Below are 135,645 nucleotides of genomic sequence, written 5' to 3' on the forward strand. Positions count from 1 at the left end.
TCCAGCTGTGTCCTGTCTTCTCCAGCTGACCGTCCCCGTCAATTTCATCCCTGCCAATGATCACATCCCAGCAGCAACCGGGGCTGGACCGGCCTCCTGTAGCTTGCGTACAATGCATCTTCCGTCCGCTTAGCTTTTCTGTCCCCATTTCCTGCAGCTGGGGAGGCTCGGGTGCAGTGTCTCTCCTTGCTCCTGCTTCCTGACCCAGAGCCCAGACCTGGGACTTCCCAAAAGCCCCCAGACACACCAAGGGCACCGCTGAACCCCTCAGAGCCAGAGGAGGAGAGCTGGCATTCCCTGAGCTCACCCTGCCTGGTGGCATGGGTCCCCTCTGTCTGCAGCCACTGTCATGGGGGAAGCCAGGCTCAGCCACTGGCAAGAGCAGGCAGCCAGCAAGAGGTGGATGTGGGTCCAAGCCCAGACCACGTGGCTCCCAGCAAGAGCCACGGCCAGGGGCCAGTCGGCAGCCCCTCCGCCCGACAAGGATGTGGGCCAGTGTCGTCTGCCGCCTCCACTGCACTTCAGAGGAGATGAGAACCATGGGGCGGCCCCTGAGGGCATCCCGCGGGTCCTCACGGAGGTTGGGGGACCCAATGGGCCCATCAGCGTTCTCCCACCTTGGCCAGGATGCCCCGGGAACACCATGTGGTGTCTCTGAGGCTTCCTGTGCAGAGGGGCTCAGAGAGCCCCCACCGGCCTGGCTTAGTAAGTGCAGTTTTTACCTTTTCACTTTAAAGGAAAATGAAAATCCCTCCTTTCAGACGCTCTGTGATTGATGTTGATGGGTGAGGTTGAGAATGAGGTGAGCTGGGTCAGGCCGGCCTAGAGGGAAGCGGGAGACCTCAGAAGGCCTTGCTGTCCAGCGTGGTCGGCAGTCAGCCTCATGGCTCCTTCAGGGTGGGCTGGGGCCACAGACACCTCACCAGGGTCTCCCGTCCCTGGGCAGCCGCATATGGGTCCAAGCAAGCCACAAAGGCTGTGCCAGCCAAGCCCAACGCAGGCCACCCCTACAGTCCCCGCCCAGCCCTGCAACCTCCCCACCCCTTCCCAAGTGCTGATCACCAGTACTCACTCTGCAACCCAAACCCTGTCTCAGCGTCTGCCCCTGAGGACTGGCCTGGTACAGTTCTAACAGGACAGAGCCCCTGTCAGGAGGTGACCACAATGCAGCCAACTGAGTACCTTGCTCCCTGCAGGGTCCCAGACCCGGCCTGGCACAGGCTGACCCCAGGGCACAGCTAGCCTTGCCCTTGGCTAGAGACAGGCTGTGGCCTGTGGCCCTGCCTGGTGTCCCTGCCCAGCATAGGCCTGGCCCCAGTGAGAGAAGGTGTCGGCGTCCGGAGCTGGCCATGGGAGGCTCTGCTGGCCAGAGCTGCGGGGTCAGTATGAATGGAGCTCCGTCTAATCCAACAGCACCAAACGTCTCCCTACTAACTGCCAATGATTGGCTCTTGAAGATACAACAGCAGGTCTCCCAGCCCCCACTCGAGGGAGTTGCAACTCCAGCCTGAGACAGGGGCGTCCTGAGCGTCCCCCTAGTCTCACGGCCCCTCGGCAGCCCTGGCCCTCTTCTGGGATGGTCGAGGTGACTCCATCCTGAGGGTGGGCACAGCTCTGTGTCGGGGGTGGGAGTTCTGTAGCTTCTTGAGGTCCAGAGGAGGGGGTCTCAGGACCCCAAGCAAAGCGGTGAGTCGGCATTCTGCCTGGCCCCTTTCTTTTCCCTGCCCCGACAGCTGCCCAGGCCTGAGCCAGCCTGGGGAGGCCAGAGGGAAGAACAGAGCCTCAGCCCCACTAGGGAGCAGATGCTGCCCAGGCGAAACCTAGCTCCAGCCTCCCCATACCCACCACCACCGCAGCTCCTTCGGGCCCTGGGGCCTTCATACACACTGGCCCTGCCACCCAGAGCCCCTCCCTGCTCTGGTGCTCACACTGCATTTACCCAGCCTTAGTTCCTGAGCTGCCAAGGGCAAGGGTGGGGCGCCGTGGCTACCCCATCTCTGCCCACAGGTACTGCGCCCGACCCAAACAAGGCCAAAAGCAGCCCCCAGCCCGACCAGGAGAGGCCTCCAGACCCCTGCGAGGGCCCTAAGCCAGCCCCCTTCTCCAGGGAACTCCCCAAGGCCCGGCCCTCTGTGCTCAGAGCCCCCCATGGGATGGATCGGCCACAGGAGACCTGACCCGGCGGTCCCACTCCCTTTGCCCACCCTGGGGCAGTACTGCTCCGAGAGTCCTGGCCAGGACCCCAAGGTTTGGCACCAGCCCTCACCCCACCCAGCTGTACCCCGGCTCAGGTAACCACCATGCCTGGGGTTCAGCATGGGCAGCTCACGGCTTCAGAGATGTGGTGGCCTGCGTCCCAGGCCCCACCCCCACTTCCTGGGCTGCAAGTGTCTCCCACCCCCTGCCCAGGCTGCTGCGCTGTCTTGACCCTGAAGCCGCGGTCCATTTGAAGCCTATGTGAGGGGTGGTCCGGGGAAGTACCCGTGGCCCACACGGATGCAGGAGGCTATGGCGGGCCAGCCCTGGGCTGCCGGTCCTTCAGACCAGCAGTGCAAGCCTCCGGAGACAAGCCTGGGTCTTGCCAGAAAGTTCCACCCTCTGAGTGTCAACCCGACTGACCCGTCTGCCTCATCAGTGACCCCTCGGGGCTGCACACCTCTCCCATCGCAGGTCCTGGCACTGCTCCCCGGCACCGAGCTCCCCCTTCGTCCGCAGACCTCAGCTGAAACCTGAGCCCTCCCCACCCCCCACAGCCTCTGCACTGCTCCCCACAGGAAGGCCGTTCTCCTTTGGTTTACGGTTCCCTGCGCTTGGCTCGGTCATGTGCACATAGTAGGTGCTTAACGCACTCGTCCAATGAACACACAAAGAGGTGCAGGGCCCAGGACAGCGCCTTCCCCACGTGCTCAGGGGGCACAAGGGCGTCCCTTCAAGTCTTGCTCAGGGGCCTCCCAGGGTCCCTCCCCAGCTCTGGGTCCTCACTGAGCACCCGGCGAGGACAGAGTACGGCGTCCGTTGGCCTCGATCTCCGGAACAACACGGGCACACGGCCGTCCCAGCCAGCAACGAGAGCCACGAAACAAATCCACCCGGGCTGACTCCCGAAGCCCTCGGACTGCGCCGCCCCACGGACCTCCCGGACCCTCTCCTCCACGGGGAAGACACCGCCCAGCCAGGACCGGGTGTGTAAAGAAACGGGATTTCCGTAGGGGCAGGCCGACTTCCCCTGCGGGGCCGAGGGAGGTGTGGGGAGGATTCAGCGGGGGGGGGGAGGAGGAGAGGGAGGACGCCTTTCTACCTGGGAAGGGAAAACGCGCCCCCTCCTGACTGGCATAGCGGACCGTCCCCAGGGCCCCAGGTCCCTGCCGGGAACGCTCTGGGCTTCCCAAACACGGGGTCTCTGAGCAGTGGGGACCAGCCTCTGCCTCCAGCGACTGGAGACTCACCTCACCCACCCCAATCCGCCCCCCTGTCCTTCTGGGCCCCGCCTCCCACTGCCCCTCCATCCACCCACCCTTTCACCGCCCCCTGCGGGCAGCAGGCGCGGCGTGGAGCTGGGGAACTTGGGTGCAGGTTCCGGAGCTGCCGGAGCTGTGAGATGAGCTCGGGAGGGATCCAAGTTCCTCTGGCTGCGAAGTCCCTGGAGGCCGGGCCGGAGGGCTCCGCGCACGCAGCACTTTTTGGCCCGCCCGGCGCCCCCGTCGCCTCCACAGGGGCTGAAGAGGACGGGCCGGGCTGGACCAGGCGGGGCTCCGAGACGAGTCCGAGGCGGGGGCCTGGGCCCGAGAGAGGGGCGGGGGCTGGGCTCCCGGACCCGGGCGCGGAGTCTTTTAGCCCCTGCAGACCCAGGCCCGGCCGGGCCGCCCCAAAACGAACGCCGCGGGGCTGGGCTCAGCCCAAGCCAGATGGCGGGAGTCAGACCGAGGTGGAAGCTGCGGGTGCGGCCTCGCCAGGGCCCAGGAAGGGGGCGGGACCGAGTGGGGCCCAGGGAGGGGGCGGGACCGAGTGGGGCCCAGGGAGGGGGCGGGGCCGGGGCCAGGGAGGGGGCGGGGCCGGGGCCGGGTAGGGCCCGGGGAGGAGCCGGTGCGCCCCGCCCTCCGTGACGCGCCGCGGTTCCCCGCGGATATAAGTGGGTGCGTCCGCGCGTGCGCACCCCGCGCGCGCGCGCGTCTCTGTCGTGGCGCGGTGTCCGGCGGTCTCCTCTGCAAATGGGCTCCGTGGCCTAGCGCCCCCGTCCCCGCCACCCGTGATCGTGCGCCGAGGCCCGCGAGGGGTCGCCGCCCAGGTGAGGGGCGCGGCGCGCGGGTGGGACGAGCAGGCCCGAGGGGCGGGGGGCGCGGGGAGGGGCTGGGCCGGGGGCTTCTCTCCTCTCCGCCTGGCGAGCGCTGGGCTCGGGGTCCCGGGCGGTCTCCTGTCGGGTCGGGCGGGTTGGGACGGCGCCCACCAGGTTCCCGACGTCTGGGCCGGGGCCCCGCGCACAAAGCGCCTTTGTTCTACCCGCTCGGCCGGTTTGGGCTGGTTGGAGCCGCCCGCGCCCCGCGCGGCGAAGGCGGTCCCGGGAGCTGGGGAGCCCCGCCTCGGTAAATAACCCAGCGCGGCGGCTCCACCCGCTGGGGAGCGCCCTTCATGAGGGAAGCCAGCTGACCCGAGGGGCTCCTCGACCCCCATGCGCAGATCCCACCAGCCAGCAAGCTAGAGCATGGCGGCCATCCCCTCCAGCGGCTCGCTCGTGGCCACCCACGACTACTACCGGCGTGAGTAGCTCCTGCTCCCCATCCACGTAGATGCTCTGCTGGCGCCAGTGCCGTCCCCGTGCAGGCTGCGGAACCAGTGCTCGGCCTGAAGGCCGGTGGGCTGGGGGGCTCCGCGCCCCGCGTTGCTGACGGGACCTCTCCTCTCCAGGCCGCCTGGGTTCCACTTCCAGCAACAGCTCCTGCAGCAGTACCGAGTGCCCCGGGGAAGCTATTCCCCACCCCCCAGGTGAGTGCAGGACCGCCCCTCTCTCCCCCCGCCCCCGCCAGGAGCTGGCAGCATCAAGATCCCATTTCGCTTCTCTCAGGTCTCCCCAAGGCTGACCCGGGTCATTGGTGGGCCAGCTTGTTTTTCGGGAAGTCCACCCTCCCGTTCATGGCCACGGTGTTGGAGTCCGCAGAGCACTCGGAACCCCCCCAGGCCTCCAGCAGCATGACCACCTGTGGCCTGGCTCGGGACGCCCCGAGGAAGCCGCCCGGCGGTCAGTCCAGCACAGCCAGCGCTGGGCCCCCGTCCTGACCTGAGCGGTTGCCACCAGCCCCAGGCCTGCGGAGGCGCTAGTCCACCAGAGCCCCTCCCCGCCCCTCTCCCCACTCCCCACCGCCGTCCCCCTCCCCATCTCCAACCCCCACCCTGTAGACTAGGCGGCTGCAGCAAGCGGACCTTCGCATCAACACAGCAGACACCAAAAAGGAGTGAGAGCCCCGCTCTCTACCGCCCGGCCCCAGCACTCCTGACACCTGGAACTGTGCACCTGGCGCCAAGCGGAAAATAAACTCCAAGCAGCCAGTGGCCCCGATGGTGTGTGCCTGAGCTATGTGGCCCGAGGTTCCATTTGAGTGTGAGAAATGGCTGAATCCCTCCCGACCTCACTCCCTGATGGGGGCTGGCCCTGCTCCCAGGCCTTTCTGGGCCTCCTCACGCTGTGAGGCCACTGCTGGGGCTGAGAAGGGTGGGGTTCGCTGCTGCTTCCGGGGAGCCTTGGACAGCAGGCAGTCCTGGAGCTGGATAAGCAGGGCCCAGGGCAGCCACTGAGGTGGGCCCCCGTACCACCTTCAGCGGGGGGAAAAGGAGCAAGGAGGGCTGGGCCTCTGAGGGATTCGGGCCCCTTACTCGAGGGCCTGCGGGGGGAGTAGCCTCTGGCTGTGAGCTGGGAAGCCCTCACTCTGGAGGGACCTGGTTCCTGCTGGTAGGTGTCTCCCAAGGATCTCCCACAGGGGTGTTACCCCAAGACAGGCTGAGGGGTAGGGGCTGCAGGCACCCTGGAGGGGTCTTCCTGCCACAGGCAGCCCAGCTTAAAGGTGAGAGGGTGCAGGAACGGGGATGGTGGCTGCATCATTCTGGCCTGGTATAGGCATGGAGTGTTGGAGCCCGGGAGTCCTGCAGGCCAGCAGGGGTGGGGGTCCACACACAGGAGCGCATGGGCTGTGAGCTCAGTAGACTTCTCCATAACCAAGGTGGGTGGTGTCCCCACACCTCTGCCAGGAGCCCACAGGGATTGACTCAGTTCTGTTGAGAGGCAGCTTAGTGAGTGGGTGCGAGTCAGTGAGATAGCTGGAGACTTCATGTGTGGCCAGGGACATGGTGAGTGGAGGGGCCTCCGTGGGGTGGGGAAGGGTGGGGTTCAGTGGTGGGGGAGGGACTCTGGGGAGGAGTGGGGATCAGTGGGTGCTCCCTGCCTAGTACCCTGCTCCACTGCACTATAAATAGCTGCACAAGTTGGTGGGAAGCTGGTGGGAAGGCATCTGGCTTGTGGCCTCTGATAGCTGAGCCTTTGTCCTGTCCACAGGGTGGAGGCAGCCTCACCCAGCCATCCAAGCCGGTGGTCAGTGCTGAGGCTGGGTGGGGGAGCCTCCGATGGACCCAGGAGTGGGAGGCTGCTCCTGATGGCAGTTGAGCCCCCTGCAGTCTTTTGCAGTGTCCAGATGAAGCCCACAGAGACCCTCCTCCATGCACACACAGCTGTGAGGCTAGCAGGAGTTGGTGTTGAAGGGAGAGCCCAGCCACGCTCAGGTCCCCACCACACGTGGCCTAGGGGGGTTTGCCCTTGGCTGAGCTGGAGGGCTTGGGGTCGGGACCAAGAGTGGGTCCACCCTGCTTGGAAAGAAGCTGTCCTGGCTTTTGGAGTCAGTGGGGGAGGGGCACTGCCCAGGAGCTGGTGTCTTGTTGGAAGGGGCAGCTGGGAGTAGGGAGCAGCCGAGCCCCAGGCTGCCCAGGGCATCATCCCCTGCCTCGGGTCAGGGGGCCCGTTGGCTGGAGGACCTCACAACCCTGGGGGTGTCCATGGCCTGTTCCTGGGAGCTGCACCGTCATCAGATTCTCTGTAGGAGGAGAAGTTATATCTTTTCCTCACCCATCACAAGCTTCATGGCTGAGACCTGTTAGAAACAAAAGGCTTCCTCGGTGCCACAAAGAAATAGCACTCGAACATTAATTTTCTCAGCAAGGCAATTTTTACTTCTATAGAAGGGTGTGACTCGTGGATGGAGCAATGGTGAGAGCACACCTGGACAACGGAGGGGAAGGGGTTCTTATTCCTGACGCATGTAGCCTCTACTGCTGTGTCATTCCCCTATTGGGTGGGGTTGGACCGCACACTCTAAGCTAATTCTGATTGACTATTTTAAAGAGAGCAGGGGTGTGACCCAGAGTGGTGGGGTGAATAGTTTGGCAGGAAGGACAGTTAGGAACAGGTAGCTAAAGATGACTTAGGTCAGAGCAGGTGACCAGGGGCCGGGTGTGGTGGCTCACGCTTGTAATCCCAGCACTTTGGGAGGCCGAGGCGGGCGGATCATGAGGTCAGGAGATCGAGACCATCCTGGCTAACACAGTGAAACCCTGTCTCTACTAAAAATAAAAAAATTAGCCGGGCATGGTGGCAGGCGCCTGTAGTCCCAGCTATGCGGGAGGCTGAGGCAGAAGAATGGCATGAACCCGGGAGGCGGAGCTTGCAGTGAGCCGAGATCGCGCCACTGCACTCCAGCCTGGGCCACAGAGCAACACTCCGTCTCAGGGGGAAAAAAAAAAAAGTTCCAGTAAAGCAAATTTTAAAAGAGCCCATGTGGTCAGCTGTACCTATAATCCCAGCACTTTGGGAGCCTGAGATGGGAGGTTTGCTTGAGCCCAGGAGTTCAGGACCGGCCTGGGCAACATAGTGGGGCTCCCTCTCTACTAAAATACAAATAAATTAGCCAAGTGTGGTGTCACATGCCTGTCCTCCCAGCTACTCTGGAGGGTGGGGCTGGAAGGTGGCTTGAGCCCAGAAGCTCAAGGCAGCAGTGAACCATGATGGTACCACTGCACTCCAGCCTCGGTGACAGGGTGAGGCCCTGTTGCAAGACAAAAATGAGAACCTATGTGGTTAATCACTATTCTTGTTGCACTTACATAAATAACCACGCCAGATTTATTGAGGCCAAACTTAACTCTGCAATCAAATCAATCTTTTATTATCTTTGATAGAAATGTGTTAATTTGCAGCCAGTCACGGTGGCTCACACCTGTAATCCCAGCACTTTGGGAAGCCGAGGTGGGCGGATCACCTGAGGTCAGGAGTTCGAGACCAGCCTGGCCAACATGGCAAAACCCTATCTCTACTAAAAATACAAAAATTAGTCGGGTGTGGTGGCGGCCACTTGTAATCCCAGAGACTTGGGAGGCTGAGGCAGGAGAATCACTTGAACCCGAGAGGCAGAGGTTGCAGTGAGCCAAGATTGTGCCATTGCACTCCAGCCTGGGCGACAGAGCGAGACTCCATCTCAAAAAAAAAAAGAAAAAAATTTGTTGGCTGGGTGCAGTGGCTCACATCTGTAATCCCAGCACTTTGGGAGGCCAGGTGGGTGGATCACCTGAGGTCGGGAGTTTGAGATCAGCCTGACCAACATGAAGAAACCCCATCTCTACTGAAAATACAAAAATTAGCTGGGCGTGGTGGCACATGCCTGTAATCCCAGCTACTCGGGAGGCTGAGGCAGGAGAATCACTTGAACCCGGGAGGCAGAGGTTGCCGTGAGCCGAGACCAAGCCATTGCACTCCAGCCTGGGCAATAAGAGCGAAACTCTATCTCAAAAGAAAAAGAAAAAGAAATTTGTTGACTGTAGAGAGAAAAATAATGTTTCAAAATAAAACTCGTGCCCCCACTATTAGACTCTAGCCCGGTTCGCTGTCTGGAGGTTTTGTTGCCCACCTGTGATCCGGACCGGGTCCTGAACTTCAGTTTCCTCCGATATTTGCCTACAGCTCACCAAACCACTCTTTCCAATTTTTTCTTCCACCATTCCTCATGGAGTCACTGAAAATTAAAACTGCTCTTTTCCCGAATCCCTGTAAGCTGAAGCTGCCCAACTTGATACAGACTTCAGAGAAATTTCCCCAGCAACTCTCATACAGACAGCTTTCATGCCCAGGCTGGGTGCAGCAGCTCATGCCTGCAGTCCCGAGGCAGGAGGATTGCTAGAGCCCAGGAGTTCGAGACCAGCCTGGGCAACATAGCAAGACCCTGAATCTCCTAAAAAAATTAAAATTAGCCAGGTGTGGTGGTGCATTCCTGCAGTCCCAGCTATTCAGGAGGCTGAGGTGGGAGGATCACTTGAGCCTGGGGTGTTCACGCCACTGCGCTCCAGCCTGGGTGACAGAGCAAGACCCTGTCTTCAAAAACAAAAACATAAAACGTTTTCTTAAATCTGGAAAACAAAATATTAAAGAACCGTAATGTTTCAGACAAAAGTCATTAAACAGTAAACTTCCTCGTCAGTTCGTTCATTCCCATGTCATTAATGCTTGTTCTGGTTGATCCTGGGACAGCACTTTCATGAACCTGCCAGGTTCCTCCTTCAAGTTCTGGAAATTCGCACCGAATCCAAGGGCATGATCTGAACCAGAAACCTGTGCTCCAGAGCACCTGTCAGAATCCTTCCCACGAATCTCTTTGAAGAATAAACACTTTGGGACTAGCTGATTGCAAAGCTTTCAGAAAAAATCAAAGTAAGGTAATAACTGTGAATGACTGAAGACTTAAGATAGCCATGGCTCAGGATCTGATGAGAGTTTATTATATTCATGACACAGTTGGCAAGGAAATTTGGTTATTTCTGTGGCATACAGCATTTTAATGTAATAACCAAAATTATGACTGATAACATTGTACCAGATTTCTAGGAATAGCATGTGAGATAAGATATATATCATAGGATAACGTATCAGACTTCTAGGAATTTTATACAGTTTCTGCAACACTCATATCAAAACCAAACCCATAAATAGAACCTCCAGAAGACTTAGCGTCACCTACTATTTCACATGCTTTCCATCTAGTGTAGCACATCAAATAAGCTTGATTAGTTTGACATCTGTCTTTCACAAGGCGGAAGACAAATCCTTTTGAGAAATCCTAGTACCTTTCTAGAAACTCCCAAAATTATTTTTCTTTCCTTTTTTTTTTTGAGATGGACTCTCGCTCTGTCGCCCAGGCTGGAGTGCAGTGGTGCGATCTCGGCTCGCTGCAAGCTCCACCTCCTGGGTTCACGCCATTCTCCTGCCTCAGCCTCCCGAGTAGCTGGCACTACAGGCGCCCACCACCACACCCGGCTAATTTTTTGTATTTTTTAGTAGAGACGGGGTTTCACCATGTTAGCCAGGATGGTGTCGATCTCCTGACCTCGTGATCCACCCGCCTCGGCCTCCCAAAGTGCTGGGATTACGGGCATGAGCCACCGCGCCCAGCCTGTTCTTTTAAACCAAAAAGACTTTCAGGTGAGTCAAAACCAAAACCAATAAGTTTTTATGACTTAACCATGGATGAAAGAGACACCTTCAAAAGCAGGTGCAAAGGAGGCAGCCCCCACAGCCCGGAACCACCCCACAGACAGCAGAGAAGGGCCCTTGTCAGCACAGGAGTGAGGGGCGCTTTCCAGCACTGACCCAGCGACAAAGGTGGAGGCGGGAAAAGCCCCTCGTGGACGTGGACGGTGAAACCGAGCTGGCGCCTCGGGCAGTGATGCTTGGGCTGGCGGAGACCAGGGAGAGAGTTCTCCCCAGTCATAAAGCCAAGCTCTCAAGACACAAGACAAACAGGAAGGAAACACCTGCCCCTGGGAGGAAAGGACCCGTGGGCACCAAAACCAAATTTAACACGAGAGTCGCGAGCCACGCGAATGACTTTCTCCCGCCAAGCTGAACTGGGAAGAGCATGGACAAGACGTTTTTGCCTTCCACCCTCAGCCGGGCACTGCAGACAGACAGCCAGAGAGCGGGCTGTGGTCAGAGTCCCCTCTGACCTCTGCTGACTTCGTGTCAGTCTCCCGGAATCTCATCTGCAGGCTCCGGAACAGGTTGCCTGTCAGCAGCTGAAACCCAAGGCACACACGATGGAGTAAGGAGAGGAGCACACGTGTGTATTGGACGCAGACACTCCACGTTTCACACGACAAGGTAACAGGAGCACACGCGTGTATTGGACACAGACACTCCACGTTTCACACGACGGGGTAACGAGAGGAGCACACGCGTGTACTGGAAGCAGACACTCCATATTTGTGAACCTTTCTTGCACCCATCACCTCAGTAAACCCCAAGGCAGTGCGTGGGCCTTGATCCCAGGTCCAGGCCCTCTGCCCAGGCCCCTCCTCAGCAGGGCCTGGCCGTGCCCGCTCCACAGCAGCTCAGGTCGGGTTCTCGTAGCTGGTGAAGCTGGAGAGCCTCTCCCGCAGGGCCTTGAAGCAGGGTCTCTGCTCGGGGTCCCTGAACCAGCACATCAGCATCAGCTTGTGCACGCTGGGCGGGCACTCCAGAGGGCAGGGCATGCGGTAGCCAGCGTCCACCCTCAGGAAGGCCTCGTGGTTGGACATACCTGCGGCCGACAGGGATGAGAAGAGCTGGGGCCCACCTGCCTACCCTCCCCCAAGAAGCCACACCAGCCATCCACTGCCCCTTCCTGGGGCCTTCCCCGCAGCCTCAGCTGCCATGCCTTGGTGCCACCCAGCACACTGTCCGCTGCTAACACCTCCCTCTGGACGGGGCTCCAACGGGCAGCTCCAGGCACCAGCCTGGGTGCTCAGAGAATGGTGCAGGTGTGGAGTTCAGGTGACGGCCGGCGGTGGAGGCCCCAGAAGCCCGTGGGGGAAGCACCCCCCACCGTCCCTGCCGGCTACCCAGGACCTCCCCCATTCTGCTTCCCATGCCCAGTCAGGGACACTGGGGCAGTACCTGGGTAAGGCACCTGACCCCTGCTGAAAATCTCATGCAGGAGAATCCCAAAGGACCAGACGTCAGATTTGGTGGAGTAATGGCCTCGGGAGAGCGCTTCTGGGGCCGTCCACTTGTAGGGGATGTTGCGGTCATGGGAGAGGTAGACGTCCTCCTGCAATCAGGCTGGCGCTGAGTGGGCCGTGGGGGCTGCCTGTGCCCTGCCCCCGAAGCATGGATGGGCACAGCAGCCGCACTGCCCCAGCAGTAGGCCGGCGATGACCCCACTGTCTGACCCACGCACGGCTGCTGCAGCTAAGGCCGCACTGGGGCCTGACCACCTTCAGGAGCCCAACTTCCCCTGGGATTCCAGGTGTGGGGGACGGGAGGGCCCGGGGGACAGGGAACTGGGAGGCTCCCAGGCCGTCAGAGGGGCCCAAGGCTGGGCCAGTGAACGAGGCACCTGAACAAGGCAGCGGCTGCGTGGTGGGCCCTGCCGTGTGTGCCATTCGGAATGGGGGCCCCACCGGACTCACGGTGGCTTCCCACCTCCCTGCTCAGCCTGGGCTCCCGAGGGCAGGGGCCGCATCCTGCTCCCAGCTGAGTCCTGGGCTCCACACACAGGAAGCCCCCAGCCCTCTGGCCACGCCCCGGCCATGCCCTCTGAGGGCCCTACCTTGATAAGCCTGGCTAACCCGAAGTCCCCAACTTTGCAGAGGGTGTTTTCCCCGACGAGGATGTTCCTGGCGGCCAGGTCCCGGTGGATGTAATTCTGTGACTCCAGGTAACACATGCCCTCAGCCACCTGCCAGGCGATGTCCAGCAGCTCCGAAACGGGCAGGGCTTTCTCATCAGAGTCTGCAGAGGGGAGTGGAGCGGAGCCTGGGGTCAGCTAAGCTAGCTGAGGTCGGGAAGGGGTGGGGAGGCAGGGCTGTGTCTCATCTGCCTCCAAGCTCTGCCGGCTCAGAGGAGGGGCCGGGGCAAAGGGCAGCTGGCGTGATTGAAAATTGGAACTGCAGGCCAGCCACCACCCTTCTGGAAGGCAACTGTTTATCACGAACCAAGGAGCAAGCTGGGCGCGGTGGCTCACACCTGTAATCCCAGCACTTGAGAGACTGAGGTGGGTGGATCACGAGGTCAGGAGATTGAGACCATCCTGGCTAACACAGTGAAACCCCATCTCTACTAAAAATACAAAAAATTAGCCGGGCATGGTGGCGGGTGCCTGTAGTCCCAGCTACTCGGGAGGCTGAGGCAGGAGAATGGCATGAACCCAGGAGGTGGAGCTTGCAGTGAGCTGAGATCATGCCACTGCACTCCAGCCTGGGCGGCAGAGCAAGACTCCGTCTCAAAAAAAAAAAACGGAGTAGTTCCTAGTGGCCTAGCCCAGCGATTTCCCTTCTGGAAGTTTGTGATGACGCGGGAGGAGCTGGACACAGAAGGACCAGCGAAGAAGCTCATGACTGCGTGATGTAGGCAGTGGGAACTCGAGCAGGAGAATGGCTGAGTGACAGCGGCGGGTGACCTGGTGGTGCCTGTTACCCTGCATTCCGTCCCGGAGGACCCTGAAGGGCGTGGGGACCATCTGAGATGATCAAGCCCTTTGTGTGAAGGCGAGGGGTACGGAGCCTTTCGCTCAGAGCTCGAATGTGAGTGGTGCCTCAGTGTAGCTCTCCTCAGACACACACGGCATTTTTCCTACACCACAACGTTCCCTCCCATTCTAACATCGGAATCCAAACTGCGTCTTCACGCACGGGCATCTCAATTCCCTGGCAGCGATTGTCTTTGGTTTTGGTGAGAAAGGAAATAATGGAACTTATTCTTTGAGCCAATGTGACCTGTGTGTGTCTGTGTGTGTGTCTCTGTGTATGTCTGTGTGTGTCATGTGTCTTGTGTGTGTCTGCGTCTGTGTCTGTGTGCATGTGTGTGTGTCTGTGTGCGTGTGCATGTGTGTCTGTGTGTGTGTGTGCGTGTCTGTGTGTGTGTGTGTGTGTCTGTGTGTCCATGTCTGTGTGTGTGTGTGCGTGTAGACGTGGTTGGGGGTGTGTGTACTTTATTTCCTCATGCGCCCCCGCTGCCTCCAGCGAGAGCCCCGGCCCGTGCCACTCACCGCGGAGTAGCTCCAGCAGGCTGCCCTTGGCCATGAGCTCCGTGATGATGTACACGGGGTCCCCCACGGATACCACAGCGTACAGCGACAGGATGTGTTTGTGCCGCAGCTTCTTCATGGCCTGGATCTCCGACTGCAGCGTCTGCTGGTGCAGGAGGTTGTCTGCGGGGACGGGTGGCCTCGGTGGATGCAGCCCCTGACCCCCCAGGCCCCAAGGAAGAGGCCAAGGCCCTGCCCCCACACACAGCAGCCCCCACACCCAGCAGCTGTGCAGGACACACAGACCTCCTGCCCCTGACGGCACCTGGCTCCCGAGGCCACGAAATGGCAGACGCAGCCAGCCCTACGGGCCCCCAGCCCGGCATACCCATGGGGCCGTGGTGGCCACCCGATTTCTTCCTGTGCCCGGCCCAGACCTCTGATGTGGAGGCCAGACCTATGCTGGGGCCCAGACGAGTTCCAGGGAAGCTTTACCCATTTCCAGTGATCTATTTTAATGGCTTTCCATTACGTCAAGGATTTTAAATTTTCTTTTTTTTTTTTTTCCGAGACAGGGTCTTGCTCTGTCGCCCAGGCTGGAGTGCAATGGTGCGATCTCAGCTCACTGCAATCTCCGCCTCCCGGATTCAAGCGATTCTCCTGCCTCAGCCTCCCGAGTAGCTGGGACTACAGGCACATGCCTACACACTCGGCTAATTTTTGTATTTTTAATAGAGATGGGGTTTCCCCATGTTGGCCAGGCTGGTCTCAAACTCCTGACCTCGTGATCCGCCCACCTCAGCCTCCCAAAGTGTTGGGATTACAGATGTGAGCCACCGTGCCCAGCCTAAAATTTTCTTTTATAATAAATGTATTTAGGTAAAAACATTGGTGCAATTGAAAGGGAACCACTCTCACATGGATGCTGTGGGTGCTGCGTGGGGCTCAAGGCCAGAGGTCCCTGTTGGCGGGGGTGGGAGGGTGGCCCAGGGCGGGCACGGGGCCACACAGAGCCCTGACTGGGGCCCACTCACCTCGAGAAATCACCTTAATGGCCACCTGGACCCGGTCTTTCCAGAGCCCCTCGAAGACCTCCCCAAAGTAGCCGGACCCCAGCTTCCTGCAGAGCGTGAACTCCTCCCTCGGCCTCTCCCAGTCATCCCAATGGGGCAGGGGCTCAGGCTCATGCTGGAGGGAGAGTCGGGGACACAGGGCAGGGGCTCATCCTTCAGGGAGTGCCAGTCTGAAGCCAGCACAGGGAGCCTGGATTTAGCCTCAGATTTAGGGCCACGTTCAGCCTGGGTTGGGGGTTTCTGAGTGTCTGACACAAGCCTGGAGTCTCCTGGGGGCTGCCCCCAGCCCAGCACAAAACACCCAGACAGACTGGAGCCAGGACCCTGCAGAGTGCCGCTGGCCTCTCCGAGAGTGGCCAGGCCCAGGGGATGGTCTCCTGGCCCCACCCCCAACTCAGGCAAACACCTGTGCTCCGCAGAACCATGGGCTTCCCTCCAGTGGGCCCCAGGTCAGTGAGTCGGGACCCCTCCCATGCTGCCCGAGCAACCTCTCCCAGTAGGAAACGCCAGCCTGTGACCCCCCAGCCTGACCCTGTGCGACCAAGTCAGGGCAGAGCGGCTACCTTCCGGCAGGGCGCGGCCAGCCGCAGGCCGTGCGACAGGCTCTGGGCCCTGTGGTAGTTCACAAGCTCAGGCAGGCTGAGGAAGGACACCGCCTCGTTCAGGTGCAGCCGGCCCCCGGTACGCCGCCAGATCTTGTAGTGCCGCACAGCCTGCGTGTCCCGCACTGGGAGGGAAAGCGTGAGCTGTGTGGCCACCCCAACTCCGACGCCTCCCTGTGTCCCCAGCCCTGCTGGCCACACCTGCTCAGAGTTTCTGGGTCCCCACAGTTGCTGTTGGTGCCTCCTCAGTACCACCCCTGCCTCCCCTCCCTTGGAACGGCTCCCTCCTGCCCTGCACACTCTGGCCAAGCTCTCTGGCCCCTCCTGCCCCCGTGCCAGGCAGCCAGTGGCCTCCACCTGGATGGCAGCTGCCTAAAATCCCAGCCATGCTGAGATCCTCAGGGGCAGGGATGGGGTTTCTCTGTGCCCCGCACACCCCAGGCTCAGGTCTCATGCTGGACAAGGTTCCCATGGGTGCTGAGGACCTCCCACGAGTGCCTCGGGCAGGGCTGGCTGGAGAAGCCCCTGCCCTCCCAGGGAGGGGCCCTGCCCCACGACTGCCCTAGCAGCCAGTGACCCAGGCCCCAGGGAAGCGCCGGCAAGGGGGGTGGAGGGGATGGGAGCTCCCTGGAGAGGAGCCCATGTCCCCTGTCACAGCCAGAGGGAGCTGGGTTCACCACGTGGATGGGAGGGCTTAGAGCCAGGAGCCCCCACAGGCAAGCACAGGCTCGGAGGCTGGGGCCGCACCCGACAGGACGTAGTCGGCGCTCGGCTTCTCGCTGACCCTGATCAGGAAGGCGCCCGCGGCGTTGCCCTCGGCCTGCAGCCGATGCACAGCTTCCGAGCGGGAGATGCAGCCAAAGAACCACCTGCAGGGGAGGAGCAGTCTGAGTCCCCGTGGACCTGGGCCCACCCCATGTGGACCCCACGCTGGCCCCAGCCTTCCCGCCTAGAACCCCAGCCACCCTTGCCTGCCACATCAAGCTCCCAGCCCTGACCACAGCTGCTCTCAGGAGCTGTCGCTAACCCAGGCGCCCTGAATGTCCCGAAAGGCCAGGACAGGCCCCTGAGGACCCAGCGGGGGGAGGGGCAGGCGCTACCACACCCTGCTCTGAGTGGCCCGTGTCTAGGGGTCAAAGCCTAGGGTGGAGCTGGGGAGGGCACCTGAGCAGTAGGGCTGCCTAGAGCTGCCTGCACACACCCATGTGTGACGCACACTCACACACGCACTCATACAGTTGCATACCCCCACACATGCACACAGTTCACCCGCACACCTGAACACACACACGCGCATGCGTGCTCACTTGCCCACACACTCACACGCACGCACACACAGCCACTCGCGCGCACTAACTCCCAGCTGCAGGGTGTGGGCCAGCCCTGGACTGGACTTCCAGGTGGAGCTTGCAGAAGCTCCAGGTGACCTGCGCCCAGCCTTTTGTGTCTCTGACTCCCTCAGGCCACTGGAACACGGACCCCACACAGAAGACCACCGCCCAGCATGAAGCCCCTGGGGTCCACCCCCTCCACTTCTGTACAGCTGGAAGCACTGCCCCACCCGCACCTCCAACCGCCTGGCCTCCCGCCGCCCCCCCCACCTGGCCTCCCACCCACTCCTCACCTGGGCGAGTTCTCAGGCCTCAGGGTCTTTGCACCTGGGAGCCGACCAGCCTCTGGCCAGACCCCACCGCTGCACCCCTGCTCACTAACGAGGTCGCGGGTCTGCGCATGATAGAGGGGTCTCCACCATGGGCCCTGCTCGACGGCCTCTTTACAGCCTCCCCTGCTTGTTGCTTGGGTCCCCCAGGAGCTAACCTTACACAGCCTGTGACTCACGCACGCACACAGTAGGTGGCCAATCAATGATGAGAAAAGCGGGATCTCAGGAGTGTGACCCTCCCCAGCCTGAGCTCCGGGCAGCCGTGGAAGCCCGGGCCAGGCCACACCAGCTGCTGTCTGGTTCCCCGCAGGGCACAGCAGGCAGGAATTTTGCCCGGCAGCCGGCCCGCTCCCCTAACTAGGTCGTGTGCCTGGTTCCGGCAGTTTGGAAACTGGGCAAGCTTCGTTTCCCCCAAAGGCCCTGGAACGCTCCAACAGACCTTGTCACTGGCCACCGGACCCCCAGAAATCCCCCCTGGACCCTCTGTCCTCCCTGGGTCCCGGCAATGCAGCGTCCACCACCGAGCTGTGACAAGGATGAGCCCAAGGGAGGGGCCATGCCGTCTGAGCCCCGTGCTCCAAATCCCACAGGGACAGTCCTGGGCACTCCTGGGGGCCAGCGCATGGGGCCTGCAGCGAGGACCAAGCGGGATGCCCAGCCTGGACTTTGGGGTGCAGGAAGATGGAGCCGGGGTCCCCACCTTCCTGGGCCTCCCTGGGGCCAGCCCAGAGCCCTGTCCCTCCCCTGTGCCTAGAGGGTGGGCTGCTCCAAAGCTCCCAGGAGCCTAGGACACGCACGGTTCCGACTCCACCGTCTCCCTCTCGGCCAGGTAGTTGTGGGGCACATAGCCCTGGGCCACGGCCCCACCCGCCTCGTCCAGCAGGGTGGCCCACCACCACTGCCCCTCCTTCCTGGCCACATGGAAGACGTCCCCCGCTCGGAAGCTCAGCTCCTCGTCCGTCCGGGCCGTGAAGTCCCAGAGGCCCATGTACTTGGGGCCCAGGTGAGCCTGGTCCCGGGACGTCATGGCGGGCGCAGCGGCAGGACCAGGCTGTGGCACAGCTGGAGCACCCAGGGCTGGGCGTGGCAGGTCCCACTTCCTCATGACAGGCCGGGAAGCAGCCACACCCAGCACGCACAGGCGCTCCAGAGCACCCCGGCTCCTCCTGAGGGCCCAGCCGGCCCCGCGAGTCCTCAGGCCCACTGGGGCCCATCTGAGCACTTAGCGCCCCCCACTACGGGAACCCGCTGGGCATGCACCCCCAGGGCCGGCCTGAGCGCAGGAGAGGGAGGAGGACCCCCTGGTTGGGGCTTCTCGGGGGTCCAACTTATGGACACTCAGGCACTCAGGGAACCCAACGGCCCCCTGGGAAGGAGCCTCGCAGCCTGAGGGCAGGAAGGTGAGGGCTGCAGGCGCTGCCTTCCCAACCCTCAGAGCTGCGGGGGCACAGGTGGAGGCCGCCTCTCTCCCCGCTTCTGGAAGCTTCCCCTCCACCCGTCGGTGCCTCCCCTCACCCAGCCCCAGACTCCACCCCTGAGCACAGGGCCCAATGTCAGGAGCTGCTGTGGGCAGGCGTCCTGAGAGCCGCCTCAGGGGCAGGCCCGCCTCGGGTAAGAGCCAAGCAAGGAAGAGGGAGTGGAGTCAGGGCAGCGACAGCTGTGTGGGTCGGCCCGGAGGACTTCCCGGAAGAGGAGGGCCCGAGGGTTTTGGGGGATCCCGGGGGAGGCAGAGCCAGGGGCACCCGCGGCTGAAGAAACGGGCACTGCCTTCCTTCACATGGACACCAGGGGGCAGGCAAGGACCGTGAGTGCAGCCTGGAAGCGCCCACAGCGCTGGGCCCAAGACCACGGCTCCCCCCCGGGCAGCCCCTCCCGCCTCCAGCCTCTGCCTCCTCCTGCCCAGCCCGCAGGACCCCTGCCCCCTTCCAGCTCTCCTCCCCTCTCCTGAGTCACGCCTGAGTGAGCCCTGCCGTGACCCCCACCTGCACCCGACGGCCGCCTGTCCCCCAGCCCCTGAGACTCGAGACACCCCCTCCCTGGAGGCCCTTCCCCACCCCACCCTCCTGCTGACCCTACTGTGTCCACCAGGGAGCTCCAACCCAGGGACCTGGACCAGCAGCCACAAGGGGGCAGGAAGGGCTGCGAAGGGAAATTCAAAGTCTGCAAGGAGTGGTAGGGAAAGTCCCTAAACTGCGTATTTGAACTTTTATTTTTATTGCAAAGAGAAATAATGGCACCTTCCACTCATTGTTTTGAGATTAAGAACAATAATCTGGATTATTTGACAGGTTCATAGATTTCTGAGCAGCCCAGCTCAGCGCTGACCAAGGTGGGGAGGGGCAGCGGGGTGCCGGGCTGGGCAGTGTCCCTCAGGCCCTCCCAGCTCTGTCTGGGGTCGGTCGGGGAGGATGCAGGGGGAGGGGTGGGGGGTGGGGAATGCGAAAGGAGGGCGCCGGGTCATCTGGCCAGGCAGCGTCCCTCAGAGCCCACCAGCTCTGACACTGCCCCGGTGTCCTCGAGCCTTGGGCCTCTGGGCCCGCGAGTCTGTGTCCAGGAAGCCTCGAGTATCCCTGAGTTCGGACGTGCAGGACGTTCAGTCTAAGCCACACCAGGAGGCAGGAACGTCCCCGGCCCCTCCCGGATACCCAGGAGCACCAAACCTGTTCAGCTGTTGGCTGGTGAGATGCCTGGGAAGGCACAGGTGCCACACACACACCTGGTCCCCTTAATCCCAGTGGCTGCTGCAGAAAGCACAGAGGGCGAGGCCTTCTGTGCCAGAGGAGCCCCCAGGCTGCTGTGCTGGGGACGTGCCAGAACCGGAAGCTCAGCTCAAGGCCTCAGTGGGCCCAGGTACCGGAGCCAGCCCCTCCCCTAGGTTCTCCCATGCAGATGGAGCTGGGCAGCTGGCCAGGGTCTCAAAAGCTCAGATAAAGCCTCTTGCCTCCACCATCTGCAGGGGTCCTGGTTCCTGCTGCTTCCCTCTGCTTGGCTTTGTTCCTCCTGCTCACGGGCCCCAGGAAGCCCCTGCACTGCCTCCATTCTCTGAGCCTCCGAGTGGCCCCTTCCCTCCCCGGGGTCACCTGTCTTTGCACACAGGAGTCTCATCTCTTAGCTCCCTCCTGAGCCAGCCTTTGGCCGGGGACTGTGGACGGTGGCCATCAGCACTTTGGCTCAGCAGGTGCAGAGCTGACCCTAACTCTAGGGGACAAGGGACTCAGTCAGGCCTGAACTTGTCTCCAAACTTTCTGTCCCCAAAAGCCTTCTGGGCACAGCTGCCAACCTGGGCTCCCAGGAGGGTGGGGGGCAGGATCTCCGGGGGCCACAAACAGACCCTGCCGGCCCCCTTGCTTCTTGACGTGTTTCACAAAGACCTGAGCAGAAGCTTCCCTGAGCCAGACGTGGGGAGACGAGGGCCGACCCTGCACGTCCCTGCCCCCTCCTGCCTCGGTGACCCCCAAGGACTCACACCCAGAGGCTTCCTGAGCCAGTTGCTGCTCAGCACACCATGGGATCTACCTCCGAGCCCCCAACCGACCCTGCCTGACCCTGCACAGGCAGAAGACTCCAAATCCCCCATGGCCCACCCTGAGGCCCCTGGAAATAGCCTCCAAGGGCAGCTGCCACGTCACCAAACCTCCCCACCCTTCCTGTGCCGCCTGGAACCGGCCCAGGGAGATGGAACTGGCAGCTCAGGCAGCTCCTGCCGATGCCTTTGGGGCTCACACTGTCTGGGCACCATGATGTCCTGGGCTGGGGGTCTGGGCCGCATGGGGGCCGCTCCAACCTGCATTTTCTAGCCACGTGGACCCCCACGCTCCAGCTCCTGGGTCTGGGTTTGGGGGGCTGAGCCTATGTGTGATGTGCGCCTGTGTGTGATGTGCGCCTGTGTGTGATGTGCACCTGTGTGTGATGTGCGCCTGTGTGCGTGTCTGAGTGGGTCAGTCCCGGCTTACTGAGTGCTGTGTGCGTGAGTGGGTTTGTGCACAGGCCACCAGCGTGTCTGTGAGGGGCAGGTGACGGTGCCACCCCGTGCCTACATACCACACACCCAGTGGGGTCAACACCGCGGTCTGCCTGGGAGCCAGCACTGGTCACTTCCACAAACCCAAGCTGGGACTAGGGAGAGAACTAGGCCTTTGGCTCTTGACCCTGGGAGGGAGTCCAGGGGACCCAGGCAGAGACACACGGGGCTCAGGGTTCCCCGCCCAGAGCCTCCGAGGCTTCTCCCCACCCTTCTGTGCTGTTGTCTCTCTTGAGATGCCAGGGACACGTATCACACTGCACAGGGAACGTCAGTCAGCCCTCACCGTCTGCACAAGTCACACTGCACAGGGAACGTCAGCCCCAGCCCTCCGTCTGCACGTCTGCCTGGTGCACAAACACGTGTGCACGCCAGGGCCTGAGGCCCACAGCCAGAGGCTCCTCGGTCCGGCCAACTGGCATCCCTTCAAGTTGACGCTCTGCAGGGAGGAGGGGCTGGCCTGGCTGGAGCGCGGAGCCTTGGGTCACGTGAGGACTGGGGGACGGCATCTGTGGATGGCGTGCAGCTTCTCCCGCAGCGTGGCGAAGGAGGGCCGTTCCTCGGGGCTGCTCCTCCAGCACTCCAGCATGAGCACGTAGACCTCCGCTGGGCAGGCAGCCGGGCGTGGCAGCCGGTACCCTCGCATGATCTGCTGCAGCGTCTCGTGGTTGGTCATCCCTGGGAGGCGCGGGACAAGAGCTGCCTCGATTCTGCCTGGGGGTCCCTATGGAGGCCTCCTGTAGCCCCCTGTGTCACCTGCCTGCCCTTGGCCAGACCCTCCAACCCCCTGCCAACACCGTCCAGGCCCCTGGCCTGGACTCCCGGGCAGAGCCTGCCTCCTCCCTCTGGCTGCCTGGGGACGCACCTTCGTAGGGACACTGGCCATAGGTGAAAACCTCGTACAGCAGGACGCCGAAGGACCAGACGTCCGACTTCTGGGAGAAGACACGATAATTGGCCGCCTCAGGCGCTGTCCACTTGACCGGGATCTTGGAGCTGCTGCTCGGGGAGTAGATGTCGTCCTGGGGGCGAGGGAAGGCCCCTGGTAGGGCAGGTGGACCGGGGTCCCCTCACCCATCCCCTCGAGCAGTCAGGGGCCCAGAGCCTCCGCTGACCTTGAGCAGCCGGGCCAGGCCAAAGTCAGCCACCTTGCAGGCCAGGCCATCGTCCACGAGCACGTTCCTGGCAGCCAAGTCCCGGTGCACGATGCGCTGCTCCTCCAGGTAGTTCATGCCCTCAGCCACCTGGCAGGCAAAGCCCAGGAGCGGCGGCAGACGCAGGGCCCGGCCCTCGGGGCCTGCAGGAGACAGCACAGGGCCTTTCAGGGCACGGGGCCAATGGCCAGTGAGGCCGGCATCCACCCACGTCACCTTCCCCCATGCCTCAGCCTCCTCATCTCTAAGACGTGGTGAGGATGGCATGGCCGGCTAAGGCCACAGGAAGCCCCAAGTGAGACGGGGAGGGTCCTGTACTCCTGTACTCACCACGGTGACCCGGCAGCCGGCCCAGGCCCCCAACAAAGACTGGGGCAGAGAAGAGCCAGAGGCTGGGCTGGGTCCGTGTCACATTAGACCAAGGCTGGTGACCCAGATGGGACCGCACCCCCCACCGCCCCCGAACTCCAGCTCCAGCCCCAGAGCCACAGTGCTCTGGCCTGGCCCAGACCTGACCCCAGCCCCCTGTTGACTGGAGACCAGACAGGGATGGGATCTGCAGCCGGGGCCACCTTCTCCCGGTAGAGAGGCCCGGTTCACCTGGGAAACCCCGCAGGTTCAGCTCTGCGCCGGGAGGGAAGGGGCGGTGGCAGGCGCGGCAGGGCCATGTGGCAGCAGGGAGGGGACTCACTGCCCAGGAAGGCCTGCAGGTTCCCCTTGCGCATGAGCTCCGTGACGATGTACACAGGCTCCCCGCCCGAGCACACTGCGTGCAGCCGGATGAGCCGCTCGTGCCGCAGGCCCTTCAGCGTCTGGATCTCCTTGGCTAGGTCAGTGAGCTTCATGTCGGCTGTGAGAAAGGGTGTGGCTCCAGGACCGGCCCACGCCACCAACATCACTGCCCCGGGGCTTGAGGGTTGGACAGCGGGTGCGGGGCCCGGCCGCGGCGCAGGATCTCGGGGCCTCACCTGACTTGATGACCTTGATCGCCACGGGCAGGGAGCCCAGCCACAGGCCTTCCCACACCTCCCCAAAGTAGCCTTCACCCAGTTTCCTCCCAAGGGCGAACTCGGAGTGTGGCCGCTCCCACGCGTCCTGCCGCGGGGCCTTCTGCAGGGAGGGTGGTCAGCGTGGGCCTCTGTGCTCTGTCCCAGGCACAGCCCCCCACACCAGGCCTCCAGCGGGCACCCCCGTCCCCAGCACACACTCACCCTACCCTGGCCGGGACAAAGGGGAGTGGGTGCCAGGCTTGGAGGCCCGGCCCAGCCCTGTGGGAGCTCATTGCTCTGGGGGCCTAAGTGGCACCTTTGCCCCAGCCGGATATCCGTCTACACATGCTCATTACTGCCCCTGGCCAGGCTGTCATTATGAGACCAGAGAAACCAGACTGCTGCCCTGGCCCTCGGCAGGGTGGTTCACATCGGGGACAGTCCCCGGGATCCAGCGGCTCCAGCCCAGGTGCAGCATCTTGTGATCTGCATCTCCTCCCACAGCTTCCGCCCTTGGGGCCTGGGGCAGCCTTGAATGCCTTCCCCAAACTGTCCCCACCCTCCTGGCTGCTCCCCTGCAGAGCTGGGCACTGCCACAGGTCTCCTTTCCCCACTCCCAGCCCCCCAGGACCCCAGGAATCCCAACAACCCTCAGAGACACCCACAGACAGCAGCATGTGCAGGAGCCGCTGGGATACTCCGATGCTCCCAGGCCTGAGCAGGGCCCTGGAGCTGGTCCTCTGACAGCCCCAGGGGCTTTGTGACGGGGTGGGGAGGAGCACCTAGAACAGGGCCATGCCTCGGGCCCAGCATGGGGCAGCTTGGCAGGCACAGGCCCACCTGGGGCACGCAGGGCTGCAGCAGGGGGTTCTGGATCAGCTTCCAGTTGGCCTTGTAGTAGGTGAGCAGCTCCTCCAGGCCGGGAAAGAGCCGTCCCTTCTGCAGGTAGAGGCTGCCATCAGCTGCCATGGAGACCCGGTAGTGGCAGACCTTGGCCTGGGCCCGGACTAGGAAGGGTTCAGAGATGGAGACCCCTGCCTCGGCTGCCAGCTGCCCCGACCCTCCCACCCCAGAGGATGCTGGCCACAACCCACTAAGGGATCTGGCTCAGACCTAGCTGGGGACCCTGAGATGGTCAGAGCTGTGTGGAGAAGGGAGTGTGGGCAGCCACAGGCTGGGGCAGGGCAGCGAGAGGGGCCCAGGTTGGAGCTTTTCTGCTGACGGTGTGCACAGAGTAGGCACTTAATAAATACTTGTAGAATGAATGAGTCCATGAGTCAGTGAAGAATGAAGGAATAAGGAAGAAAAAAAGGAAAAGTGAATGAATGAATGAATGAATAAGTGAATGAGTGAAACAATAAGCTAGTGAACAAATCAGTGAATAAATGAGTGAATGAATGAGTGAATGAATGAATGAGTGAATTAGTGAGGAATGAATGAACAAGTGAATGAGTGGATGAATGAATGAGTGAATTAGTGAGTGAAGAATGAACGAGTGAATGAGTGGATGAATGAATGAGTGAATTAGTGAGTGAAGAATGAACGAGTGAATGAGTGGATGAATGAATGAGTGAATTAATGAGTGAGGAATGAATGAACAAGTGAATGAGTGGATGAATAGATGAATGAGTGAATTAATGAGTGAGGAATGAATGAACAAGTGAATGAGTGGATGAATAGATGAATGAGTGAATTAGTGAGTGAGGAATGAACGAGTGAATGAGTGACTGAACGAATGAATGGGTGAATGACTGAATGAATGAATACATGGGTGAGTGAGCAAGTGCAGAAGGTGACCGGCATATCTCCTTTTGGGCCCTCAGTGGTGCCAGGTGTGAATCAGGAGCCAGCACTGCCTAGAGACCAACCACCCCAAGGTCAAGGGCCACTGACCTGGTGGGGGACAGAGGCAGGAGGGGCCGCCCCAGGTACCTGACAGTGAGTAGCCCCCGAGGCTGCTCTCGCTGGGCCGGATGAGGAAGGCCCCTGGTTCGTTGGGTGGGGAGAGGAGCAGCTGCTGTGCCTGGGTCCGGCTGACCCCGCTAAAGTACCAGCTGCAAACAGCAGGTGCGGTAGTCACCTTGCAGGCCCCTCAGCCAGTGGCCCCACGTGCTCTCCTCCGTGCTGGCGGCAGGGCTGAGCCCAGCTGTCCCACCGCCTCTCAGGGAGAAGGTCCACCCCATGGCAGGGCTGGAGTCCCAGCACAAGGTCTGCACTGCCTCAGCCCCCAGTGCCGGCCCCATCCTCCTGCTCAGCCCTGAGCGTCCTCACCTTGGCCGTGGGCTCTCCCTTAGCCCTGCTGGGCGTGACCTCCAGTTCCCTGTTCATAGTGACCGCCAGCCCCAGCCACAGGTTAACAGTCAGCCCTGGCCATAGGCCATAGGCCTCCAAACTCGGCTTTGCTGAGCCCCTGCGCAGACATGGAGCTGACGGCCTGGTGAGCTGCCCGGAAGCACTGCTGGGCTGTCGATGTGGCCGTACAGGGCCACGGGCGCCACCTGGCTGGGCACGGCCCACCTGCCTCAGGCAGTTGGTTAGTGGAGGGGGCCCATGCGAGCTGTGTCCTGAGGAGGCGGCCTAAGCCAGGCTGGGCAGGTCAGGAGGGGCAGCCAGTGGGCGGCTGCAGGGGGGTTGCTATGCGAACGTTCAAAGCATCCTGCATCCCACGCTGGAGAGTTGTGCCCAGTACAAGACGGCCCCAAGCCCACTGGCATCTGTCCACACAGACACCCCCTCCGAAAAGCCAGGTGCAGGTGAGACCTCTCTGAACACAGTGCACGGTGGCAGGGAGCTCCCAGGTGCCCACTCCTCAGATGCCCACACACGAGGAGCCCACACCGGGTGTCGGGAGAGGGGCCGGCTGGGGCTCCCCTGTCCAGGTGGGCCGCCCACCAGGTCACATCTACTCATTCCTGGGAGCCAGAGGAATCCTTGGAAGGAAGACAGAAATGCTCCCAGCCCCACCCCGTCTGCATAACTCTGCTTCTAAAGTCCAAGGCGGGGACTCCACACCTGACTCAGCTTCCCATCCTGGAGCCTCCCACTTCCTGGAGCTTCCTGGGACCCGGAGAGGGATGCCTGCCACTCCCCTGCCCCAGGGCACACCCCGTAAGCCCCAGAAGGAGGAAGCAGAGTGAGCCGGGTGTCAGGGTGGGGCTGAAACCACCTGGGAAGTGGGACTAGGAGAGGACCCGAGGCGGGCCTCAGAGTCAACACCAGATTCGGGGCTGGGGCACAGCCGTGCCATCCTGGGCAGACTGGGACTGGGCAAGATGGAGGATACAGTCTGGCACCCCTGCCCCGGGGACCTGGGGGGCAATGGGGGCATCAGGAATAGAAACCGACACGGCCAGGGCTGTGGGGCTGGGCTGAAGTTGAAGGGAATGAAGATGGAGACAGGAAGAGGTGTGGGACTGGGGACAGAGAGGCGGCGGCCTGAGGTGCTGGCTCCGTGGACGCTCTGTCCATGGAGCTCCTCCTGCAGCCAGGGCCCCTGCCTTCTGGGGTCTGCTGGCAGGGAGACGCAACCCTCTCACGTGTAAAGGGACTCAGGTCCCTCCGAGCACCGCGGGGTGTGGGGATGAGACACAGGTGTTTTCCCAAAACATCGCCAGCCTCCTCTGAAGCCCACATCAGGGCTTGGGGGTCAGAGGTGAGCCCCTGTGGGATCCTGAGATGCAGGGGATGTGCCTGAGGTCTCTCCCTGGGGCGTGGGGCCAGGTGTCTGGAGCTAATGACACCTGAGTGTGGTTAGTCTTTTAACCTCCAGCCTAGGCAAATAGTCATTAGTTTTGCCTATGGACCGCCCTGCTCCACCCGGAGCCCTGCCCTCCGGGAACTGCTGAAGGGGTCTGTCCTCCGCACCTGGGGTGACTGTGAGCCCCTTCCCATCACAAAGCCTGCTTGCCCCCCAACCACTTCTCAGGACAAGCGGGGCAGGTGTGGGGTGAGGGCCTGGGGCCCCTCAGAAAGCACCTTCCTGTGACTCCGGCTTCACCCACCCCATGGAACCCCCAGGACGATGTGTGAGTGCCAAGGGGCCCCCAGGAGGCTGGAAGTGGCCCTGAGCAAGGCTGACCCCGAAGGTCTCCAGGGCTCAGGCCTTGCCCAGCTGGACGCCGGACCAAGGCAGCCGCTCAGAGCAGCCGCACTGGGCGTCTGGACTAGGCGCCTCTGCAACCCCTGCTCACCTGCCCTCACCCAGAGCTCCTGGAGCGTGGGCCCCTGTCTCAGCCCCCAGTCCCAGCCCCTACTCACCTGCCCTCACCCAGAGCTCCTGGAGCGTGGGCCCCTGTCTCAGCCCCCAGCCCCAGCCCCTGCTCACCTGCCCTCACCCAGAGCTCCTGGAGCGTGGGCCCCTGTCTCAGCCCTCAGCCCCTGCTCACGTGCCCTCACCCAGAGCTCCTGGAGCGTGGGCCCCTGTCTCAGCCCCCAGCTCCAGCCCCTGCTCACCTGCCTTCACCCAGAGCTCCTGGAGCGTGGGCCCCTGTCTCAGCCCCCAGCTCCAGCCCCTGCTCACCTGCCTTCACCCAGAGCTCCTGGAGCGTGGGCCCCTGTCTCAGCCCCCAGCCCCAGCCCCTGCTCACCTGCCCTCACCCAGAGCTCCTGGAGCGTGGGCCCCTGTATCATCTGGTGCCTCCCAGCCCCCAGCCCCTGCCCTCCAAGCAGTGACCGCTCCATGAACACTGGACTCCCTATGTGAGGGTGGGAAGGCCTGGCCAGCCAGGCAGGGTCCTGGAGGAACCACCGCTGGGTGCCCGGCTGGTGCAGCTGATGTCCCCCCCAGGACCTGACCACGCCTGCCGGAGCCTCCTCTCCCTCTCAGCAGCGCACAGCGGACACTGCTGTTTTCCTACCGCACCTGCTGGCCCGGGGCCCATCAGCTGTCCCTGAATGAATGCGTGGATGAACAAATGAATGAACATATAGCCATGGACATGCGATTTCCAACTCAAAATCCTGCCGTTGTTCCGTACTCCCCAGCTGGGGGCGAGGCAGGCTCTGACTCCGAGGCCGAGGTACTCACGGTTGGTCTGAGAGCGTCTCAGGAGCGGCCTTGGCCACGTGGATGATGGGCACGAGCCCGGTGCGGGGCTGGCCTGAAAGCCTGCGCGCGAAGATGTAGCCGCCCCCCTCTTCGAGGGCGCAGAGCCTATCCCCGCGGCGGACACTCAGCTCCCCGCCGCACCGCGCCGTGAAGTCATAGAGCGCAAGGAAGAGCTGAGGGAAGGGGCCGCAAGGCTCGGTGGGGAGCGCGGGCACTGGGTTGGCTTCGGGGTCCAGGGACCCGGGGGTGCCGTGGTCCGGCTCGTCGCCCGTTGGCCAGATCTTGTCCCAGAAGAAGGACAGGAAGGCCAGCCGCCTCCTGAGGAAGGGCTCCATCCCCCGGGGTCACCGCGCTGGGCCGAGGGCCGAGCGCTCCCTGCACCAGTTGTGGGGTGACAGGGGACCCCGGCCCTGCGGTCACTCGGAGGTCCCCTGGATCCAGGAGGCACACGGTTCCCACCGGCGTCCGGGCTGGCGTTCCGGCTGGGTGGGGCGCAGGGCGGACCCCCTGCCTCAGGCACACCGACAGCACCTCCTGTCCTCGACCTCCTTGGAGTCTGGAGTGCACCGTCCCCTCCCCAACCCGACGGCAGAGGGCAGCTTGGGCTGGGGCGGGGGCGGGCTCCAGGAGGAGCCCGAGGAGGGCGGGGTGGGCAGGGCCAGCCTCTCTCCCGCCCTCTGCAAGGCCCAGGCAGGCGGAATGGCTCTGCCCAGTCAGGCCCGGCCCATGCCCAAGGGCACCACAGTCCAACAGCCGCCCGTGCCCACGGAGAAGTGGGGGGTCCACGGAGAGGGGCTGCTGTTCAGCACTTGCAGTGGTTGCCAAGCCTGAGCTGCACTTAGTGAAAAATTGCCTGCTTATTTAAATGTTGGCCAGATATTTTAACATCATTAACCCTGCACCAGGCGCTGAGCCTCCGGCTTCTGCAGTGAAGGCTGAGGACAGGCGAGTGAAGGGGCTCTCAGCACCCCGGCTTTCATTCAGTAAAATGAGATGCTGATTTCAGGGAGCTCGGCCGCAGGCCAGGCACCCAGATGCCCCACGCTGCCCGATGACCGGCTTCTGGGTCAGTCAATGCCCAGGCCATACCCAAAGGCTACTGCGGGGAAGTGGAGGCTGCGGACGCCTGGCCCCAGTTCAGGGGGATGAGCACATGGAGAAGGGACGGCGGGCAAGTCCCCGGCTGGGGACCTCCCACCCTCTCCCTGGACAGCGCCAAGCCCCCACATGCTGAAGCAAACTCTGCCCGCTCAGGCAGGGCCCCAGATCGGGGCAGGACTGGGGGAGCAAATCCCAGCAAAACCCAGCAGCACGGTACAGGGTCCTGAGGCAGGAGGATGGGGTGGGGGCCATCTGCAGTCTCTGTCTCCTCCCGCCTCCCCTCCGGGTCCTGAGGCAGGGGGTGGGGTGAGGCCATCTGCAGTCTCTCGCTCCTCCCGCCGGCCTCCCCCAGCAGCCCCTTCAGCACCTGGGTGGCCTTCAGGGAGCCTCACGCCCCTTCCCCACATCTCACACGCATCCATGCCCCCACTTCATGCGTGTGGCTGAATGCATCCCTCCAATAGGCGTGACCAGTGTCCAGCCAACGACAAGCCCCTCTCGCACCTGCCTGCCCTGGAGCCACAGATGGTCTTCTCAGAAACCTTACGTCTGGGGACTGGTGTGTGCATTGTGGGGTGGCAGTGACACCCATGGCCTGGCTCTCAGGGCACCCCAGCGGCCAAGCTGTGTCCGGGCTGACAGCCTGGAGCCAGCAGGGGCCCTGGGAGGCTGGACATCGCCAGGCTCAGGGCAGGCTCTGCACCAGAGAGGTGTCCTGCTGGGGGTCGGGGGGAGGGTATTGAGAAATGTGGAGAATTGTAAATACTACATTGGGGGTGGCCTTCGAGGGGCCCCAGCGCCTTCTCCTCCCGCGCCTCCCCCCGCCGCCGTCTCCTCCCGCCCCCGCCGCCTTCTCCTCCCGCCCTCGCCGCCGTCTCCTCCCGCCCCCGCCGCTGTCTCCTCCCCTCCGCCGCCGTCTCCTCCCCTCCACCCCCACCCCCCGCCCCCCGCCGCCGCCTCCTCTCCACACCCACTGCCGTCTCCTCACGTGCAGGTGAGGCTTTTGCTCATTTCTTTTTTTTTACTTTTTTTTGGAAACAGGGTCTCACTCTGTCGCCCAGTCTGGAGCGTAGTGGCAGCCTCGATCTCCTGGGCTCAAGCCATCCTCCTGCCGGACTACAGGTGTGCGCCACATGCCCAGATAAATTTTTTGTTATTTGTAGAGATGGGCTCTCACTATGTTGCCCAGGCTGGTTTTGAACTCTTGGCCTCAAGCGACCCTCCTGCCTCCCACAGTGCTGGGACTACAGGTGTGGCTACCAGCTCTCCTAAATCCTCCCTAGGACGTGACTCTTCCCTCCTAGAACGCCAAGGCCGCAGAGCCCCAGGGAGGCCTCCTCAGGCCATGGAAGGCTCCTGTGCTCACCACGCCAGGGTCAGGTGTTCAGGGCACTGAATGCAGATTCCTCCCAGACACTCCCTGTCCCTTAGAGCCACGGGATCGTGACATAGGACTCAGCACATTCCATGCCCAGCCGGAGCCAGAGGCAGGCCTGGCCATCAGGGTTAGGGCCCCGTTGGGCCTCTGCCCCGGCGTGTCTCACCCCCACTGCCCCACCTGCCCACAGATCAGCTCCCCACGTCTGCCCCATTTTCCGCCTCCTTGCACCTGCTGCCCTTGCACCGCACACATGCCAGGGTGAGTGTGGTCGGCAGGCAGCCAAGGCCAGCTTCATCCAGCTCCTCCCCGGTGGTCCTCAGAATCCCCGGCCCCGCATGCCCAGCTGCCCTTTCCTGCTGCCCTCCAAGTTATGCCCGCCCGTCCACCCCTTCCTCACCTCACCCACCAGGCGCAACACAGCCCAGCGTAGGGCCCCTGCCAGGTGTCCGTGTCAGCAGCCCCTTCCCTGCCTGCTGTGCCCTCCCCCATGACGTCACCTCCTCCCTCAGCCCTAACCAGATGGGTGGCACAGAGGGGAGTGAGGAAAGGGGCCTGGGTACAGGATCAGTCTGGACGGGGTCAGGAGTCTTGGGCTTGGCCGGGTGAGGCGGCTCGCTCCTGTAATACCAGCATCTGGGGAGGCCAAGCAGGAGGATCGCTTGAGCCCAAGGGTTCAAGACCAGCCTGGGCAACATAGTGAGACCCCCATCTCTATTTTTTTAAAAAAAGAAAAGGCCGGGCACGGTGGCTCACACCTGTAATCCCAGCACTTTGGGAGGCCAAGGCGGGTGCATCACCTGAGGTCAGGAGTTCAAGACCAGCCTGGGCAACATGGTGAAACCCTGTCTCCACTAAAATACAAAAATTAGTCAGGCATGATGGCAGGCACCTGTAATCCCAGCTACTCGGGAGGCTGAGATGGGAGAATCACTTGAATCTGGGAGACGGTGGTTGCAGTGAGCCGAGATCGTCGTGCCACTGTACTCCAGCCTGGGTGGCTGAGCAAGACTCCATCTCAAAAAAAAAAAAAAAATGACCAGGGCTGGAATCCTGCTCTCAGACTCACTGGCCACATGACCTTGGGCATACACTGCTGAACCTCCCTGTGCCTCAGTTTCCCCATCTGTAAGAGCACTGAGCTTACAACGGCAGTGAGGACACAGACCAGGAGGATGGGGTGCAGGGCCCTTCCTGGTGTTCAGATGGAGGCTGGTGGCAGGAGCTCTGCCACATCAGGCCACCCCCATCCAGGTTTATGTGTCTGGAGGGCACAGCTCTGAGGGTCTCAGTGGTCAGGGTGCATTCTCTCCCCCATGACTGGCCCCACTACCCCCAGGCTTCACCATCCTCAGGGCCCAGGGAAGCTCTGTCCACCAGGGACAACAGATGCAAAGCTCTGTCCACCAGGGACAACAGACTGCCCATGCCCTGGTGGCCACAAACAGGGTTGAGCAAGACTGAGCACAAACTGGCCCCTGGTGCCCAGCAGTGAACAGGAGTGACTGTTGACCCTGCACAGAGGGGACTATGCTGAGCCCAAGAAGCCAGTCCCAAGGCTGCATACTGAAAGACCGCACTGATAGGACATTCTTGAAATGACCAGACAGAGCCGGAGAGATGAGTAGTTGCAGGGCTAGGGAGGGGTGGGAGGGAGCAGCGTGGCCATAAAGAACATGTCAGGGTCCCATGGGGGTGGCACTGCCCTGCGTCTGTATCGACGTCAAGGTGCTGGCGTGATTCTGCACTGCAGTCCTGCAAGATGCTACCACTGGGGACGCTGGGGTAGAGAGGGTAACGGGACCTCTGTGTTACTTCTTACAACTGCAGGTGAATCTATACTTATCTTAAAAGTAAAAGTTTAACTTTGTTATTATTATTTTTTTTGAGACAGGCCTCTGTCTTATTGCTCCCAGGCTGGAGTGCAGTGGCACAATCTCGGCTCACTGCAACCTCCACCTCCTGGGCTCAAGCGATTCTCCTGCCTCAGCCTCCTGAGTAGGTGGGACTACAGGCACCCGCCACCACGTCCAGCTAATTTTTTTTTTTTTTTTTTTGAGACAGAATCTCGCTCTGTCGCCCGGACTGGAGTGCAGTGGCGTGATCTCGGTTCACTGCAAGCTCCACTTTCCGGGTTCACGCCATTCTCCTGCCTCAGTCTCCCGAATAGCTGGGACTACAGGCGCCTGCCACCACTCCCAGCTAGTTTTTTGTATTTTTAGTAGAGACAGGGTTTCACCATGGTCTTGATCACGTCCAGCTAATTTTTGTATTGTTAGTAGAGACTGGGTCTCACTATGTTGGCCAGGCTGGTCTCGAACTCCTGACCTCAGGTGATCTGCTTTCCTCGGCCTCCCAAAGTGCTGGGATTATAGGCATGAGCCACTGCGCCCAGCCATTATTATTCTTTTTAGAGACAGGGTCTCCCTCTGTTACCCAGGCTGGAGTGCAGTGGCACCATCTTGGCTCACTGCAGCCTCATCCTCCCAGGCTCAGGTGATCCTCCAGCCTCAGCCTTCCAAGTAGCTGAGACCACAGGTGCACACCACCACACCCAGCTAATTTTTCAAATTATTTGTAGAGACAGGGGTCTCCCTATGTTGCCCAGGCTGGTCTCAAACTTCTGGCCTCAAGGGATCCTCTCACCTTGGCCTCTCAAATTGCTAAGATTATGGGCCTGCGCCACCGAGCCTGGCCAAAAGTTTAACTTTAAAAAATTAGATTAGAAATCAGAAATTGAAAGAAAGGGGGTAGGCTGGAGCCCAGTAGAGGGGAGACATCCAGGACCTGCCTGGCCCCAAAAGAGAAGGGGAGGCTGCTCTGCCCCCACCCCGCTTCTCTGTCAGTGGGCTGCAGGGCCGGGGGTAAGGGTCTAACTCCTACTGCTTCCCAACCCTCTGCGTCAGACAGCACCCCCTTCTCCAAACAACTCAGCTTTGTCCCCTGGAGCCCTAAATAACAATAACAATAGCTGGCATTTATTGAGTTCCAGCCCAGGCAGGGAGGGCAGGGCAGAAACAGCACCCAACAGGACTGGGTGCGGGGCTCACACCTGTAATCCCGAAGGATCAGAAAGACCCAGGTGGGAGGATCACTTGAACCCCGGGGGTGGAGACTGCAGCATGGGTGACAGAGCAAGACGCTATCTAAAAAAAAAACCACCCACACCCACCCACTTCCTGCCAGGCCTAACCCCCGGGGCCTCCATGCACCAAGGGAAAGCTCTTCCAGGGTGGGGTCACCGGGAGGAGGGGGGAGGCTCAGGTTACAGAACAGCCTGGTAGGGGCTCAAAGACGCCCATCCTGGAAGAGGCCCCAGCACTGACCTCCGTGGGGGTGGAGATGAGGAGGATGGAAAGGGTGTCTTCCTCCAGCATCTTCCTGAAGGTGAAGGAGGGGCACCTTGGGGTGTCTGAGATTGTGACCCCAGGAGACCCCCAGCTAGCTGGGGTGTGCTGTGGGGGAAGGGGGGGATCCCAGAGGCCTTGAGCCCAACTGAACAGATACAAACGGGACCAGATGGCCTCAGAGCTCCCCTGCGGGGCTCCCTGGAGCTATGGAGACCGCATTTATCCAGAGTCAGGTCGGTGCCTGAGCTTGGGCAGCCCCAGGTGGAAGGAGCCCGTGGTGGGAGGAGCCTGTAGTAGGAGGAGCCTGTGGTGGGGGAGCCTGTAGTGGGAGGAGCCTATGATGGGCGGGGCCGTGGGGGTGGGGAGCCCGTGGTGGGAGGAGCCTGCGCTGGGAGGAGCCTTGATGGGAGGGGCCGTTGCGGGGGAGGGGGGAGCCCACGGTGGGAGGAGCCTGTGGTTGAGGAGCCTGCGGTGGGGGGAGCCCGTGGTGGGAGGAACGTGTAATGGGCGGCATCATCTGTAATGGGCGGGGCCTTGCTGGGCGGAGCCGCCCCTCTCCTCTGTCCAGGCACTGGGTGGTCCATCCGCCAGGTCACCGGTTACTGCCTGTCTCCCACATTCCTCCGAGGGATTCCCGAGGAGTGCGCTCGGACTGGGGGGTTGAGCAGGAACTCCCTCCCAGTCACCCCAGGCTCCTGCGCCCCGACGGAAGCCGGGGGTGCGTGGGGAGTGGTGTGCCCGCGCAAGGACTCCGGGACGGGAACCCCACTTGGAGCCTGGCTCTTGGACCAGCCACACGCGGTGGCCCCCAAGTCGGGGACGCGGGCCCCTAGAAGTCTGGGGCTCTCCAGGAAGCGAAGCGGATGGAAGATTACTCGGCTCGGGGTCCTGGGTCCCCACCCCCGCCCCGCCCCCGGGCCGCAGCGTCACAAAGGCCGCTGGTCCCCAGGGCAACCCGCGGAGTGCGGAGGGAAGCTGGGCTCTGGCAAGTCCGCGCGCGGCTCCGCTTCAGAGGCAGGGCAAGTGGGCGCGGGCCTGGGGCGGCGGCGGGGGCCGGGAGAGGAGGGCTGGGGGTCTCGAGAAGGTAAGGGGCAGGCAGAGCGGCCGGGGAGGTCGGCCCGGGCCAGGGGAGCCAAGGGGAGTGTGGTGGAGGGGGTAGAGTGCGGGCACCTGGTGGTCTCAGGGAAGCGGGCCTGGGACCAGGGGTGTGTAGGAAGCATCGAGGGGCTCAGAACCACCTTTCCGGGTTCACGATCAGCCTCTCTGGGTTTTCCACCTGGGCAGCTGCTGGAGACTGGAAAACATCCCTCACACGTCACAGAGGCACGGTTTCCCTCCAGCGGTGAAATTCGCCCCAGCCTCCAGCCAGAGCAGGGCTTAGGCCTGGGGTCCTGGGGTCCTGCTCTCAGCTGGCACCTCACCCCAGACACACTCCCTGCTGTCCCCAGGGGCCTGTTCTCGCCCCGATGCCCCGGGAAGGTCAAGGGTTGCCCTTTTGGGCGTGAGGCAGATATGACTTCACCACGTACCTGTGTGGCCTTGGGGAACTCAGCAACTGCTTAGCTCTCATTTGTGGTTCATCCAAGGCCCAAGTGGCTGTGACAACCTGAGATCTCCAGGGTTGCTGGGAGCCGGGGCAGCAACCAGGGGTGCGGCTTGCTCTCCAGGGAGCTGCGGCAGAGCCTGGGGCCACAGCTGCACTCAGCCGGTGCACCCACGGACAGAGGGTCAGACTCGGCTCAGCACTGGGCTGAAGCCCTGGATGAGAGCAAGAACCAAGCTTCTTAGCCTCAGGCTCCATCTGGGAAATGGAGTGTTGCTTGTGGAGTCCATGAGCTCACGAGGGACAGGATCCTGGGTCCACAGCGAGGGCCCACAGCGTGGGAGGAGGGCTGCTCCTCGGGGCCCAGGCCTGGCCGCCCTCCTCCCATGCTGACTGGCCAGCTGGCCTAGTCTTTGGTGAGGCCTGTCTCTGTGCTCTACAACTGCGGTGAGGCGTGGAGCGTCCCCAGGGAGAACTGGAGCGGGAGGATGGCCCGCGAATGTCCCCCAGGGGGGTCCTGTGCTGCTTAGGACCACGCCGTCCCCTCTCCACGGCCCTGAGGGGTGCCAGCAACCCCTTTCAGCAGCAGGGCTAGGAACTGGGGCCCTTGCAAGGCCACAGGTCAGGGCTGGGGTTTCTGCCCTGGCCGTTCTGGCCAGAAGTCCGCAGTCCTAGTTCTTCCCTGTCCCGTCCCACAGGCCACTGGTTGTCAGTAGAGGTTTTTGTCCCTAAGTATAAACTGTCCAGATCTGTAGCCTGCCCATCCAGCCCTCCAGGCAGCCTCTTCCCAGCGAGTTATGCCCCCGAGGAGGGACAGAGGCCCAGCATGGGGTCAGTGGGCTGAATCCATCCCCCGAACGTGCCACAGCCCAGGGGAGGCCAGCCTGCCTGGCAGCTGACACCCAGCCCTCCCCCTAGCTCCCGGATAATGAGCTCCCACGTGGCAGGCCTGGGCCTGGATAAGATGAAGCTGGGCAATCCCCAGTCCTTCCTGGACCAGGAGGAGGCAGATGACCAGCAGCTGCTGGAGCCAGAGGCGTGGAGGACCTACAGCGAGCGCCGCAATGCCCTGCGTGAGTTCCTGACCTCGGACCTGAGCCCGCACCTGCTCAAGCGCCACCACGCCCGCATGCAGCTGCTGCGTAAGTGCTCCTTCTACATCGAGGTCCTGCCCAAGCACCTAGCCCTGGGTGACCAGAACCCGCTGGTGCTGCCTAGCACCTTGTTCCAGCTCATCGACCCCTGGAAGTTCCAGCGCATGAAGAAGGTGGGCACAGCTCAGACCAAGATCCAGCTCCTGCTGCTCGGGGACCTGTTGGAGCAGCTCGACCACGGCCGTGCTGAGCTGGACGCCCTGCTCCAGTCGCCAGACCCGCGGCCCTTCCTGGCCGACTGGGCGCTGGTGGAGCGGCGGCTGGCGGACGTGTCGGCCGTCATGGACAGCTTCCTGACCATGATGGTGCCGGGACGGCTGCACGTCAAGCACCGCCTAGTGTCTGATGTCAGTGCCTCCAAGATCCCGCACATCTGGCTCATGCTGAGCACCAAGATGCCTGTCGTGTTTGACCGAAAGGAGTCGGCAGCTCACCAGGACTGGGCCCGGCTGCGCTGGTTCGTCACCATCCAGCCGGCCACGTCGGAGCAGTATGAGTTGCGTTTCAGGCTGCTGGACCCGCGGACACAGCAGGAGTACGCCCAGTGTGGCGTCATCCCCGTGGCTGCCTGCACCTTCGACGTCCGAAACCTGCTGCCCAACCGATCCTATAAGTTCACTATCAAGAGGGCCGAGACCTCCACGCTGGTGTACGAGCCCTGGAGGGACAGCCTCACCCTGCAGACCAAGCCGGAGCCCCTGGAGGGGCCCGCCCTCAGCCACTCTGTCCGAGAGATGATTTTCTAATGGTTATCCACTAATAAAGAAGAGTGTAAATGCACATACAGAATTAAAGAAACAAACCTATTTATGTTTTAAAGGCAGCAGCCACCAGTGTTTTTCCTGGCTTAAAACATGCCAAGCCCCAGGCCTTCTGCTCCTGCTCTTTCCCAGGGGGAGCCACAGGCTGGACCTCCCAAGACAGCTGAGCCTGGAGCAAGAAGTACCAGCCCCTGACACCTACGGGTCCAACGATGACAACGAGAGCTGCTCCACAGGGCCTCCGCGGTCCTAGCCCCCGCCCCTCCTTGCCACCCGCATCACCATGACCCGGCTCCCGCCTTCCTTACCCACCTCTCTGGCTTGGGGGGCTCCCTCAGGGAATGACACTCCTAGGCCGTGATGCCTCCCCACCATCCCCTGCCCAGCCTCGAGTGCTCATCAGCACGCCCGCCCGAGGAGGCAGCAGCACCACCGGGGATCCCTGGCTGTGAGCAGCTCAGCCGTGCCCCTCCGTGCCCCGCCCCACCTTTTGTTCCTCAAGGGCCTTCCTGGCCCTGAGCTCCCTCTCTTCTCCAGAATCAGCTGCTTTTGCTAGGCGCCCAGCCCCTGCTTCCCCCCACCGCTCACCTTCAGGGCCGCAGCTGCCCCTTCCTCCCAGAAGCCTTCCCTGGCTGCAGGCTGGTGAGGTCCCCAAGTCCCCCTTCCTAGAGGCGCCTTCTCATCCTCTCTGCAGGCACTTCTCAAGCTATTGCAGAACTACTCTATTTCATGACAGCCCAAGAATAGACATGGTCTTCAAGGCAGGGCCCGTCCGGCACACCAAGGAGGCCGCAGTCCTGGAGACTCCATGCTCCGCCCCTCCCTCCACAGACGCCCAGAACCTCTTTTCCCACAGTGACCATAGCCCCCGTGACCTGTGGACGCAGCCACAAATGGGCCAGGTGTGGAGGGACCCCAGTCCACAGCGGCCAGGGGGTCCTGGGGAGCAGTTTTAAAAGTGGGACCAGCAGGACAGTCAAGGCTGGTGGCCTCAGGGACTTTGGACTTGGCCAGCCTGGTGACACCAGAGCAGCTCTGGAGCTGTGGCCTGTCCTCACCACACCAGGCACCGGCCCTCCCCTCCCCACATGGGCAGCCGGAGCCACCAGCCCTGCAGGGGGGGTCGCTGCCCTCCCCACGCCCCTGCGCCCAGCGCTCTGCGGTGGGCCCTTGACAGCCTCCACAACTGCGTCCCAAGCACAGTGACCATCCACTTTTGCCCCCCAGCCAGACCTCAAAACACCCAGAAGTGAGAAGAGCTTTCAGAGTGGTTTTATCATTAAATTAATATTTAATCACATAATTCAAAGATATAAAAATTGGAATGTAGAAGGTGGGGTAAGCCCCTCCCTCAGGACTGGAGGCAGCAGCAGGGGCAGAGCTGCACTGAAGCGGGTGAGCGCACGAGAAACAGATACAGCCGAGCAGGCTGCCCCGGAACGCTCAGTCCAGGGTGGAAGCATCGCCCCAGCACCCCCCAACCCCCGAGCCCACTGCACAGCCCACGGGAAGAATGCAGGCTTTTCACATTTCAGAGGGTGGGGTGGGGTGGGGCGGGGTGGGCCCCTGGCTTTGGGCTGCCCTCCAGCAGCCCCTGAAGGACACAGGCGGTGGTGGTGGGGAAAAAGGCCCCCTCTCCCAGGGAGGTCTCCTTTTCCTGAGCTTGGGCTGAGGTCTCTGTTCCAGTAACAGATGCTGGTTTTTTTTTTTTTTAAGACAGGGTCTCGTTCTGTCACCCAGGCTGGAGTGCAGTGGTGCCATCAGAGTTCACTGCAACCTCCGCCTCCTGGATTCAAGCGATTCTCATGCCTCAGCCTCCCGAGTAGCTGGGATTACAGGTGCACACCACCACGCCCGGCTAATTTTGTATTTTTAGTGGAGACGGGGTTTCACCATGTTGGCCAGGATGGTCTCGAACTCCTGACCTCAGGTGGTCTGCCCGCCTTGGCTTCCCAAAGTGCTGGATTATGGGCGTGAGCCACCGCGCCCGGCAGGATGCTGGCTTTTACTTCATTTAAATAGAAAATAAACCTGAACTCCACAGACGCCACCCAGAGTGATTACAGGTGGCGTCCAAAGGTCAAAGGGCAGCCTCCATAGGGTTTCCTTCCTGGTTCTGAGACTTCCCAGGGACAGCAGAACTTCCTTGCACTGGTCCCAAGGAAGCCCCTCTTGGCCACCCTGAGAGGTGTCCCTGTCCCCAGATGCCCAGAAGAAGCAGGAGTGTGGGGACCGGCCCTCGCCGTTCCTCCTCCAAGTCCCCCCACTTCCCGCCCCAGGGAGATCCTGAGGCCAGGAGGCAGGCCGGCCCAGGCAGGCTGATGGCGGAGGGTGGGGGGCCCTGGACTTTCCCTCCCAGTCCTGGCACCTTGCGGGTGGAGAGGGCTCTTCAGGAAGGCATAGTTGGCCTCCTGTAGACGCGCACCTGGCCGGCAGGCACGAGGGTCTGCTGAGCCTCGCAGAAGTCCAGGAGGCTACGCCAGAGGGGGCAGCAGCGCAGAAGGAGGTGGTCTCCTGTGAGGGCGGGGGTCAGGTGGGAGGAGCCAGGGTCAGGTGGGAGGAGTCAGGGTCAGGTGGGCGGAGTCAGGTGGGAGGAGCCAGGGTCAGGTGGGAGGAGTCAGGGTCAGGTGGGAGGAGCCAGGGTCAAGTGGGAGGAGTCAGGGTCAGATGGGAGGAGCCAGGGTCAGGTGGGAGGAGCCAGGGTCAGGTGGGAGGAGCCAGGGTCAGGTGGGAGGAGCCAGGGTCAGGTGGGAGGAGCCACGGTCAGGCGGGAGGAGCCACGGTCAGGCGGGAGGAGCCAGGGTCAGGTGGGAGGAGCCAGGGTCAGGTGGGCGGAGTCAGGTGGGCGGAGTCAGGGTCAGGCGGGAGGAGCCAGGGTCAGGCGGGAGTCAGGCGGGCGTCGGCGGCTCCCTAGCCCAGCCCTGGCCTCACCTGTGTTCCCGCCCTGGAAGAGCCCAGCCCCACCCTCACCGATCAGGCAGAGCCCCTCCTGGGCCCGCGTGACAGCCACGTTCACTTGGTTGGGGTCCACAACGAAGCCCAGAAACTTCTTGAGCCAGCTCTTGGTGGGCCGCTGGTCCAGGTCGCTCTTTGCACAGGTGCGGACGGTGCTCACCAGCACATAGCGCCACTCGCTCCCTGCGGGATGGGAGGTGAGGCCCTGCGGCCCCTGAACCTGCCGTCCTGGCCCCACCCACGAGCCCCCAGCCTCACCCTGGCTCTTGGTGATGGAGGACACGGCCACCCCGGCGATGCCCTCTCGCCGAAGGGCCTTGCTGATCTCAGAGGCCTGCGCGTTGTAGGGCGTGAGGACAGCGATGTCCTGGGGCTCTACGGTCCTCCCCAGGGTCAGCTGCTTGGTGATACGGACCTGAAGGGCCGAGGGGCCAGGTGGAGCGGACCCTTGTGTCTCTCCTGCCCTCCTCCAGGAAGCCCTCCCTGACTCACAAGCACCAGACACTCACCACCTCAGCCACCTCCTCCAGGAAGCCCTCCCTGACTCACAGGCACCAGACACTCACCACCTCAGCCACCTCCTCCAGGTTGGCCTTGGAGTTCTCATTCCCTTCGTCCGTGGACACCAGCAGGCTCCGCTCGTGGCCCTGCACGTGGCCAAAGATGACAGGGCAGCTCTCCTTGCCAGCGTGGCCCAGGACACTGGGTGGCCTTCTCAGGCCCTGCCACGTCTTCAGCCTGCTCTTGTAGAACGCCACAGAGGGGAAGGCACAGATGCCCTTGTGCTGCAGGCAAGGATGTGCGCTGGTCAGAGGCGCCAGAGCTGCCATGTGGGGCTGTGGCCCCCCAGGGGCTGCAGGTGAGCTGGGGACTGAGTGGGGCAGGCTCACCATGCGGTACTGAGTGTCCAGCATATGTGCGTCCTCGTGGTACCGCTCGAACAGAGACCGGTCCAGACCCAGGTTTTGCAGCCGCTCATTCTTGACCACAGGCCGCAGCTGCTTGTGGTCTCCGAGAAGAACCACCTGGAGGAATGGGCAGGCCTGGCCCTGACACCCCTAGACCCAGAGGGACCCCAGCCCCAGACGACACCCACGTCTGCACACACAGGGCACCCCAGGTGGGAGACTGTGCCAGGGACGCCTGCCCATGCTGCCCACACCCCGCCCCCACCAACCTTCTCAGCCTGTGGGAACTGCACCAGGGGGATGAGGGTTTCAGGTTCCGTGGCCATGCCTGCCTCGTCAACAAGGATCTGCCTCACGTCCAGGGTTTTGAGACTGGCAGAGGCTGCGCAGGAGCAGGTGCAGAGGATGACCTCATGCCGGTCCAGCTCGAACTTCCGAGCCTCCCACAAGACTTTCTTGTACCTGACGGGGACACTGCGTGTCACCCCAGGGCCCCCATGCTGCAGCAGCTCCACCCCCCGGCCCCTGCCACTTACGAGACCAGGTCCTCCCTGGAGAAGAGCTCCCCTCTCTGCAGCCGGGCGTCAAAGGCCTTGATTTCCGACGAGTACGGGTTGGGGGCCTGCCGGATCCGGTGGTGCAGGGTGATGCTCCTGGGAGACATCAGGGACATGCAGGGCACAGTGAGCCCCGTCCACGCAGGGCCATCCCGGGGGCAGAGCTCAGTGAGACCCACCTACACAGGACTGTCTGGACAGCTCGGCCCCACTCCGCCCAAGCCCCAAAGACAGCGGGCGCACCTGAGGCTCTGGTTCGGCCTACCCTCCCGGGGACTCTTCCTGAGCAGCTTCCTGCTGCCCACGCGCGGCACTGGGAACTCGCTGGCCTCAGCCTGCTCGCTGTACACACGGAGGGGCTTCAGCTCCATCCTTCTCAGGAGCAGTCCTGAGGGCAGTTGGGGGATGTGAGTCCTGCCCTGCGTGCCAGCTCCCCAGAGGCCCCCACCGCCGACCCCGGTGCACCTGCCAGGACATCCACCGACTTGTTGGAGGGGCCGCAGTACAAGATGCAGGGACCCCCCAGCCGCTTCTCCCCACGGCGGGGGCCTCCAGGCTGCACCTGCTCCTGGTTTGATTTATGAAACCAGAATACAATGTGGAGGCCCACGATCGTCTTCCCTGTACCTGCAGCCGGAGAATAGGAGATTGTAGCCCACCCCCGGGGTCCCTGTGGCCCAAGGCGGCTCAAGGCAGGCCCGCGGCTCCCCCGGCGTGGGCCCTACCTGGTGGGCCCTGGATGACCGTGAAAGGCTTCTCCAGAGCTTCCCTGACCGCCACGTTCTGGCTGGGGTTCAGCTTGTGGCAGCCTCCGGGGATGTCGTAGGTCTGCCGCTCCAGGAACCTGCTGGGGATCACTGAGAAGGGGGCGGCCTCCCTGAGCACTCATGCAGGGTGGGGCTGGGGGCCAGAGGGGAAGGTGGAGGGGTGGGGCAGACCTACCTCTGCAGAGGGGCTGCGGGACAGGTCGGCCCAGTGCGATGCTGGTGACCAGCGGGGACGCCTCCTCTAGTCCACGCACGGCTTCCTCCTTGCGGCTGGGGGTGAAGGCAGACACTGGAAAACCAACAGGACTCCCAGGAAGGGGACTGCTGCCCCACGAGGTCCCCCCTCCTGGAAGTGAGGGGCCCGGGGTGGTCCCCCAGCCCAGCCTCTGCTGGTGGAAGCCACTCACAGATCAGGAAGCTGCTTGGGCAGCAGCTCAACGGTGAACAGGGTGCCCGGCCTCAGCACCTCTTCCGGAACCTTCTCCATGCCCACGTGATGGACGAAGAGGTGCACCCGTCTGGGAGCCTCCTGCCGGTCTGCCCGGCGCTCCTGGTCCCAGTCCTCCGTCTGCCCGTGGGCCACCCAGGTATACGTGCCGGGGTCAACATTCAGGCCAGAGCCGAGGCTGCTGGGCCCTGGGCATGGGCTGGCCGTGGGAGCCGGCAGCCCCTCGAGCCGGATGCAGAGGTAGCAGCAGCTGAAGTTGATGTCGGCACAGTTCTCCTCGACGAAGGCGGCCTCCAGGGGGAAGGCACCCTGCAGCTGCCCCTGCGGCGTCCGCGACGCCTTCCAGGAAACACTCAGGTGCTGAAGTGTGACAGAGTCATTCTCGGCAACCGCGCCGGTGGCCGACTCCAGGGCGCAGAATGGCTCCCACACGCAGGCGTACTCATCCACGTCGCGGTACCGGTCCCGCGGGGCCCGGTACACACGGCCGGAGAAGCAGTCTCCGGGCCGCTCCACGTGCTCCAGGCAGAGACTGAAGCCCGGTGCCACCGTCCAGAGCTGAGGGCTCGGTACCAGGAAGCCGTGCTGCAGGCTGGCGCCGAGCTGCACCTGCAGGGTGTCCCCGCTGCCCAGCTCCCAGGCCACCTCCAGGAAATGGCCACAGCGGCTCCGCTGCACCTGCACCAGCTCCCGCCGCTGGGACGCCTCGCCCTTCTCCTGGATGAGAGCAGCTGCCTCCGGCCAGCGCTGCAGCTCCACCAGCGCCAGCAGCTGCTTCCACAGGGCCGTCTCCACGGCCCAGGTGTGTGGGTCCAGCACAGTGCCAGGCAGTGGCAAGGGCGGGCTGGATCCCTGCACTGAGTAGACACGGCGCCGCCACAGGAGCTGCAGGCCTGGCCGGCCTGCCAGGGCGTGGGGGTGCTCGGCCAGCTGCAGGGAGCCGTAGGGGACGGGGCAGGGGTCAGGCAGCGTCTCCCGGTTGCTGGGGAAGAGCAGCCGGAAGCAGCGGGAGCCTGCCTCCACGTCCACCACGAAGCCCAGCTTGTCCAGAGGCTGGGCCTTGAGCTGCGTGGCCAGGTGCAGGCTGCGTGCCCGCCGCTGATAGCTCTGGGCAAGCGCATGCTGGAGGCTGAAGGCCTGGCAGAGCCCATCGATGTCCCTGGCAGAGTAGGCGGAGCCCCCATGGCCCAGCGCCAGCAGGATCTGCCGCTGCAACAGCACGTCCAGGTACCTGCGGATGGGTGAGGTGGCCCATGTGTACCAGTCCACCTGCAGCGAGTAGTGGCCGCCCTGCTGCTGGTGGCCCCGGGTGCAGCGGCCGAACGTCGAGCGCTCCAGGGCCTTGCGGAGGTCGCGGCCTGCAGGAGCCAGGAACGGGTGCATGTCGTCCGTGGTGACCAAGTCCACCATCTGTTCATAGTCCTGGGTGCGGGCAGCAAACTGGACCTGCTTCCAGAGGGAGGCCAGGAGGTGCAGCCGCGTGTCAGGGGGACTGCCCCCGCCGCCGTGCAGGTGGTGGCCGAGGTGCAGTGACAGGGGAACCCGGTCCCCATGCTTCTCACACAGGGCCTTGAGCTGCTGGCTGCGGGGTGCTGGCTGCCACCGCAGAGGCGTGACCGTCCGCGTGCATTCGCTGCCCACCAGGAACTCAGCCACGAGCCTGTTAAACTGAATCATGTACTCCTTCACCATGATGTGGGCCGCACGGAAGCCCAGGGTGCTGTCCTCGTCTGGCTGCTCATAGAAGCAGTCGGACTGCAGGCGGTGCTGGCGTAGCAGCCGAGAGAAGTAGCACGCGGCCACGACGCAGGCGTCCACGGAGTCCAGGCGGGCCGGCAGCTCACGGCCGGCACCCGGGTGCTGCCTGATCACCTCCTCCGCCTCCTCGTAGGACAGCTGGCGGTCAGAGCGGACCACGGAGGGTGCAAAGCGCAGGCTCTTCAGCTGGCCACTGGCCTTCTCCATGGTGAGGAACAGGGAGATGGCCAGGCGGTCCCGGCCAGGCAGGAGGCTGAGGATGTCCTGGCAGAGGCTGGCTGGCAGCATGGGCACTGGCTCCCTGCCGGGGGCATAGAACGCAGCGCCCTGCCTTCGGGCCTCCACGTCCAGCACCCCGTCCCTGGGCACGAAGCTGGCCACATCAGTGATGTGCACAGCCACCTCGCACCTGGGACCCAGGTCTCGGACACTGAGGGCATCATCGAGGTTGCAGGCGCCCCGGGGGTCCACAGTGAAGGTCAAGGAGGCGCGGCAGTCCTCTCGGCGGCCGGCAACCTGGCCAAGCTCCGTGTGGTATTTCTGCAGCGCCTTGGTGATGGCGGCCAGGTCCGACGGGGGCACCCTCAAGCTGTACTCCAGGTCGAGGATGCGGAGGCCCTGCTCCCAGGTGCTGGCCTCAGGCAGCACCTCCCGGACGATGCCCAGCGGATAGTAGAAGCCTTGCCGCCACAGGACGATTTGGACCCAGAAGAGCCGGCTGTGCCGGGCCTCTGCCGTGAGCCTCTCAAGCCCCACACGCTGCAGCCGGCCCTTCCGGAGGCTGTAGACGGGGACCTGCGATGGGTCCTTTAGCTCAGCCACGAAGATCTTGGTCACGGAGCCATTGATGGGGACCATGATGCGCGGGTCCCACGTGTCCATGCGGCACACAAACGCCAGCTCGTGCCTCCTCCTCTTCAGCACGCCCAGCACGCGGCCCCGAAGCCGCCCCTCGGGCGCCCTGTCTCCCGAAAGGAGCTGCACCAGCACCTCGTCCCCAGTGAAGGCCATCCCACAGTCCAGGCGGCCCCTGACCTGGATGGGGCCCGAGGAGGCGTCGTCCAGCGGGATGGCTGACGCCCGCTCAAAGGTCTCCGGCACGAAAGTGCAGTGGCGGTACCGCTCGGGCTCCGCGCGCAGCAGCTTCCGTAGCGCAGCCGGGGGCAGGTTCTCGTACAGCCGGGCCTGCCGCAGGGACTCGGGCCTGGCGACAGTGTCCAGCAGCCCATCCTCCCCGACGGTCACCATCACCTTCTGGCTCTCGTCCAGAAGCTCCCGTAGGATGGCGTCGTCAGCGTTGAGCTCCCCGTCCCACGGCCAGAAGTCAGCGTCTGCATCCTCGGGCTCCGTGGACTCCACGCCCGCTGCAGCAGCCGCTCCTGCTGCACAGGCCCCAGGCACCACGTCCTCCTCCACTGCGTCTCCTGCTGGTGCTGCCGCAGCCTCCGTCTGTGCTGTGGTTGCCGTGATGTCACGGGATGCTGGGCTCAGAGCCTCATCTCCCGGCTCTGCCTTCACCGTGGCCGTCACCACAGCCGCCGGCTCCTCGGCCAGGTCCCCTACTGGCTCTGGGGCAGCCTCGCAGTTCCCCGCTGCCCCAGCCCGTGTGCCTTGGAGGGGCCAGCGCCGTCTCTGCGCCACACCCTGCTCCACCTGCTCCATGGACAGGCCCTCGGGGCAGACACTGTGCCGCTCCACGCACTCACGGATGAAGCTCTCCCAGAGCTTGCCGCAGGCCCCGAAGGAGCAGAGGGCCACGGCATCCCCCACTACCACTAGCTGGGACTGGGCACGGGTCAGGACGGTGTTGAGCACGCGGGCGTCAGTGAAGAACTCAGGGGCCAGTGCCCCAGGGGTGAGCAGGCTCTGGCAGGTGTGCACCGTGCTGAGCACCACGACCCGAAACTGCCGCCCTGCAGGGGACACGCGGTCAGGCTGGGTGCGCAAGACGGTGGGACCAGCCCCACCCCTGCCGATGCCAGGCTGAGGAGTGGGCCGAGCCACCCGGGGTATCCTGGGGCAGCTGGCAGCACCTGGCCCCGCTGGTCACCCACCTGGCAGGATCTCAAAACTGCCGACAGACACCTGGCCTAGGTCCCGCCTCCTCAGCTCCTGCCTCAGCGCACTGACCTGAAGACGCAGCGGGGCCGGGGATGAGCGCCGGACGCAGTGAGGACTCGGCCACCCCCGATAAGGAGAGGGCACCCCCACCAAGCTCGGGGATGAGCGCAGGACGCAGTGAGGACTGGCCACCCCCGACAAGGAGAGGGCACCCCCACCAAGCTCCAGACACCTCAGGGGCTGAGTCCCACATCAGCCCTGGGAGGCAAATACTGCAGCCCTCTCTTACAGATGGGGAAACTGAGGCAGGGGCTCGTCCATCAGCCGGGGAGCTTCCCCTCCCCCAGCAGGGGTGCAGTCGGGGGCTGTCCCGGGCTGGCTGGGCCTACCTGGGCACCGTGGGAAACGACGCAGATGTGCCTCTGCTCGCGGCCGCCCCAGCAGCTGGGCCAGGTGTTGTAGGCCTCCTGCACCTTCTCGATGGCCTGCACAATCTCAGCCAGATTCAACCAGGACGCCATGGACATGTCCCGGTCTGGGTTGCCCGCCACGTGGCAGAACATGAGCGGGTAGTGCCGGGGGTGGGGCGGAACTTTGCCCCTGGCGTGGATGGGGTTGCCCTTGGCCACGTAGAAGTGCCGTGAGATGAAGCTGACGATGGCTTCCGTGCAGCGGTAGTTCTCATGGAAGACCAGGCGGCTCTGCCGCGCCACCTCGTGCGTCTCCTGCTGGTAGTACAGGAAGAGGCGGTGCAGCAGCGTGTGCTCGGCCGCCCGGGCCCTGGCCACACTGAACAGCCGGGGTGTGACCTGCATGTGGTCACCCGCCAGCACGAGGCGGGTGCTGTGCGAGGCGTAAGCCAGCGGGGTGAGGGCCTCACACTCCAGCATCTGGGCCGCCTCGTCAATGAGAATGTGGGAGAAGAAGCCGACTGGTACCCTGAGCTCACGGGCCTGGGAGGTTGTGGTGACCACCACGCGGTGCTGCGCCAGGTCTGCCCACGTGGGCGGGCGGAAGGCCTGGCGGTCGTCGGTCAGGCAACAGTACTGCAGCGTGACCGGGTCCGTCTGGCTCAGTGGCCGGTCCGTGTACATCACACGGAGAGGAGTGGCCTCAGGGTGGCCGTCGCTGACGTGGCTGTGGAAATACTCCCGGATGTAGATGTCAGCAGCACTGCAGGAGGGGGAGGAGCTCATGGGCTTCTTGCTGGGGACCTCAGTGCTCTCCACTAAAGCACCTACTGTGTGCCCGGCTGAGCTGCCCCTGAGCACAGCCCTTGTCTGGCTGTCAGAGGTAAGCAGCAAACGCTGGTGTCCCCGCTGTCAGGAGTCCAAGGGGCAAGAGGCCACGGAGGGCTTCAGGCAACACCTGGGCGAGCCGGGCGTCTCCTCTGACACTGCAGACACCTGCGCCTCCCCGGCCCCCAGAACCCCCAATCCAGAAATCAGCCCGGGACGTATGGCCACTGTCCCAGGCTCTTCCTCCCCTCCCCACTGGGCAGGGATGGGAAGGCCCCGGCCTGGGGAGGTGGTGGTGGCAGGGACCAGAAGAAACCACATAAACCAAAGGGGAACTTTGTGGTTAGGACAAAAATCTGTTTCTATAAAAACCAAAAACAAGACTCATCCCCAGAACTGCTGGGAGGGCCACGCTGCAGCTTTCCCCGTGACCCTCTCCTTGGGCCAGGGCCCCGACAGAGGCACCCAGCTCCTCACCTGACAGCAGACCCGGCCACCCTTGGTGCCCTGAGCTGGGCCTGATAAAGCCAAAGCCCAAGGCTGGTCGGCTACGGGGAATGTCCCTGCAAAATCAGAGGACTGGAGCACATCCAGGGGGTGACTGCCTGCCCAGTGTAGACTTGGGCCGGGCGTCAGGTGAGGTGGGGGGCAGGCCAGGCTCGGGCTTACCTGTTGGTGTGTGTGCAGATGAGCACCTTGGTTTCAGGCCTCCGGATGACCTCCAGGGAGGCCATGGCCAGCGTGTAGGTCTTGCCGGTGCCAAAGGGGCCATAGATGAGTAACGGGGGGACACGCCTCCCATCCCCAGGGCCCCAGCCCGCGATGAGCGCCATGGCCAGCTCCTGCTTGCGGTTGCCACGCCGCAAGGGTGGGACAGACCAAGGTCTGGGCAGGGCGCAGGTGGGCAAGTCAGGCACCACCAGCTGCTCCTCAGGCAGTCTGTCCACTGCCTGGTGCCAGAGGCGGAAGGTCATCGGGTCTATCTGGAACTGCACCTCCAGGACCAGGCGGGCCTCAGCCTGCAGCCCCAGGGCCAAGCAGCAGCGGGCCGGAAGCAGCAGCCACAGCACCTGCTCCGAGCTGGCCCGCCTCTCCAGCCGCACCTCGAACACTGTATTGTCGGGTGCGGGTACAGGGGCCACCAGGGCTGTGCTGACCGCCCGGCCCAGCAGGAAGCCCTGGTCTGTGTCTGGCATCAGGGAGGAGGGGATGGGGACCTCTGCGTACAGCGCTCCCGGAGGCGCGAACAGCATGTTCAGCGCTGGTGTCTGCAATGCCGTCTTCAGGAACACCTGGCCCCGCAGGGTCAGCCTGGCAGAATGGCCTGGGTCAGCTCAAGGGGCCACAGCTGCCAGCCCCGCTGCCAAGTCCACGCCCCCATCCGCTCCTGTTGCCCCAGCCGCTCCCACTGCCCCAGCTGCTCCTGCTACCTCAGCTGCTCCTGCTACCCCCAGCCGCTCCTGTTGCCCCCAGCTCACTTGGCCACCAGCTGCTGCTGAGCCGCCTCCTCCTCATAGAGAAACTGGTGCATCCTCTGCCGATAGTTGGTTGGCGAGATGGGGCCCGAGGCCAGGCCACTGCGGTTGAACTCCAGGGCCAGGGCAGGGCCCTTGTACTTGGCCATCAGGGCCGTCTGCTCGGCCGTCCGCTCCACGCCAGGCACCACGTGGCGGTTGCCAGTGTGCCAGCGCTCCATCTCCTCAGGGTGGCGGAGCGCCAGATTCCTGCAGGGTCCTGGGCGACGCCCCTGGCCCAGCTGCAGCCCCAGCTTTTGTAGCAGCACCGGCCGGCGGCCAAAGTCGAAGACCACCCATTGCTCAAAGGTGCCGAAGGAGGCGGCCTGCACACGCACTCCCACCTGGAAGTCGGCAGTGGAGCTGGGCACACGGAAGCGCTCGCCCCGTGCGTAGAGCCGGCCTGGCGGGAGGCCGGGAGCCACCAGAGAGAAATCGGCTCCTGGCTCCTGCTTCAGCAGGGCCACATGTAGCAAGGGCTCCTGGAGAGGAGGCCGGACGGTGAGGGGGGCCCAGGGCTCCCCCGACCCTCCCGAGAGGCAGCCTGGCCAGCGTAGCCCAAGTGCAGGGTTCAGGTCCCGGCCCTGCCACTTCCTGGATAGAACCCAAGCAGGCCACCTGGCCTCTGTCATCCTGTTTCCTCCTGTGCTAAATGGGGGTGGCTGAACCCTCCTGGGGCCCCTGTGGATGTCCCGTGGGGCAATGTGGGCAGCTTGAGGCCTCACCACCCACTCTCCAGGTGCCAGACCCTGGTGAATCCTTGTTTTTGTTTTTGAGACGGAGTTTCACTCTTGTTGCCAGGCTGGAGTGCAGTGGCGCGATCTCAACTCACTACAACTCCGCCTCCCGGGTTCAAGTGATTCTCCTGCCTCAGCCTCCCGAGTAGATGGGATCACAGGCACCCACCACCATGCCTGGCTAATTTTTTTTTTTTTTTTTTTTTTTTTTAGTAGAGACGGAGTTTTGCCATATTGGCCAGGCTGATCTTGAACTCCTGACTTCAGGTGATCCACCTGCCTCGGCCTCCCAAAGTGCTGGGATTACAGGTGTGAACCACCGCACCTGGCCAAATCCTTGTTTTAACCCATATACTCCATAGAGTAACCCTGCCAAGGTGGGACTGTCCTGGCCCCCCTGTCTCTAGGTGAGGAGACTGAGGCAGAGAGCTAAGGGACCTGCCGCAGGTCACCCAGGCGCTGAGCGGCAGTGCCTCGGTATTAGCTCCACGACCCAGGCTCTTGACGTCTGCCCGGGCTGAGGTCACCACTTCCCCAGGGCTCCCTCCGCCCAGTCGGAGCTGCTCTCCGCTCACCTCGGAGTGGACGGCAAACGTCCAGCTGTACTGGGTCTTCCTCTCCTGGGCCTGGTACATCAGGGGCTGGTTGCAGGTGACACGAACTCCATCAAGGGTCTCTGCCAGCTGTGTGGAAGTCTAGCCTTCAGCAGGAGGCCTGGACCCCACCCCACCCCACCCACTCCCAGGGCCCACTTACCACAAGGACCTCACTGCTGCTGCGCTGGTACTCGGCCAGCAGCCGCTCCTGGTAGGGCACCAGCCCATCCTGCCAGGCCGCCTGCCCCCGCAGCTCCACAGCCTGCGTGCGCTGGACCCACTCCTGCAGCTCCCGTGCTGAGTGCGCCTTGGTGCAGGCGTCCCCATACTCACAGAGGTCAGGCCTGGGGGACAGGGAGGTCGGCAGGGCTACACGGAGGCACAGCCACCGTGCTGAGTTCAAAGGCCGGGACCCCCTCAGCCCAATACTGGCCTCTGTAGGGAGCAGGGGCTTTATTTGTCCCACCCACTCCTGTGCTCCCAGGACAAGGCCTGGCTCAAGCGGTTCCCAAACATGAACCTTATCCAGGTCCTCAGAGGCCACATGGCTTTAGCCCTCAGCAGGTGGCAGGGAGGCCCCCGTCCACTGAACCTGGGAGCCTCTGGCTCTGCCTATGGTGGGCTCCTGCCCCGCTCCAAGCTCCTGGGAGCCTCTGGCTCTGCCTACGGTGGGCTCCTGCCCTACTCCAAGCTCCTGCCTCGAGCATCCTTACTTTGGGCAGAGCTCGAACTTGGAGAGTCCCGGGGGTGGGGAACGGTGCTCCCAGGGCACGGCCTGGTCGAAGGCCACCATCTGTGCGTGCTCCGAGGATGCGCAGTGGTTCTCGAAGGCCTCCTGAGAGTGACAGGTGACCAAGCAGGCCGGGCAGTACAGCTGGGCTCCAGGGGGCTGGCCAAGGGGGGCCGTGCGCCCGTCGCCATCAGGGGCAGGGGGTGTGAGCAGGTCCCCCCGCTGGAGGCCACCCAGCTGCTCGGCCTCCCACACAGCCATCTCCACGGCGCTGTGTGCGAACTGGCAGCGGGACTCCCCACGCCAGCACGGCTGCCCACGCCCCACAAACCTGCAGTAGGCAGGAGGCTGGCCGGCCCGGGGCTGCGGCCTCACCGCCACAAACTGTTGCTTGCGGCGGCCCTCGGCGCTCACGTGGGCCAGGAGGGAGGGGCAGGCTCCGTGCTCAGGGCACTGCCTCTGGGGGTCCACGCGACAGACGCGTGGGGGAGAGCACCTGAAGCAGAGGGAGCAAAGCAGCTCGAAGCGGCCGCCAAACTCTGTGAGGATGGCGTCGGCCGCCCGGCCTGCCCCTCCCTGGGCCCCGCCGCCCTGCACCTCCGCCTTCAGCCATAGGCGCTGGAGGTTGTGCTGACGCTCGAAGGTCCAGACCAGGGCCTCCTCACGACTGCGGGCAAAGGTGCACCGGTTTCGGTGGCGCCGGCAGCCGAGCCCAGGGCTGTAGTAGCGGCAGACTTGGTAGCACAGGGGCCTTGGGAAGGTGGGCCGGCAGCCCACCACGCGCCAGACCTTGCTCTTGGTGGCCTGCTTAAAGCGGGCCAGCAGGATCTCACGGGAGCAGTCATGCTCCACCCTGCGGAGGACGTAGGTGCTTTCATTGAGCCGCTGGGTGCAGTGGGAGCAGCCCAGACACAGGTCCACCAGGGCACACAGCCGGGCCAGGGACGGCCCTCTGGTGGCCGTGGGGCTGTTGGGCAGCAGGCTGGACCCTGGAGGCGCCACCTCGAACACCAGCTTGGCTCTCCGGGGCGGCGTCTGAGGCTCCTGAGCTCACGGGTCCACGCGGTCCACTGGAACTGTTGGCCACGGTTCGAAGCCTGTGACAGAAGGAGCAGGTGAGACTGAGGCCAGAGGACATCTGGTCCAGGCCCAGCTCAGAAGCACGGCCTCTCCACCAAGCAAGGAGCTGGGACTCTGCCCACCCTGATGCCCAAGCAAGTGGAGGCCTTGGCAGTAGCTGTGTCCTGTCAGGGAGTCAGGGCTCACTGACCCGGACACAGCCAGACCCTCCCTCCTGAAGGGTCTCAGGCCCCACCTAGAAGGAGCCAAGGTGACTGCTTGTGGAGCCCTGGAGGGGGCAGAGCCCTCGGCACAGTGCCGCCCCCAGGAGGCCGCACCCCTCTGCCCCAGCCGGGGGTCCTGTGCACCCCAGGGCCTCAGGCTCCTGACTCTTCTAAGGACACAGCACCTCCTTTTCTATTAAATGACCACTGGCCCCCAGGAAAAGAGGACTCCACATCTGCACCTGGGGAGGGGCCTCACGGAGAGGAGGGCACAGTGCCCACCAGAGCTCAGGGTGCCAGGAAGAGATGGGTCCCCGGGTCCCCACCTCAGCTGGGATGCGACAAGAAGAGTAAGTTTAAAAGCAACAGACTGGAGACAGACTTCAGTATGAGAACCCGGCACTCCCCGTGGACCCCTCTGAGAAAACATCCGAGTCTGCCGTCCAGAAAGGACGGGAGCCGAGACCCCAAAATCCTGCGCTCCAGTGGGTGCAGAGACCACAGGGCTGGGGCTTGCTGCGGAGGGCGCTGGTCCCGGACGGGCTGCACTGCCCCGGGCTGGGTCTGCGGCTCCCGGGACTCTGCGCCCCCAGCTGCACTCACCCTCCTGGACCCCCGCGCCCCCGGTCCCGCCTCCCTGGGACCCCCGCGCTCACCCTCCTGGAGCTGCCTGCCCTGCCGAGCCTGCCCAGGAGCTCTCAGTTTCGATTCTGGCCCGGGCACTGACGCTGATCGCGGAAATTACCTCACCGCCCCCCGCCCCGCCCCGCCCTGCCCCGCCTCCAGCCACAGCTCAGCCCCGCTGCGAGGGAACCTCAGGAAGCACCAGCGAGCGGAGGACGCCCCTCCCTGAAGGGCCAGCGCCGTCGGAGGCGGAGGCGGAGGCGGAGGCGGCTGGGGGTGGGGGTCCTTTCCTGCACCCTTCCAGGGCCCCACGCCCCGTCCAGCCCTTCATACACCAGAGATGCCCCGATGATGTGCCAGGCGGAAGGGGTGAGACCCTGCCTGGCCCTGGACGGCAGGAGGGCCTGGTGACTCCACCATCAGCCCCTGGAGAAATCCAGGCACAGCTGACCTGGAAGCCTGGGTCCCCTGACTGGCAGGACCTGCCTGTGGCCCTGGTGCTGCTCAGACCACGAGTCCCCTCTGACCGGCAGGACCTGCCCGTGGCCCTGGTGCTGCTGGGACCCCAAGTCCCTTCTGTCACCAACCAGGATATGGCAGGAATGGCTAAGTGGCCGCCAGGTCCCAGAGTCAGCACGCCTGGCTCTTTGCTCTCTGGACTGGCTCTGGGCCCTCAGCAGCCCTGTGGGGAGGCCCCATGGAGGAGCTGAGGCCTCCAGCCCACATGCAGCTCGAGTCCCAGCCCCAGCCTTACTGCCATCTCAGGGAGACCCCAGGCCTAACCCTCCCACCTAGACCACACCCAGCTGTTAGATGTCTATGTTGTTTAAAATAAACGTCCCATTAGCCAGGGGTGGGGGCGGGCGCCTGTAGTCTCAGCTACTCGGGAGGCTGAGGCAGAAGAATTGCTTGAACCAAAGAAGTGGAGGTTGCAGTGAGCCAAGAGTGTGCCACTGCACTCCAGCCTGGGCAACAGAGCAAGACTCCGTCTCAAAACAAATAAATAAAATAAACATCTGTGCTGTTTTAAGGCACTGAGCTTTGGGGCCATCTGTTCTGCAGCAGTAGATAACGGACAGTGATGCTGCCCCTGAAACAAGGAAGCAAGGCTGCCACCCAAGGCCAGCAACTAATTGGGAGGGCCGGACTGGGGGGCTCACAGCTACCTCGGGAGGTCGGCTGGGTGCACTGTCAACCACCAGGGAGCCTTTCCGCAGACCAATCACGTTGGAGCTCCTCGGAGAGGGCGGGCCTGCCTACAACAGCAGCCCCAGGGGCCGGGAGCTGAGCAGGCTCCACGTGCACAGAACGCTGCGAGAATTTGTGCGGAACTTGTGCGGAACGCTGTGTTCCTGGATGGAGAGGCTTAACACCACACAAAGACGTGAGTTCCTCCTAAACTAACCTGCAGTGGCATGGTGGACACACTGCCTTTCAAGTCCATTTGGAAAAGCATCACATCACCAAGCAACGCTGGGCAGGACTTTTTTTTTTTTTTTTTTTTTTTTGAGACTGGGTCTCGTTCCATTGCCCTGGCAGGAGTGCAGTGATGCAATCACAGTTCACTGCAGCCTCGACCTCTGGCTCAGTCTCCCCCCCTCAGCCTCCTGAGTCGCTGGGACTACAGGCGCACACCACCACAGTACAGGTGCACACCACCACAGTTAGCTATTTTGGAGTTTTTTCTACATTTTTCAGAGATGGGGTTTCTCAGTGTTGCCCAGCTGCTCTTGAAATCCTGGGCTCAAGCAAACCACCCACCTCGGCCTCCTTGAGTGCCGGGATTACAGGCTTGAATCCTGACACCCAGCCCAGGATGATGACTAAAAAGGATTCGCAGCAGATGCTGGCACGACTTACTAAACACACAACACACTGCAAAGCCACTGAACCCGGTGTGGACACACAGGTCCGGGGCAGAACAGAGAGTCCAGAAATAGAGTCACACTCAGGAGTCTGGGGTGGGATGAAAGATTGGCTCTCGGCCAGGCGCATTGGCTCACGCCTGTAATCTCAGCACTTTGGGAGGCCGAGGTGGGCAGATCACCTGAGGTCAGGAATTCGAGACCAGCTTGGCCAACATAGTGAAACCCCATCTCTTCTAAAAATACAAAAAACAAAAAAATTAGCCGGGCGTGGCGGCAGGTCAGGAGGCTGAGGCAGGAGAATCCCTTGAACCCGGGGTTGGGGGGGCGAGGCAGAGGTTGCAGTGAGCTGAGATCGCGCCATTGCACTCCAGCCTGGGAGACGGAACGAGACTCTGTCTCAAAAAAAAAAAAAAAAAAAAAGAAAGAAAAGAAAAGAAAGCTTGGCTCTCACACCTCAGGGAAAAACAATTCATTGATGCACTCCACAGATTATTAGAACAACTGATTAGCAGCATCTGGAAACAAAAATGGGAGGGACGGTCTCTACGCAGCATCTTACACCATATGAAATAATCAAAGACTCACACGGAAGGAAAAGCCAGCCACAGAGGCACTAGGAGAAACCAGGGCCGAAAGTGTCTGATTCTCAGGACTCTTGGGATGGGAAAGGCCTTTCTAGGCGAAATCCAGCCCTGGGCCACTCGCCCCCAGCCAGACTCAAGGACAGGGCTGGTGGCCTCACACATGCCGTGAGGGGCAAGCATACACCTCAGAAATCCACAAAACCTGTCTCCTGAAGCACTGGTTTTTTCTTCTTAGAGAACGAATTAAACATCTACCAGCACAACAGTGATAAATTCAATGACACGAAACAATTTCACGTGGAAAAAAACACCACCATCAAAGAAGTCAAAAACCAAACATGAACAGAAAACAAAATTGCAGCTTATATCACAGTGAAAAGTCTGATCACTCTGATTTTTTTTTTTTTTTTTTTTTGAGACGACGTCTCGCTGTGTCGCCCAGGCTGGAGTGCAGTGGCGCCATCTCGGCAAGCTCCGCCTCCCGGGTTCACGCCATTCTCCTGCCTCAGCCTCCCAAGTAGCTGGGACTACAGGCGCCCGCCACCGCGCCTGGCTAATTTTTTGCATTTTTAGTAGAGACAGGGTTTCACCGTGTTAGCCAGGATGGTCTCGATCTCCTGACCTCGTGATCCACCCGCCTCGGCCTCCCAAAGTGCTGAGATTACAGGCGTGAGCCACCGCGCCCGGCCCTGATCTCTCTAATTTTGTAAAGATCTTATAAATTAAGAAAAAGATGTATAATTTAAAAGAAAAATAGGCAAAGGATGCAAATCAATACTTCACAAAACGTGGAAAGTGAAATTGCTGTAAATGGAGTGAAATGTTCAACCTCGGCATAAGGGAAACGCAAACCAGCCCCAGACAACCCGTCCACCTCTCTGACATTGCGGGCACTCGGCCAGAGTCTAAACTGGCAGCACCGCTCTGGAAACCAGCCAGTCCCGGGAGCACAGGACACGCGCCTCCCACGTGGGTCAGCAGAGGCTCCTGCACAGAGGGACATCTGTGCCCACCAACGGCTCCCGGCAGCTCCTTCTACACCCAATGGACCGGGAATGCCCAGGGCCCCTCGCTCAGGGTCTATGTAATGGGCAGTCTCCCCCCTGTGCCACGGAAGACTCTAAGGCCATTAAAAATAAGGAGGTTGGCCAGGCACGGTGGCTCACACCTGTGATCCCAGCACTTTGGTAGGCTGAGGCGGGAGGATCACTTGAGCCCAGGAGTTCAAGACCTCAGTAAGCTGTGATGGTACCAGTGCACTCCAGCCTGGGAGACAGATCAGGACTGTGCGGCCAGGACAGGAGGGAGACGTCCTGTTTCCGCCCACCTTTCACATCTGTGCACGTCTTCTTAACTTAAAACAAAAACAAAAAGTGCCACCTCGAGTCCACAGAGCATTGAAAACCTGCAGGTTGCCGTGGACAGCTCTCTGGCTCCCGTCCAGCTGTGCTCAGGCCACAGTGACCCCTAACACAGGCTGAGTGTGAGACCACGGGAGAAAGTTCCACGTACACACAGCACACGGCCAACAACACACTCACACGGGCTGAGTGTGAGACCACGGGAGAGAGTTCCATGTACACACAGCACACGGCCAACATGCTCACACGGGCTGAATGTGAGACCACGGGGGACAGTTCCACGTACACACAGCACACGGCCAACAACACGCTCACACGGGCTGAGTGTGAGACCACGGGAGACAGTTCCACGTACACACAGCACACGGCCAACAACACGCTCACACGGGCTGAATATTAGTAATATTATTGTATCCACGTCAGTTTCCTGATTTTGTAACGGACAGCTTCCACGTTCTGAGGAAACACACCTTGAAGTGATGGGGTAAAGGGTGAAGGGTGAAGGGGTATCGTATCTGAAAGGTGAAGGGATATCGTGTCTTAGTCTCAATCGCCCGGAACTACGGGCTTCTACAGAACCGGCAAATGGGCCAGAACAAAGCAACTGGTGAGTCTGCCTAGAGCACAAGGAGTCCTTTGTTCTATTTTTGCAACATTTGTGTACGTTTGTTTAAATTACTATATCAAAATACAAAGTAAGAAATGTCTGCCCAACATACCCTCAGCTTGTCTCATCCCGGTCCCCAGGTCCTCCTCACCCAGCGTCCCTGCCAGTGGGTTCCGTGGCCCCCCAGTGCCAGCCTGCCGTCTGCTGCCCTCTGCCATCCGCCATCACCTGAACCGTGCAGGAAAATGTACGCACCGTCCCCAGTGTCACAGTGCAGGTGGAGGTCCCCAGGGTTTAGGGCCAGGCCTCAGTTTACCTGTGACTGTGGGCCATGTGCTCTCGGGCAGGAACTGGCTGCCTCTGGGTATAACTCACTTAAGCAGGTCTTTAACACCCGGTTCCCATCTTTCCAGAGACCCTCCCAGGCGCCCTCCCACCAGCCAAAAGCTCACACCCCTAGTGGAGGAGGTGATAGGGTCTGCAGTGGGAGGGAGTGGAGCCGATTCCAGATCTCCTCCTCTTGGCCTTGTGGGAGCCGTACAGCCGGGAGGCCTCCTTCGAGATGAGCCCCTGGGGAGAAAGTCAGGGGGACCACAGCTTCTCCTTGCAGGGGTGCCAGAAGGATCTGATGGGGGTTTAGTCCCAGGACGCGTCTATGCCCCCCGGGGCCTCCCAGCTGCTCTCTCGTCTCTCCCTGCCTGGCCTCTGCACACACCACCACGTGTGTGTGACATTGTGAAATATACATTTATACGTTTGGTCTCGTCCCGTTTCCTGGCACAAACCCCTAAAATCCCTGGAGTAGCCAAAGTGGCAAGTGCCTCTTTGTGCTGATATTGACCGAAGGCTGGCAGCCTGGAGGCAGCCTCAGGATGGGACTGGTCCTTAGGAAGGCCTCGGCAGGAGTAGAGGGTGGCACTTTCAGCCTTGCCCCAACCTCCAGGCAGGGGAGGGGAGAGGGGGCTGAAGGCGGTCCTCACCAGTGGCCAGTGATGTAATCAATCATGCCTGGGTAATGAAGCCTCCATGAAGTCGCAAAAGGACGGGGCTCAGAGAGCCGTGGAGGTTCCTGGACGGGGTGCCCTTGTGGGGTGAAAGCTCTGCGCCCCTCCCCTTACGCATCTCTTCATCTGCGTCCTTTGTAACGTCCTTTATAATAAATGGGTAAACATGTTTCCCTGAGTTCTGTGAGCTGCTCTAGCAAATTAATCTGACCCAAATATGGGGGTTAGGAACCCCAATTTATAGCCAGTTGGTCAGAAGCACCTGGGGCTTGAGATTGGCATTGGGAGTGGGCAGCAGCCTTGTGTGGGCGTCTCCAGGTAGATGAGGATGTCTAAGGACAGATGGCGTCTCCAGCTACACGGTGTCTCCAGGTTTACAACAATGTCTCCAGGTTCACAACAATGTCTCCAGGTTCACAACAATGTCTATGAATAGACGGTGTCTCCAGGTTGGCAACAATGTCTCTAGGTAGATGATGGTGTCTATGGGTGGACAGTGTCTCCAGGTTGATCTGGAATCCCTCCCACTGCAGACCCTATCACCTCCTCCACTCAAGATGTGAGCTTTTGGCTGGGGGGAGGGTTCCCAGGAGGGTCTCTGGAAAGATGGGAACCAGGTGTTAAAGACCTGCTTAAGTGAGTTATACCCAGAGGCCGTCAGTTCCTGCCCCAGAGCGCATGGCCCACAGTCACAGGTAAACTGAGGCCTGGCCCTAAGCCCTGGGGACCTCCACCTGCACTGTGACGCTCGGGAGGGTGTGTGGGTTTTCCCTCAGGGTTCGGGTGATAGTGGACAGCACAGGGCAGCAGACAATGGCTCCAAGTAGACGTCTCTAGGTAGATGGTGTCTTCAGGTGGATGGTATCGGAATTAAACTGGAGCACGCCCAGCTGGCATTGGCTGCAAAACTGACTAATCTGTTGTTGGAACGGAACCCCCACCTGGTGTCAGCAGTGAGCTGTGCTGTGAGAGTGCAGGAGAAACAGCCTGGTTTTCTGACATCATTAGAGGTGATGAGCCACCTTCTCACCCCCTGCTCACCTCTCCCCCAAACTGAAGCCTGCTGGAGCCCTCAGGCCAGGCCCTGAGCAGGAGGCGTGCGGTGGGTGTTGCAGGATCTAAAGGGCCTCCCAGGGGCAACAGAGAGCCTGGCCAGGGGCTGTGCCTTTCTCTGCTCGCCCCCACAGCACCCCCGAAGCTTAAGGCTTGATCACATTCCCCTGAGGTCTCCTGGCAGGGACTTTCCTAGTCCCCACTGGCCCCCAGTGTCCCTCTGCCATGTGGCCACCTCTCCGGGATGACAGGGGGAGGGGCCACGCTCCTGCTGGGGCTGGGATGTTGGGGTCTGGAGTGGGTGTGGGCCTGCCCTGGGGCTGCTCTGGGCACCTGGTTGACACAGAGCCAGGTGCCTGTGCACCCTGTGGGGCAGCTGTGCCCAGCCCGGCTGCCCCAGAGGAGGGAGCCAAAACCTGGGCCTTTTCCACCCCAGCCTTCTGGTCTCCCTGCTTCTCCCTGGACATACAGGAACGTGGCTTGCTCCTGACGCCCAGAGGTTCACGTCCAGAACGTTACTGCAGATGTCAGGAGAGACAAGACAGGACAGAAGGGAGCCTGGGTCAGACCCAGGTCTGCGGTCTGTTGGTCCCCGAAGGGCCTGAGGCAGGGAAAGGACAGTCTTCAACAAGTGGCAACTGGAACGCGGAGTAGTTTCGGGAAAAACGAAGCTCAGCCCCACCTCGCATTGCACACAAAATTTAATTCAAGATGGATCATGTAAGCATCAAAGCTAAACTGTAACGCTTCTAGAAGAAAACAGGAGAAATCTTCACAACCTTGGGATAGGCATATATTTCTTTTCTTTTCTTTTTTTTTTTGTTTTTGAGACGGATCTCGCTCTGCCGCCCAGGCTGGAGTGCAGTGGCGCCATCTCGGCTCACTGCAAGCTCCGCCTCCCGGAATGATGCCATTCTCCTGCCATTCTCCTGCCTCAGCCTCCCGAGTAGCTGGGACTACAGGTGCCCGCCACCACACCAGGCTAATTTTTTGTATTTTTAGTAGAGATGGGGTTTCACCATGTTAGCCAGGATGGTCTCAATCTCCTGACCTCATGATCCACCCGCCTAGGCCTCCCAAAGTGCTGGGACTACAGGCGTGAGCCACCGCACCCAGCCAGCATATATTTCTTTAAAAGGACATAAAAGGTAGAAATATAAGAGAAAAAAATTGATAAACAAGGTTACATAAGTCAAAAATGTCTGTACCAGTGAGAAAAATGAAAAGTCAAGCTATTAGCTGAGAGAAAAATATTCAAAATACACATATCTGATGAACTATATGCAAATTGAAAATGTTTTTATCTTTGTTATTATTATTACACTTTGAGACGGTCTTGCTCTATTGCTCAGGCTGGAGCGCAGAGATGTGATCACAGCTCACTGCAGCCTTGAACTCTGGGCTCAGACAATCCTCCTGAGCCCAGGACAGACCTCAGCGTCCCAAGTAGCTGGGACTCCAGGGATGCACCAACACCCTCAGCTAATTTTAAAATTTTTTGTAGAGATGGAGTCTCACTATGTTGCCCAGGCTGATCTTGAACTCCTGGCCTCAAATGATCCTCCTGCCTCGGCCTCCCAGAGTGTTGGGACTACAGGGGTGAGCCACCACTCCTAGAAGGCAGATTTTTTTTAATCTCAAAACTCAAAAGTCCAGTTTTTAAAAACAAACAAAATATTTGAACAGACATTCCACACAAGAAAATATACAAATGACCAAAAGCACATGAGAAGGTGCTTACCATCCAGTCACTGGGGACACGCCAACAGGACCCAGTGAGAAACCACCTCACACGGGCAGATCGACTGCATCCAGAGCGAGGACGGCTCGTGCTGCAGAGGATATGGAGCAGCCACTGCTCCCATTGGTGCTAGTGGGGATACAAGATGGCACAGCCACCTTGGAAAACAGCTCGGTCATTTCCGGTAAAGTTAAATGAACATCTGTCTTAGGATCCAGCAATTCGACTCCTGCAAATCTACCCAAGAGAAATGAAAAAAGGATCTTCATTCTTCACAACGCCTGGGCCAGGGAGCCCCTCCTGCTGGGGCCAGCGTGCTGACGCCCACACAGAGGCACCCGCCGGTTCACAGCAGCTCCATTCCTAGTAGCCCCAGACTGAAAACAGCTCCAATGCACATCACCAGGCGGCTGAATAAACAAACCGTGGAACATCTGTACGACACATCACTACTCAGACAAAACCTAAACAGAACATGTCCGACACACACAGAAGCATGAAGGAATCTCAAAAACATAGTTCAGTGAAGAGGCCAAACACAGACGAGTATTAAATGTGCGGTTCCATTTCTATGAAGCTCAGGAACAGACGAATTCTAAAAACCAGGCCAGGGATTGTGAGGACAGGCCCGACTAGAGAAGGGAACAAGGGGAGTGTCCTCTGCCTGGCGCAGGCAGCAGGTACATGTGTCTGTATTGCTTAAAACTCATCCAAGGCTGGGCATAGTGGCCTGTCATCCCAGCACTTTGAGAGGCCGAGGTGGGCGGATCACTTGAGGGCAGGAGTTCAAGACCAGCCTGGCCAACATGGTGAAACCCCATCTCTACTAAAAATACAAAAATTAGCCAGACGTGGTGGCGCGTGCCTGTAGTCCCAACTATTCGGGAGGTTGAGGCAGGAGAATCGCTTGAACCCAGGAGGCAGAGGTTGCAGTGAGCTGAGATTGCGCCACTGCACTCCAACCTGGATGACAGAGCAAGACTCCATCTCAAAAATAAATAAATAAAATAGGCCGGGCACGGTGGCTCATGCCTGTAATCCCAGCACTTTGGGAGGCCAAGGCAGGCAGATTGCCTGAGCTCAGGAGTTCAAGGCCAGCCTGGGCAACATGGCAAAACCCCATCTCTACTAAAAATACAAAAACTTAGCCAGGGATGGTGGCGCGTGCCTCTTATCCCAGCTACTCGGGAGGGTGAGGCACAAGAATCACTTGAACCCAGGAGGCGGAGGTTTCAGTGAGCCAAGATTGAGCCATTGCACTCCAGCCTGGGAGACAGAGTAAGAGTTCGTCTCAAAATAATAATAATAATAAATAAGTAAATAAATAAACTCATCCAACAGCCCACTGAAGTTCTTGCATTTCATTATCTTACTGCAGAAAATGAACGTGTGTGTGTGTGTGTGAGAGAGAGAGACCCTTGATGCAAATGTATCTGTTACATCTCCGAGCTCAGACACAAACCTGCTGTCAGCAGATGTCAAGGACCAGAGGAGCAGCAAGTGGCAGCGAACTCCAGTGGCCTGGTGAGCTCGGGACCTCACGCATGCCTTGTGGGCTGGGGACCGTCCTCTAGCTGGTCTGGGGAGCCTGAAGTGCCACCCACCCCCATGTTTCATGGGGTCAGGAACCAGAGCCAGATGGGGGCTGCCAAGGCAGGGACAAAGGCCTGTGAGGACCCAGCAGGGCCTGAACACAGCCCACCCTACCCACCAGCCAGGCCAGCAGTGGAGATCAGAATCCTGCATAAACTCATCACAACCTCGCAGTGCAGGAGCCCCAGAGAAAAGCACATCTGGAAAACCGTAAGTCCTGGTCAAGGCCAAACTGCCTGGCGAAAATCCCATTCAATGCACAGGAGCAGCCTGTCCATTCCAACAGAGAGGACACTGTCAGATGGGGCCTCTCCTCCCCAGGTCCAGCTCCCCAGGCCACTAAGCAGTGGACAGGGTCCAGATGCCAGTGTTCATCTGTGGCTCAGAGAAAAAGAAGCTGAGCATTGGCACAGTTTGTCCCAGTTAACGTGGTTGTGTAACAAATGACCCCAAAACTCAGTGGTGTAAAACAACCATTTATGATGCTCACAAGTTCCGTACGCCAAAAATTCAGACAGGACACAACAGGATCAACCGGTCTCACGACGTCAGGAGCCTCAGCCAGAAGACTCAAGTTCTGCAGCTGGAGTCATCTGAGCCTCCCCGCTCCATATCTGGCACCTGAGCTCAGATGCCACGCTCAAAGGGCTGGGGGCTGGAACCACAGGGCACCTTGAACATCTAACTCTACTTCTCCAACATGGCAGCTCAGTCTCCAAAATGGGCATATTCGGAGACAGAAAGGGGGCAGGGGTTGGGGGAGTGTTGGGGGAACAAATGAGGTGAAAGCTCTACTGTCTTTTTCCAGTATAACCTCTGAGGTCACCCCGTGTGACTTCTGCCATGTTCAAGTGATTAAAAGTGAGTCACTAAGATCAGCCCAAAATCAGGAGGAGGGAAAGTAGACGCCCAACTGTTGTGAGTGACATCGAATTTGTGGACATGTTTTAAAATCACCACATGGCACAGGAGAGTCAAGAGTCATCCACACTGTAGGAAGAAAAAGGAAAGAAAGGTGCAACCTGGAAGAAAATGCAAGTTAAGACAATTCCTCACAAGTACTTCAGGCTATAGAACAACTTATTGAAAGGCATGACTCCAAATAGATCACTAGTTACACTAAACGTAAAGGGATTAAACTATCCTATTAAAAGACTAAGAATCACAGGCAAAATTTTATTTTATTTTATTTTATTTATTTCTGAGATGGAGTCTCACTCTGTCACCCAGATCTCGGCTCACTGCAAGCTCCACTTCCTGGGTTCACACCATTCTCCTGCCTCAGCCTCCCCAGTAGCTGGGACTACAGGCACCTGCCACCATGCCTGGCTAACTTTTTTGTATTTTTAGTAGAGACGGGGTTTCACCATGTTAGCCAGGATGGTCTCAATCTCCTGACCTCATGATCTGCCCACCTTGGCCTCCCAAAGTGCTGGGATTACAGGCGTGAGCCACCACGACCGGCCTCCATGAACATTTTTTTAAAAAATTAGCCGGGCCAGGCGTGGTGGCTCACATCTGTAATCCCAGCATTTTGAGAGGCCGAGGCAGGTGGATCACCTGTGATCAGAAGTTCAAAACCAGCCTGGCCAACATGGCGAAATCCCGTCTCTACTAAAAATACAAAAATTAGCCAGGTGTGGTGGCATGCACCCGTAATCCCAGCTACTCGGGAGGATGAGACAGGAGAATCACTTGAACCTGGGGATCAGAAGTTGCAATGAGCCAAGATGGTGCCACTGCACTCCAGCCTGGGAGATGGAGTGAGACTCCATCTTGAAAAAAATAAAAATAAAAATAAAGAATGTCCCAAACCGAAAACACTGACACCACCAAATGCTGGTGAGGACGTGGAACAACAGGAACCTCAGTCATTGCTGGTGAGGACGTGGAACAACAGGAACCTCAGTCATTGCTGGTGAGGACGTGGAACAACAGGAACCTCAGTCATTGCGGGTGAGGACATGGAGCAAGAAACTCAGTCATTGCGGGTGAGGACGTGGAGCACCAGGAACCTCAGTCATTGCTGGTGAGGACATGGAACAACAGGAACCTCAGTCATTACAGGTGAGGACGTGGAACAACAGGAACCTCAGTCATTACAGGTGAGGACGTGGAACAACAGGAACCTCAGTCATTGCGGGTGGGAATGCGAGATGGTGCCGCCACTGGCAGAAGACACTTTAGTAGTTTCTTACAAAACTAAATACATTCTTACCACACAATCTAGCAGTTTCGCCCCTTGGTATTTACCCAAATGAGTTGAAAGCTTAGGTCCACACAAAAACTTGCACGAGGGTTTTTAACAGCAGCTTTACTCATAATTGCCAAACCTTGGAAGCAACCAAGATGTCCCTCAGTCACTGAATGGTACACTGTGGCCCATCCCAACAGTGGCATGTCACAAAGCACTCCACCCTCTGTGGGCACTCTGCCCTCTGGAGTGCCCTGGGCTGGACAGGGCTGGACAGGCCACAGCCCATTCCCCACTCCTGTGTCTTCAGCTGAGGAGTGGCCAGTGCTGCACCGGCCCCTGGGGACACTCTGTGGGTACAAGACATGACCCCTTGTTGGTTTGTATCTTGTGGCCTCTGAAACCCCATCAAGTATCAGGAGGAGGAGGTATCATGGTGGGATATTGAGGGGTACAGCCCCCTCCGGGGCAGAGGGAATGATGGGGGTGCTCCGGGCGTGTCAGCAAATGGGAGGGGTCACAGTGTAGAGAATGGGTAGCAGGAGGGTAGGAAGGGCCAGAGGTGGGAACCGGGTAGTTACATCGACCTGAGAGAGATGGAGGGGGCCTGGCCTCACAAGAAGGGAATGCATCGTGGATGTGAGGTTGCAGGAAGGTGGGCTGAGCCTGTGGGCAGGTGTTGGTGCTCCCCTCCCCGACGGGGCGTGATGGGGACAGAGCATGGGAGGGAATATGAAGCAGGAGCTCTGTCTCGTACACATGGAATCTGAGGAGCTGGCAGATGACCTGTGGAGAGGGTGGTCCCGTGCCAATGTGTGCTGGAAGGACATGCCTGTGCGTTTTTCAGCTCTGGGGTGCAGCAGGGCACAGGCGTGGAAGAGCAGCCATGGCAGAAGGGCAGGTTTCAGAGTGGACTCTTGGAAACAGCACCCTGTGCCCCTCCAGCCACCGTCCCGGAGGGCACCCAGTGACCCGGCTTTCGACGCCATTCTGCCTTGAGGGAAGTGTCCAACTTTCGTAAGTGGAACCACGCAGCAGGGACTTTTTTTTTTGAGACAGAATTTCGCTCTGGTCGCCCAGGCTGGAGTGCAATGGTGCAATCTTGGCTCACTGCAACCTCCACCTCCCGGGTTCAAGCGATTCTCCTGCCTCAGTCTCCCAAGTAGCTGGGATTACAGGCACCTGCCACCACGCCCAGCTAATTTTGTATTTTTAGTAGAGATGGGGTTTCACCATGTTGGCCAGGCTGGTCTCAAGCTCCTGACCTCAGGTGATCCACCCGCCTCAGCCTCCCAAAGTGCTGGGATTACAGGCGTGAGCTACTGCACCCAGTGACCACGCAGCATGGACTTCTATGTCTGCCTCTTGCTCGGCCGTGAGTCTGGGAGGCTGGCCTGTGGCTGGTGTGCAGGTTCCTATGGCCTTGGGTGGACAATGGCAGCAGGGAGGGGAACAGCGTTGGTGACGAGAAGGCTCTGAGACTGAACCCTGGGAGAGGGGAGGAAGGGGCCCCCCTGGGTGTGAGTCTGTTGAGCTCCTGACTGGCGGGCGCAGGCCCCTGTGCCACTGAGAGCTCTCCTTACTTGGGAGCGAGGGTGCCTCCGACGCCAGCCTCGGGTCAAGGTGGGGCCCAGGCTGTTCTTACTATTGTCCTCCAGCGATTTGCAGGACACCTTCAAAACCCTCACCAGGCACCGAATCGGCTGATTCAAAACCCTCACCAGGCACCAAATCAGCTGATGCTCTTAATCTCCGACTTGCCAGCGTGCAGAACTGCATAAATGAATCTCTGTTGCTTGCAAGCCCCCCAGCCTGTGGTATTTTGTTACAATAGCATTTATGACTAAAACGGCCATGATCCTCCCACCAGGCCTCTTGAAAACTCCGATGCATGCTGGTGAGAGAAGGAGAAGGGCACAGGGCACCTGCTGTGATGAAAACAGCTTTGACCTCGGGACACCCTGGAAGAGTCCTGAAGCCCCCAGGCCACACTTGGAAGAACGAAGCATGTGGGTGTGAGTGGGCCGGGGCGGGGGTGGCAGCCAGCGCTGTTTGCGTTGGGCGTGTTTATAGACTTGATTTTTCTCCACACTTCATTCCAAGAGATAGACACTCAAACTATGAAAATTGTTTTTATTTTAAATCAAAGTACCAGGCAGATACTTGCAAAACAACATACAAAGCAAAACTCAAACATGGCCCTTCCCTAGGGCGCCTCTGAGCAGGCACAGAGAAGTTCTCACCCTCTGCAAAATCCAATCCAATCCTATCTTCTCAGAAAACCAAACCAAAGGCAGCCATGAAAACCCGTGTTCTGTACGTGGTTGAGAAGGTCCTCCTCTCTGAGTACTGGCTGGCCCCGAGGCCAGCAGAACTGGGAGGTCCAGGGAACCCTGCCCCTGAGGAGCCAGCAGGACCTGGAGGAGCCGGGGGCGGTGCTGACGACAACCTTCCCCACCCACTGCAGTGTGGTTCCCAAGAGGATGAGGGCTTCTCCAGGGCCCTTCCCCAGGCTGGGGCTTGGAGCCCCTGCCAGAAGCAGCTGGGTTGGCGGTAGACGTCCCCAAGGGCCTTGGGAAGCACTGGGAATGGGCTCCCAGCCCTGGTGGAATGGGGGATTGGGAATTAATTCTGAAGCTGGTTGTGGCTTATTTTTGTATGGCTCTGAAATTAACTTCCTCTCCCAATGCCTCAATAGCTAAGGGGCAGGGGCAGAAAAGGTCCCAACCTTGTTCTTAAAAAGAAAGAAAATGAACCCACAACCCACTGGAAGTTCTGTTGACGAGGGTTGTCAAGGCAGACGCACTCGTGACTTTGACAAAGGGAAGCAGCTGGAAGGTTGCGGGTCCCAGGGTCACAGGCAGCTGTATTAGTGACAGGTTCTGAGCTGGTGGGTGGGGGTTACAGGGCCCTCCTGACCCCCGTAGGGTCATACCGCTGCATGCTGCAGAACTCAACTAGAGTGGAAATGAGTTTAAAACGGAGTATGTACATCAAAAGGTCAACATCACGCCGAAACCAGCTGACTGTGACAACAGCAAACAAAAATGTAACAGAGAAAACAAACAAGACACAGCCTCAGTAGCTTGACATGGGTGAGGGCAGCCAGGACAGGGCCCTGTTGACAATGGCGCAGAGGTGGGGTCTGGGCTGCTCGCTGGACGGACAGCCAGCCAGTTCCCTTCGGAGCAGTGAAGTGGGACACGGGACCCTCGCATTGCGGGGCCTCAGACGGGCCTTCAACTGCCGACAGAATCAGCAGGAGCGTCCAGGGGCATCTGGCCCTGCTGGAGACGGCAGGAGGCCTGGGCTGGCTGCTCCCTGAGATGCCTGCCCCAGGGCCCTAGCCTGGAGGGGCCTCAGCCTGGTCTTCCTTGTGAGTCCAAGGCCAGGTCTCAGGACAGCCACGGACAGCCCTTCCAGACAGGCTCTGGGCTCCACCTTCGGCAGCTGCCCTGACCAGCCCACCCTGGGCGGCCTCCTGAACACCCAGGGGCTCTCCCTTGGACAGAGACCACCGAGGGCCAGCCCAGGGGCTGCATGGGGGCCGGGGGCCAGGGAGCCAAGGGCTGTTCTGTGGCCAAGCAGCCCAAGCTGAAGGGCCCCCACGGGAATCCTCGACCTCCATAGTGACTGGTTCTGTTTATGCCCCTGCCCCAAGACTGAAGCCCTAGGGACACGCCTCACGGATCTCAGACCCCTGGGAGGGGCCGGCTCAGGGAGAGGCTGCCCAGGACCTCCGCACCCGGTCAGGTGCACTCACAGGGGCTCAGGGGCCACCCAAAGAGCTAACTCGGGAAGCCTAGGCACTCAGCATTATTTTGGTTGAAAATGCTATAAATCTGACTCTTCCTAGAAGCCTACTAAGCAATTCACTTAAAAACACCCTCAGTACATGTGCAACAATGCCTGGACCACGCCTCGTCTGTGCGGCCCCTGGGCCACCTGAGCACCGGCTGGGGGCGGGGGAGGCAGGCACCCGCCGGGATCTGCACCCCAAGCTCCGGGTGCATGTTCCCACACAGGAGGAGAACGGGGCGCCAGCCACACTAAACCTACAGAAAACTGTGGGAAGAAACCAAATCCATAGGATCCAGAGGTTTCACACTTGGGCTCAGCTCCCAAGTCATGAGTTAGTAACGTCCCCAGGGACCTGGCTGGGTGCAGACACGGGGGCCTCGTGACCTGCTGCACCGCGTCCAGCACCTGCAGGGTCGCGCTCGGCACCTGGCTCTGCTTCCTCTGCCTCTGCTGCACCCAGGCTTCCCCAGCCCCCGCCCACCTGGCTCCTGATCAAGGCCCAATGTGTAAACAGTATTAATAAGCAACAGATGGAAAAATATATTTCCCAAGAAAAAAGGAGGAGGAAACGTGGGACCTGAAGACCGATTTTCCAGGTTGCTCTCGCTGTTCTGTCCCCTTCTCTCTTCTCGTGATTTGTTTTGGCGATTCCTCTCTTTGGTTCTGCAGCCCACGTGACCCACCTGCCCGAGCCAGCCCTGCGGCCTCTGCCCACTCCCTGCTGCCGCGGCTGAGAGGCAGCCAGCCCTGTCCGTCCCAGGGGCCTCGCCCTCCCGTCGGCTACTTCCGCTCGTGGTCCTCTGCCACGGCAGCCACCTCAATGGTGGCCGTGTGCTCCTCGGGCCCAGGGGCAGCCCCTGCGGGCACTGTCACAATTGTGCTGGAGCCAGGCGAGGCCTGGGCCACATTCTGCAGGGTGGGGCCCAGGCCAGGTAACGTGAGCAGCTGCAGCGGGCTGACCACCTTGAACACCGTGCTACCGTCCTGCACGGCAGCCGTGCTCAGGACCGTGAGGCTGGATGCGTCCGGGTGGATCTCCACTGTGCTGGGGTAGGTAGAGCCAGAGGAGGCCAAGACTGTGTATCCCCCGAGCAGCGGGGAGGCCGGGGAGCTGGCAGGGGGGGCCTGAAGGGAACCCTTGCCCAGGACGGTGGAGGGCAGGGTGGACACCACTTTACCAAGGGGCACGCTGGTCAGCTGGGGGACGGGCACGCCCGGGCTGAGCGCCAGCTGGGCAGACTGGGTGAGCACCTGCGAGGCCATGGCGGCCGGTCCTGATGTGGCACGTGCAAGCCGGGGCCGCTTCACAGGCGGTGGCAGGGAGACCGGCGTCAGCGTCATGAGCACGTTGCTGAGGTGCTGGGACTTATGCTTCAGCTCCTTGGCTCGGCGACGATGCTCATCACACTGCTGCTCCAGGGCTGCAGGGAGGGACAGATGGCATCACATGGGGGACGGGGGCATGGATGGCAGCATGCAGGGGACGGGGGCAGACACGCCACACCATCTGGGTGGCCCCTGGGTCAGTGGCAACCCAGGTCTGCTCACCTGATGCCACAAACCCAGATGACCACATGGCCACCAAAGGTGAGGTCTGTGGGAGGCGGGGCCCAAGATGGCCCTCGGGGTAGATACCAGCCTGTGCTGACCCAGGGTCTGCACTGACCTGGGGCCTGTGTGCAAATGTGGCAATGCTGTCTCAGACCCTCCCGCACTGACCCAAGGCCTGCGTACAAGCATGGCTATCCCGTCTCAGACCCTCCCACACTGACCCAGGGCCTGTCTCAGACCCTCCCGCACTGACCCAGGGCCTGTGTGTAAGCGTGGCAATCCCGTCTCAGACCCTCCCGCACTGACCCAGGGCCTGTCACAGACCCCCCCGCACTGACCCAGGGCCTGTGTGCAAGCGTGGCAATCCCGTCTCAGACCCTCCCACACTGACCCAGGGCCTGTCTCAGACCCTCCCGCACTGACCCAGGGCCTGTGTGTAAGCGTGGCAATCCCGTCTCAGACCCTCCCGCACTGACCCAGGGCCTGTCACAGACCCCCCCGCACTGACCCAGGGCCTGTGTGCAAGCGTGGCAATCCCGTCTCAGACCCTCCCGCACTGACCCAGGGCCTGTCGCAGACACCCCCGCACTGACCCAGGGCCTGCGTGCAAGCGTGGCAATGCCGTCTCAGACCCTCCCGCACTGACCCAGGGCCTGTGTGCAAGCGTGGCAATGCCGTCTCAGACCCCCCCGCACTGACCCAGGGCGTGTCTCAGACCCCCCCGCACTGACCCAGGGCCTGCGTGCAAGCGTGGCAATGCCGTCTCAGACCCTCCCGCACTGACCCAGGGCCTGTCTCAGAAACCCCCGCACTGACCCAGGGCCTGTGTGCAAGCGTGGCAATCCCATCTCAGACCCTCCCGCACTGACCCAGGGCCTGTCTCAGACCCCCCCGCACTGACCCAGGGCCTGCATGCAAGCGTGGCAATCCCGTTCAGACCCTCCCGCACTGACCCAGGGCCTGTCCCAGACCCCCCCGCACTGACCCAGGGCCTGTGTGCAAGCGTGGCAATCCCATCTCAGACCCTCCCGCACTGACCCAGGACCTGTCCCAGACGCCCCCGCACTGACCCAGGGCCTGTGTGCAAGCGTGGCAATCCCGTCTCAGCCCCTCCTGCACTGACCCAGGGCCTGTCCCAGACGCCCCCGCACTGACCCAGGGCCTGTGTGCAAGCGTGGCAATCCCGTCTCAGCCCCTCCTGCACTGACCCAGGGCCTGTCCCAGACGCCCCCGCACTGACCCAGGGCCTGTGTGCAAGCGTGGCAATCCCGTCTCAGACCCTCCAGCACTGACCCAGGGCCTGTCTCAGACCCTCCTGCACTGACCCAGGGCCTGCGTGCAAGCATGGAAATGCCGTCTCAGACCCCCGCATGAGCTTTAACACACCCAACGTGGAAAGCTGCTCTTGTGACATATTAAGATCGAGAGGAGGAAAAGCAGCACATATGGCATATGTGTTTAAACATAAACATGCACACACACACAGAGTGAACACACACACAATGAACACACACATAATGAACACACATACAGTGAACACACACAGTGAACACACACACAGTGAACATACACACAGTGAATACACACACAGTGAACACACAGTGAACACAGAGTGAACACACACACAGTGAACACATAGTGAACACACAATGGACATACACACAGAGTGAACACACACAGTGAACACAGAGTGAACACAGTGAACACAAGCACAATGAACACACAGTGAACACACACACAATACACACTGAACATGCAGTGAACACACAGTGAACACACAGTGCACACACACACTGAATACACGCACAGTGAACACACACAGTGAACACATACAGTGAACACAGAGTGAACACAGTGAACACACAATGAACACACACACAGAGTGAACACACACAGTGAACACAGAGTGAACACACACAGTGAACACAGAGTGAACACAGTGAACACAAACACAATGAACACACAGTGAACACACAATGAATACACACAGTGAACACACACACAGTGAACACACAATGAACACACACTGAACACACACAGTGAACACACAATGAATACACACAGTGAACACACACACAGTGAACACACAATGAACACACACTGAACACACACAGTGAACAGACTGAACATACAGTGAACACACACTCAGTGAATACAAACACAGTGAACACACACACTGAATACACACACACTGAACACAGTGAACACGCACAGCGAACACACAGTGCACACACACACTGAATACACACACATTGAACACACAGTGAACACACACAGTGCACACACACAGTGAATACACACACACTGAACACACACACACTGAACACACACAGTGAACACACAGTAAGCATAGACCCCAAGAGGAGCGTGCAGGAAACACACCAATATCAGGGGCTTGAGCTCTGAGCGGGGTCAGGACCAGCCCTTCCCATTCTCTGTCATTGTTTTTTTTTGAGACAGGGTCTGGCTCTGTCGCCCAGACTGGAGTACAGTGGTGTGATCTCGGCTCACTGCAACTTCCACCTCCCGGGCTCAAGCAATTGCCTGCCAGCCTCCCGAGTAGCTGGGATTACAGGCGCGCACCACCATGCCCAGTTAAGTTTGTTTTTTTCAGCAGAGACGGGGTTTCACCATGTTGGCCAGGCTGGTCTCAAACTCCTAGCCTGAAGTGATCTGCCAGCCTCGGCCTCCCAAAGTGCTGGGATAACAGGCGTGAGCCACCGCGCCTGGCCTCTGTCATTTTCTCTTAAATAACTACTTGGTTCAGGCCGGGCGCGGTGGCTCACGCCTGTTATCCCAGCACTTTGGGAGGCTGAGGCGGGTGGATCATGAGGTCAGGAGATCAAGACCATCCTGGCTAACATGGTGAAACCCTGTTTCTACTAAAAATACAAAAAAAATTAGCCGGGCATGGTGGCGGGCGCCTGTAGTCCCAGCTACTTAGGAGGCTGAGGCAGGAGAATGGCGTGAAGCCGGGAGGCGGAGCTTGCAGAGAGCCGAGATCGCACCACTGCACTCCAGCCTGGGCGACAGTGCGAGACTCCGTCTCAAAAAAAAAAAAAAAAAAAAAAAAAAAAAAACTACTTGGTTCATCACAGAAATGTCGGTAAATGTAAGCTTAGTGCAATGGAGAGGTCTGACTACATCATTTAAGCTTCAGGTTGTTTTCCTCACACAACGGCTGTGGGGAGAAGCTCGCCGTGGTGGCTGTGAATCCAGGAAGTGCATGTGGATGCACAGCCAGGGGGTGAACCCATGGGCTCCCAGGTCCTCAGCCTACCACCCAGGGGAGGGGGCGGGGGTGGTCTCAGCGTACCTGCCAGGTCCCGGGCGTACTGCTCCCGCGAGCGGTCCATCTGGCACTTGTGGCTGGCCAGCACCTTCTTCACCAGGTCCAGCATGCCGAAGTTCTGCACGATGTTGTTGAGGAGTACAGCATCTTAAAGGGTAACGCGGACACTCAGTGAGAGCCCAAGCCCTTCCCAGAGAGCCACGCGGACACTCGGTGAGAGCCCGGGCGCTTCCCGGAGAGCCACGCGGACACTCGGTGAGAGCCCGGGCGCTTCCTGGAGAGCCACGCGGACACTCGGTGAGAGCCTGGGCCCTAACTAGAGAGTCAGAACACCACCACTGAGGCTGCTCCTCAGGAACCCAGCCAGCCAGGAGCCCAGTTCAGAGGGAGAAGACTGAGATACATCAAGGCGATCCTCCCACCAAGTTCAGCCTCAGCATAGCAGGAGTCCCAAGCCTAGATTCAGCCTCCAACCCAGCAGCACAGAAGGGCCTAGGGGCAGGAGGGCCAGTGGCCTCACCTCCTGCAGACACTCCTGGGCTGAGGAGCCGGCAAGAGGGAAGATGCAGCTCCTCACCTCGAAGCTGCAGGGGAGGGTCCTGGACCCGTTGCTGCAGGCCTCTCATGGTCTCCACCAGCTCCTGGTGGAACTCCTGGATGACCTCGTCCAGCAGGCCGGCGTCCTTCAGCCCCCGCCAGAAGGTAAATGTGTCATCTGTGAGGGAAGGAGTGGGTTCAGTGGGCAGGGAAAGTGCTGCTACATGGGGCAGCCACCACAGCCACAAGGACATCACCACAGCCACGAAGACACCATGCCAGAGCCGGCAGCGCCTGGCACCGAGCTGGGCTTGCGCTGCCTAGACACATCCACCGTGCCGAAATCTAGCAGGTCAGCCTCAGAGCGCCCAAGACAATGCTGCTGGAGCCAGACCTTTCTCCACAAAGACCCCACTGGCCCCACCTGGATTCCTGGAGCCCCTGTGTGGCCCAAGGTGGGCAGAGACCCCACCACCCCACCAGGGCTTGTGAGAAGCCCACAAGGAGGAACCTCGTACCTCCAATGGCCGCGGTCCAGTCGCCAGGGTCTTCACAGGTCTCTATGGTGATGGTCGCAGGAGACCCATTCACTGCAGCCAAAAGGGAACCTTGGGTGAGTGCTGTTTGGACCACAGTCCCACACCCCACATACCCTGTCCGCCCTCCTCACACCACCTTCTGAACCTTTCCATCTGTTTTCACAAAACTGGCAAACACAGGATACACACTAGTACAGCCAAAGCGTACCTGCCTTATATTTTATGGCTATTTTTAATCACAGATGTTGTCAAACATACAAAGGAGAAACAACACAAAAACAAATCCCTTGAACCCGTCACCCAGTTTCAGCAAATCCTCAACACTTCACTCTTCTTATCCATTTACAATTGTACTCAACAAGCACTTTCGACTGGACCGTCAGGAGTGAGACAAGGTGATCCTTCTGCTTGACTTGTTTTCCCACCGAGAGCTCTGCGGCTGCGTCTGTCGCCCGTGGGGCTCGCCCTCACCCCGCCTCTTCAAGTGATGCTTCATTGAAGTCATCATAAATCTCAGTATCTATCATGTTTCCATTTTTCTACACCAGAACAAGTGGGGCTTTGAGAGACAGAAACCGTCCTGGCTCTTCCTGTGGGTCCCTCTCTCATGCCTGCAGAACACGACTGGGCGTGTCGTTCATATTTGGCCATTTCGGGCGTTGCTGATAGAGACTTTATACACAGATCTGGCTTAAAAAACAAACCCAGGGCCGGATGTGGTGGCTCACACCTGTAATCCAGGCACTTTGGGAGGCTGAGGCGGGTGAATCACCTAAGGTCAGGAGTTCGAGAACAGCCTGGGCAATATGGCAAAACCCCATCTCTACTAAAATACAAAGTCAACCGGGTGTGGCGGCGTGCACCTGTAATCCCAGCTACTTGGGAGGCTGAGGCAGGAGAATCGCTAGAACCCAGAAGGCGGAGGTTGCAGTGAGCCAAGATCAGGACACTGCACTCCAGCCTGGGTGACAGAGCAAGATTCCGTCCCAAAAAAAAAAAAACAAAACAAAACAACAACAACAACAACAACCTGGAAGCAGTTTAATGTTTTGGTAATACTGGCCTTTTCCACATTCATCAAAGACATGGCAGTGGTGAATATTACTCATATCATACATCTGGAATTATTTGGGGCGTGAATGTAATGTTTTGGTAATGCTGGTCTTTTCCACATTCATCAAAGACATGGCAGTGGTGAATATTACTCATACATCTGGAATTATTTGGGGTGTGAATGAGTAGTTTTTCCTAGTTTGGGCTGATACACCATCTTTTACTAACTGCACAGTTGTCAAGTTAATGGTTCTTAGAGATTTCAGGTTAAAGAACCCAAATCATCTTCATAAGAGCTGAGCCTCAGCCTAGCTGTGAGGCACTGACTACAAGGTGTGGAAGGCTCAGTTCCTTCCCTGGCAGGCGGTCAGGCAGAGCCAACACTAACACGGTGGAGCTGCTGGGGAGTCCCTGGGGAGGACAGACAGGAGGCTGGGCTCTACCCGGCCCCTCTGACCACAGCAGCTCAAGTGTCCTGGGCTTCTCAGGACTCAGCACTGAACTTGCCAGGCTGCCCTGGCAGGACGTGGAAGGGGCCCAGGAGAAGGGTGAGGCCTCCAGACGTGGAAGGGGGCCCAGGAGAAGGGTGAGGCCTCCCTACTGCCCTGGCCTCACTCTCCTACCCAGCGGAACAGGACAGGACTCAACTGGGTCCCACCTGGGCCAACAACAAGGACGTCCCTGGGCACACAGGAACACAATCTGGCCAGCAATGCGGAGTGGCAGCTTAGGGACAATGCATGTGGCATTGCTGGAAACACATCAAAGACCACCCAGAGATGTGACCAGGGAGCCCAGGACCTAACTTCACTTTAACTTCAGTTTTTTTGTTTGTTTTGAGATGGAATCTCACACTGTCGCCCAGGCTGGAGGGCAGTGGAGCAATCTCAGCTCACTGCAACCTCCGCCTCCTGGGTTCAAGCGATTCTCCTGCCTCAGCCTCCTGAGTAGCTGGGATTACAGGCATGCACCACCACACCCGGATAACTTCTCTACTTTTAATAGAGACAGGGTTTCACCCTGTTGGCCAGGCTGGTCTCGAACTCCTGGCCTCAAGTGATCCACCCGCCTCGGCCTCCCAAAGTGCTGGGGTTACAGGCGTGAGCCACCGCACCCAGCCTAACTTTAGTTTTAAGAAAAATTTCTCTATTCATAAAGCTGGAAAGAATTCTAGGGAACAACCTTTCCACAATTTAGAGCTATAGACACCAACATGGAAGAGTATCTAAACCGTCACCCAAAAACCCAAGTGGCAGGAACGCCTGCAGCGAGGCACCCAGCACGGAAGGCTGGAGTATGGGCAGTTCCATAAACCGCCAGGTCAGGAGGAAGCAGGAGAAGATTTGGGGCTGGGCTGTGGGGTTGGGAGGGAGGGGGCCGGGTGGGTGCCCAGGCACTCTCTGTTACTCGCTATACCCTTCCCCACACGTGAGTTATTATATTACAACGAAAATGGCTTCAAAAGAAAAGTGCTTCAATCTTCCTTGTCAATGAAAGCAGCAATTCTGCCAGATCTCCTCTGTGAGGAAGGAGGAGGCTGATCCCAGACAACTCAGGGCCCCAGGCAGGCAGTCCTGGCGTGAGCAAACGCCTGGGGCCAGGGAGGCCACCCAGGGGCATGTCACCCTCTGTGGCCATGGCCAGTGTGGGGCTGGGTCAGGACGAGCAGCCCTGTGCACCTACCGTCGGCTGCGGCGGGCGTGAGGGGAATGTACTCGGCTGACGTGGGGCTGCTCAGGGACACACGGGCTCCTGAGAGGTCAATCTTTGTGCTGCGGCAGGTGTTGGAGCAGACCTTGTCGTGCTGGTAGAAGTCCAGTTCCCCGGAGTCCATGATCTTCCTGTGACAGACGGTGGCATGGGGCGTCCAGGTTGGCCCCAGAGCCGAAGGCACCTGGCCCACCCACCCTGACTTGGGCCGTCCACCTGTGTGGGGCAGTCCTAGCAGAGGCGCTGGCAGCTCCACAGGGCAGGGTGGGCTCTGCTTCCCTCTTAGCGCAAGCTTGGCGTGCAGGACCCTGCTGCTGAAGCAGCCGGCCCAGGCCCACGCCACGGCACTGTCCCCAGGAAGGGGGCGAGCGCTGGCCAGTGGGTGTCTGGAGGTGCCCGTCAGAATCTGTGGGGCTGGGCCTTTCTGGGATGTCCCACTGCCCCAGCCCCAAGGGAGTGACCCACAGTTAACAAAAGTGGGCCCAGTCCACCTGCAGCATGCGTGACTCATTCTGAAGCAGAGAAAGGTGGGAAATCACTTCCAGGAGAACCTTCCTCCTTCTAAAGGCACAGAGACAGCAAAGGAGAGGGATGAGGGCGCAGGACAGCACCAACGGCCATGGCTGCCGCTCATCCTCATCTTTACCAGGAAGGCTTCGTACGGCCCAAACTGCTGAGACCTGCCCTCCCAGGGCCCTCTCTTCTGCCTCTCCGGAGGTCCAGGGTCTCAGTCCTGTGTGTCTCAACGAGCCTGCCTCGACCCATGAAACGAGGGTCAGAGGCTCCAGCCTCATTCAATCTTTGGGCAGCGCTGACCTCAGGCACACACAGGCTGATGCTTCTGTGGTCAGCTCAGGACTTGCCTACCTGGCCAGTGGTCCCCACAGCTGTGCCACCAGCCATGTTCCAGAAAATCAGAGGCCAGTTCAGCTGGACAGGGAAAGGACCTGAGCCATGGGAAAGGACCCAGGGCTAGTCACTCGTGAGGTCTCCAACTCTGACTCCAGCACAAAGCAGAGGCCCTCCTTGGGAAGCAAGGTAGAGGCCAGGCCCACAAAGACCGAGACTGAGGCTTATGATTCACAGATAAAGTGAAGGCCGGGCACGGTGGCTCATGCCTGGAATCCCAGCACTTTGGGAGGCTGAGGCAGGTGGATCACCTGAGGTCAAGTGTTCAAAACCAGCCTGGCCAATATGGCGAAATCCCGTCTCTACTAAAAATACAAAAATTAGCCGGGTGTGGTGGCAAGCACCTGTAAACCCAGCTACTGGGGAGGCTGAGGAAGAGAATCGCTTGAACCCAGGAGGCAGAGTTCGCAGTGAGCCAAGATCATGCCACTGCACTCCAGCCTGGGCAACAGAGCAAGACTCCATCTCAAAAAAAAAAGGTGAAAGAAAGGACAGAAATAAAGAATAACATAAAAGGCCAAAATCTGATGCACAAATACCAGATTATACCTTTCTTTTATTTTTTATTTTCAGAATGCATAATTGGAACAGACCCTTTTCTTTTCCCTTTTATTCTTGTTTTTTTTTTTTTGAGACAGAGTCTCACTCTGTAACCCAAGCTGGATTGCAATGGCACAATCACAGCTCACTGCAGCCTTGACTTCCAGGCTCCAGTGATCCTTCCACCTTAGCCTCTCGAGTAGCTGGGACCACAGGCATATACCACCAAATCCAGATAATTTTTTTTTTATTTTTAGTAGAGATGAGGTCTCATTATTTTGCCCAGGCTGGTCTCAAACTCTTGGCGTCAAGTGATCTTCCTGCCTCAGCCTCCTAAAGTGTTGGGATTACAGGTGTGAGCCACGTGCCCAGCCAACCCTTTATTTTACAATGGTGAAACAGCTACAGGTGCCTTCAGGTAAAGAATTGGTGGAAATTAAAATGACTGACAAGACAATTCTAAAAATCTGATAGTGTCCCTGTTGGCAGGAGTGAGGGAGACGGGTTTACAGTTTTGGGTGTGAGCAGGTGCAGCCACCCAGGAGGTTGTCAGCACTCACCACATCTAAAATACACCTCATCTTCAAAATCCCAAAACCCCACAAGAAAGCAAGAGCTGCCAGGGCCCCTTCCAGCAGGGAGGCTGACCCTGCGCCAGCGCCCACCTGAGCATGATGCCGTTCATGCGGATGGCTCTCTTCCAGTCCTTCAGGGTGGACTTCCCGGCCAGGTGCACAAACTCCTTCGGGCTGATCACATGCTCGTCGTACTGTGGGGGACACAGTCACCTGGGTCAAGCTTGGCCGGGACACCCCCATCTCCTACCCGACCCTGAGTCAGGGGCGCAAGGCAGGAAGAGCGCCACGGCACGGCTCTGACCAGTGCAGGTCTCCCGCGGAGCATTCAGGTAAAGCAAGGACATGACCCACAGGCGCGGTGGCTGCAGTGGGGAGTGGCGTCTCCTCCAGCCCTGAGGGGGCCAAGCTGCTATGTGCCTGGGGCTAGACAGGGCTGGGCTGACCACACAGGTAGAAGGTGTGTGGCCTTCTCTTCCTCCAGGTAGACTAAGCAAACTGCTTCTGTGCAACGTATTTTTATAAATACACATTATTGCATATGTTACATCACAGATGGCAACAGACGCCAGCACATGGGTGCAGCTGTGAACGCCGCCTTCCTCAGGTCCCTCCTGACACCACCTTGTCCCGTGCAGAAAACACCGGCACCTGCTCTCACTCTGACACACACACACACACACACACACACACACACACACACACACACAGCTGTTTCTAAGCTGGGGGAACCCTCCTGCTTGCTAATTTCACCCATGTGGGAGCTCAGAGAACCTGAGAAGGTAAAATATCCTGTTCAATCTTGTTACACAAGCAATTATTGAAACCAAAAAGTGGAAATAAAACTGCATTTACTTAGAAAACAAGCAGGCTGGGGATGGAGGAGTCACGAGGTCTCAGCAGCTGGACCCAGGAGGCCCGAGTACGGGGGCCGCCTCCACCCCCGGGCCGTGCCCAGGTCTAGCTTGCTGAAGGAGGCGATGCTCCCAATCCCTGAGCCCACCCTCTCACGACCCCTGTGCCACAGACGGGAACACTAAGCCCAGCCAGTCTCTGGCTCTCCCTCATGCAGCTGATCAGGGAGATCTGACAGAAGTCCAGCAGGTGGAATCCAGAAGATTCTCTGGCCACTGTCAGAGCCTGGCAGGAAGGCTACACTGGCTGTGACTGAGGCTGCTTCCGGCCATCACTTCTACCCAACGTGGCTCACACCTAGCAAACTCAACTGCACCCAAAGGGCCTGATCCTACCTAGAGCTCTGGGCTCAGTCAGCCTCACCTCCCCGCCCCTCCTAGGCCTGCCTCTTTCCTTTCTTGCTTTCACCTTTGTTACTCTTCTCACCCCAGGTTTTCCTCTCCCAGCTAGGAAGCTACATGCTGTATTCTCCTGAGTGGCTTCAGGCGCTTGAGCATGTCACGCTTACCAGAGCTGCCAGAGCCCAGAGCTAACACAGCCCACTCCCGACCCTCCAGAGCTAACACGGCCCGCTCCCGACCCTCCAGAGCTAACACGGCCCGCTCCTGACCCTCCAGAGCTAACATGGCCCGCTCCTGACCCTCCAGACCACAGCCACGTGGCCCTGCTCTCATCTCTGAGGTCCTCCTAGGGCGTCTCTATCGATGCTCAATAGAGAGGACTGGTCGGATTACCCACATTTCCCCCTGACTCTTCACACCTTCTCACACCACAACACTTCCATCTGGAGGCTTCTTATCTCCGCCTGCAATGCATATTCAGAACATCCTTCAGTCATGATTTGCTGGTGGCAAACTCGTGTCTTTTTCTGAAAACGTCTTTCTTCCAGCATAATTTTAAAGACGATCTCATGGTGTCGTCACTCGCCACACAGTGAGGCTCTGGCACTGCCACCTCTGCTCCTGCACTGCTTTCAGGAGCTCACGGCTGGTGGGATTCTTGCTCCTGAGCGATCCGTCTCTCTTCCTGGCTAGACTGAGGATCTTCTCTGTCCCCATCATTCTGGAATTTCATTATGATGTCACCTATGGTACATTTCTTTCGTGTTTCCAACTTCTAATTCTCATACAGTTTCAAACTCACAGGGTAATTGCCAGGATAGTCCAGGGAGCTCTCCCATGTGCGTTCCGGACTCACTGCCTGCTCCCGTCTGCCCCCTTGCTCCCTTGCCCCCGCCTAGACCTGTGCGTGTGCAGCTGCTGAGAGTGAAGCAGGGACATCGGGCCCCTGGGCCCTCAACACCTGCGTATATTTCCTAAGAACAAGGTTCTCTTATGCAGCCACAGAACGACTCACATCAGGAAATTATCATTCATACATTATTCTCTAATCCATTGTCCATATTCAAATTCATGAATTGTTCCAATGATAGCCTTTATTGCAAAAAAAATTTTTTTTTTTTTGAGATGGAGTCTCACTCTGTCGCCCAGGCTGGAGTGCAGTGGTGCAATCTTCGGCTCACTGCAACCTCCACCTTCGGGGTTCGAGAGATTCTCTTGCCTCAGCCTCCCGAGTAGCTGGGAGTATAGGCACATGCCACCATGCCTGGCCAATTTTTTTGTATTTTTCGTAGAGATGGGGTTTCACCATGTTGGCTGGGCTGGTCTCGAACTCCTGACCTCAGGTGATTCACCCGCCTCGGCCTCCCAAAGTGCTGGGATTACAGGCGTGAGTCACCATGCCCAGCCTGCATTTTTTTCTGACGCAGGATCTAGCCCAATACTGTGGAGCATGCACCTGCCTTGCTCTTCGGCTTTTGTCCCCATTAAGACTGCAGCAGGCCGGGCGCAGTGGCTCACGCCTGTAATCCCAGCACTTTGGGAGGCCGAGGCAGGCGGGTCACCTGAGGTCAGGAGTTCGGGCTCAGCCTGGCCAACATACCGAAACTCCATCTCTACTAAAAATACAAAAATTAGCTGAGCATGGTGGTGGATGCCTGTAGTTACAGCTACTCAGGAGGCTGAGGCAAGAGAATCACTTGAACCCAGGAAGCAGAGGTTGCGGTGAGCCGAGATCGCGCCATTGCACTCCAGTCTGGGCGACAGAGGAAGACTCTGTCTCAAAAAAAGACAGAGCAGCTTCTCAGCCTGTCTGTGTTTTTCTTCGCCTTGACATTTTTGGAGCTTGTGGGTCAGGTATTACGTAGGCTGTCTCTCCATGTGTGTCTGCTGTTTTCTCATGAGTAGAGTCAGGCTATGAACTGTTGGAAGAACACCACAGAGCTCCTGCTCACTGCATCAGAAGGCTTAAGGGGGAGGTCTGTCCCGAGCCTGATGATGTAAAGATGGATCGCTGGGTTAAGAAGGCACCTGCCAGCTTTCCCACCACAGCTACAACTTACGTCTGCAATGGCTGCGTGGTTTACATGGATGCTCTGAAACTAGTCTGAGCACCTGCTCATGATTCTGACCCCATCATTCCTCCCACGCTTTACTTCTCTCTATGCATTTATTTAACATAAATAAATAACATGAAATATATGAAGACAGGTATATAGACTCATGGATTTTATTCTACTCGAGTGCTGACCCATGACTATCACTATTTATTTATTTGGATGCTAAAAGCCACCCTAGCTGCAGGCAGTGGGGTCTTCATCCAGGCTGGGGTCAGTCAGGGCCCTCGCACTGTGGACCACTCTTTCTCAGTTATGAAAGTTCTCAGACTCTCTCTCCTCCTTCCAGAACTCAAATAGATGTGTTCGACTCTCGTGCTTCCTGAATAAATCGCTTTATTTCTATTTATCAGTCCTAATTCTCTCTTCAGCTATGGCTAATCTGCTAAAGACCTATCCACTAAGTGTTGAATTTCAATCCTATCTCTAGTCGTGTTTCTGCAGAATCTACTTATGCTTTACTCATGCTCTCTCTTTTTTTTTTTTTTTAAGAAGAAACTGGGGTCTCAGTATGTTACCCAGGCTGCTCTTGAACTCCTGGGCTCAAGCAATCCTCCTGCCTCGGCCTCCCAAAGTGTCAGGATTGCAGGTGTTAAGTCACGGTGCCCAGCCCCTTTTATTTCTTAAAATAAATTATTAAATATAACAATTTTATCTTCTAAGCCTTAAAACCCCAACAGCCAAGGCTGCTGCAGGGCCGACTCTGCGGCCTGTGGCTTCTGCTCCAGGAGCACTGCTTCTTGTGTGTCCAGGGTTCTGTGGAAATTACTTGAAACCTGAGATAAAGGTGAATTCTTCCAAAAAGTATTGTTTGTTTGTTTCTGTCAGATTCCTGGGGGAACTACCAGCCACTGATAACCACATTCTCAGCTTGAGCCTTTCAGACCATCCAGGCCACCTATGAGTCCTCAAGGGGGTGTCTCCTTCCCTGCGCTGGGGACAGGAGGTATGGGAGTACGCGGTGGATTCACCCTCGGAGGTGCCAGCTTTGGAGGGGACAGTCCCCACCCAGCACACACACCTCGAGGAAGCCCTGGGCTTTGTCTTCTGATCTCCAGCCTTGCAAGGCTGGGAAAACCAAGCTCAGGCCAAGGCTCTCAGGGCAAAAGCTGGGCATGACACCCCATCTGCCTCTCAATTCTGTCACTATTAGGTCCCCAGGCCTCAGCACTTCCTCTTTCTTAGCCCGTGTGAGGCAGCATCTGTAAGATGTTTTATGGAAATGTCTTCACTGACATTTTCGGCTGTTCCAGCACAGGTGAGCCTGGGCACCTGACCTATCAGTGTTGTCAGAAAGAGAAGACCTTTCCCATTCATCCTAATCCTTACCAAGGAGGCAGACTTTTTGGAGCAGCTCTCACTGGATCTGCTGAGTAAAGCTCCTTGTCCAGGAGGGGCAGCCTCCTCCACACAGCACGAGGGCCTCCCAGCCTCCCTGCTACAGTGCGCTGTGGCCACAGCAAATTCCTCTTCCTGAAGGTTCTTCCCGCACCTCCTTCACTCTCCCCAGTCCTGGAGACCCTGCCTCAGGATGCACTCGGCACAGCTGCACTGCACAGCAGTCACAGACGCCATGAGGCCTCTCTCCTGGGCCCTGAACGCAGCCTGTGCTCACCTGAACACATTTCACATTGATGCCGGGACACACAAACTTCCTCCAGATGAGGTTGGCTCTGCTGTCCCCACAGGTGATGGGGTACACAATCTCAGCCTCCAGGTTCTCCCCCTCTTCAGCCATCTTCACTTCTCACAGGCACATTGACAGGGAAGGGTAAAAGCAGAAAATCAGTTACAACCTCTTCAAAGCATTTCCTGAAAATGCAGAAAATAGCTACCAACGTGGAAACCAAAAATTAAAATCCAGTAAGCCTGAGCTACAGCCATGGTGGGCAGGGCACGCCCATCAGTGCCGTTAGAGTTTCAGGGTTAAACTCACTAAATAGATTTAAATATCGTTACATTAACAGAATTCCATTAAACTATGGTTCAACTGAAGAGCCACTTAGGAAAATGAAATCAAACTTTAATTGAAACAATTCTAGGGAAACCTAAGGTTTTAAAGGTTCTAGGGCCTTTAATCTTGGGCAAAAGAAAAATATTAAGAGTGTTATAAAGAATTTTTGTAATTCCAGCACTTTGGGAGGCCGAGGCGGGTGGATCACGAAGTCAAGAGATCGAGACCATCCTGGCCAACACAGTGAAACCCCGTCTCTACTAAAAATACAAAAATTAGCCAGGCGTGGTGGCAGGCACCTGTAGTCCCAGCTACTTGGGAGGCTGAGGCAGGAGAATGGCGTGAACCTGGGAGGTGGAGGTTGCAGTGAGTTGAGATTGTGCCACCGCACTCCAGCCTGGGTGACAGAGCAAGACTCCCTCTCAAAAAAAGAAAAAAAAAGAATTTTTACTGGGCCAGGCGAGGTGGCTCACACCTGTAATCCCAGCACTTCGGGAGGCCCAGGTGGGTGGATCACCTGAGGTCAGGAGTTTGACACCAGCCTGGCCCAACATGGCAAAACCCCATCTCTACTAAAAATACAAAAATTAGCTGGGCATGGTGGCATGCGCTTGTAATCTCAGCTACTTGGGAGGCTGAGGCAGGAGAAGTGCTTCAACTTGCGGGGCAGAGGTTGCAGTGAGCTGAGATCATGTCATCACACTCTAGCCTGGGTGACAGAGTGAGACTCCATCTCAAAAAAAAAAAAACAGAATTTTTACTGGCCAGGCTCAGTGGCTCACACCTGTAACCCCAACACTTTGGGAGGCTGAGGCTGGAGGAGCACATGAGGCCAGGAGTTCGAGACCAGCCTGGGCAACAGTGGGACCCTATTTCTTGAAAAAAAAAATTTTTTTTTAATTAGCTGGGTTGGTGGCACATGCCTGTAGTCCCAGCTACTCAGGAGGCTGAGGTAGGAGGATCATCTGAGCCTGGGAGGTCAAGGCTATGGTGAACGGTGACTGTGCCACTGTACTCTAGCCTGGGCAACAGAACAAGACCCTGTCTCAAAAAACAAAACCTTTTTTTACTACCATTCACTGATCGTTATAATAAACAGACACAGGCAAGACGAGAGCACTGAAACAGTGAGGAGAAAACAAAATCAAAAACAGGAGAGAGCTGCAAACTTGGGGCCAAGTAACTTTGCTCTCCTATTAGTCCTATTAGTCATGGGCAGAGAAAGGGCTGTCATTACAGACACACGGCAGACCCCACCTGGGGGCCCTGGGGCCCTCTCACTCCTAAGGGCACACAGCTTGGGAATCAGCCCGAACGAAGACCTTGTATATCTCTGGCTGTTCCTCATTTTGAGTGCAGGACTGTCCTGTCCCAGCTGCAGCAAGAAGGCAGACTTCCCACCTAGCACGGCTTCCTACCTAACACGGCTTCCTTGAGCTGGGAGGAGGCTGTGAAGGCCGCGGCAGCTGCCGCCGCTGCATTTTCTGTCTCCATGTTATCTTCTGTCAGGTCGCCCCTGGTGAAGTGAAGGGAGGAGAGAATAGAATCAGGATCCCGGAGGGCACAACCTGCAGGGCACTATTTTCCTGACAGCGCTTTGCTGACCTGTTACACTTTTCTAATTGAATTCAGAAATGGCAGAGGCACCGGGTGCGGTGGCTCATGCCTGTAATCTCAGCACTTTGGGAGGCTGAGGTGGGAGGGTCACTTGAGGTCAGGAGTTCGAGACCAGCCCGGCCAACATGGTGAAACCCCACCTCTACTAAAAAAAATACAAAAATTAGCTGGACATGGTGGTACATGCCTGTAGAAGTTGGGGTAGGAGAACCGCCTGAACCTGGGAGGCAGAGGTTGCAGTGAGCCAAGATCACACCACTGCACTCCAGCCTGGATGACAGAGCGAGACTCTGACTCAAAAAACAAAAAGGCCAGGTGCGGTGGCTCATGCCTATAATCCCAGCACTTTGGGAGGCCGAGGTGGGTGAATCACCTGAGGTCAGAAGTTTGAGATCAGCCTGGCCAACATAGTGAAACCTCGTCTTTACTAAAAATACAAAAATTAGCTGGGTGTGGTGGCTCGAGCCCGTAATCCCAGCTACTCAGGAGGCTGAGACCAGAGAATCACTTGAACCCGAGAGGCGTGAGTGGGGATTGTGTCACTGCACTCCAGCCTGGGCGACAGAGCAAGACGCCGTCAAAATTAAAAAAAAAAAAAAAGAAATGGCAGAGGCTGCGCAGGTCTGAGCACTGATGGGGACAAGCTGGTCTCGAGATCACACATTTTCTGTTTGGTTCATGGTGGTGAGCACCCAGAACGGCACCCAGCAGGTAAAGCCAGCAGGTGAGGCTGGGTGCAGTGGCTCACGCCTGTAATCCCAGTACTTTGGGTGGCTGAGGTGGGCAGATCACTTGAAGTCAGGAGTTCAAGACCAGCCTGGCCAACGTGGTGAAACCTCATCTCTACCCAAAATAAAAAAATTAGCCAGGCGTGGTGGTACACACCTGTAATCCCAGCTACTTGGGAGGCTGAGACAGGAGAATCGCCTGAACCCCGGAAACAGGGGTTGCAGTGAGCCAAGATCGTACCACTGCATTCCAGCCTGGGCGACAGAGTGAGACTCTGTCTCAGGGGAAAAAAAAAACCCAGCAGGTGAAACCAGCAGGATTCATGGAGGCAGCGAGTGCCCCAGCAAGGATTCTATGCTTCCATTTCTGTCTTTAATAAAGTGTTTTATTTCCACGATAATTACTTCATATGGCTATAGAAACTACCAGAAAATACAAAATTTTAGAAGAAAAGTAACTACGACCCAACCTCATAACAAACTAAATTGTAGACAAAAGGGTAAAAGATGAAACCATAAAAGTATTAGAAGGAAAAAAACAAGTTTCTTTTTTTATTGTTTCAAAGTGACAAAGGGTTTTCTCATACAATACAAAACCAAGAAATAAAGAAAAGATAACTTTGCCTTAAAAAATAAAAATAAAAACTTTCAATGCCAGGAAAAAAAACACCACAAACAATTTTTTTTTTTTTTTTTTTTTTTGAGATGGAGTCTCGCTCTGTCGCCCAGGCTGGAGTGCAGTGGTGCGATCTCCGCTCACTGCAAGCTCCGCCTTCCGGGTTCACACCATTCTCCTGCCTCAGCCTCCTGAGTAGCTGGGACTACAGGCGCCCGCCACCATGCCTGGCTAATTTTTTGTATTTTTACTAGAGACAGGGTTTCACTGTGTTAACCAGGATGGTCTCGATCTCCTGACCTCGTGATCCTCCCACCTCGGCCTCCCAAAGTGCTGGGATGACAGGCTTGAGCCACCGCACCCGGCCACCACAAACAATTTTTTAAGAAAAGAAAGAACTTGGTGGTAAAATGCTTAAAACATAAGGACAACAAACCACTTATTTCCTGATACGACATAAAGAGGTCCTGCCATTGCACTCCAGACCAATGTCACAGCACAACAGGGAAATGCAAAGGCCGCAAGCAGGGGCTCTGGAGAAACCCTGGAAAGACACTCATGAGAAATGCAAACAGAACCCAGTACAGGAGGCCACTTTCCCCTAGAGAGCCCACAGGAAGGAACCAGCGTTACCACGTGTACGGGAGACTCTTGGGGCGGTGGTGCCGGCCCAGGACGCAGGACTCCAATGGCATCGTTGGTGAGAGCTAGGAGGAGGGCACTCCGCCTGCAGCCTAGAAACACACGCCCCTCTGACCCACCTCCATTCCTAGAAACATGCCCCTCTCACCCACCTCCATTCCTAGAAAAACGGCCCTCTGACCCCACCTCCATATCCAGAAACATGCCCCTCTGACCTCACCTCCATTTCTAGAAACATGCCCCTCTGACCTCACCTCCATTTCTAGAAATATGCCCCTCTGACTTCACGTCCATTTCTAGAAACATGCCCCTCTGACCCACCTCCATTCCTAGAAACATGCCCTCTGACCCACCTCCATTTCTAGAAACATGCCCCTCTGACCGACCTCTATTTCTAGAAACATGCCCCTCTCACCCACCTCCATTCCTAGAAACATGCCCCTCTGACTCACCTCCATTCCTAGAAACATGCCCCTCTGACTCACCTCCATTTCTAGAAACATGCTCCTCTGACTCATCTCCATTTCTAGAAACATGCCCCTCTGACCCCACCTCCGTTTCTAGAAACATGCCCCTCTCACCCACCTCCATTCCTAGAAAAACGGCCCTCTGACCCCACCTCCATATCCAGAAACATGCCCCTCTGACTCACCGCCATTCCTAGAAACATGCCCCTCTGACTCACCTCCATTTCTAGAAACATGCCCCTCTGACTCACCGCTATTCCTAGAAACATGCCCCTCTCACCCACCTCCGTTTCTAGAAACATGCCCCTCTGACCCACACATCCATTTCTAGAAATTAATCCTGCAGACACGGTGTTCCCACACTGGCATGAGGGTTGTCTGAAACAGGGAACCAGGCTCCAGTTTCTGGAACCTGTACGGGCAGCTGCCTCTGGGGAGATGATGTGGACAAGCTGAGAGAGGTCTGGGTGGGGTTCCCAGCTGTGCACCTCATAACAGCCAACTGTATGATGTGTGCACTTCTAAACTTCCAGAAGTTTGCTTAAAAACACACGCACACCGGCCAGGCGCAGTGGCTCACACCTGTAATCCCAGCACTTTGGGAGGCCGAGGTGGGTGGATCACGAGGTCAGGAGATCGAGACCATCCTGGCTAACACGGTGAAACCCTATCTCTACCAAAAATACAAAAAATTAGCTGGGTGTGGTGGTGGGCACCTGTAGTCCCAGCTACTCGGGAGCCTGAGGCAGGAGAATGGCGTGAACTCAGGTGGCGGAGCTTGCAGTGAGCCGAGATCGTGCCCCTGCACTCCAGCCTGGGCGACGGGGTGAAACTCCATCTCAAACAAAACAAAACAAAACAAAAAAACACACGCACAGCAGGTGTGGTAGCTCACATCTGTAATCCCAGCACTTTGGGAGGCCGAGGCGGGTGGATCACCTGAGGTCAGGAGTTTGAGACCAGCCTGGCCAACATGGTGAAACCCTGTCTATTAAAAATACAAAAACTAGCCGGGCGTGGTGGCAGACACCTGTAGTCCCAGCTACTTGGGAGGCTGAAACAGGAGACTCACTTGAACCCGGGAGGTGGAGGTTGCAGTGAGCCAAGATCATGCCATTGCACTCCAGCCTGGGCAACAGAGTGAGACACCATCTCAAAAAAAGCAAAAACAAACAAAAAACGCACTCAGGGCAGGGTGTGCTGGCTCACGCCTGTAATCCCAGCACTTTGGGAGGCCAAGGCGGGCAGATCACCTGAGGTCAGGAGTTCGAGACCATCCTGGCCAACACAGTGAAACCCCGTCTCAACCAAAAATACAAAAATTCGCTGGTTGTGGTGGCGTGTGCCTGTAATCCCAGCTACTCGGGAGGCTGAGGCAGGAGAATCGCTTGAACCAGGGAGTCGGAGGTTGCAGTGAGCCGAGATCGTGCCATTGCACTCCAGCCTGGAGACAGAGTGAGACTCCGTCTCAAAAAAAAAACACACACACACACACTCAGTCTTGGGAGGGCTCATGGGCACCCTCCCTGTCCTCTTGCCTTCAAGGCACCATGCCTCATCCTCAGCACAGCACAGGCGCCTGGCACACAGAGGCCTGACAGTGACTGCATCTCAAGACTGGCGTCTGGTGCACAGCCTTGACTTCCCATCGCTCACTCACGACCTGGACAAACAAGGACACAGGCCAATAGGCAGTTTGAGCCGGGGCAACACCTGTTCTGAGAAGCCAGCTCTGCAGAGGTGACTCAAGCTAAACGTGGAGATGACAAGCGCCAGAAGCTGGGTGTAGGGGCGGCTCACAGAGGGTTGAGGCATGACGGCAGCTCGTACAGGGCACAAGGCTGAGAGCAGCGCAGCTCGTACAGGGCTGAGGCATGGGGGCAGCTCGCACAGGGCTGAGGCATGGTGGCGGCTCGTACAGGGCACAAGGCTGAGAGCAGGGCAGCTGGTACAGGGCTGAGGCGTGGGGGCAGCTTGTACAGGGCACAAGGCTGAGAGCAGGGCAGCTCGCACAAGGCATAAGGCTGAGAGCAGGGTGCCAGGGGCTCCCAGGGCTTTCTCCTGTGGGACAGGATGTGCCTGCAGGCATAGCCTCACTGCAGGCTAAAGGTGAAGGGAAGTCAGGGAGCTTTTTTTTTTTTTTTTTTTTTTGAGAGAGGGTCTCACTCCCATTGCCAAGGCTGGAGTACAGTGGCGTGATCACGGCTCACTGCAGCCTCCACCTCCTGAGCTTCAAGTGAGCCTCCTGCCTAGGCCCCCTGAATAGCTGGGACTATAAGCACATGCCACCATACCAGGCTAATTTTTTCTTTATTTTTAGTAGAGATGGGGTTTCACTATGTTGCCCAAACTGGTCTCGAATTCCTGGGCTCAAGTGACTCTCGTGCCCCACCCTCCCAATGTGCTGGGATTACAGATGTGAGCCATGGTCGCCTGCCACGCCCTTTGATCTTTAAACAGAAGACTGACATGGTCAGATTTGTACTTTTAGAAAGAACACTGGAATGGCCGGGTGCGGTGGCTCATGCCTGTAATCCCAGCACTTTGGAAGGCTGAGGCGGGTAGATCACCTGAGGTCAGGAGTTCGAGACCAGCCTGGCCAACATGGTGAAACCCCGTCTCTACTAAAAATACAAAAAGTAGCCGGGTGTGGTGGTGGGCACCTGTAATCACAGCTACTTGAAGGCTGAGGCAGAAGAATCCCTTGAACCTGGGGGCGGAGGCTGCAGTAAGCCTAGATCGCGCCACTGCACTCCAGACTCCAGCCTGGGTGACAGAGTAAGACTCGTCTCAAAAAAGAAAGAACACCACAGTGTACCACAGATTTTAGCGGGAGGAAGCTGGGGCTGCGGTCCGCGGTGTTCTGCTCTGTGAATGCCCCACAGTATGTATCTTTCAGAGGGGGTCTGCAGCTCAGCAAACAGGCAGTGGGGGCTCTAGCCCAGATGTCAAAATTGTTAGCCAAGCCTTGGTTGAGCAGGGGATTAGAAGGGATGGCCTGACCATCCAAGCAGCAGCAGAGAAGGCAACATCCTGGGAGAGGCCTCGGGAACCAGCAAGGGCTGGCTCATAGTGCAGAATGTGGCATGGACATCCACTTGTGGCTGGAAAACACCCACAGATCTGCCGGAGACCCCTGGAGAAGATGGGACAGGGGCACTGAGAAGGGGCTGGGGATGAGGGAAGAGGAGGCTGCGAACGCAAAGGCTCAGCTTGCAGGGTTGAAAGGAGAATGGGCTTGCAAGATGGCAGGGAGAAGGGGCTGCAGGGCTGTGGGCCTGGCCTTGAACACGGCAGCACCTTGCTGAGCCACGCCTGCCCTGGCAGCCCCTTTCCTGGCGGCCTGCACTGCGCCTGAGGTCCTGCCTACCCGGCCCCTCTCGTCGTCAGAGCTGGAGCGCAGCCTCCACCCAGCCCTCCCCCAGTCAGCCCTGGCATCTGCTTCCTGGAAGGTCTGAACTGACGCAGCTCAGAGCAAGTCCCCAAGCGCAGGCACACGCAGAGCCCAGGGAGGGGAGTGGGGCTGCTGGTCTGTTCCTCCTGCTCACCCGTGATCCCTGCTCCGGAGCTCCTGATGAATAAATAAATCGTCCTGCCCAGAGAATTCACCACTCTCCAGTTCTCAAAGTTGTATTTCACCTCAGACCATGCGAGAAATGGGAATTGATTAAAACTACAAAGATGGAGTCTGGTCTTCGGGACATACTGAGAATGACTCCCATGTGAAGAATAAGACAAAGTGGGAATAGCGCAGCTCCCAGGAGGGTGCCTGAACTCCGAACTCCGAGGAGGAAGCCGGCCTCTCGAGTCAGAACTCTGGACAGTGGAGAGAACGACAGAACAGGATCATGTGCCCTTCACACGACAGCTGGCCAGGACCCAGCCCCAAGACTGGGAGGAGAGAGGCCGGGGAGCCCCTGACAAGCTGGGGTCACAGGCACACAGCAAACCCCACCCAGGCCACGTGCAAACACAGCCAGGAACTCTCCACAGAGATGGCCTCTGGGGCCAAAGGGCTGTGCAGATGGGGCACCGTGAGGCCCCCACCCCAAGCTTCAGAGGTGCCCCTGTTGCACCTGCAGATGCACCTGCTGCACTGAGCACAGACCACAGGAGGGACCCTATCCCTGCAGAACAACAGAGCCCTCCACAGCACTCAGATGGGACGTGGATGAACTGGCATGTGCAGTTCAAATTTCATCTGAAAAGTATCCACTTTACTTAAAGTAAATGTTTGTGCAAGCTGCTGGCTACACACCAGGGGCCCATCCCCTCCAACACATGGCCACTGCCATGGCACGGCCGAGGGTGAGAGGCAGCCCCACCAGGCTTCATAAGTGAGCAGCACTCCCAAGCTCCCACCAAAATACCCAACCGGGAAAGGAATCAGCACCCACGAAGTCGTTAAATAGCTTCTACTCCCCCATCTTTTAAAAAAACATAGTGGTCGGGCGTGGTAGTTCACACCTGTAATCCCAGCACTTTGGGAGGCCGAGGCAGGCGGATCACGAGGTCAGGAGATCGAGACCATCCTGGCTAACACGGTGAAAACCCGTCTCTGCTAAAATTACAAAAAATTAGCTGGGCGTGGTGGCAGGCGCCTGTAGTCCCAGCTACTCGGGAGGCTGAGACAGGAGAATGGCGTGAACCCAGGAGGTAACAGTGAGCCGAGATCGCGCCACTGCACTCCAGTCCGGGCGACAGAGCGAGACTCGGTCTCAAAAAAAAGAAAACAAAACAAAACAAAAACATGTAGCAAGAGGAAGTATCAATTTCCAGATGGTAGAATAACAGATATAATTCCCCACAAAAAAGAAGAGGATCTTTAAGTCCTTCAAGACAGCCCTGCCTCAGCTGCCATGTGGGGTTTTCTTCTTGGAGGAGAAGGCGCATGCAGCCTCTCCACTGCTCCATAAGCGACTGTCCCGCGAGAGCAGAGCCTTGGCGTCCTGGCAAAGCAACCGCAGACTGAAAAATGCCCTCTTGTCCTTCATGGCTCCCTCCATCAAGACGAGGGGCTATTTCCCACCCCCTCCACTTGACTTTGGGCCAAGCTTTGACAAGCTTTGACCAAGAGGCTGTGACGAGGCCCTACGAGGACTCTGGCTCTCCTCCTGCTAAGCACACCCAGGCAGGTGTCCTGGCAGATGAGGACCACATGCAGAGCCTTGGCCAGCCCACCAATGCCCGGATACGCAAGTGAGCCCAGCCTGGACCCCCCGGCGAGGCCCAGCAGCACCAGCCCAGGCCCAAAAACCTTAAGAAATGACCAGTGTCTGCTGCTTTAAGCCACCAAGCTCTGCGGTGGTTTGTTAGGCTGCAAGCGTGGCTAATTCAGAAACTGCCAGAAACAAGCACTGCTGTCCCCAGCCTGGGACACACAGCGCTGCCTGTGCGTGGGGAGAGGGCACAGGCTAAGGGCACAAATGCCATCCCAGACCCAGCTCTTGTGTGTGGAAGGGGCCACGGTGCCATGAGGCAGAGGAAACCTTGGCAGGACCTTACGCCACAGCAATTTAAAAGAGAGGAAACAGGCTGGGCGTGGTGGCTCATGCCTATAATCTCAGCACTTTGGGAGGCCGAGGTGGTGGATCACTTGAGGTCAGGAGTTCGAGACCAGCCTGGCCAATATGGTGAAACCCTGTCTCTACGAAAAATACAAAATTTAGGCAGGCGTGGTGGTGGGTGCCTGTAATCCCTGCTATTCAGGAGGCTGAGGCAAGAGATTTGCTTGAACCCGGGAGGTGGAGGCTGCTGCAGTGAGCTGAGATCATGCCACTGCACTCCAGCCTGTGTGACAGAGTGAGACTTGGTCTCAAAAAAAAAAGGAAACACATCTGACTAGTGTGATCTCGCAAGGAACATTCCAGACACAGCGGAGCTGGATGGTTGTTCTCCAAACAAGGAATCCCCAGGGGATCAAATTGTTTTGCATCGGCCAGACATGGTGGCTCAAGCCTGTAACCCCAGTGCTTTGGGAGGCGGAGGTGGGAGGACTGCCTGAGTCCAGGTGTTCAAGACTAGCTTGGGCAACATAGCGAGACCCCATTAGCCAGGCATGGTGGCACATGCCTGTAGTCCCAGCACTGTACTAAAAACCTACACGGGGCCGGGCATGGTGGCACATGCCTGTAGAGTCCCAGCTACTCAGGAGGCTGAGGCAGGAGGATTCCTTGAACCCAGGAGGTCACGGCTGCCATGAGCCGTGACTATGCCACTGCACTCCAGTCTGTGCAACAGAACGAGACTCTGTTTCGAAAAACAAAAAATCATTTCATGTCTCCAGTTTCTCCACTGGCAAAAACTCTGTCAAGGTAAAAAATGGTTCTGACCCACAGAAATCTAAGAAAGGAAAAAATATAAAAAATAGAAAATTTAAAAAAGAGATGGTCTCAGAATAAAGACCAACCTGGGCTATGGTTGTCACTCTTCCCTCACACCTTAGAAAGCTTTCCGGCCGCATCTGGCCAAAGGGCTGCCCTGCCCCATCTTGGGTCAGTGAGGCGCCTTCGAACAGGCCACCTGCCCTGGAGCCGGTCCTGTCTTGTCCGCCACCGCACACTCAATAGGGGAGGGGAAGTCGCGAGGTTTTAGTTCACCAGTCTCCGGATCAAGACGTGCCATAACCAAGAAGCCCCAGCCACACCCAGACCCGATGTGGCCCGCAAGGGGTGAGCTGGGAAGGCCCAGGAAAAGGTGGGAGGCAGACGAATGGAAATGTCATTCTGTGGCCACAGAAATGATTACGTTTTGTAACTTCCTACCAAGAGGCAGTCTTAGCTCCGCCCTTGAACCAGTGCTTGGTGATGTCGCTTGCGTCAATCAAGGCAACAGAAGCGAGCAGGAGGCCCACTTTCCTCTGCAACTGTGGGCTTACTGGGCAAAGAAGTCCAGGCCTCCAGGTGGAGGATCACAGACCTGGCAAAGCAGAGGAGAGCCACCCAGCTGAACCTACCTGTGCCTCAGACTGCCTCCCTCCAGAGACCCCTGTGGCCAAGGCCACCCAGACCAGCAGGTCCTTGCCCAGCTGTCAGCTGATGACAGGGGTTGGTGAGGCCGGCCCAGACCAGCAGAACCACAAACCAACCAACAGAATTAAAAGAAACAATAACTATGTCTTGCCTTAAGCCACTAAGTTTTGGGCGCAATCTTGGCTCACTGCAAGCTCTGCCTCCCAGGTTCACGCCATTCCCACGCCTCAGCCTCCCGAGTAGCTGGGACTACAGGCGCCTGCCATTGGGTGTTTTCTTAAACAGCAAACGAACACTGACACAATCATAAACAGAGCAAGCAACAGAACTTGGCAATTATTTCCTCTCTACTTCTCACTGTTCTTCAAAGAGTTAACTTAAGCATAAGATGTGAGCAAATTCTTTTAACATCCTAGAAAAAAAGCTCCTACTCAGTGTTCATAAAGCAAAGCTAACCTACAGGAGCCACCTTCCATAGTGACCACAGGAAACCAAGGCAGCAAGTGGGACACCAGCCTCCAGGGCACTGCGCCGGCCGTGCGCCTGTGTCTGCGACTGCCCTGGTCCGTCACTGCCACCAGCCGGCAAGACACCCACAGAGGACAGCTCTAAGCCACAACTGTGTACGAAGACAACTGTGCAGGATTTTATTACTACAACATTTTTGGTTTTTTTTTTTTTGAGACTGAGTCTCGCTCTGTCACCCAGGCTGGAGTGCAGTGGCGCAATCTCGGCTCACTGTAACCTCCATCTCCCCGGTTCAAGCAATTCTCCTGCTGCAGCCTCCCAAGTAGCTGGATTACAGGCGCCCACCACCACGCCTTGCTAATTTTTGTATTTTTAGTAAAGATGGTGTTTCACCATGTTGGCCAGACTGGTCTCAAATTCCTGACAAGTGATCCACCCACCCTGGCCCCCCAAAGTGCTGGGATTACAGGTGTGAGCCACTGCGCCTGGCCCATTTTTGTTTATCAATAAAAATTTACTTAATGTTGAACTCTCCACTCCAGTGTCCTTGATGCTCCCGTGACATGTTCATGAGACTTCTCTTGGGTGTGAGAGTCTAGAATGTGGGTGGTCTGGACAGGACGGGGAGGGAAGAGTGCAGAGCAGGGCAGGGTAAAGGGACCCCCTAGGATGTGAAGGCCGCCCTGCATTTGTCAGACTGGGAAACACCCACTCCATCGGATGGACCCTGGTGTGGGCGGCAAGCCACCCAGGTGCCGAGGCAAGAGACCGAGGGCACGAGCTGTTCCAGTGTAATAAAATACATAAAATAAGAATAGTTATACTAGATATAGATCATAGATATGATTATATATGAATAAAATTCATCATTAGTTTGTAGCAATTACTCTTTATTCCAATATTATAATAATCCTTGCTCCACAATCATAACCTAGGAAAAACCAGGCCATACAGAAACAGGAGCTGAAGGGATATAGTGAGAACTGACCAGAAGACAAGTGTGAGCCTTCTGTTATGCCCAGACAGGGCCACCAGAGGGCTCCTTGGTCTAGCGGTAACACCAGCGTCTGGGAAGACGCCCGTTGCCAAGTGGACCGTAGTCTATCAGTAGCGTCAGTGTCAAGGAAAAACACCCGCTACTTAGCAAACCAGGAAAGAGAGTTTCCCTTTCCCCAGGGGAGTTTAGAGAAGACTCTGTTCCTCTACCTCTTGTGGAGGACCTGACATCAGTCAGGCTCGCCCGCAGTTATCCGGAGGCCTAACCATCTCCCTGTGATGCTGTGCTTCAGTGGTCACGCTCCTAGTCCGCCTTCATGTTCCATCCTGTACACCTGGCTCTGCCTTTTAGATAGCAGCAGCAAATTAGTGAAAGTACTGAAAGTCTCTGATAAGCAGAAATAATGGCGTAAGCTGTCTCTCTCTCTCCCTCTCTCTCTCTGCCTCGGCTGCCAGGAAGGGAAGGGCTCCCGCCCAGTGGACACGTGACCCATGTGACCTTACCTATCATTGGAGATGGCTCACACTCCTTACCCTGCCCCTTTGTCTTATATCCAATAAATAGTGCAGCCTGGCATTCGGGGCCACTACTGGTCTCCGTGTCTTGGTGGCAGTGGTCCCCCGGGCCCAGCTGTCTTTTTCTTTTATCTTTGTCTTGTGTCTTTATTTCTACACTCTCTCGTCTCCACCCACGAGGAAAAATCCCACCAACCCTGTGGGGCTGGTCCCTACACCCTGGCTTTGTAGACTGGAGCCTGGGCATGACTCAGCTGCTGTAGTGAACTGTGATCCTCTGAACCCAGCAAGTCACCTGCAGGACATCTGGCCCAGTCTCCTCGTTGAGCCAGTTCATGAAAAAGAGACTTTTCTGAGTGACACGCTAATGGGCAATATGAGGACTAAATGGGATGGTCTCCGGCATGGACAAACCGACAGTAAAAGCCACTTTGGGGGGAAAGAAATGTTTCCTGTTTTCTTTTTTTTTGAGACAGGATCTCAACCTGTCACCCAGGCTGGAGTGCAGTGGCATGACCTTGGCTCACTGCAGCCTCAACCTCTCTCGGGCTCAAGCAATCCTCCCGCCTCAACCTCCCATGCAGCTGGGACCATAGGTGCATGCCACCACACCCAGATAATTTTTATATTTTTTGTAGAGACGAGGTTTCACTTTGTTGCTCGGGCTGGTCTCAACTCCTGGGCCCAAGCAACCCTCCCACCTCAGTGTCCTAAAGTGCTCGGATTACAGGCAGGAGCCACCAGGCCTGGCCAACATAGCAAGAAATTTAAATTTGAATTGAATATTAGAAGAGATGAAAATTCATCAACATGGAAAGACAAAGATCATTAACTAAAGCCAAACCAGAATGAAAGCCGTGTGCACAGTGGGGTCTCACGTTGGGAACGCGAGGGGCATGTGCAGGGCTCCATGGCGTGGTGACGCCCCATGCTCCCTTTGTGGGGGTTCATTCAGGGGAACATGAGCACCTGGGGTGCTTTTCAACATGTACATGAGTTTAATAATAAAAAGGTTTAAGGAAAGGAAAATTCATATGTTTCGATATAAACATCTGGAAAGATCTATTCTAAGGTGTTGACAGGAATCTCTAGGTAGTAGTAATACAGCCTTTTTAAATTTTTGCTTATCAGTATTTTCTAATTTTCTTTTTCTTTCTAAATAATTCTAGCTATGAAATAATTTTCTACCATATATATTTTGTAATAAAAATGGTTATATTTAATTTTTTAAAGGCTGTACAAACTTCCTGATAAAATGGCAAATTAGACACACACATGTGGGCTGGGTACAGGGGCTCACGCCTGTAATCCCAGCACTTTGGGAGGCTGAGGCAGGCAGATCACCTAAGGTCAGGAGTTTCAGACCAGCCTGGCCAACATGGTGAAACCCCATCTCTACTAAAAATACAAAAATGAGCTGGACGTGGTGGCGCACGCCTGTAGTCCCAGCTACTTGGGAAGCTGAGGCAGGAAAATTGCTTCAACCCGGGAGGCGGAGGTTGTAGTGAGCCGAGATCACGATACTGCACTCCAGCCTAGGCAACAAGCGCGAGACTCCATCTAAAAAAAAAATAAAAATAACACACACGTGAATGGGCTCCTCATGGAAGTCATCACAACAATGAAGAGGGAAGAGCTTCCAAAGTGTAAACCCAGAAGCGAGGAGCAGGAGGGTGTGCACAGACGCAGAGAGCAGCAAGGCACAGACTGAGAGGCGGAGGCTGGCCGTGGGGAGATGACCGATGCTCAGTTTATACCCCAAATCCCTAAATCTAGAGGCCTGGGACATCAACTACCTCTGCCAGCAGGAATGAGGGAAAGGAGGGCAACCAAAAGATGTCCCACCTCCACCCACCCAGCTACATGCCATCCTCAGTCCCACCTGGCAGAAGACCCTGAGAGGTGGAGGCAGGTCCCTTGCCTCCAGGACCCTGAGAGCTAGGGGAAGGTGTTGTCCTGAACTGTGTCCCCTGTAAAATTCATATGTTGAAGGCCTCACCCCCAGTGTGACTGTATTTAAAGATGGGGTCTTCAGAAGATAATTTAAATGAGGTCATACAGGTTGGCCCTCATCCAGTAAGACTTTGACCTTCTGGTGGTTTTTTTTTTTTTTTTTTTGGAGACAGGGTCTCACTCCATCACTCAGGCTGGAGTGCAGTGGCACAGACACAGTCATGGCTCACTGCTGTCTCCAACTCCTGGGCTCAGGTGATCCTCCTGCTTCAGCCTCCTGAGTAGCTGGGACTACAGGTGCTCACCACCACGCCCAGCTGGTGGTGCGTTGTGTTTTTTGTAGAGGTAGGGTTTTGCCATGTTGCCCAGGCTGGTCCTGAACTGGGCTCAAGTGATCTGTCTCCCTCGGCCTCCCACAGTGCTGGAATTACAGGCATGAGCCACCACACCTAGCCGACCGTGACCTTCTAAGAAGTGAAAGAGAAAGATCTTTCTCTCTCCCTCCCTCTCCATCATGAGGACACAGCAAGAAGTCGGCCATCTGCAAGTTAGAAAGGGAGTCCTCCCAAAAGCGGAACCTGGCAGACCCTGATCTTGGACTTCAGCCTTCAGAACTCTAAGAAAATAACTCTTGCTGTTCAGGCCACCCAGTCTATGGCATTTTGTTATGGCAGCCTGAGCAGACTAAGACACATGTTGTCTGGGGATTCAGACCAGATCAGGAAGAAAGGCCTAGAGCTGAGGATACTGAAGGTCCCAACCCAGTGCTGGACCACACCACTCTGGCAGTCGCGGCCACGGTGTCAGGGCTCGGGTGAGGTGACCTGGACACCACCCCAGCAGCCGCAGCCACGGTGTCAGGGCTCAGGTGAGGAGAGTTGGATATGGGACTGGGCCTACCCCAAGGCTGCTTCCACCCAGACGCCTGGGTGGGTGACAAGAAAGCTGGGCTCAGTTGGGATCAGAGCAGCCTCTCCCCAGGTCAGAAATGACCCTGGGCTCCTCGCAGTAGCCCTAGGGCACCATGAGAAAGCTACGTGGACTTCTCTGACCAAGGGTCACTGCTGCCACACTACTCATTGCAGGCCACGTCAGGGCTCAGCTGAGGAGACGTGGACACCACCCCAGCAGCCGCGGCCACGGTGCCCCAAGGGAGGAACTTGGGCACTGCCTCTCTGGGCAAGAGTGGGGAGGTGTGGGGTGGGAGATGTCTGGAAACATCATGGACACATGCCCGGAAAACACGTAAGCTGTGCACCAAGGTGCTGACAAAGGAAAAAGGAGAATGGAGGTGTGAACATCCAGACGGCAGGTCCCACTCAGAGACTCCTGCATTTCCAGACATGGCCACCAGCTCTGTGGATGAGACAGGAGAGGACAGAGTACCTCACACCAGGAACCCACACAGGTCCATGTCTTCCTCTGTGATCGCACAACAGCCTCCACCACCCTGACATGCAGGAGGGAGGTCAAAGCCTCGGGTCCAACAACAGGCTTCACAGCAAGAGAAGAAAGGCAGGAAGGAACTCAGGGCCAGGTCCTCCCAGGCAGCAGCTGCCTGCACGCCGTCCACCAAGGGAGGTCTGACCTGCACCGCGCAGGGGTTGGCAGTCTAGAGTCGTCCTCTGTCAAACGGTGAGAAAGTCAAAAGCTCATGCTCAGTGATATGCTAGGTCAGCTTGAAGATGCCACACAAGAGACACAGCAAGGATGAGACCAACGGGAAGACTGCCCCAGCCCAGAGCCCCAGAGCCCCAGAGCCCTCTGGGGAGGAAGAATGAGGATGGCAGCCCGGGACTGCCTGGGGCTGACTCTGTCTTTATTTCACCCCCAGCAGAGGCAGGAGTGACACCGGCTCACAGCAGGAGCAGCTCTGCCACCTCCTAGCAGTTCCACCTACGGGCAGCAAAACAGAGTTGGCAGTTTGGGCAAATGTTAGCGTTTTTGCCAACTAACATTTGAATCGGACATCTGGTACAGAGATGAGGAAGAAAACACTCACAGTTTCATGAAGACTGTCAAGAAAATCACAGGCTCTTCACTTCATTTATGAAAGGCCAGCTCTCTGACATCCCTACCACTCCCTCTCACATGAGAAACCACGGCCTTTCAGGACGTCGAGCCACGTGGCCGTGCGGGTACGGGAGGCCTCCCCGCAGCTGCAGCTGGGTCTTCTGGTCCCCGTGCCATTTCTGCTTTTCTTCGCTCTCTACTTACACACACATTTGAGTCCAGTCTCAGAAGAACTGGAACTAGAAAAATCCTGACAGTTGTCCCTTACTACGTTAATGCCAGCTGTGCCAAGGACAGCCCAACCCAAGCCCCCATCAGCCCAAATGGCACCGAGGCCCGAGCTTACCCGTGAGGGGCCAAGTTGGTCGTCACCAACACGGTCTTCACCCCCTCCACACCACTGCCGTCCACCGCAGTGTCCGGAGTTGTCACAACCACCACCTCCTCCATGTGCACACTCACGTCGGGAGTCGCCATGGCTCAGCGGAAAGGGGCGCCCAGGCCAGCAGCGTCAGTCCTCCAGGGTCCCCAGTCCTGGAGGAAGCAAGGCAGGGCACAGGGATGGAGTCATTTCCACATCCACACAACATAGCACTCACAAAGGCATCTCTAATCAGCTCCAAAGACCCACCCTTGAGTCACAGACTGCTACCTCCTGACAAAAACGAGCGGCAACAGAAGGGCTACTCCAGGCTCTGGTTCTGAGGGCGGTGTAAGCGCACTCCACCCGTTTTTCCCACTGGATACGCAGAAACCCTCGGGCAGAAGGCACAGAGCCACTCCCTCCACGTGGGGCTCAGAGCAGGAGGACAGGAGGGGCCTGGAATTCCAAGCAACTTCCCCGGACGCAGGCTCCCGTCTTGCCAGTTCTTCCGTCTCTCCTGGTCTGAACTCAAAGCCAGCCCCAATCCCTGAACTGAGTTTCAAGTGCAGAAAGCACTCCAAGAAGTCCTCTCTGGTCTGAGGAACGGGAAGGGAAACCCATTCAAGACAGAAAGAGAGGAGGGAAATGCCATGGGTTTTTTTGTTTTTTTGAATTTTTTTTGAGACGGAGTCTCACTGTGTCGCCCAGGCTGGAATGCAATGGCGCGATCTCGGCTCACTGCAAGCTCCACCTCCTGGGTTCAAGTGATTCTCCTGCCTCAGCCTCTCCAATAGCTGGGATTACAGGTTTCACCATGTTGCCCAGGCTGGTCTCAAACTCCTGACCTCAGGTGATCCACTCACCTTGGCCTCCCAAAGTGCTGGGATTGCAGGTGTGAGGCACCGTGCCTGGCCTGCCCTAGGTTTTAAAATTATTATTATTTTGTCTTTCCTGGCTTTACCTTCAGCAAGTCCAACCCCTGCTAAAACCCCGTGATAATGGCTGTCCTGGCCCAAAAAGCTTGGAGAGAAGGGAATCTTCCTCCTGACTAAAGGAATGGTGGCCCAAGAGTGTGGGGGCTCCCTGTTGCCCTCTCACTCTCCATCCCCTACCTAGCACAGGGAACACGAAAGCCCCTGGTTTCTAGCCAGAGGGCAACCAGCCTGGAGTCAGAGTGTGGGGGAGGCGACAAGAGGAGAGGGGAGAAGAGAGGATGGCGCACAGCTGTGTGTGAGTGCCTGGGTCATCCCAAGACAGTCTCTATGTGGTCCTGACCCTAAAGGGCAAAGGGAAGAAAACTGACCTACAGGATAGGCCACTGCCCAGGTCTCAGATGGGCCCCAATGGCGCATATGGGGCAGATCCATAGTGCACTGGAAAGTCTCTAAACTAAACTGGCCTAAGAACACAGACACAGGAACGGGGTGCAAAATTTGCAGCCTGAACCTAACCAGGTCGATTTCTTCCTATTAAAAAAAAAAAAGTCTACATTCTCTGTGAAACTTAAACAAGACCCAGAGTCCATAGCATAGTAGTCAAAGCATCCAGAACACGATCAAACTTCCTGGCAAAGGGTAGTCTGATTGATTCTCAAAGGAACAAACACACAAGAGAAGCTGGCTCTTGAACGCAGAATCCAGAGACTCTCAGGTGCTATCGGACCAGCTCCAAGAGTAAAGCAAACATTCTCAACCAAGTGGAAAGAAAATCTTGGTATAGAAACAGGAGTTATAACCAAATGGAAATGTGAAAATTAAAAACTACAACAACCAAAAGAAAATACACAAAGCTGGGATAGTCTCAGCTACTCGGGAGGTGGGGCTGGAGGATGGTTTGAGCCTAGAAGATTGGGGCTGCGGTGAGCTGTGATCACACCACTGCACTCCAGTCTGGGCAACAGAGTGAGAACTCTCTCAAAAAACGAAAAAGAAAGTAGAACAGAAGTGACCAGGGGCTGGGGGAGGGAGTACAGGGAGTTGTTCTTTAATGAGTACAGAATTTCTGTTTGGGATGATGAAAAGCTCTGGAAATGGACAGCGGTGATGGCTGAACAATCACTGTGGCTGTTCTGAATGGTGCTGAATCACACATTTAAAAATAGTTAATTAAAATGGGCCGGACGTGGTGGCTCACGCCTGTAATCCCAGCACTTTGGGAGGCTAAGGGGGGGCGGATCACCTGAGGTCAGGAGTTCGAGACCATCCTGGCCAACACGGTGAAACCCCATCTTGACTAAAAATACTAAAAATTAGCCAGGCGTGGTGGCAGGCACCTGTAGTCCCAGCTACTCGGGAGGCTGGGGCAGGAGAACTGCTTGAACCCAGGAGGCAGAGGTTGTAGTGAGCTGAGATCGCGCCACTGCACTCCAGCCTGGGCAACAAGAGCGAAACTCCATCTCAAAAAAAAAAAAAAACAGTTTAAAATGGTAAATTTTATGTTATGTATATTTTACCGTAATAAAAAAATTGTAATGCTACTATAATAGAATGACTCATTACGATTAGATATAGACTAGAAAGTACAGAATATAAAAACTTTTTAAAGAAAGAAAAATGTTCATGGCCAGGCATGGTGTCTCACACCTGTAACCCCAGGACTTTGGGAGGCCGAGGCAAGAGGACTGCTTGAGCTCAGGGCTTTGAGACCAGCCTGGGCAACACAGCAACACCTCATCTCTGTTAAATAAATAAAAAAAATTGCCAGGCATGGTGGTGTGCATGCCTGTAGTTGCAGCTACTCTGGAGGCTGAGGCAGGAGGATCGCTTAAGCCCAGGAGGTCAAGGCTGCAGTGAGCCATGGTTGTGCCACTGTGCTCCAGCCTGGGCAACAGATCAAGACCCTGTCACAAAAAAAAAAAAAAAAAAAAAAAAGAAAATAAAATTTTCCAGAACTTTTAAAATCATCATTGTTAATATAAAAATAACATCACCTGCCCGTAGGACTGTAACAAACAAGTGTGTCTAAGGACAGGAGGGGGTCCACCCCAACCTGGCATGCAGTGGTCCCCTGAGGAGGGTCTGGCCCTGCCCTCACTAAGGGGAAGCATTCACAGCCCAGCCAGGCCTCTGCAATTACGCCTTCAATGCCAGAACTAACTCACCCAAACTGAACAATCGATCACAAAATGTGCCTTCAGGTCTCAAGGTTCTTGCCAAATCTTACTCAACCTACATTTTCTAGCATGTGAACATTTTTCTGAATGTCTTAGGGAGGGGAAGTCCGCAGGAGAACAAAAGGTCCTCAGGCCACCCTAGCTTCTTTTCCTCCATTCCACAGGCTGCCTTTTATCTGGGTATGCACCGGACCAGGGGGCTTACTTCTCCCTAACTGGGCAGGGGTCTCCACACAGCTCCAAGGTAAAGGGCCACGGGCAAGATCAAGGCGAGAAAAGAAAGCTACGACTTCCTGGGCCGCCAGTCGCATATGGCAGCCAGTCTCTGAAGTAACCCCTGACCAGAGACCCAAGGAACCAAGAAATGCAGGTGATCTGAACAGAGGGGATGGTGGTTAAACACCATGCAGGAAAGACCCATTCTCAAAGAAAAGGAAGCAAAAAGAAACCGTGCGGAGCTGGGTACCACCCGCAGCAAAGATCCCGCACACGTTACTGACGCCAGCCTGGCCTGGGAGAGCAGTGAGTGCGGCAGACGGTGAGTGGTGGGGACGGCTGTGGTAGGTTTGGGATAAGAAGAGGCAGCGCCCAGAGCCCAGAGAACACGTTAGGGCTCCACATGAACGCTACTCAAAGTATTCATGGAACACATCTAAACACAAGCACTAAGGACTAAGTGCAAGGGACAAGAAAATATTCCCCGTTTCCTGTTTCAGGAGGGTATCAAAAATGAGTGATGGAAGGAAAATGTATTGTTTAAATGAGGAAAAAATTTTTTTACAAATTAAGAACATCCTGGAACATGATGAGCCGTTTACTGTCACTCAATTTAAATGGCGGCCATCTAGGACAGAGCGCCTAAGGGGAAAGGGGGCTCACAGGCGAACCCCTCCAGCTGCTGGTAGGCACATTTCCCATTAGGGCATCAGGGTCTCTGAAGACTGTCTTCAGATGCTCTTTAGCCAGAAAAGTTACAATGATGAATTCATTTACACTGATAGACTTACTTCATATTTCTAAAATATAATTTTTTTTCACTACCATAACTTTGTTGTTGTAGACTTAGGCTTCAAAATAAAGAACGTTAAGCAAACATGAATAAAAAGCCACTTTAGGCCGGGCGCGGTGGCTCACACCTGTAATCCCAGCACTTTGGGAGGCTAAGGCAGGTGGATCATGAGGTCAGGAGTTCAAGACCAGCCTGATCAATATGGTGAAACCCCGTCTCTATTAAAAATACAAAAATTAGCCGGGCACGGTGGCAGGTGCCTGTAATCTCAGCTACTTGGGAGGCTGAGGCAGGAGAATCGCTTGAACCTGGGCAGCAGAGGTTGCAGTGAGCCAAGATCATGCCACTGCACTCAAGCCTGGGTGAGAGAGTGAGACTCTGTCTTAAAAAAAAAAAAAAAAAAAAAGCCACTTTAAAATTTTACTTAGGCCAGGCGTGGTGGCTCACGCCCATAATCCTAGCACTTTGGGAGGCCGAGACGAGCAGATCACCTGAGGTCAGGAGTTAGACCAGCCTGGCCAACATGGTAAAACCTCGTCTCTACTAAAAACACAAAAATTAGCTGGGTGTGGTGGTGTGCCCATGTAATCCCAGCTACTCAGGAGGCTGAAGTGGGAGAACTGCTTGAACCTGGGAGGCAGAGGCTGCAGTGAGCCAAGACTGCACCACTACATTTCAGCCTGGGCAACAGAGCAAGACCCCGTCTCAGAAAAAAAAAAAAAATTCAAAAATTCAAAAATTTGGCCAGGCATGGTGGTTCACGCTTGTAATCCCATCACTTTGGAAGGCCAAGGCGGGTGGATCACCTGAGGTCAGGAATTCAAGACCAGCCTGGCTAACATGATGAAACCCTGTCTCTACTAAAAATACCAAAAAAAAAAAAAAAAAAATTGGCCAGGCATGGTGGCGGGTGCCTGTAATCCCACCTACTTGGGAGGCTGAGGCAGGAGAATCTCTTGAACTCCAGAGGCAGAGGTTGCAGCGAGCCGAGATTGTGCCACTGCACTCCAGCCGAGACAACAGAGCGAGACTCTGTCTCAAAAAAATAAAAATTAAAATTAAAAAATAAAAATTTCACTTAAAATACTACTGATCTCCCGTGCTGACTTCTCAGGGTTTAACTCTCACTGAGGAGATGCTGCTTTCATAAAATTAGCCGCAAAAAAGGGTGAGCTCAGCAGGGGCAACTAAAGTCATTTAAGCAGAGAGCTGCAAAGAGGCAACAGCCTCACTGCAGGCAGGGGTCCTCGTCACAGCTTCAGGGCTTTGCAGAGGATTACGCAATGTACACGCACAAAACTGAATTCCAGCCTCTCCAATAGCAACTATATATATATATACATATTTTTTTTTGAGACAGAGTCTCACTCTGTAGCCCAGGTTGGAGTGCAGTGGCGCGATCTCGGCTCACTGCAACCTCTGCCTCCCGGGTTCAAGCGATTCTCTTGCCTCAGCCTGCTGAGTAGCTGGGATTACAGGCGCCCACCACCACACCCGGCTAATTTTTGTATTTTTAGTAGAGATGGGGTTTCACCATGTTGGCCAGGATGGTCTCGATCTCCTGACCTCGTGATCCACCTGCCTCTGCCTCCCAAAGTGCTGGGTTTACAGGTGTGAGCCACCGCGCCTGGCCTCCAATAGCAACGATATTAAAGGATCAAAGCAATATGCACAAAAGTTACCTCACAGAAAATAGTGCAAGTCCTTGATACAATGCTCTTTAGACACAGAAGCAGCACTACAGAGCATCTTGCCCCATTGCCCTCCCAAGGGCGAGCACCCCCTCCTCTCTCCACAGCCCCTTCTTTGTTTTTTTTTGAGATGGAGTCTCGCTCTGTCACCCAGGCTGGAGTGCAATGGCAAAATCTGGGCTCACTGCAACCTCTGCCTCCCGCGTTGAAGTGATTCTCCTGCCTCAGCCTTCCGAGTAGCTGGGACTACAGGCGCCCCACACGCCTGGCTAATTTTTGCATTTTTGGTACAGACGGGGTTTCACCATGTTGGCCAGGCTGGTCTCAAACTCCTGACCTCCAGTGATCCTCCCACCTTGGCCTCCCATAGTGCTGGGATCACAGGTGTGAGCCACTACACCTGGCCTCTCCACAGCCCCTTCGGTGTTGAAGCCAAGACCCACCCAGCTTTGATCCCAAGGCTTGGGTTCCCCACTAGTGTGAAGTGATTTTCCAAATTATTAGGTAAATCAGATATGAGATAATATTTTATTTTACTTTTTTTTTTTGAGAGGCAATCTTGCTCTGTCACCCAGGCTGGAGTGCAATGGCACCATCTCCTCTCACTGCAACCTCTGCCTCCTGGGTTCAAGCAATTCTCCTGCCTCAGCCTCCCAAGTAGCTGGGATTACAAGTGCGCACCACCACGCCCGGCTAATTTTTGTATTTTTAGTAGAGGCAGGGTTTCACCGTGTTAGCCAGGCTGCTCTCAAACTCCTGACCTCATGATCCGCCCACGTCGGGCTCCCAAAGTGGTGGGATTACAGGCGTGAGCCATCACACCTGGCCCAAGAAAATATTTTTAAACTAGTATCCTTGACCGGCACGGTCAACACTGATGGAACTGAAACTGTTGTATTTGAAGTGTTAGCAAAGAAAGAGAATTCTGGTTCAACAGAAAAGTCAGTCACGACTTTTCAGTCATGCATGAATTACACAGTAACCAAATACATAACATGTCATGACTGACAACGGACCCACAACAAATCAGCTCCGACCAACAGGGTCCACACCACCATGGGTCTACACATACCCAGGTCCTGCCTGTGGGTCTACAGTGACGCGGGCCCCTGTGGGGTGGTCCCTGCGGGTCAGGTCCGAGAACGGGTCCCAGTGGGGTGATCCCTGTAAGTCGCGTCCCTGTGGGGTGGTCCCTCAGGGTGGGTCCCAGTGGGGCGGCCCCTGCGCGTCGGGTGCCTGCCGGGTGGCCCCTGGGGGTCGCGTCCCTGCGGGTCGGGTGCCTGCGGGGTGGTCCCTGCGGGTCGGGTGCCTGCGGGGTGGTCCCTGTGAGTCGCGTCCCTGCGGGTCGGGTGCCTGCGGGGTGGCCCCTGGGGGTCGCGTCCCTGCAGGTCAGGTGCCTGCGGGGTGGTCCCTGTGGGTCGCGTCCCTGTGGGGTGGCCCCTGCGGGTCGGGTGCCTGCGGGGTGGTCCCTGTGGGTCGCGTCCCCGCGGGTCGGGTGCCTGCGGGGTGGCCCCTGGGGGTCGCGTCCCTGCAGGTCAGGTGCCTGCGGGGTGGTCCCTGTGGGTCGCGTCCCTGTGGGGTGGCCCCTGCGGGTCGGGTGCCTGCGGGGTGGTCCCTGTGGGTCGCGTCCCTGCGGGTCGGGTGCCTGCGATGTGGCCCCTGGGGGTCGCGTCCCTGCAGATCAGGTGCCTGCGGGGTGGTCCCTGTGGGTCGCGTCCCTGTGGGGTGGCCCCTGCGGGTCGGGTGCCTGCGGAGTGGTCCCTGTGGGTCGCGTCCCTGCGGGTCGGGTGCCTGCGGGGTGGCCCCTGGGGGTCGCGTCCCTGCAGGTCAGGTGCCTGCGGGGTGGTCCCTGTGGGTCGCGTCCCTGTGGGGTGGTCCCTGTGGGTCACGTCCCTGTGGGGTGGCCCCTGCGGGTCGGGTGCCTGCGGGGTGGTCCCTGTGGGTAGCGTCCCTGCGGGTCGGACCCCTGCGGCGTGGTCTCCCGGGCTGGGAACACCGAGGAGGCCGCTGGAGGCCGAGCCCGCGCCCGCCCGCGGCGCCAAGATGGAGGCAGGAAGCGCCGCCGCCCGCGCCCGCGCCCGCGCCCGCCACCGCCCGCGCCGCCCGCCTGACGCCGCCGTCGCGCCTGACGCCGCCGCCCGCGCGGCCGCCCCTCCCCCGGCCCTCCCCTCCCCCCGCCGTAACGTCCTGACGCTCCGCAGGGACCCCTGACTGGACGGCGGCGCGTGAGCGGAGCGAGAGGCCTCGCCGCGGGGGGGCCGCGGGCTCGCCGGCGCCGCTTACCTGGGGCCGCGCCGGGCCTGCTCGGGCGCCCGGCGGGGGCGGCGGCGTCGGGAGCTGCGGCGGCGGCGGGCGGCGGCGGCGGCCGCGGGCTTCGCTCCTTGTTGGGGATTCGGCGGCGGCGGCGGCGCGGGCGCGCGCTTCCTAGTGACGCAGTCGGCGGGGCCGCGCACGCACGGGGCTGGGAGGGCCGGGCACTTATTTGGCGCTCGCGGAGGAGGAAGGCGGGGCCGTGAAATAAGGCCCAACGGGCCCCGGGGCGCGTGCGCGGACCGACACTGTCAGCTCCTAACGCCGCAGGTTCCTCCTGGTCCCCGAGGCCCCGATCGGGCGTTGCCTGCCCCGCGCGGGCGGCCGGGCAGAGGGACGATGGTCAGTGGACGGACGGCGCCAGGGAGCAGTGCCCACGCGCGGCAGGGCGGTACCTTCAGGCCTCCAGGTACGGGCTCCCTTCGCCCGGACGCTGCTGTGGGTGAACGGGCGCGGAGGGGACTCCCCTGCGGGGCGGACGCCTGAACACGAGGCTGTGGAGGAGACGCTGCAGGGTGCGCGGACTCGCGCGGAACATGCCGGAGGCTCAGCCAGCCACGGCGCTCCCAGCGTGGAGGGCGAGGGGCATCCGGGAGCGGCCGGGAGGGAGGGCTCGGTCACCCCTCAAGCTGTCACCTCAGTCCCACAACCAGCACCCCGATCCTATCGCAGTCCCACAGCGGACACCCCGATCCCAGCCCTGCCCAACAGCCGTCACCCACCCCAATCCTATAGCTAACACCCCGGTCCCACCGCTGTCCCACGGCCGGCACCCTGATCCCATAGCTGACACCCCGATCCCACCCCAGTCCCGCAGCTGGCACCCCGATCCCATAGATGACACCCCGATCCCATAGATGACACCCCGATCCCACCCTAGCCCAACAGCTGGCACCCACCCCGATCCCATAGCTAACACCCCGGTCCCACCGCTGTCCCACAGCCGGCACCCCGATCCCACCCCAGTCCAGCAGTCAGCACCCCGATCCCACAGCCGGCACTCACCCCGATCCCACCCCAGTCCCATAGCCAGCACCTCGATCCCATAGATGACACCCCGATCCCGCCCCAGTCCCATAGCCCGCACCCCGATCCCACCCGAGTCCCGCAGCCGGCACCCCATCCCACCCATGTCCCACAGCCGGCACCCCGATCCCACCCCAGTCCCGCAGCCGGCACCCCGATCCCACAGCCGGCACTCACCCCGATCGCATAGCATAGCTGACACCCCGATCCTACCCCAGTCCCATAGCCAGCACCCCGATCCCACCCCAGTCCCATAGCCAGCACCTCGATCCCATAGATGACACCCCGATCCCGCCCCAGCCCCATAGCCCGCACCCCGATCCCACCCGAGTCCCGCAGCCGGCACCCCATCCCACCCATGTCCCACAGCCGGCACCCCGATTCCACTGGGACCTGGCAGCCAGCTTGGATCCTGTGGCGCTCCTCCAGCCCCCAGCTCATTTATATGTTTTATTGGCAGAGGCTGGGGCTGGCTCTGTTGGCCTCTGTGCTGGGTTTCTTTCTCTGCACCGCAGGGCTGTCTCCTGATCTCTCCAGGTGTCATCGAACACCCTTGCGCTTGCTGTCACCCGCTGCCTGTCTGCAGGATCCCGGATTCCCTATCAGGAGACCGAAATTAGTCGGAAAATAGGAAGCAGGTGCTTGCTTGGATGGAGCCCTGACCCTGTGCTCACACTTGGAGGAGGAGGGCTCTGCAGGCCGCCTCCCGGAATGGGAGGTTCCCAAGCCACTGCACTTCAGAGGGGCTGTAATTAGAGTTGCACATTCATTCAGTTCCCAGTAAAGAAGAACGTGCTCCAGCCAGTGAGGAAAAGATGTTTTTAAAAATTAGATTGGCCGAGTGCGGTGGCTCATGCCTTTTACCTCAACACTTTGGGAGGTGGGAGGATCACCTGTGGCCAGGAGTTCAAGACCAGCCTGGGCAACAGAGCTAGCCTGTCTCTAGGGAAGAATAAAAAAAATTTTGAGCCTTAGTCAGTGCTACTATTTTATTATCTGGTAAATATGAGAGGGTTCACGCGGTCTATGTGTGTCATTTATCTGAGTTTGCCTATCGTCACGTTTTGGAAATAAATGTCAATAAAGTTGAAGAGGAGTGCTGAGGGGGGCCTGGGGATGGGAGGGCGGCCACATCATGCCTGTGTGTTGCACAAGCCCACCGAGGTCTGCCTGGGGTGAGCCCTGGGGCCTGTTCTGCCTCCTTCACTCTGGGGCTCCAAGAGAGAAACTGGGCAACAAGAGAGAAACTCCATCTAACAAAAAAGAAAAATCACCCCCAAGATAACTTAGCTTTCTACTGCTGGCATAACAAATTATCTCAAACTTAGTCGCTTAAAAATGCAAATTTAGGCTGAGTGCGGAGGCTCACACCCGTAATCCTAGCACTTTGGGAGGCCAAGGCAGAAGGATTGCTTGAGGCCAGGAGTTCAAGACCAGCATGACCAGAACTGTCTCTATTTTTAAAAAATGCAAATGTGTCCGGGCACGGTGGCTCACGCCTATAATCCCAGCACTTTGGGAGGCCAAGGCGGGCAGATCTCAAGGTCAGGAGATCAAGACCTTCCTGGCTAACACTGTGAAACCCCATCTCTACTAAAAATACAAACACAAAATTAGCCGGGTGTGGTGGCGGGCGCCTGTAGTCCCAGCTACTCGGGAGGCTGAGGCAGGAGAATGGCGTGAACCCAGGAAGCGGAGCTTGCAGTGAGCTGAGATGGCACCACTGCACTCCAGCCTAGGCAACAGAGCAAGACTCCGTCTCAAAAAATAACTAAAACTGCAAATGTATTCTGTAACTGTTCTGTAGGTCGGAAGTCCAGCCCAGCCTCACTCGGCCAAAATCAGGGTGTCTGCAGGGCCGATTGCTTTTGGAGCTCCAGGGGAGAAGCTGTTCCTGCCTTTCCAGTTTCTGGAAGCACTTGAGCCCCTTGTCTAGTGGCCTATCCCACACCTGAAAGCCAGCCAAAGCCAGTTGACTCCTCACCCTGTTGGCCCCGACACTGATCTCCTGCCTCCCTCATCTGCTGTCAAGGCCCCTTGTGATAACATGGGGCCCCCAGCTGGCCTGGGGCACCTCCTGTCTCCGAGTTGGCTGACCAGTGACCTTCATTCCATCTGTTGCTGTAATTCCCCTTTGCTTGGAACCAACGTTCACAGATCCCAGGGGTTAGGATGTGAATATCTTGGGCGGGGCCGTGGGGGGGCTATTCTTCCTTCTAAAATATTTATCATTTTTTGGGGGATTTTTTTGGTTTGGTTTTTTCTGAGACAGAGTCTCGCTCTGTTGCCCAGGTTGGAATGCAATGGTGCCATCTCGGCTCACTGCAGCCTCTGCCTCCGGGCAGACGTGAGCCACTGCGCCCGGTCTGTTTTTGTGTTTGTTTTGTTTTGTTTTTGAGATGGAGTCTCACTTTGTCACCCAGGCTGGAGTGCAGTGGCGGGATTACAGGTACGCACCACCATGCCCAGTTACTTTTTGTATTTTTAGTAGAGACAGGGTTTTACCATGTTGGTCAGACTGGTCTCAAACTCCTGATATCAGGTAATCCACCCACCTCAGCCTCCCAAAGTGCTGGGATTACAGACATGAGCCACCATGTCTGGCCATGTTTATTAACTACAAAGGGAAACATGATAATTTCTTTTTTTTTTTTGAGATGGAGTCTCACTCTGTCACCCAGGCTGTAGTACAATAGCGTGATCTTGGCTCACTGAAACCTCTGCCTCCCAGGTTCAAGCAATTCTCCTGCCTCAGCCTCCCAACTAGCTGGGATTACAGGCGCACGCTACCATGCCCAGCTAATTTTTATATTTTTAGTGGAAACGGAGTTTCACCATGTTGGTGAGGCTGATCTCGAACTCCTGACCTTGTGATCTGCCCGCCTCGGCCTCCCAAAGGGCTGGGATTATAGGCATGAGCTACTGCAACCGGCTGCAAGATGGTAATTTTAAAGTAGAGAAACGGGTTGGCTGGGCATGGTGGCTTATGCCTGTAAGCCCAGCACTTTGGAAGTCCAAGGCAAGAGGATCGCTTGAGTCCAGGAGTTTGAGACCAGCCTGGACAACATAGCAAGATCCCATCTCCGCAAAAGCTAAAAAGTTAGCCAGGTGTGGCAGCACATGCCTGTAGTCCCAACTACTCAGGAGGCTGAGGTGGGAGGATCACTTGAGCCCAGGAGGTCAAGGCTGCAGTGAGCTGTTATTGTGCCACTGCACTCAGCCTGGACAACAGAGCGAGAGTCTGTCTCCAAAGGTAAAAAAAGTTCCAGGCACAGTGGCTCACACCTGTAATCTCAGCATTTTGGGAGGCCGAGGCGGGCAGATCCCTTGAGGTCAGGAGTTCAAAACCAGCCTGGCTAAATAGTGAAACCCCGTCTCTACTAAAAATACAAAAAAATTAGCCAGGCATGGTGACGGGCGCCTGTAATCTCAGCTACTTGGGAGACTGAGGCAGGAGAATCATGTAAACCCAGGAGGCTGAGGTTGTAGCAAGCCAAGATCACACCACTGCACTTCAGCCTGGTCGACAGAGCAAGACTGTCTCAAAACAAAACGAAAGAATCTTGAGTCCTGAGTTCCTCCAAGGGAAATTCCAGGCACCTCGCCACCCTTGACAGGCAAGGGAACAATCTGATGAGGAAGAAGATAGAAATGGCTTAAACAATAGTCTCCCGGCGGGGGGGCGGTGGCTCACTCCTGTAATCCCAGCACTTTGGGAGGCCCACTTTGGGCAGATCACGAGGTCAAGAGATGGAGACCATCCTGGCTAACGTGGTGAAACCCCGTCTCTACTAAAAATACAAAAAATTAGCCGGGCGCGGTGGCGGGCGCCTGTAGTCCCAGCTACTCGGGAGGCTGAGACAGGAGAATGGCATGAACCTGGGAGGCAGAGCTTTCAGTGAGCTGAGATCATGCCACTGCACTCCAGCCTGGGCAACAGAGCGAGACTCCGTCTCAAAAAAAAAAAAAAAAAATAGTCTCCCAAGTAAGTCAGAGTCACAAGGTGTTTTGGTTCCCTGTGGAAACTAAAAGATAACAGCTTAACATATGTTCTTGAGTTATTTTTCAGAAACTTGGACATCCACCAGATGGAAAACGCTGAGCTAGGAACAGTTGCTATAATTTCAGCCTTTTGGGAGGCCGAGGTGGAAGGATCTCTTGAGGCCAGGAGTTCGAGACCAGCCTGGCCAACATGGTGAAGCCCTGTCTCTAGTAAAAATACAAATATCAGCCGGGCATGGTGGTGCAACCTGAAATCCCAGCTACTTGGGAGGCCTAGGTGGGAAGATTGCTTGAACCTGGTAGGAGGAGGTTGCAGTGAGCTGAAATTGTGCCACTGCACTCTAGCCTGGGCAACAGAGTGAGACTGTCTCAAAAAATAAACAAATAGATAAAAAGAGAAAAAAGTGTTGCCTGCAGGCCGGGCACGGTGGCTCACGCCTGTAATCCCAACACTTTGGGAGGCCGAGATGGGTGGATCACGTGAGGTCAGGAGTGCAAGAACAGCCTGGCCAACATGGTGAAACCCCATCTCTACTAAAAATACAAAAATTAGCTGGGCGTGTACATGTAGTCTCGGCTACTCGGGAAGCTGAGGCAGGAGAATCTCTTCAACCGGGGAGGTGGAGGTTGCGATGAGCTGAAATCACGCCACCACACTCCATCCAGCCTGGGTGACAGAGTGAGACTCCATCTCAAAGCAAAAACAGAAACATAGGTGGGACCCTCAGTGTGTCCTTAGGGCATGATGGTTGAGGTATACTGCTGGTGCTCTCACGTAAAAGAAAACAAGAGCCGATTCTGTGTCTGCTGGAGAAAGCACTGCATACATCAGCCACAGTCAATACCTCGCTACCGCAGGGACGGTGGCTGCCAGAGTGGGAGGCTTTGGTAGCACCCATGTCGTGGAATCACAATGTTGTCGACGGCTCCAGGGTCTTGTACAAAATGCCAGATCCTCCCATTTGGTTTCCTTATGGGAAGGATCGCAGTATTATAATACACGGGCTTGTGCAAGGGATCATTATACCCTTTTCTCTTTTTTTGCTTTTCTTTGAGACAGAGTTTCACTCTCATCACCCAGGCTGGAGTGCAATGGTGCGATCTTGGCTCACTGCAACCTCCGCCTCCTGGGTTCAAGTGATTTTCCTGTCTCAGCCTTCTGAGTAGCTGGGATTACACATGCCCGCCACCAGGCCTGACTAATTTTTGTATTTTTGGTAGAGACGGGGTTTCACCAAGTTGGTCAGGCTGGTCTTGAACTCCTGACCTCAGGTGATCCACCCACCTCGGCCTCCCAAAGTGTGGGGATTTCAGGCATAAGCCGCCAGGCCCAGCCTTTCTTTCTTTTTAAAATTAATCTTTGTTAAAAAATACTCTCATTTTTTATTTAATTGTAACACTCCTAGATCCCGAAAGCAGATACACTCTTTTGTTATGGGTCTGATTATTTTCATTGCTTCACGCCTTAGAGGATATTGTCCAATACTGGGTAAAAGTTTACTCAGGTCTACTTCCGCGTTAACAGGGATGGCTGAATATCTCTTCCACTTGGCTGCTCCTTTATAATAAACTGACAAACATACAAATTTTCTTGAGTTCTGTGAGACATTCTAGTAAATCATCTAACCCGAAGAGCAGGTTGTGAGAACCCCTGATTTAGAAAGCCCAGTGGTCATAAATATAAGTGGCTCTGGACTGGCTCCTGGGGTCTGAAGTGTGGGCAGTCGGTTAGGACTGAGCCCTTGTAATTTGTAGGATCTGACACAGACTCCAGGAAGGCATTGTCAGAATTTAGCTGTATTATATTGGACACCCAGTTAGCGTTTTGAGAATTGGTTGCTGGTATAGAAAAATACCAAATATTTTATGTCAGGGGAGTGAAAGAAAAACAAAAACCCATACACTTTAAGGAAAACAACTGACAGCATTTGTTACCAGTGATAAAATTTGAGCTTTGAAGTAAGAATAACAATTTTGCCATTGTGCCCAGGCCAAGAAAAAAAAAAAAGAATTTTGCCATTGTGAGGTCGAAGGCTTCCTAGTACTTTCTGATGAGCTTGACGGTGATATTAACAAATAACTTTTTTTTTTTTTTTTTTTTTGAGATGGAGTCTTGCTCTGTCACCCAGGCTGGAGTACAGTGGTGCAATCTCAGCTCACTGCAACCTCCGCCTCCCAGGTTCGAGCGATTCTCCTGCCTCAACGTCCCGAGTCACGGGACTACAGGCGTGCGCCACCACGTCCAGATAATTTTTGTATTTTTAGTAGAGGTGGGGTTTCACCATGTTGCCCAGACTGGTCTCAAACTCGTGACCTCAGGTGACCCACCCGCCTCAGCCTCTCAAAGGTGGGAAGCCTTGCTAGGATTAGAGGCATGAGCCGCTGCACCTGGCCTCTTGCCCTTGTGTTTTGCAGTGATGCGATGAACAGGTCTTACATTTGCAACCAGAAAAAAAGGTTAGTGTAACTGCCTATCCTGTTTTTCCCAGAGTAGACATTATGAAGATTTAAAAAATTTGAAAGTGTTTTGAAAATAATAAACTATGCTATACACACAACGTTTTGGTGACTAGAAATACAAGTTTATTGTTTGTTGAGACAGGGCCCTGCTCTGTCTCCCAGGCTGGGTGGCACAATCATGGCTCACTACAGTCTTGAACTCCTGGGCTTAAGCGATCCTCCCACCTCAGCCTCCGGAGTAGCTGGGACTGCAAGCGAGCACCACCACGCCTGGCTAATATTTGTATTTTTTGTAGAGATGGGGTTTCACCATGTTGCCCAGACTGGGCTCAAACTCCTGGGCTCAAGCAATGCTTCCGCCTCGGCCTCCCAAAGTGGTGGGATCACAAGTGTGAGCCACTGCACCCGGCTGAGTTTCTGTTGTTTTAAGCCACTTCATTTGTGGTACTTCTTACAGCAGTCCCAGGAAACTGAGCAACTGCAGAACATCAAAATTGTTTTTCTTCAGCAAAAGGAGAAGCACTTGTGGTTGGCACCAGCTTTTCCTGTGCTCACTTCTGCACAGCCACACCTTTGCCCGACATGAGTGCACAGCAGGCTCGGGGGGAGCAACTGGTTGAGTCAGGCCTCCGCTTGTGCCGCATCCCCACCTGCTTTGCTGGACACCCCTGTTTTGGGGGCACCCACTGCTGCCCTAGACACCAAGCAAGCACCAGCTGTGTCCAAAACATACAGTCACTGTCTTGGCCTGTTTTGTGCTGCTGTAACAGAATACCACAGACTGGGTAATTTAATACAGAACAGAAATTTATTTCCTCAAAGTTTTGGAGGCTGGGAAGTCCAAGAGCAAGGGGCCATCAGGTCAGGGCCTGGTCTCTGCTTCCACGATGGTGCCTTGACCACCGTGTCCTCACGTGGTCAGAGAGAGCCCGCTCCCAGGAGCCCTTTTAATAGAGCAGAACACTGCTGTGCTGTGGATTAAGTTTCCAACACGTGAACTTCGGAGGTGACACATTCAGATCATAGCAGTCACTCTGGGCAGAGTGTCTGATGTGTTTTTTTTTGTTTTTTTCTTTTCTTTTTTTTTTTTTTTTTGAGACAAGAGTCTCACTCTGTCGCCCAGGTTGGAGTGCAGTGGCGCAGTCTCCGCTCACTGCAAGCTCCGCCTCCCGGGTTCACGCCATTCTCCTGCCTCAGCCTCCCGAGTAGCTGGGACTACAGGCGCCCGCTACAACGCCCAGCTAATTTTTTGTATTTTTAGTAGAGACGGGATTTCACCGTGTTAGCCAGGATGGTCTTGATCTCCTGACCTTGTGATCCGCCCGCCTTGGTCTCCCAAAGTGCTGGGATTACAGGCATGAGCCACCACGCCCGGCCATGATGTGGTTTTAAAATACGTTCACAGACTGGCCGGGCACTGTAGCTCACGCCTGTAATCCCAACATTTGGGAGGCCAAGGTGGGTGGATCACCCGAGGTCAGGAGTTCAAGACCAGCCTCACCAACATGGTGAAACCCCATCTCTACTAAAAATACAAAATTAGCCAGGTATGGTGGTGCATGCCTGTAATCCCAGCTACTTGGGAGGCCAAGGCTGGAGAATCGCTTGAACCCAGGAGGTAGAGGTTGCAGTGAGTCGAGATCATGCCATTGTACTCCAGCCTGGGCAACAAGAGCAAAACTCTGTCTCAAAAAATAAAATAAAATACATTCACAAGGCCGGGCACGGTGGCTCACGCCTGTAATCCCAGCTACTTGGGAGACTGAGGCAGGAGAATCGCTTATAAGCTGGGAGGTGGAGATTGCAGTGAGCTGAGATCACACCACTACACTCTAGCTTGGGCAACGAGAGTGAAACTCCATCTCAAAAAAATAAAATAAGGCCAGGCATGGTGGCCCACACCTGTAATCCCAGCACTTTGGGAGGCCAAGGCAATCGGATCACGAGGTCAGGAGTTCGAGACCAGCCTGGCCAACATGATGAAACCTCGTCTCTACTAGCCTGGCCAACATGGGGAAACCCTGTCTCTACTAAAAATACAAAAATTAGCCAGGTATGGTGGTGTGTGTCTGTAATCCCAGCTACTCAGGAGGCTGAGGCAGGAGAATCGCTTGAACCCAGGAGGCGGAGGTTGCAGTGAGCCAAGATCGTGCCACTGCTCTCCAGCCTGGGCGACAGAGTGAGACTCCATCTCTAAATAAATAAATAAATAAAATAAGAAAATAAAATATGTTCACAAATCCTTTGACATTCCTCACCTCAAAAGCTGGAACCCAACTCCCTCCTAAGCATGAGTCTTCTCAGTGACTCACTTCTAACAGCAGAACTTATGTGGCTCCCCACACCCAGAGTATATTGGGTTCCTCTCACTATCCCCCCACCCAGGTCGCTGGCTCTGGGTCCCCCAGAGCCATGTTTCAAGGACACTCAGGCAGCCCCTGGATCGTCCATGTGGTGAGGAATGAAGGCCTCCTGCCTGCAGCCTCGGGAGGGAGCCTTCTCAGAAAAGGATGCCTCACCCCCTGCCCAGCCTTCAGATGGCCAGGACCTCATCCAACGTCCTGACTGCAACATCATGAGAGACCCCGAGCCAGAAACCCCCAGCTTTTGTACTCCTGACTTACGGGAACTGACAGATAATGTTCGTTGTTAATTAAGGGGTGACTTGTCACACACAATAGGTCACTAAACAGCTCTGTCTGGCTTCCCAGGAGGAGCCTGCCTTTCCTTTTCTTCATGGGAAAAGTGTGATCCGTTTGTGAAGGAATGTCCGCCCCCACTTGATGCCAGAGGCTCCACATGGTGGCTGTCACAAACTCCGTCTGCCCTCAGTGCCTTGCCAGGCCCCCGGCCTGCGATCAGCTTGGTCTTGTGGGAGGCCAAGGCCCACGTGTGTTTGTGTGTGGCATGCGTGTCTGCGTGCCTATGCATGCCGAGGATACAGGGACGCCAAATACAAATGCTTTCAATGTTGTATGTGGCACACATGTGTCTGTGTGCCCAGGATACAGGGATGCCAAATACAAACTCTTTCTTTTTTTTTTTTTTTGAGATGGAGTCTCACTGTCTTCCAGGCTGGAGTGCAGTGGCGCGATCTCGGCTCACTGCAAGCTCCGCCTCCCGGGTTCACGCCATTCTCCTGCCTCAGCCTCCCGAGTAGCTGGAACTACAGGCGTCTGCCACCACGCCCAGCTAATTTTTTGTATTTTTAGTAGAGACGGGGTTTCACCGTGTTAGCCAGGATGGTCTCCATCTCCTGACCTCGTGATCCACCCACCTCGGCCTCCCAAAGTGCTGGGATGACAGGCGTGAGCCACCGGGCCCGGCCTACAGACTCTTTCTTTCTTTTTTTTTTTTTTTTTTTGAGATGGAGTCTCACTGTCTTCCAGGCTGGAGTGCAGTGATGCGATATCGGCTCACTGCAAGCTCCACCTCTCGGGTTCACGCAATTCTCCTGCCTCAGCCTCCCGAGTAGCTGGGACTACAGGCGTGCACCACCACACCCGGCTAATTTTCTGTGTTTTTAGTAGAGATGGGGTTTCACAGTATTAGCCAGGATGGTCTCGATCTCCTGACCTCGTGATCCGCCCACCTTGGCCTCCCAAAGTGCGGAGATTACAGGCGTGAGCCGCTGTGCCCGGCCTACAAACTCTTTCAATGTCTTTCTTTTCTCTCTCCTGCCATCTTCTCTCTTGCAGATTTCTTGTGTCTCCACGTCTTCCCCAGCTGAGTCCGAGGTCCTGACTTGCCCACGCTTCCTGGACTGGAGGAGAGGTGATAGCAAGAGTTCCTTCAAGCCCAGGAATGCCACCAGGGCTACCCCGGGAGAGGAGGAAGCTGGGTCTCTCGGGGTTGTGGGGACCAGACACCCTTCTAGGACATGGACTCAGCACAGAAACTCTAGACATCCACTACAAACACATCTCCCTCCTAACGGGGCCCCTTGGGCACCCCAAGTGGCTGTTTGGTGGGACAGGCATGTCCACCAGTCAGAATATCTTTATTTATTTATTTATTCAATTTTGAGAGAGTTTCACTGGAGTGCAATGGTGCGATCTCAGCTCCCTACAACCTCCGCCTCCCAGGTTCAAGCGATTCTCCTGCCTCAGCCTCCCACGTAGCTGGGATTACAGGCGTAAGCCACCACGCCCAGCTAATTTTTTTTTTTTTTTTTTTTTTTTTTTAGATGGAGTCTCGCTCTGTTGCCCAGGCTGGAGTGCAGTGGCACGATCTCAGCTCACTGCAAGCTCCACTTCCCACTTCACACCATTCTCCTGCCTCAGCCTCCTGAGTAGCTGGGACTACAGGCGCCTGCCACCACGCCCGGCTAATTTTTTGTATTTTTAGTAGAGACGGGGTTTCACCATGTTAGCCAGGATGGTCTTGATCTCCTAACCTCGTGATCCGCCCGCCTCGGCCTCCCAAAGTGCTGGGATTACCGGCCTGAGCCACCACGCCCGGCCCAGAATGTCTTCTTACTTTTTATTACTCCGTCCCCCATCCTGGGTCCAGACCTGTGACCGTGAACAACCAGCTGTCCAGGGGTGAATGGGGTGAGTCCACAGAAGAGTGGGGTGCAGCCCCAGGGGTCTCATAGCACCCGCCCCCATGTCAGGAAGTCCCACAGCCTAGAGGCTCCAGCCTCAGATGCATATGTAGGCCCTGCCCTTTCCTCCTGAGCAGCGGGCCACAGAGTTCTGAACAACAGGAAGCCCCTGAGTAGGGAGGGCAGGGGAGCCCCCCCCCAGGCGCACCCACAGCAGCGGGCCCTGCCACCCCCCACCCTGACGCCTCACCCCTTGGATTCCAGAGAGGAAAGTGGGCTTGTGTGTAGTTTACATGCTCATATCTTAAAATCACCATTGTCAATAGAACAATTCATAATCATGATGATAAAATAAGATTTATAACCAGCTTCAGTCTGGAGATACACATAGAGCAGATCTTCACTCCCAGATAGGGAGCCCGCAGCCGCCCCCGACCCCACAGGTGCAGGACACACACAGACAGTTCAACCATGTCTTAAACACACAGGTGTTTATTTAATTGTTCATTTGATTTAATTTTTAAGTTCACTTTACTACGTGGATGAGATGGGTGCATATTACACTAGGCTTTCGCTATGAGAGCTGCCACAGTGAGGAGTATCCCAGCCCTCAGTTCTGCTTCCCTTTCTGAGTCCCACAAAAGCCACATGTGGGCAGCCTTGGGTTCCCATCCCAGCTGGCTGCTCCCTCTAGGGCTGTCTTGGTGGGGAGAGGGAGATGGGGCAGTGGGTCCCTGCTGACCCCTAAGCCCTGCAGGGGTCAGGATCCGCCCGTGGTCCCTGGTGTGGCTCTGGAAGATGCCGGCAGTGCCCGGCCAAGGCCTCCCGCAGGATGGAAGCTGAGGGCCCTGGCTCTGGGTCCTAAGAGAACTCAGCCGCCCCCTTCACATTTTACAGCAAGGGGCCGGGCAGCAGCTTTGGGATGGGGCTTCCGTGGAGAAGTGGGAGATGCTGCAGTGGTACAAAACCTCCCCCACCGCCGTCCTCCAGCTGACCGTCCTCCAAGGCCAGCACTGGGCATCCAAGGGAAACAAGGAACCCAGCCCAGAGGGTGTGGGCAGGAGAGGCCTCGACCCACAGCCCCCTCTGGGTGCCAAGTGGGAAGGGTGTGGGGGCTGGCTTGGGAACCGTACCCACTGCCCTTCCAACACCTGGATCTGTGGGCAGCGGTCCCACAAAATCCCCCTTGGGGCTCCCTGAGGAGGACTTGTGGCTGCCACTTCCACCAGGACAGAGGGCACAGGAGGGGCCCAAGGGCTCTAGGGTGGGTCTTTCAGGGACATCTGCAAAGCCCTGGTGGGGAGGGGTGGCGGGGCTGTCCCACGGAGGCGCTGGGCCAGAGGCTCTTTGGAACGCTTGCACTTCTGAGTGGGGGACTGTCCATGCTGCCCACAACCTCTAGACCACGGCAGCCTGCTCATGGGTCCCTGGCAGAGAATGTCCACTCCCCAGAACACTCAGGGCAGGCCCCCAATTGCAGGCTTCCAGAAAGGCCCAGGGTGTCCACCTCAGGCCAGGTGGTCTCAGAGGACCCCTGTGCAACCACATTAAGGAGAGCTGCAGCCCCCACCCACCCACCTACCAGTTCAACAAGCTCGGCCTGCACACGCAGGCTCCCAGGCACCATCACCCCCCTCCCTCATCGCCCTTCCCTCATGCGGAGCCCCTTCCCCATGGAAAGACAGCAGGTACTGTAGCCTCGCCTGTTGGCCAGGGGCGCCGGCTCAGAGGACCTGCCCTGACCTGCACATGCTGACCAGACAGCCCAGCGTAAGGACCCGCGATCCCACGCCACCGCCCTGGGTTTACCACGGTCACCACCGCCTCTCTCACAGGGCCCCCGGGGGACCCAGCCGCGCCCGGCCTGGTGTCTGCACCGAGGGACCGCGTCTCACGCCCGGCGGCTCCTGCAGGGGAAGCCGTGGTCAGCGACTCACCACGAGGACAGGGCAGGGCGGCTGAGTGCGGAAGAGAAGCATGAAGCTGGGGGCGGGGGTGGGGGAGGAGGAACAAAAGTTGCATCTAGACAGAGGTGAACGAAACAAAACCAAAACCCGATCGTGCTCTGTCGCAGTATGGGCGCCGCCCGTCCCGGGCCCTTAGCCCGACATCTCCTCTCGCTGCTCCTTGTTCCTGCGCACCTCGGCCGCGTGCAGCTCCTGCGGGACAGGGGGCGGGAGGGCCTGAGGGCGGGGGTGGCTTGGGGCGACTCCGGGAACCCCCCAGGCGCGCAGGCCGTGGCGCCCTGGCACCCGCCCGGCCTCATCCGGGCTGGCCTCCGGCAGGACCCTGAGTTGAGGGGGCGGGAGCACTGGGGAGGCGCACAGCAGGGCCGGGGACCAAGGACGGGTTTCCTGGGGGCTGGCTGGGCCCCGCTTCTAGCTCGTACCGGAGCCGAGCTTCCTTCAGAGCACTTTCAATATAATGAATTTAGCCATCTATTACTGCGGCTAGTTACTGTCCCGCCAGGACCAGACTCTGGACCTGCTTCGTGCGCTGCTGGGGACGCCCAGTAAACACGGGATGAGCCCCCGACCCCCACCCCAGCTCAGCGCCTCGGGGTCCGCGGCCCCGCTCTGCGCCCCACCGAGCTCCGCCCGAGCCCCGCCCCCGCCCCTGTTTGCCGCGAGCCCCGCCCCACCCCCGTCAGCTCCGAGCCCCGCCCCCGCCCAGAGCCCCGCCCGCTGTTTGCTGCTAGCCCCGCCCCCTGCCCGCTCCACCAAGCTCCGCCCCTGCCCCGCCCCCGCACCTTCTCGCGCAGCCGCTCGCGCAGTGCGGCCAGGTGCGCCTCGCGGATCTCCTTGCTGAGCTCCATCTTGTAGTTGAGCTTCTCCTCCGCCTGGCGGCTGAAGTTGTTATTCTCCTCCAGTGCCTTGTGCAGCACCTCGCGCTCGTGCTCGCGCCGCTCCGCCAGCTGCTTCAGCACCTGCGCCTCCTGCGTCTGTGCGGGGCGGGCGGGCGCGCGTGAGCGACAACCCCGGGCCCTGCCGGGCCAGACTCCTCCCTGCTCTCCGCCTCCCGTCCGGCGCCCGCTCGCCTCACCTGGCGCCTCCACCTGCCCAGGCCTCGGTGGGTGCCGGGACCCCCGGGCGCTGCCCTAGGAACCCTCGCCTGCCATCCGGCCTGTGGTCTGGGCAGGGCCAGGGGGTCGCGCTCCGCCGCCCCCGCCCCCGCCCCTGCCTCGCGCGCGGGTCCTGCGGTCCTGGCTGCGCCCAGGACCCCCGCCGTGCCCTGCCGCCACTGCACACTATGCCCTGCGCGTCTGCCCCTCCAAGGACCAGCAGCAGGAAACCCTAAACTTGTGGGCGGTCTCTGAGCTTTCTCTCTTCCTCAGACATCCGCCCACTGAGCAGAGTAGCTGCTTGTTACACACCGGGTTCCCAGCTCCCAATTAGGTGCCCAGGAGCGGAGGAAGGGTCCCCAAGGATGCTGGGGAAGGGGCCGGCTGGTGACCCCTGGGAGGAGAGCAGGGCAGCAGGACCCGCACCCACGTGCCAGTCCCTGCTAGTCAGCCCTGTGAACCCTGGTCCCTGGTCTCACCGGGAAGGGAACGGAGCCGCTTCCCCTGCCCAATGCGTCGGCCTCCAGGGTGGCACTCCCAAAAGGACATTTTTATCTCTGTTTCAGTCTCAGAGGGGCTGGTGGGAGGGGAGGCTGCAGGGAGGGGACCTGGAGCCCACACCCACCTCTCCCGGGGCCCCTCAGCCCTCCAGCAAGCCTCAGGTCTTCACATATGAGGCCCTTCCTCCAGCTTCCCTGTCTGGGAGAGGGATGCCCCACCCGATGTCCCCAGGGCCCATCTGGGGACCACCCCCTAGCATCCTGCAGGCCCTGACAAGGGTGCCTCCCACCCTAACCAGAGGCTCCTGCTCCTTCCAGTTGGCCGCCGCCTCGGAACCCTTCCTCCTCTCCATCCCATTCTTTTTTTGTTTTTGTTTGTTTTTTGAAATGGAGTCTGCCCTGTCGCCCAGGCTGAGGAGTGCAGTGGCACAATCTCAGCTCACTGCATCCTCCACTTCTTGGGTTCAAGCAATTCCCCTGCCTCAGACTCCCTAGTAGGTGAGATTACAGGTGTGCACCACCATACCTGCCTAATTTTGTATTTTTAGTAGAGATGGGGTTTCACCATGTTGGCCAGGCTGGTCTTGAACTTCCAACCTCAAGTGATCTGCCTGCCTCAGCCTCCCAAAGTTCTGGGATTAGAGGCATGAGCCACCAGGCCCGGCCTTTCCCCATCCCATTCTTATCTCTCAGGAAGAGGCCCAGGGAGCCACAGCCCCTCCTGCTCCAGGCCAAGGCACTGACCAAGCCTGCCCGGGAGCACCCTGCGTCTTGCAGGCCCTGTCCCCGTGGGCCCCTCCGTTGAAACTCCTGGGGGGGGGGGTGGAGGACTCCTTGCCTTCCTCCGCTCCTCGGCTGCCTCCAGCCGCTTTTGCAGCTCCTCCAGGGAGGTGTCCTTCTTCTTGGGTGGGGAGGAGAGCATAGGGCTCTCTGGGGACAGGTCAGAAGGGGACTTGAGGATGACCTCGAAGCTCTGGCCAGAGGCCCGCTTGTCCAGCTGCTTCACCTCCATGTCTGCAGGGCAAGACCAGAGTGGAGCTTCAGAGGCCCGGCCAGAGCATGGCGTGGGCTGAGCAGGATGCTCCCAGCACACATCCAACCCCAGGGCTGGGCGAGAGGGGGTGGCTGCTCCCGCTGGAATCCCAGGCTTCAGCCCCCAGGATGGACCCCTTCCCCCTAGAACCTCCCTCTCCAGAGGCAGCCAGGACGGGAGTTCAGATAAACTGCCAGAGGCCGGGGGAAAGGCGAGGTGGGCAGGCACCGCAGGGCAGGACAGGCGGCAGCCGGGCACTCACCTCCGTACTGGTAGACGGTGTTGGGGTGCGGCTGTGTGTAGAAGCAGGAGCAGATGAGCGACAGCACCGACAGCTCCTTCATCTTCTCCTTGTAGGCTGTGGGCACAAGGCTGGGCTGAGCAAGGGCCACTTGTGCCTTCCCAGCTGGGCCACCGTTTTTCTCTCCCCATGGCTGCCTCTGGCATGTCTCCGTGAGACACGGAGCTGCCCAGCACGCTCTCTTGTGTGTCTCCACACCGCCGGCCCTTTCGTCTCTCCAGCTGTCTCGCTTCCAGACGCTGGCGCTGTCTCCGTGGTGTGTCCCCTGCCCTCTGCCTCTCCCCGCTTTTCCTCTCTCTCGGCATTAATGTCTGTCTTATCTTCCACACTGACTTGTTTCTCCATCCTTCTCCTGCCTGCTGTGGTCTGAATGTTTCCATTACCCAGAACTCACGTGTTGAAATCGTAACCCCAAGGTGCCGGTGTGCGGACGTGAGGCACTGGGAGGGAATTAGGCCATGAGGATAGAGCCCTCCTGAGTGGCCCCAGAGTGGGGCTTCAGAGAACTCCCTCACCTTCCATCGTGTGAGGACGCAGCCAGAAGACGCCGCCTGTCTATGTACCAGGAGGCGAGACCTCTCCAGGCACCGACTCTGCTGACACTTTGATCCTGGACTTTCTGGCCTCCAGAGTGGTGGGAAATAAGTTCCTGTCGTCTATAAACCACTCAGTCTCAGGTACCTGCCCACACTGACAAAGTGGCTGCCCCTGCCTGTCTGGGTCTCTGTTTACCTTCTGTCTGTCTGACTCTGTCACTGTCATTGTATCTTTCTGTGTCTCCGGGGGTAGCCCCTGACTCTGTCTTTCTCCCTGAGTGCATCTTTCTGTGATTCCTTGTCACTGTGTGTCTTTCTGACCCTTACCTCTCTCTGCCCCGCTACTTCTCTCTCCCCTCCTCCTCCCTCCCGCTCCTCACCAGCTCAAGCAGGCAAGATTAACTCATGACGGGACCAGCACAGATGCAAACCCTCTGTGGGCAGCACTTTCTTGGCCTGTAAACCTGGATGAAGCCCTCAGACCCTCCTTTTTCCTTCCCAATCATTGTGTGGTCACCCTGAGATGAAACCAGGCCCTCCTCCAGGCACATGCTCTCTGCCCATCTAGGGCTGGGCTTGGGCCACTGATGCCACCAAGGACCAAGAGAGGGAAGCTGTCCGTTCAGCACCACAGCCAGCCCTCTTGCCCATTCAGGTCAATCAAGTGCCCATCAGCCAGTGTCCCTGCTGCCCAACCCAAACCAGAAGTAAGCCGGGCCCCTGTGGCCCTGTGCCCTGTCAGGGGAAGAGGAAGGCGCCTGCTCTCACAGTGAAAATAATTTAGCTCTTTTGGTCTATTCAGGGCGAGCCTCACTCCTAAGCAGACACGCTGGCCCGGTTTCTCACTAGTGCTCAACAAACCTCTTGGCTGAGTGCAGTGGCTCATAACTGTAATCCCAGCGCTTTGGGAGGCCAAGGCAGGTGGACACCTGAGGTCAGGAGTTCGAGACCAACCTGACCAACATGGTGAAACCCGATCTCTACTAAAAATATAAAAATTAGCCAGGCGTGGTGGCAGGCACCTGTAATCCTAGCTACTTGGGAGGCTGAGGCAGGAGAATCGCTTGAACCTGGGAGGCGGAGGTTGCAGTGAGCCGAGGTCGCGCCATTGCACTCCAGCCTGGGTGACAGTGTGAGACTCCGTCTCAAAACAGAAAGAAAGAGAGAGAGAGGAAGGAAGGAGGGAGGGAGGGAGGAAAAGAAGAAAGGAAAGGAAGACAGACAGACAAGGCAGAAGTAATCAAGCCTTTCATGGTGAGCTGGGTCTTCCTGTGACAGTGCAGTGGTCTGTCCTGATTGAAATTTCCTGGTGACCTACACTTTTCTGGACAGAGCCCAGGAGGGTGTAAAGAGGAGCAGAAAGGAATCCCAGGGTGGGCAGGCCCGCGTGAGAGCCTTTGGGGGAAGGAATGAACCTTTGAGCCAGGAAGCAAGGCAAAGCTACCTGTCTTGGTCATTGTCTTCGGGGAGGGATGTGGAGGGGGACCAGGTGGAGGAGCCTCACAGGGGACTTTGACCTGACTTGTCAAGTTTTCTTTTTTCTTTTTTTCTTTTTGAGACGGAGTCTTGCACTGTTGCCCAGGCTGGAGTGCAGTGGCGCGATCTTGGCTCACTGCAAGCTCCGCCTCCTGGGTTCACGCCATTCTCCTGCCTCAGCCTCCCGAGTAGCTGGGACTACAGGCGCCGCCACCACGCCCAACTAATTTTTTGTATTTTTAGTAGAGACGGGGTTTCACTGTATTAGCCAGGATGGTCTCGATCTCCTGACCTCGTGATCCGCCCGCCTCGACCTCCCACAGTGCTGGGATTACAGGCGTGGGCCACCGCGCCCGGCCTCCCAAAGTGCTGGGATTACAGGCGTGAGCCACTGTGCCTGGCCGTCAAGTTTTATTTTTTGACACACAAAATCCATTCATGTATTTTTTGTGTTATTAAAAGTTAATCTATTTTATTTTAAGACAGAGTCTTGCTCTGTCGCCAGGCTGGAGTGCAGTGGCGAGATATCAGCTCACTGCAACCTCCGCCTCCCAAGTTCAAGCGATTCTCCTGCTTCAGCCTCCCAAGTAGCTGGGACTACAGGCGCCCACCACGCCTAGCTAGTTTTTGTAGTTTTAGTAGAGATGAGGTTTCACCATGTTGGTCTTGATTTCCTGAACTCACGATCCAGCCGCCGTGGCCTCGGTCCCCCACAGTGCTGGGATTACAGGTGTGAGCCACTGCGCCTGGCCTACTTTATTTTTTAGAGAGAGGATTGTGCTCTGTTACCCATGCTGGAGTGTAGGGCGTAGCTGTGCAGTTCACTGCAGCCTTGAACTTCTGGGCTTGACTGATCCTCCCATCTCAGTAGCTGGGACTACAGGTGCACGCCAGCACACCAGTTTTTTTTTTTTTTTTTTAATCTCGGCTCACTGCAAATTCCGTCTCCTGGGTTCAAGCGATTCTCCTGCCTCAGCCTCCCAAGTAGCAGGGATTACAGGCACATGCCACCACGCCCGGCTAATTTTTGTATTTTTAGTAGAGACGGGGTTTCACCATGTTGGTCAGGCTGGTCTTCAGCCACCGCGCCCGCCCGGCCCACACACCAGCTTAAAAAAAAGAAAAAAATAGCTGTGGTGGCTCATGCCTGTAATCCCAGCACTTTGGGAGGCTGAGGCAGGCAGATCGCCTGAGGTCAGGAGTTCAAGACCAACCTGGCCAACATGGCGAAATCCTGTCTCTACTAAAAATATAAAAATCAGCCAGGCGTGGTGGCGGGCTTCTCTAATTCCAGCTACCTGGGAGGCTGAGGCAGGAGAATCACTTGAACCCGGGAGGTGGAGGTTGACGTGAGCCAAGATCAAGCTACTGCACTCCAGCCTGGGAGCAAGACTCCCGTCTCAAAAAAAAAAAAAAAAAAAAAAAAATCTGTAGTGGTATGGAGGCTGGGCACGGTGGCTTACGCCTGTAATCCCAGAACTTTGAGAGGCCAAGGCGGGCAGATCATGAGGTCAGGAGTTCGAGACCAGCCTGACCAACATGATGAAACCTTGTCTCTACTAAAAATAACAAAAATTAGCCGGGCATGGTGGCAGGCACCTGTAGTCCCAGCTACTCGGTAGACTGAGACAGGAGAATTGCTTGAACTCGGGAGGCAGAGGTTGCAGTGAGCTGAGATCGTGCCACTGCACTCCAGCCTGGGTGACAGAGTGAGACTCCGTCTCAAAAAAAATATATATATATATATACACATACATATATATACACACACATATATATATATAGAGAGAGAGAGAGAGAGAGAGAGAGAGAGAGAGGGAGGGAGTAGTGATGGGTCTTGCTATCTTGTCCAGGCTGATCTTGAGCCTCCCAAAGCCTCCCAAAGCACTAGGATTATAGGTGTAAGCCACAGTACCAAGCATATTAAAAATTAATTTTAAACAAGAGGATGTGATGAGGGAGTTAGAGGGTGTGCCAGCCATATGTTCCATAGCAGCAGGTCAGGAGACATTGGGGACATTTAGAGGAGCTGACGAGGTGGCCAGCCCTGTGCTCAGGAGGATGGGGGAGGGAGAGCGCAAGAGAGAGTTTGGGCTGGGGCAGAACGCACCTGGGTCCTGAGGGAGGATAAGAAGGCAGGGACTTGGCCCCTCCAGGCCTGACTCTGCCAGCAACCAGCTCCCTATCAGCAGACTCCAGGCCCCTACCCTTCAGATCATCCTTCCTTATCACACGTCCAAAACTCTGAATGTGGCCAGGTGCAGTGGCTCACACCTGTAATCCCAGAACTTTGGGAGGCTGAGGCAGGAGGATCACTTGAGAACAAGAGTTTGAGACCAGCCTAGGCAACATGGTGAAACCCCATCTCTACTAAAAATACAAAAATTAGCCGGGTGTGGTGGCACACACCTGTTGTCCCAGCTACTCAGGAGGCTGAGGCATGAGAATCACTTGAGCCTGGAAGGCGGAAGTTGTAGTGAGCAGAGATTGCGCCACTGCTCTCCAACCTGGGCAACACAGTGAGACTCTGTCTCAAAAAACAAAAACTGGAATGTGTTTACCATAAAGGCCAGAAAATGTGATTAACAGCTGCTCGAAGCCCCTGTCTGCCCTAAGCCTGAAATTTTCACCAAAAAAAAGATCTGTAGGCTCATACAGAGGAAGGACAAACACCAGGGAGGCTCCCTTCCAGTTTGCTTCACCTCAGCAAGCAGACGGCTGGCAGCAATTTGGGGGCAGGTGTGAGCACCTGCATCATCAGGAAAGAAGGGGTACGGTGGGGACGCTGGTCAGACCTCTCACAGATCTTGGCTCTGCCCAGGAGACATGTGTCCAACTGAGAGGTGAGGAACTGGGTTCTGCAGCTGCAAACACAGGCACGGCTCAGCATCTGATGGCCACAGAGACCCCCTGGCTTGGCTTCTCCCAGCTGGTGGCCCATGAGGAGCTTCTATCCCAAGAGAGTGTCCCTCAAGGAGCAAGTGGGACCAGGCACCCACAGGACGGAGCCTGGGAGTGAGGCCTGCCCTGTGGTCTGGCTACAGGGAGGAAGGGCAGATTGGAGGGGGCAGGACAGCAGGTCAGGAATTGGCCAACTCTGGAGAGAGCAAGCAAGGGGAAGTCTGCGCACGGGGCAGGGCTGGCCAGGGGCGAGGCAGGACATTGGACCAGTATTTTCAGAGCTGGTGAGGCTTAAAGAGCATGTCTACTGCCTCTTATTGCAGAGGGAGGATGCCGAGGCCCAGACCCATCCAGGCCACCTCTCCACAGACACAGCTGGTGCCAGGGAAGCCCCTCCCAGAGCCTCAAGGCATTGCTCCCTCTCTCTTTCTCTCTCTCTCTCTTTTTTTTTTTTTTTGGGACGGAGTTTTGCTCTGTTGCCCAGGCTGGAGTGCAGTGGTGCAATCTCGGCTCACGGCAAGCTCCGCCTCCCGGATTCACGCCATTCTCCTTCCTCAGCCTCCCGAGTAGCTGGAAGTACAGACGCCCGCCACCACGCCTGGCTAATTTTTTGTATTTTTAGTAGAGACGGGGTTTCACCATGTTAGCCAGGATGGTCTTGTTCTCCTGACCTTGTGATCCGCCCGTCTCAGCCTCCCAAAGTGCTGGGATTACAGGCGTGAGCCACCGTGCCTGGACCTTTTTTTTTTTTTTTTTTTAAGATGGGGTCTCACTCTGTCACCCAGGCTGGAGTGCAGTGATGCGATCTCGCCTCACTGCAACCTCTGCCTCCCCAGTTCAAGTGATTCTCCTGCCTCAGCCTCCCAAGTAGCTGGAATTACAGGCACATGCCACCATGCCCAGCCAATTTTTTGTATTTTTAGTAGAGATGAGGTTTCACCATGTTGGCCAGGCTAGTCTTGAACTGCCCACCTCAGCCTCCCAAAGTGCTGGGATTACAGGTGTGAGCCGCTGCGCCCAGCCCCTCCCTCTCTTTTGACTCCCTTCTTTCTCACCACCCCCTCCCCACCATCTTTCCCCTTCACTGACTTCAGGGAGTTAAAAACAATTCTCGCCATAAGCTGGGCTGGTTTTGTCTCCCTGCTTCTCTTTGTACTAAACGTTAGATACCGAGGAAATGCAGATTGGCCTTTGGATGATTCATGAGCAGGAGTCAGAAAAAGGCACCAGGTTGGCCTCAAGCAGCAGGGTATAGTAGTGCCCGCTCCCAGCGTCACACCTCACACCCGCCCCTCCCGCTGCCCAGGTGGATGCCCTTATCAGCTCTCCTTCTCCTTCTCCTTCTTCATCTTCTTCGTCTTCCTCTTCTTTCTTTTTTTTTAATTTTTTTTTTTTTAGAAAGAGTTTCTACTCTTGCTGCCCAGGCTGGAGTGCAATGGCACAATCTCAGCTCACTGCAACCTCCCTCTCCTCGGGTCAAGCAATTATCCTGCCTCAGTCTCCCAAATAGCTGGGATCACAGGAATGTGTCACCACACCTGGCTAATTTTGTACTTTTAGCAGAGAGGGGGGGTTTCACCATGTTGGCCAGGCTAGTCTCGAACTCTTGACCTCAGTTTATCCACCAGCCTCAGCCTCTCAAAGTGCTGGGATTACAGGCATCAGCCACCCTATCAACCTCGCTTCTACAGAGGTGGAATGGAGGCTCAGAGAGGGCAAGCGTTCCACTCAGCATCACACAGCGTGCTGGGTGAGAGCCCAGTCATGAGCCTGGGCCTGACTGCAGGCTACTGTTGGGAGCTCACGGAGGTGGGGGATCTGTCCAGAACTGAGAGGCCAGGGGACTGCAGTGGCCTCTGACCCCTGGAGGGCCCTGGAGGCTGCTGCCGGCTCCCCCCAGGGGCAGATGGAGGTCACTGTCACCCAGGCTGCCTCTCATGGTGCCAGGAGCACAGCATGGCAGGAGCCACCAGCCGATTTGCCTTTCCCTGGGCAGGAAACTCAGAAATGTGGCTACCACAGTCAGGCTGCCTGACGTGCGGTGAGCACTCATCTCTTAGCAGGCAAGCAGCCAAGCACCTTTCCTGAAATATTGAGGCCTCAGAACAAGCCCCAGGGGAGGTGCCAGCACCGTCATCTCCACCCAGATAAGGAGACCCAGGTCCTGAGAGGTTACGCAGCTGGGACAACACCACACAGCTGGAGGAGGTCAGACTCTGGGTTGCAGAAGGAGAATGTGAGCAGAGGCCGGGATGGCCTCGCCCTCCCAGCTCAGCCCCAGGAACCAAGCCCATGCGGAGGGACCATCAGGGAAAGGCTGTCAGGAAGGGCAGGAGGCGGCCCTGGAGAGGACAGAGCTGCCCTCAGGGGCAGGAGGGGAGTCCCCTCCGCTGAGAACCCCCCCAGTATCCCCGGGGGTGTCCGGGAGGAGGCGGAGGGAGGAAGCGCAGATGGA

At 57.9% G+C, this 135,645-nt stretch overlaps 8 protein-coding genes and 3 long non-coding RNA genes across 19 annotated transcripts in view; 5 read left to right on the forward strand and 6 right to left on the reverse strand.

Moving 5' to 3' along the window:
• Nucleotides 1-4,053: 4,053 nt before the first annotated feature.
• PPDPF (pancreatic progenitor cell differentiation and proliferation factor) lies at nucleotides 4,054-5,546 on the forward strand. The gene is made up of 4 exons (XM_009233819.4): nucleotides 4,054-4,285; nucleotides 4,675-4,754; nucleotides 4,903-4,980; nucleotides 5,060-5,546. The coding sequence occupies exons 2-4, from the start codon at nucleotides 4,700-4,702 to the stop codon at nucleotides 5,269-5,271; spliced, it is 345 nt and encodes a 114-aa protein (XP_009232094.2). The 5' UTR covers nucleotides 4,054-4,285; nucleotides 4,675-4,699; the 3' UTR covers nucleotides 5,272-5,546.
• A 4,236-nt stretch (nucleotides 5,547-9,782) lies between these two features.
• PTK6 (protein tyrosine kinase 6) lies at nucleotides 9,783-19,170 on the reverse strand. Its single transcript, XM_002830529.5, has 8 exons — nucleotides 18,163-19,170; nucleotides 16,450-16,571; nucleotides 15,664-15,827; nucleotides 15,062-15,215; nucleotides 14,049-14,210; nucleotides 12,612-12,793; nucleotides 11,957-12,110; nucleotides 9,783-11,600 (listed from the first exon to the last, which is right to left on the reverse strand). Exons 1-8 carry the CDS (start codon nucleotides 18,468-18,470, stop codon nucleotides 11,413-11,415), a joined length of 1,434 nt encoding a protein of 477 aa, XP_002830575.3. The 5' UTR covers nucleotides 18,471-19,170; the 3' UTR covers nucleotides 9,783-11,412.
• A 327-nt stretch (nucleotides 19,171-19,497) lies between these two features.
• On the reverse strand, nucleotides 19,498-29,142 carry SRMS (src-related kinase lacking C-terminal regulatory tyrosine and N-terminal myristylation sites). 2 transcript variants are annotated; one of them, XR_008517229.2, is made up of 9 exons: nucleotides 28,556-29,142; nucleotides 25,462-25,583; nucleotides 24,370-24,536; nucleotides 23,509-23,650; nucleotides 23,232-23,390; nucleotides 22,502-22,683; nucleotides 22,252-22,408; nucleotides 21,266-22,064; nucleotides 19,498-21,231 (listed from the first exon to the last, which is right to left on the reverse strand). XR_008517229.2 is itself a non-coding variant. In XM_002830534.5 (8 exons), the coding sequence occupies exons 1-8, from the start codon at nucleotides 28,909-28,911 to the stop codon at nucleotides 21,871-21,873; spliced, it is 1,479 nt and encodes a 492-aa protein (XP_002830580.2). In that variant the 5' UTR covers nucleotides 28,912-29,142; the 3' UTR covers nucleotides 19,498-21,870. The 2 variants fall into 2 exon arrangements, 1 of the variants encoding a protein (XP_002830580.2); XM_002830534.5 differs by having other exon boundaries at nucleotides 19,498-22,064.
• A 4,876-nt stretch (nucleotides 29,143-34,018) lies between these two features.
• Nucleotides 34,019-37,921, forward strand: FNDC11 (fibronectin type III domain containing 11). 3 transcript variants are annotated; one of them, XM_054542361.1, is made up of 2 exons: nucleotides 34,019-35,489; nucleotides 36,867-37,921. In XM_054542361.1, the coding sequence occupies exons 1-2, from the start codon at nucleotides 35,269-35,271 to the stop codon at nucleotides 37,846-37,848; spliced, it is 1,203 nt and encodes a 400-aa protein (XP_054398336.1). In that variant the 5' UTR covers nucleotides 34,019-35,268; the 3' UTR covers nucleotides 37,849-37,921. The 3 variants fall into 3 exon arrangements, with proteins under 3 accessions (XP_054398336.1, XP_054398335.1, XP_054398337.1); XM_054542360.1 differs by having other exon boundaries at nucleotides 34,019-35,424; XM_054542362.1 differs by having other exon boundaries at nucleotides 34,019-35,390.
• A 1,198-nt stretch (nucleotides 37,922-39,119) lies between these two features.
• On the reverse strand, nucleotides 39,120-54,146 carry HELZ2 (helicase with zinc finger 2). Of its 2 annotated transcripts, XM_024238766.3 has the most exons (20): nucleotides 54,072-54,146; nucleotides 52,116-53,229; nucleotides 51,563-51,746; nucleotides 51,382-51,489; nucleotides 50,034-50,551; nucleotides 49,225-49,866; nucleotides 47,707-48,490; nucleotides 47,311-47,386; nucleotides 43,458-47,169; nucleotides 43,226-43,320; nucleotides 43,009-43,140; nucleotides 42,749-42,910; nucleotides 42,527-42,671; nucleotides 42,263-42,379; nucleotides 41,996-42,188; nucleotides 41,709-41,843; nucleotides 41,385-41,603; nucleotides 41,077-41,233; nucleotides 40,834-41,001; nucleotides 39,120-40,377 (listed from the first exon to the last, which is right to left on the reverse strand). In XM_024238766.3, the coding sequence occupies exons 2-20, from the start codon at nucleotides 52,391-52,393 to the stop codon at nucleotides 40,253-40,255; spliced, it is 7,950 nt and encodes a 2,649-aa protein (XP_024094534.2). In that variant the 5' UTR covers nucleotides 52,394-53,229; nucleotides 54,072-54,146; the 3' UTR covers nucleotides 39,120-40,252. The 2 variants fall into 2 exon arrangements, 1 of the variants encoding a protein (XP_024094534.2); XR_008517230.1 differs by lacking the exons at nucleotides 39,120-40,377; nucleotides 40,834-41,001; nucleotides 41,077-41,233; nucleotides 41,385-41,603; nucleotides 54,072-54,146 and having other exon boundaries at nucleotides 41,996-42,108; nucleotides 52,116-53,181.
• A 12,135-nt stretch (nucleotides 54,147-66,281) lies between these two features.
• LOC129052262 (uncharacterized) lies at nucleotides 66,282-69,474 on the forward strand. Its single transcript, XR_008517231.2, has 3 exons — nucleotides 66,282-66,472; nucleotides 66,892-67,061; nucleotides 67,915-69,474. It is a non-coding gene; the product is annotated as an uncharacterized LOC129052262 (long non-coding RNA).
• GMEB2 (glucocorticoid modulatory element binding protein 2) lies at nucleotides 68,161-111,432 on the reverse strand. 5 transcript variants are annotated; one of them, XM_024238787.3, is made up of 10 exons: nucleotides 111,322-111,432; nucleotides 103,209-103,396; nucleotides 87,294-87,391; nucleotides 85,537-85,664; nucleotides 80,642-80,745; nucleotides 78,501-78,658; nucleotides 75,744-75,815; nucleotides 75,266-75,403; nucleotides 74,713-74,835; nucleotides 68,161-71,266 (listed from the first exon to the last, which is right to left on the reverse strand). In XM_024238787.3, the coding sequence occupies exons 2-10, from the start codon at nucleotides 103,337-103,339 to the stop codon at nucleotides 70,626-70,628; spliced, it is 1,593 nt and encodes a 530-aa protein (XP_024094555.1). In that variant the 5' UTR covers nucleotides 103,340-103,396; nucleotides 111,322-111,432; the 3' UTR covers nucleotides 68,161-70,625. The 5 variants fall into 5 exon arrangements, with proteins under 5 accessions (XP_024094555.1, XP_024094554.1, XP_024094556.1 ...); XM_024238786.3 differs by having other exon boundaries at nucleotides 75,209-75,403; XM_024238788.3 differs by lacking the exons at nucleotides 103,209-103,396; nucleotides 111,322-111,432 and having other exon boundaries at nucleotides 75,209-75,403; nucleotides 85,537-85,659.
• Nucleotides 88,881-91,368, reverse strand: LOC129052263 (uncharacterized). Its single transcript, XR_008517232.1, has 2 exons — nucleotides 90,230-91,368; nucleotides 88,881-89,570 (listed from the first exon to the last, which is right to left on the reverse strand). It is a non-coding gene; the product is annotated as an uncharacterized LOC129052263 (long non-coding RNA).
• Nucleotides 111,082-113,348, forward strand: LOC112130325 (uncharacterized protein C11orf96-like). The gene is made up of 3 exons (XM_054542011.1): nucleotides 111,082-111,156; nucleotides 111,274-111,757; nucleotides 112,912-113,348. The coding sequence occupies exons 1-3, from the start codon at nucleotides 111,082-111,084 to the stop codon at nucleotides 112,992-112,994; spliced, it is 642 nt and encodes a 213-aa protein (XP_054397986.1). The 3' UTR covers nucleotides 112,995-113,348.
• Nucleotides 113,349-122,465: 9,117 nt separating this feature from the next.
• On the forward strand, nucleotides 122,466-124,786 carry LOC134760776 (uncharacterized). The gene is made up of 2 exons (XR_010138735.1): nucleotides 122,466-122,610; nucleotides 123,023-124,786. It is a non-coding gene; the product is annotated as an uncharacterized LOC134760776 (long non-coding RNA).
• Nucleotides 123,859-135,645, reverse strand: part of STMN3 (stathmin 3) — a 13,133-nt gene continuing 1,346 nt past the window's right edge. The window contains 4 exon segments of the mRNA NM_001134019.1: nucleotides 123,859-125,541; nucleotides 126,132-126,323; nucleotides 127,782-127,957; nucleotides 128,239-128,334. Coding sequence (NP_001127491.1) covers nucleotides 125,482-125,541; nucleotides 126,132-126,323; nucleotides 127,782-127,957; nucleotides 128,239-128,334 — 524 coding nt within the window. The 3' untranslated portion in view covers nucleotides 123,859-125,481.

Source organism: Pongo abelii, chromosome 21 (genome assembly GCF_028885655.2).
Source record: "Pongo abelii isolate AG06213 chromosome 21, NHGRI_mPonAbe1-v2.0_pri, whole genome shotgun sequence".
NCBI classification, from domain to species: Eukaryota; Metazoa; Chordata; class Mammalia; order Primates; family Hominidae; genus Pongo; species Pongo abelii.

Bases quoted from the DNA above. Each gene is read 5' to 3' on its own strand.
- PPDPF (XM_009233819.4), top strand. From the start codon at position 4,700: ATGGCGGCCATCCCCTCCAGCGGCTCGCTCGTGGCCACCCACGACTAC. The intron at 4,755-4,902 runs GTGAGTAGCTCC...TCTCCTCTCCAG, and splicing joins CACCCACGACTACTACCGGC to GCCGCCTGGGTTCCACTTCC. The intron at 4,981-5,059 runs GTGAGTGCAGGA...CGCTTCTCTCAG, and splicing joins AGCTATTCCCCACCCCCCAG to GTCTCCCCAAGGCTGACCCG.
- PTK6 (XM_002830529.5), bottom strand. From the start codon at position 18,470: ATGAGGAAGTGGGACCTGCCACGCCCAGCCCTGGGTGCTCCAGCTGTG. The intron at 15,216-15,663 runs GTAGCCGCTCTG...CTCTCCCTCCAG, and splicing joins TGGCCGCGCCCTGCCGGAAG to CATGAGCCTGAGCCCCTGCC. The intron at 12,111-12,611 runs GTAGGGCCCTCA...GCCTGATTGCAG, and splicing joins GGTTAGCCAGGCTTATCAAG to GAGGACGTCTACCTCTCCCA.
- SRMS (XM_002830534.5), bottom strand. From the start codon at position 28,911: ATGGAGCCCTTCCTCAGGAGGCGGCTGGCCTTCCTGTCCTTCTTCTGG. The intron at 24,537-25,461 runs GTACCTGGGGCG...AACCCTTCCTAG, and splicing joins CGGGGGCTACTCACTGTCAG to TCCGGGCCCAGGCCAAGGTC. The intron at 22,684-23,231 runs GTGAGTCCCCTC...TGTCTCCTGCAG, and splicing joins CCTGCAGGCCTTCCTGGGCA to GCCCCGAGGGCCGGGCCCTG.
- FNDC11 (XM_054542360.1), top strand. From the start codon at position 34,928: ATGGGCGGGGCCTTGCTGGGCGGAGCCGCCCCTCTCCTCTGTCCAGGC. The intron at 35,425-36,866 runs GCAAGTGGGCGC...CCCTCCCCCTAG, and splicing joins GGCTCCGCTTCAGAGGCAGG to CTCCCGGATAATGAGCTCCC.
- HELZ2 (XM_024238766.3), bottom strand. From the start codon at position 52,393: ATGGCTGTGTGGGAGGCCGAGCAGCTGGGTGGCCTCCAGCGGGGGGAC. The intron at 41,844-41,995 runs GTTGGTGGGGGC...CCATTCCTCCAG, and splicing joins AGTTCCCACAGGCTGAGAAG to GTGGTTCTTCTCGGAGACCA. The intron at 41,604-41,708 runs GTGAGCCTGCCC...CCTTGCCTGCAG, and splicing joins TGGACACTCAGTACCGCATG to CACAAGGGCATCTGTGCCTT.
- GMEB2 (XM_024238786.3), bottom strand. From the start codon at position 103,339: ATGGCGACTCCCGACGTGAGTGTGCACATGGAGGAGGTGGTGGTTGTG. The intron at 78,659-80,641 runs GTGGGCGCTGGC...CGTCTGTCACAG, and splicing joins ATGAACGGCATCATGCTCAG to GAAGATCATGGACTCCGGGG. The intron at 74,836-75,208 runs GTGAGGCCACTG...TTACCCTTTAAG, and splicing joins CCCAGGAGTGTCTGCAGGAG to ATGCTGTACTCCTCAACAAC.
- LOC112130325 (XM_054542011.1), top strand. From the start codon at position 111,082: ATGGAGGCAGGAAGCGCCGCCGCCCGCGCCCGCGCCCGCGCCCGCCAC. The intron at 111,157-111,273 runs GTCGCGCCTGAC...GCGTGAGCGGAG, and splicing joins GCCGCCCGCCTGACGCCGCC to CGAGAGGCCTCGCCGCGGGG. The intron at 111,758-112,911 runs GTACGGGCTCCC...TGATCTCTCCAG, and splicing joins CGGTACCTTCAGGCCTCCAG to GTGTCATCGAACACCCTTGC.